Here is a 128,750-nt window from a genome sequence, read left to right as displayed (position 1 = left end):
CTCCTTGTCGTTGTGTGTTCACTTATTCACTTAATTCATAAAACTCAATCAATCGCAATGGGCCACCCAGCCACTGGAGTGAAGAAAAGAAAATCTATTGTATATGATATTTCTTTGATCAACTATGTCTGGAAGTGCATTTCCCCCTCCCACCCCCCAGCAAAAGAATGCATCAGAGACCAAGGCTGACACTGTGGTGCAGGGAGCTGATATTTCCCTCCAGCCTCATTTGTATTGCTTTATTGACACATTAATGACAAAATACATCCCCAGGTCCTATGAAGCACAGAACAAGTCAGAGAAATTAGAATAATACCTAGGCCTAATTAGAAGCCAGGTATCTGCCTGACATGCTCTCTTGTTGTATTTAGCTTCAGATAGTTGTACGTTGATTGATTGCCTGGTTGTTTGATTGATTGATAGAGAGGCTTCACTGAGCTCCTAGACACATACATGAAGGAAGCTTTTGATGTCAATGTGAACAAAGGTAATGATAGACTTACAAACAATGCCAAATGCTGAGTCTATGTATTAGGCTTAATGCAAACAGAAAATGTGCCTGCCACTGTTCTAAGAGCAGTGAGACTAGAAGGAAGACGTGTTGTGTATGATTGAACCTCATAGCTACAGGCAAAATTGTACTGTCAGGAAGATTCGCAGGTGATGTTGCTGATTGCCTGAAGATCTCTACATATAAACAGGGCAACAGAAATTAATCCAAATCCTTCCTCTGCAGCATCACAAACACTGTTTTAGAAGTGGGCTTCTAGAGCTGGTCTGCTCTGGCAGGCAAGGGTTTCTGGAAAGAATAAGATTGGTTTTCTGTATATGAAGATCACAAATGTACTGCTGTGTGAGTGCCAAGGCATTAATTGACAAGGCTCAATGTGCTACATGCAGAAATGATCAGCAGCACACAGAACTAGAGGGCTGCAGCGTTCCTTCTGCATCTCCCTCCTCATATGCCCCCAAATAAAAATATTTAACAACAAATAGAAAAACAGAAAAACTTTAAGGGGCACCTTGATCCTCGAATGCTGCTGAGCCCATCTTTCTCTGATGCCTTTGATCCGTACTCCCCTCCTCTGTTCTGCACAGTGACAAATGCACTGCACACAGGGCACAGAGTGCAGCACAGCAGGACAGATCCTTTTAGCTAGAGCTGTGCAAAACGTTCATAGCAGAGCCCCAAATCACAAGAAACTTGCCTGGCTTCAGGTTTCATTGCAAGCTTGGAACTCAGACCACGTTTGTCAAAAGGTTGCTGAGATTTGCTAGCCCTTTGAGAAAGTTCTCTCTGTCTTTTCCTTGTGCCCTCCTTTTCTCTCTTTCTCTCTCTAATCTGCCTGAATTTCTAAAACTATTTCCACACTGTTCAGAAGCTAGGAGGACTCACAGGTTTGGACTAAAAAACCTGCCAAAAATACTCTGTCATGGTGTCAATTTAAAACCAGGTGAAAGTAGATAATTGTTGCCAAGAAAAAGCCCAAATCCCAACAACCCAAACCAAAACACCCCCCGCCAAAAAAAAGCCCCCAAAACAAGCAAACAATAATAACAAAAAATCCCAACAGCCAACACACATTCCTGCAAATTTGTGACCTACAGACTTGGTTCACCAAAGAGTTTGAACTTCCTTGGAAGTGTCTCAGTAATCCTACCAATTGCCAGTATTAGGGCCAACAGGGGATTTTTTGAACCCCAAAAGTCAAACCAAAACATGATTGTATAATTCTTTTGCAGACCAAATTGAAATGAATCTTAGTGAAATGAAATAATGTTTTCACACAGGTCTTTTTTTCCCCAGTATTTTATTTAGACACACCAGAGATTAATGAAAGTGTGTATCACCTGGCTCATACACGATCCCTCACTCAAAGGTCTCACATCACTTTACAAAGATTATCTGAGCAATTAATTGACCTGTGGTCAAACAGAAAATCAGTGCTGAGGTTTGAACTCAGGTCTCCTTAGAGCCTTAAACTCCAGCTCATCTGCCTTGCTGGCAGAGTGCTGTCTAATTCAGTTTGTGCCAATGACATTTCATGATTCCGCTTGCATATTTAAAGAATAGGTGAGTGATCTCTCTCTGGACATACCTTATGTGCTCTGGTGCACATAATATCAAGTGGCATATGAATTCAGTACAGTGATATGCACTTTTTCAGAGCTTTTTTTGCACGGTATCTGAAGTATCTACCCTTTCAGTACCTAACAAACAGGCTGGAATTTATACACAGACTTAGTGACCATCTTCAGTTCAACACAGACTTTTAAGAAGTGCGTGAAGTTAGCACAGAGTGATAGGGGATGATTTGGGTTTTGATTGGCCAAACCCCATGAATTTCAGAAAACCTAACACTTCCATAGATGCTCCATGGACAAGATCACTATGAAGTTAACAACTCTTGTGTCCTGATACAGATGTCAAGCTGGCTTTATAATCTTGGAAGGACATTTAAAACAAAAGAAGAGAACATAGGCTAGTGCAGGTTCAGTTGAGTCATTATGTTTTAATGCCCAACCTTTGTTTGTTTTCTATTTCTCTTTGGAGATCTTTTGCCATGGAAGGTTAAAGATTACTGAGATAACTAACAATAAATGCGTCTGGCGTTGTGACTTTTGACCAATAATTATAACTTGGACTGACTGAAACAAATCTGTATCCAATTTTATTTTACATCCTATTGCAACAAAATTGACAAGGGTGTGAATTAAAACCTTGGCCCTGGTGGTTAACATAAAAATGGGGATGGACACTTCCCTGAGCTGTGATAACCTGAGTCCTTGTCTTTTATCAGCAGTGTGGACTGCAGTGTGCAGTAATTGCTTAACTGCTCCTTTGCCCGTTAGGACTCAAATTGGCTTTGGAGTGGACTTGAGAAATGACTCAGAGTTTCAGCAGACACACCCAGTTACTGGCTTTGTACTACACTAAACGCTTTCCAATAGAACATATTTTTTTAAAAGTAAGGCTGTATATTGCTCTCTGTAGACCTGAGGGCATATATTCAGTCACAACCTAGGTGCAGGTTGAACGATATCTGTGCAAACTGCTGTCTCACACTCTGCAGCCTGCTTCAGTCCTACTCTGAAAGGGTGCCTGGCATGGGGAGAAGCCCTGTGCAAGCCCCACATGGATGCTGCAGCTGGAGGCAGTGGCCTCGTGCCCTGTGCAGGGCAGAGGCTGGAGGTGCAGGTGGCCATCAGCACATTTCCCGGTGCAGAGACCAAGGCTGGGTGAGATTTGCATAGGTGGTCAGTCATTAACAGTCGTGGCTTTGATGGTCTGCTCTGGAAAGAAGCACCTCACAGCCATCCCAGTTTGGGAAGCTTTAGCTAAGCCAATCCCAGTGTTGGTCATGTCTGAGGTAGAAACTGGTTTGTGAAGAGCAGCTGTCACAGCTGAGTGGTTACAAATCTGGGCTATGTTGGAACCAGGCACTGAAGCGAAAAAAAATCAGAAATTCTCATCACTACAGCATCCTGTTGTGCACAAGCCAAACAATCTTCACTATCCAGCCCAGGAACAAACACTCTGGTCCTGGTCAGAGCAACACTGCAAAAATAAACATAAATTTTTCTATATATGCTTCTCCCATTCATAAATATTGAAACAATAGAGCTTGACAAAAATAAATGAATTTTTTTTCCAAAGTTCTTCTTGTCTTTTTTTTTTAAATACAAATTACGTGATTCTTCCACTAGAAAAGGTCTAAAACCTCTGTCTTCCACAATCAAACATGTTTATTAAACAGATTATTATCTTTCCTGCCTTAAGTAGTTTCTAGCGTTTTGGTGCCACAGAGGAAGAACAGCAGCAGGTTTAGTTATTAATAATATGTTGTCATGACAATTTTTCTTGCAATGTTGGAAAAATACTCTCAGTAACACTGTAGGTACAGCCAACTTTCAAAGTAGTTGCAAAGGCTGATTTCTTTGGGGAAGGGTAATAAGGGGTAGGACCTGCCCTCTGTAAAAGTTTGAAAGATTTTTTAAGGGACTGACTCTGATAATTTTGCTTAAATTTATAATTGTCCACTCATATCAGTAGTCATGTGAGAATTTAAAAGATTGTTGGGTAGGAAGGAGATCACAGAATTCATGATACAGTGAACTTGCTGTTTATTTTCAGGATCACAAATGCCAAGCAATTTTAGAATGATCTTTGAGTACTTTTCAATTTTTTTCAGTCTTTGATTCAAGAATTCAATGAGAGAAATTCTCAAATAAAACCCTTTAATTCCCCACAAAGAGGTTTGTGTCAGAAAAGAGGCATTATCTAAGCCGAAAGAAATAAGGAGGTGGTTTTGGCTTTGAGTTTTCATTGTCCTTAAGCTCCATGCCATTTTTATAGAAAAAGAAATTGATATTAGACAGTGACTTCAGTCCCACCAAGGGAGTAAACTTTATAGTAAAGGAAGTCCTTTCAGAGTTCCATTCTAAGCTGTAAGATGCCCACTGCATTTGGGCTAAGAAGGCTGCTGAGCCATAGAGGTATCTTGTTTTACCCCACGGCAACCACACCATTTAAAATGGAAAGCAGAGACCACCCTTCAAACTCTTTGCCTGCTTGCTGCACATCATTTCAGCACAGTGCACTGCCCCCAGGTAATCAGATACTCTGGTTTTCCAGTTAGTCTACTTTATATGAAAAATAAATATCCATTGAAGTGAGCGAGGAGAGCACCCGCGCATGGTGAGGGGGAGAGAGACTTACTCTGCTGCCAGCGATTAGCACACTAATGTGAAATAAGGAAGAGAGGTCCAAATCTCTGGGCAAATAAATATTTTATAATCTACAACAAGTGGAAGGGTTTCTGCAAGAGAAGTCGTGCTGGTGGAAACCGAGTACGGTAGATTGTGCCTCTTCTCAGGGGAAACCTGGCCTTGAGCTCAGGCAGGATACTAAAGAGGAAAGCAAGCCTCCACTTCTGAGTAGCATCTCTATCCAGGGGATATGGGAGGAGACTCTTTCTTCTTTCCACATGGTTTTTATGAGAGAATGATGACCTGCTTTAGGCTTCTAAAGCAGCCCCTAATTTCAAATGGAGATAGATCCCTATCTGCTTTTGTGAGGCAGGACTTAGATCTATTTTCTCTTCCTAGCAGAAGTACCTCTGATTTCAGCAAAAATAACTCGTCACATCATAAATCACTTCTGGCAATCAAGAGCTAGGTGTGGATGTGGCAACAAACAGTGGGGAAACCCTCCTGCAGCAAATTTGACCCCATCAGTCAGCTTGTGTCCCCACTAACCAGAGAGGGAGATGCAGAAATAGAGCAGGATCAAGAGGCACTTTTTGTGCTTGCCCAGTCACACTCCCTTGACAAAACATCTCAAGGCTTGCTTGTCCCAGCTATCAGCCCATCCAGCCTTCCTAGGGATCTAACAACAACAAAGTACCACAACAGGACACCCTGGGCACACTGAGCTGTTTTTGTTGTTGTTGTCCAGATTGGTACTGAATTTATTTCTAAGTCGAGCTGGCAGGTTTAATCTGATCTAAGTAAACAGCTGATATCAAATGTACATTTCATTATAAACTGTGTGCCACCTCCTTACTTCTGAGTTCTTTGGAAGGTCCTTTAGGTTCCTTAATTTCTCTGTTTGTATGGGTGGGTACCCTCAGGAAGGACAGCACTGGGCTGCAGCTTCCCTTGAGCTTGGAGGAGACACAGAATCTCTAAGTAGGGGAGAAATAGAGGGGCAAACAGCAGCAAAGAGGTACTGATAACCTGCCCAGGGAGGTTTGGTACAGGGTTTAACAGGGGCCTCCACTACATGGCACTGACACGAAACATTGGCAGAAAGGGGCCCTTAGCCCTCTGATAATATCAAAGATGATGCAGGGAAAGTCCTTAGCATGAGACTTTGAAAAAAATATTTCTTTTGGTGAGATAAAAATCTTTTTCTATATCTTCAGGATGTTTGTGAGGAGAAGAAAACGGGCTCTGTACGAGGGATGGTTGTTGTATTTTACATCAGGCCCCTGTGTGTTTGTCCTTTCTGGGTACATGGGAAGGGGAGACAGAGGTTTTGCTTCTGTCCTTCATACTAGGAGAACAATGATCTACTGTCTTGGCAGAAGGGAGGACTCCTGTTAAATCTGTGAGGGTAGGGTTTATGAGTACTGATAAAGTAGCCTAATTTAACCTGAGTAGCCCCAAGGTGCTTTATGCTAACAGTCTTTCAGTTTTAGCTCTGAGCTGTATATCTGCAGATGGCCATGAGCACTTCCTGACACATCAGGATACCAGACTCATTGTGGCAGAACTGCCCAGATATGCAGAGATGGATAGACCGGCTTACAAAGTCCTTGGGTTAGCCCTGAATCATCTGTTTTACAGGAATTTGAGGACCTCAGCACCCAGCTGTAGTCACTCAACCCATGGCAGCAACAGTATTCACACTGGGATTGCTGGGATTGCTTTGGGAGGAGAAGGTGGTGGCCTTTTCCTGCCAAAAAATTCTAAGCTGCGAAAAAAGATCATAATTGTAATCCTGGCACATATCAGAAGGAAGAGTGGATAGAAACTTCTCTGGCAAACATGGACTGAAGCAGCTTCACAAGGTCTCTCCATATAGGAAAACCTTGACAAAGACATGCATCCCAAGTTTTTATCTCTCAAGAGAGCCTACAGAGGGGATGATTTCACATGCAGGTAGCAGATGCCTGAGTAAGGGATGGCTGAGAGCACACACATTGGATGGGTGCTATAACACAACAAAATCAGATGTGAGAGGCAGGTGGGGTGTGCTGAGGAGTCCCAGTCCGTGTAGCACACTGTGGCTCAGTCATTACAACAAGGGGCACTGCAGCTGGGATGTGGTTGCAGGTCCCAGCAGTATCTGGAACCCCAAAATGCCCATGGTGAATGCAGCCCAGGGAGTCTCTCACCCAGTTTTCCTGCTGTGGTGGTTTCAGGATGGTGGAGGCCCTGGCTGCAGTACTGGCAGGCACTTCTTTGGGGAGGATCAGGTTGCAGGCACTGCAGCAGCTGACGCACACAGAAGATGGTTGAGGTCAGCCTGTGTTCCCATAACATATGGTTGGGCCATGACGGATTGCAAACACCATCTCTACTGCACAGAGCAACTGGAGGCATTTAAGCCACTGCTGAGCTTTATGGCAGTGTGTTTTTACTGTTTTCCTGAGCTATGTTGCACCAGGTATGTTTGGGAATTAAAGGATACTTTGGGTACTTGAACAGTATCCACCCTCTTGTGGCTATGGAGTGGAGAAATGTCCAGGACATATGGTTAATGTTACCCAAAAATAACACTCAAGGCTCTAACATCTACCTGTGTGGTGGCTAAGCATGCATCAGGTGACATGAGGTTTGTAAGTGTGAATCATGTTTTCACTAGAAACAGGATAAACTTGTATAGAAATGGTCAACCTCCCAGGCACACAACTGCTTCCTCCAGGCTGAAATGAGAGCAACAAACAATAAACAAATCCCTCAAATCCCACCATTTCCTCTAATGAAAGATTTTAGCTCTCCCTGCACAGCTTTCCATTCTTACATATTTATCAAGGATACAAATCTACAAAATGCAGTCTGGTGGTGCCATGGTGTAATGGGACTGCCTTGCAAACACAGCAGTAACCCCAAACAGGAGATGCTGCTATGTCCCCAGACACAGCCCTCCTGGTGTCCTCATGAGCAGAGCTTTCTCACAGAGGCTGTCCATTGCTGAAAGGGTTAAGAACATCTTGTCAAGGATATGCAGTTATCTGGAACTTTTGTTTATACAGAGAGGCAATAAAACATTCAGCGCCTTAGACCAGTGTAAGAAGGGTCAATACAAGCTCCAGCAGTTGTATATAAATTAACCTTTTAAGTATGGCCTAATCCATAATGATTCATTGACAGGAATTATTCCAGGAGGCTGAGCTGCAACAAATTGTAGCAGTTGTAGCTGACTACAGTATCTCACAGCTGCTGGGCTGCCTCTTAAGATGAGGTATCTAAGGGAACATTTTAAAAGGCTCTGACAATGTATTTCCACAATACTTGTTAGAACTAGGACGTCTCCAATGATCTTATGTTCCTAAAGTGGAACAAAAGTACGAGGAATCTGAATATATACATGAAGGATGTTTTGAAAGATTTTTGCTTTTGCTCTAGCGCTGACAGAATATGAAAAGGATGCTTCACTCCTACACACTGGAGTGGTCACCCAAGAGAGCTCATTTCTTCTCCTCGGTAGGATTTAGCCAGGATAGTGCACCGAGCGTATGAGCTGAGAAGCCTGCAGCGTATTTGCAATTGTCAGAATTAAAAGTGAAGGAAGACAAAACAACCTCTCCCCTCCCACCCTCTGTCAAACATGCCTAATGAACAGCTCTGCATGCACTGTATCAGAAACCCCGGACGTTGACGGCGAGGCACTAATTTGTGAGTTATCATAGCTGACAAATTGTCATCGTGGTTCCACTCCTTCGGAGGGTGTTGTGCGGGTGACCCGGGGAAGGGCTCTCAGGCTTGAGCTAATGGGTGTGTGACTTGGAACAGGAGATGATGTGCCAAGATGGGAACCACAGAGTGGGCTGCCAAAAAAGAACAGTATAATTATCTGTGCATAATTCACGGCCGGAGAATAAGCTTTCCTCCAAAGTTGTCTGCAGTGGAGCTGTACCAGATTCATGGCTTTTTCAGTGAGTATTCACAAAGTAGTGACAATCTGTGCAGAAATGTTCACTTCTCCAAACTTTTTTTTTTTTCTAATTGGACTAAAATAGACATTTCCATAGCACTCCTTGCTCTCAGGACTGGTCTGTTAAGATAAGTGATGACTCACAGATGTATATTCTTACTTTCTTGGATAGTTATCTCTACCCTCACCCCACCTAATCTCTTCACCAATAGGCTTTGAAGGAAAAAAACCTCTTCAAGTAAAGGCACTATAAATACCAACTATTACAGGAGTATTGGCTCATTGAATCTTCAGAGCTGCTGCAGTACTGTGAGAACAGTGGCCCTAGTTCTCAGATTCTCAGGACAAATAGTTGGACAACATGAGCCAAAGGAAAATTTCCTTTAATTTTTAGCACTTTTAGGCAAGATGGCTTGCCAGTTCAGGTTCTGTTCAGCAGATGGCAAGATATGAATGCATTGGTAAGAGTGTATGCATATAGCCCACTGCTCTTTCAGTTATTATTGGACTGGATGAAGGTTATTTGGTTTCTTTTACCCTAATCAGAGCAACCACCTCTTCATCCATATCACAGAAGATGGATATTTTTTCTCAGCATTAAGCAAAAGCTCATTTTACAAAACGTGTTAGTTTTCTAGAAGGAGATTCAGCTTCCCAAAGAGAAAGCTTGGGAAGTTCCTTCGCTAGTAAGTCTGCCTGGAGAAGATGAGGGTGAAGGACTGAAAGTCCTATAAAGTGAATTTTGAATAGGAGGGAGAAGGTTCTTAGAGAAAGGCAAAGGAGATGGAAAATGTTCCCGTAATTGCTGGCAAGAAAAATGTAGATTTTGCTTGGGCACATTTCTCTTTGAAAGCTGATCCTGTTTTGTAAGGGCAGACAAGGAAGAGTTGCCAGATTCGTAGGACAACGAAGTTTGGAAAGCGCTGGCAAAATATGTGGAATTGGATTAAATTTGACAAAATGTCATATTGCTTTAAGGCTCCTCAGGGTGTCCTGAAACAGTTTTGCTCCACGTAGTGCAGATTTCCTGTAAAAGCATTGGCACAACCACATCCATCCTGAGCTGCACAAAAATGTTGCTGTGGCCGTGCTGAAGCTGCAAGGATTCCATCTCACAGGAATTTCTCCAAAGAATAGGTACTGATCTCCCCCTGGTCTTTGTGTAGGAAACACTTCAAGGAAAGTTCTGGGGTTGCAGGGAGCTTGTGGGCTTGTGCATAGGAGCTGTGCCATCCAGGGGGGCTTGGGCAAAGCTGAAGGCCAAGGGGGACAGTCCTAAGTGGACACAAAGGTTTGACTCTGGAGATAAAGCACAAGTGTGCTTTCTGAGCCCCAGCTACCTGTGTCTCTGGGGCTGGTTGTGTGGGATGATACTTGTGCACTTGTGTTGCAGCCTACCCTTGTCTTCATTTACTTTGATAATTTATAATCACAAAATGAAAAATCAGGATAGGAGAAAGTTGTCCTGGTTCTGACAGACTGCTTCAGTCACAAGGATAATTAGTAATTTTAAGCACATGCTTAATTGCTTTACTGAATCAGAGTCCAATTTTCTTGGTAGATACTGCAAGACTTTCTGGGAACACTCTTGGAAGGAAGAAACAAAAACATTTCCTCTATAAATGTTTGTGGAAAACGAATAAAAATGTGTGAGTATGCCACGAAAATGAATTCCCACTTCTTTATAGAGAAACCCAATGCAGCAATGAGGATCTAAACTTACATGAACAGTGAGGAATGAGCTTTGCAGCCTATTAAGCAGAGTGAGAAAACCTTGGGGTACAGACACGTCCTGCAGTTTGCACTCATGTATCTTTGTCAGACTGACCAGAGGGCAGCAGACTGGTGCTACCTGGGGAAGTCTCTTGGAAACACCTCAGGAATTGGATGATGCCACACCAGAGTGTGCTCTTCTAATAACCAGATGACTTCAGTTTCCAGAGACCTCAACCTGAGAGCTTTCATCGGCATTGCATTCACTGAATTGAAATTTAAAAAAAAAAAGTACTGGAAAATCAGGTGTGTACATGTAACCAGCCTCAGCATTGATCTAACATAAATGATGGCACTTATGAGGCAGATAATCCAGCTTCTCATTGATCTTGGCAGTACTAGTAGGGGGCAACATTTACATTTGGTTGAATTGCTCTTGGACAAATTTTCTCCACAATACTAAATACAAAGAACCATTCCATTAACATCAGGAGAGCAGGGGTTTTCTTCATCTATTTTTTCTACCTATTTTTAAAAAATACATGTTCTGGTTCTCTATTCTGTTGCTGGTCTTATACTGGGATAGCTGCACTGAGTAAAGGAAAACAACCACATCAAAGAAGATTTGGATCCTGAACATTTGCTGCAAACACCAAAGTTTTCTCCTTTTCTAAGTACAAAAGAACAAGGAATTATTATCCTTCTCCCAGCACAACAAAGCAAAATCAATATTCTTCCGTGGGTCATTTCTCTGAGCTTCCTTCTTTCTTAAACACACTCACCTTATGTTTTCTCCAGTTTGGAGATAGTCTGTTGTTTTGACCAAAAAAAAAAAAAAAAAAAAAAAAAAAAAAAAAAAAAAAAAAAAGAGGGAAACAAGCAAAACAAGCATTTTAGACTAGGTTGAATTGTGCCACATCTGTTTTATTCCATGTGTGATAGAACTCAAGGCCTGCAATATGTGTGTGTGGCACTGCAGGACCCTCCCATTGCACACAGACAGTCCCACCGTGTCTGTCCACTTGTGTCCTGCTGGCTGCTAAAGGTCTGGACACCTTACTGTGCTCAGAAAGAGAGCAAAAGAGCAAATTGGTTGCTGTTCCTGCATGTCCCATCCCACCTGGCAGCAGCTCAGGGCACTGTGATGGAGGACAGCTGGACAATCCTAGCCCTTGGAACAGACAGGCAGACAAGAATTTGCAGGACAGAAGCATTTATCAGCCTCGGGAAGCCAGTGTCCATGGCATATCTACATAAACAAAGAAATTGTCTTAATAGAGAGCCACACCTAGAAGTACTACAGTCCTCTCGTGGGATCACACAGCAGGTGGCACATGAACCCGAGTAGTCGACCCAGAGCAAGCCAGGAAAGGCAGGTTTATAGAGCACAGACAGAAAGAGGGCAAACAAGTGATGGGAAGGTAGACAAAAAAACCCCAACCCTGTATGGTAGCAGGGAAGCCAGAACCAAGTCTGTATGCAGAGCTGACCATGAGAGATAAAGATGAGAAAATGAAGGTAAAGATTTTTACTGTCTCATTGGGAATTAAAGGACAAGAAGCAAGTGAGATGCTGTTGCCAGGAATAATGCCTGAAACACTGGAATAGCTGATAAAGGTGTTTGATTAGAATCATGACCCTGCAGACAGAATGAGACTCTGGAGAAATATTGTATCTTTTACCCCACCTCAAGAAGCAGGAGCTGAGATAGACACCTGCCTTACAGAGCTGCAAAATCTATAACTCTGGAGATGTTAAACACTCCCTAAAAGGAACCAAGATCATCTGTAGGACATGAGTCCCTCTTATAGAAATGTATAAAAAGAGGAGATCTAGCCCTAGAGAAACACCTCCAGGTGTCAAGGGAACAGCTAGCTATCCCAGGGAAAGGTCAAACCAACACAGCAAAGGAAGGCAGCAAGCAGGAGGGAACAGTCTACCAATAACAGACAGTGTGGGAGCTCTGCCGTGAAACAGCAAGAGAGGCTGGGAGGAAAACGCCTGGCAAGGGCAAACATGCAAGAGAGGTGAAGAAACAAAACATTTCCTTCAATTCTGCAGCTCCCTAAGGATCTAAAAAGCAGAATGCCTTTTAGATACCCGCAGCATGGCTTCAGCAGCAGGAGGGACTTGGGGGTCTGCACACCTGACAGAGCATGGCCAGCAGACTTCAGGCCCCACATCTGTCCTTACATCAACAGGCAGGCCAGAGACAGCTGGGTCAGGAAGCTGTGATGTCGTTGAGAGGAGTGATAAGCAGCAATTCATTGTAACCTGGAAATATGTGACCACAGCGTGGTGATGTACAATAAAACCACCTTGAGGTCAATGGGCAACACGGGCTGTTGATAATAAATCTGAGAAACAAGAGATGTTATTGCTCAGAGTTTATAACAGTTGACATTCGAGATCACCACCCAGGGCAGAGCACGGGGCAGTGCACAGCTTTCCTCCAGGCACAGTACAAACCCTCTGCACCCTCTGCTTGTTCAAGGAGACAGACAGTCTCTGTGGGCCACGTCCAGGACTCAAACAGGGCTAAAGGGCATAGCTCTGTTCCCTGTGCCATGTCAGAAGAGATAACATCGCCCAGAGAGTCTGGCCCAGACACAGTCTGCGCTGTGATCAGGGACCTCCTGACTGCATGTTCCTGCACATTGTGTGTAAAGGGTAAAAGGTGGATAAAATGTTTTACCCTCATCTGGTAGCTTTGGGCACTCGTTTTTGGACATGCCTGAATGCCTACCCAAGGTACCAGACAGACACAGATCAGGTCCAAAGCTTCTAAGTTCCTGTTTCAGAAAGTGCATTATATATTTTACAATAGATCTTACACTGCTAATTTATATAATCATCAAAAATTATTTCTTCAGCCTGTATTTTTAAGAGCTAGCTAAATTTGTGGTTTGCCTACCGTGCCAAGAATCTGGCATGTGGCCACATGCTTTCACACATCTCCTTGCAGACTATGGGCTTGAAATCTAAAACCACTGGTGCCATCCTACAGCTGAAGTACTTCCATCCACACGGGCTCGAGTGCAATCACAGTGGGACCGACTGCCTCTTTGTTTGGCATCAGGATATATAAATACCTGACACTTCCTATGCAAGTATCTGTATATTTCAAAGCAACTGGCATGCTAGAATTATCAATAAAAGAAAGATAACTTACACAATAATCATCACTTGCTGACAGCTGAAATTTCAGAGGAATCAGCTGTGTCCTTCTTTTAATGAAAATGAGTAACAAAACCTTACCTATGTGAAGCTTGTCTCTCACTATCAAAATAACTCAGGTGACCTGTGTTAAAGACTGTGTGAGAATTTTTGGGGAATAACAAGAGAGGAATAGGCAGAGATTTTAAGCTAGACATTGTATCCAGTAGATAGAAGACAGCACTGATGACCTAGCTTTAAAATGTGGTCTCATTGAACATCTGCATTTTTATTCCAATACATAGGAGGTAAAACATAAAACATATATTTAAACATGTATTTCTTTTGTAAATATAATTTTTGAAGTATAACTTGAAATAAGACATTGTACAACAACTGTAGATAAAAATACAGTTGCCATAATTTTCTTTGAAAAGTTATGCTTCACAATATTGTGCAATGGGGAACTACAGATTTTTTTGTACAAGCAAGATCCAAAAAGACAAACCTGTGCAGAAAGTGCTTAACACAAATAATTTTCTTGTGTACTAGGGACATTACTGCATTCTGTTCTAAGTAATATTTAAGCTAGAATATGAGTGGGGGGAAAAAAGATAAGTTTGTTAAAATGAATACTGACATTGATAGTGGTTGTTACTAAGTGCATCTGCCTCTCATGAGTCCCAGCCTCATGCTCTGGCCAGCAGGGTTTTGAAAGGTAAATGTGTCTCTTAAAAATGTAATTAATACCTCAGAGAAGACTTCAAAGAACACATGTTCCTGGTTGGTATCTGTTTCAATGAAAACAGAAAAATACTGGGCATCTCTGGTTTGAAACAGTGGAGATGATAACCAAAGGAGAGGAAGGACAAGGGCAGATATAGTGAAACCAACATGATGGGAGACAGCAGTGCTAAGGAGGTGAGGGCTCTGCAGAGATGTGGCAATTCCTTTAGCCTCTGGCAGGAATATCTCTCACTGATTAGAGCTAATTAGGGAGGACGAGGTTGAGCCTTTTTATCCTCCTCAGTAAACCTGCCTTTGATGAAGACTGGTTATAGCATAGCTCTGGTTCTGCAATGGAGTTTGAATGCCTTTCCTTCACTGGTCCATTTAAATAAATACAACAAGCTCTCTAGGCTTCTTATGCACAATAAATCTATTTTGGTTCCTGATGACTGATTTCTTTGGCTCTGCGAGTGAGTTGAGAACACCAGCTTTGTTTCTTTTTAGCACTGTAAAGGAAGCCTTGTGTAATTTTGTGAGAGCTGGGAAAGGCTTAGAAAAGAGGTAAAGAGGTGATTTGGATTCTGAATTCTGCACGTTTTATTGAGGCACCACAACCGATTTGTTGATGACAAAGTTCAGGAATTTTGTGACCAGAAATTGGGAATGACCAGTATTGGGAAAAGGATTCAGTTCTCAGATCAGTGGGTTGGAAGATGAAAATGGACAAATTCAGGTTGACAGTAGGGTGCATTGGTTTTTAATAGGGGTAGCAATGCCTCATTTAAACCATTCACTTCAGGTTGTTTTGGACTAGTCCTTAAGTCAAGATGGGGTGGCTTTCTACATTTCAAATGGGAGCTGTGGGCTTGGTGGCTGGAGGCCACTAGCCTTCTAGCCTTCACACCAACTAATTCTGGCTCTGAAGGGCAATGGGCAGAGTTGAAAGGTTTGAATTGCACATGTCCCAGAGACATGCAATTTGAATACTAAATGTTCCAAATGGCCACAAAATGGGCCTCTTGGGGAACTCAAACATTTCAACATATGCATCATAAAAATTAAGACCTCAAGCACAGAGGAATATGCCTGTGGTGATGTGTGGTTACATCCAAGAAGTAGTCAGCAGCACACAAACACGTGTATCAGGGAGCAGCAGGCATTTTACACAGCACCAGGCAGTGCAAATGGCCAGGGAAGCCAAAGCAAGGTCAATGCCAGGCTGGGCCAGGCCAGCCTTGGGCCTCCCACCTGTTTTCCTGCACTGAACCTCACCCACTGACCTCTCAAAGGTGAGAGATGTAGGGCTGAAGCTTCACCTCTCACACAACCCATAAGGCTTTTGCTGTGCTTGGAATTGCTGTGCCCCAGAAGATGAGGTTTTGGTCAGACAGAGACTCCCAGCTCTGCAGATTTATGCCTTGGTGGGTGCTGGCCAGCTGGGAATGATTTCAGGGCTCATGGTCTCAAAAGCAGATGAAGCCCAAGCTGATAGATGGTAACCAGAGGCACTCTGAATTCATGAGGTAAGACTGAGCACTCTGCATGTGACTGAAGAAGCATTTGCTGGTTTAGTTCCTTTCATTGTGATTAGGAAAGTGTCCTTTTATTTTTTTCCTCTGGAATGCTGAGCATTTTGGTTAGTGCAGTTTGGAGTTTTGACACACTTAAGTTGTTTTTTTTTCCTTCCCCACTGCAGTTAGGAAAAGCTTTTTTTTTTTTTTTTACTGTGGACTTTTTATCACAAAAAAAATTCCAAATCTTAATAAAATCTGAAGGTGGCAGCAATGAAACAGTAGCAGGGCTGTGACTACAATTCTAGGGCAAGTTCACATCTCACAATGAGGAGATCCCCAGCCCACTGCCTTACTGAGTTTCTGAGGTCTCACATCTCAGCAGTTTGGGTCAGGAAGGGTGTGTGGCTGAGCTGGCAAACCTGCACCTCTGGCAGGACTGTCCAGCCTCGAGAGGGGAAGAGCAGTGCTTGCCTGCCATGGCTGCCAGCAGGCAGAATCTGCCTCTGCAGAGCCCACAGACATGTCCAACCCTCCCCAGTGGGTTTGAAAGCCCTTCTGCAAACACCAGAAGGCCATGAATACAGGCATGAGAGGATCTGCAGGTTTTGACTGTAGAAAGCTGATGTACATAGAGGCTCTTAGGTCCAATGATTTCGCTGTGCTCATATCCTATAATTTTGTCAGAATATATTATGCTGAAACTGTAAATTTGATTTGCATGGGTTGGTCACCACAGAGGAATCTCCAGCCTGCAGCAACAGACATGCTGTACTTTGGTTCAGAGATAAGGCTTGGTTTGTCAGTGGTAAAAGTATTGTCACGGGTGCTGCTGACCTGTGCCTGTGGTCCAGAGTAGCCCATGTCCCCTCCTGCCAGTCCCACGGCTCCTCCTCCGACTTTCCCTGTAGGGAAAGGGAAGTGTGGAAAAGTTCAGCGACACCCACCACCATTAGGAACTGCCTGAACTACGTGGCTCTGATAAAGAATGATAAAGCAACGCTCATGGCCAGCTCAGTGCTAACCACAGGGAAACTAATCCTGAAAAGCCAGTCTGTGAGCTTCCATCCTGAAAAAGGCCCAGAACAGTTCAACATCCCAATGAGCTGCTGCAAGGGACAGGGGATAGTAGGTCTGAGTGCCTCATGGAGAGGCTGGATTGCCTGAAATATTGCAGGTGTGGCAGCAACAGCCACTTTGAGAGGGCTTTGAGTGGACAGAACATCTGCCAGGTGCCTGACCCCTGTGTCCTCAGGGGCAGTGGCTGCAGAAGGTGCCCCAGCGTCCTGGCTGGGTGCCAGTGCCTGAGAGCCCCCAGGTGGTTGTGTGACGCTGGGTGGGGCAGGAGGCTGAGGGGTGAGCAGATCCTCCTGGAGGGCACAGTGGGGGATGATTAGGCAGGGACTGGCAGCGTGCTCCTGCTGCTGCTCCTGCTACCGTGCGGTGCTTCACGGAGGGGATGCAGAGGCGTAGCAGGCAAGCAGCAGGAGAGTAGGATGCCACATGGCGAGGAGGAGGGAAAGAAAGAGGTGGAGGAGTAGGCAGAAGGGAGATTCAGTTTAACATGGCATGCCAGGCCTCCACTGCTGCTTCCCTCCCTCAGGCCTGCTCATCATGAATTTAATTTGCGCATGGGGTGAGGGGGATTTTGTTGGCATAGTTTTATTCTTATTCGATGTGCTCCTTTGCATGGCAAACGCCGGTGGTGTGCTCATCGCTGTGCACACAGGCAAACATGGCCTTGGGTGTACTTTAGTCCAAGGCCCTGCTTCTGCAAACACATGAATAATCTGAAAAGCAAGAGGACTTACTAATGTGCTTAAAATGACACCTGCTTTTATCTTCATCTCTTTTCGTTCCCCCATCAGTATACTTCTGTTTCTGGATAGCTAGTTTGAGCTCAACTAAAATTTCAATACAGAAAAAAGAGGGACTTTTTTTTTCTAATCTCAGTTTAGAGGCTGATCTCATCTACATATATTCAGTAAAATAAATAAAACCCACCTGTGCCCCGTCCCAGCTAAGATTCAATATAGGACACCTTGTCTTTCAGGAGGGGTCACACTTTTGAGTGGCAGTTGATATGCAAGGGAAATGCCATTTGGAAAGATTTGTCTTAACCTGACTCAGAGGAGTTTAGATATGTACTTCAGTACATGATTATTTGCTTTGCTTATAGGCACTAACATGTTCTCTTAAAAATATTCCTTGGGAAAATATCTATTGAATTCTTGAGCAATTTAGTGGAAGGCAGTGCAATTACCTGTAATTCTTTAGGGGGATCAAAAAATTCACAAAAGATAGAATGAGCAGATGTATATATATATATGTATGTATATATATATCTACATATATATGTTTAAAAAATAGATTTCAAAAAACATTCCTGGGCTTTGGTGTGGAGGCTCTGAGCAGCAGCAGAGCTCCCTCTTCTCAGTAGATGCAACATCATTACACAAAGATACAGAGACACAGGAGCCACTATTCAGCCCCTCAACTTTGTGACCACAAGTGGGTTCTATTTTGGTCCTTGCTTTTGAGGCTGCTTTTGATGAAGGGATCAGAGTTTTTTAGCTCCCTGCCACTACATGTTGCTGTTGACCTCTACCTGCTTCTAGCTTTTAGAGCTTTGTTTCCATTTCCATTTCTTTAGTGTGAAGGTTGGGGATGGGATCTGTATTTTTAAAACCTTGGTGCCAACTGCTGTGTGCTGTTGTACTGTGGCTGACTTTTACTTCCTTTACATTTCCTCTTGTGTTTCTAGATCTAAGTTGTCCAAAGTATCTGCTGGAGTATGGCCTCTGGACCCACATCTCCTGGTGACCTGGGACATAAAATGTTGTATGACAAATCCTGACTTGATCAAATTGACAATAGAGTCTCAAGAATTATTTAGGTACCTAATGACCACTGGTTTCAGTATCAGACAACTCCCAAATTGAGAATTTGTGCATTGGTTTTCTGTGGCTTGATGTGTCCTTCCAAAATCAGAATATTTTCTAGACTTTTCTAGCCTTTTTCCTTCCTCCCCTCTGAGCAGACCGTAGTTTTGGTCACCCAGCACTGCTGTTGTAAGATCTCCAGACAACATTTCCAGTGGGCTGTTGTAAACCTTCAGTCCTCTTGCATTCCATGTCATCTTCAGGCAGCCTTCAGGCAGGGTTACAGCACAGGCCACGGGTAAGGAGCACTCACCCAGCAAATTCAAGGGTGTGCAGGTACAAACCTTGAGCACCATCTCTGTATGACATTGGGGGAATTTGCTCAAGATGACCCTTGTCTTGTATAGCTCAAGAGTAACCACGTGACATTTTCATATTGCTGTTGTTTGAAAAGAGAGGTAGAGGTGCTGTTGGGAGGTGGGTTTTAGCAGTTAAGAGAACCTTTTTTCAGCCTGGTAATCTTGCATTTTTGCTTCAGCCCTGCAGCTTGGCTGAGTGACCTTTCAAGGTTATAGGAACACCTTTTATGCCTCCTTTTTCTTATTATTAGGACAAGCATTTCAACCATTACCCGCCTTTCTAAACTACCTGGACATGCAAAGGACACATAAATGCAAAAGTAACATTATTGGTATCATATTATTATTTTCCCCAAACAATTCATTGTTTTCTAGAAATCAGAGCACATGATTTTTTGTTTATTTTGTAATAATAGCCCTGTGTTGTGATGGTAAGTAGGACACAGATACAGCTTTTCAGTGATGTACAGTACTCCTTCTTATCTTTAATTAAATGCTATTCCCTTGTATTGGAACACATTCTGTGATTACACATGTTTACAGTCTCTAAGTAACTTACCATCAAATACACTAATGAAAATCAGTGCCCCAAAGCAACTTGTGCCTTTTGTCCTGTACCATACCACACCTCTCTCTTTTATTTTTTTTATTATTATTTCCAGTTTCCATTTTAAAAATTAAGGGGTTGAATTGAACAGTTTTTTTATGAATTTCCTCCAACCATCTCTGCTTTTGATCTAGGGACATGTATCTATCTAGCTCTCTGCCCTTCCCCAGAACAGTAACCCCTGGGGATACCATAGAGCATAGAGATGATACAATTTAATAAAGTCACAATAAAACATCCAAGGCCTTTCATACTTTTTCACTTTCTTTAACTCAATTTATTTTTCATTTCATGGACAGAGATTTAGTCCTGGTATTAGTTTATGATTTTGCTGAAAGAATTACCGAACACATACAAAAAGGGAATATTATTTTTATTATTTATTTTGTGCCATGTATACCATAGGAAAAAAAAAAGAGTTGAAATCACTTCAGTACCGCTGTGTTTTTCATTACAAAGTTATTACATATAGAAATTACTCCAAATTATCTGAAATGAATGGAAATTATGAGGTTTAAATTCCCCAGGTTACTGCAAGCACAGCACTGGAAATTTATTTTGTCATCTTGCTGAACATAATTGCTACAACAAAATTTCTTCCATTTTACAACCACAGCATAACTTATTTATACCAGTGTTGTTGTAATTTTACATCAATAAGTTGCATGGGAAGGAGTACACAGGTGGTAATTGAAAACAATAATTTGTAGTGGGGTCCAGGTGGAACAGTTGGCTCAGAGAAGACTTCATTTGCTGCTGTGTGCATGCTCTGCCTCTCGGTGGCCTCTGACTGGGTGGCTGTCAAACCTGTGGTCCACCCAGCACTGAGGTGGCCCCATCGTCCTGTGCTACTGCTCAAAGCAGCAGTGGAGGGGAGGGGAAGAGCTGACCTGTCCTTGTGGCACTGACCTGCAGCTCACGCTCAGAGGCCACAAGTGGGTGGGGAGAAGGTGAAATCACAACTGGGAGAGAGGGAAGCATGATTCTGGAGTCAGCAGCAGCCTGCTTGCAGGGACTGAGCTGGAAGGGAGCACAATGCAGGGCTGGAGCATGCGTGTGTGTGCACGTGTGTGTGCTCAGCGTGCTGGGGCCAACGCCAGCTGTTGCCCCTGACTTTCCTGCTCAACTGTCCTCAGCAAGCGTGGCAAGACACTGTCATTTGTTTGTCGAAGGGAATACTGTTATTTGATCATTTTCAATTAAGATGTGAGTAGTTGCCTGAGACACGAGCAGTGACGCTTGTGTCATACTTTGCTCCACTCTTTATAAACAGGAATGTGTGATTTGGGTGCAATAGACAAGCACTCCCTGGCCAGGCATCCGCACTTCTGCGATCTGCAATTGTCAACAGGAATAATGAAACTGCAGAGGCTGATACCAAACCTAGAAACTGATGAGTTTCCCTGTTTGAGTTCCGTTGCGCAAGTTAAAATAGTAAAAATAATAATAACGACGATGCTAATTTGTTACTATGGATATACCCTATTTAAGTAAAATAAGGTAGGACGAAGGTAGAGGGAAAAAGAACAAGAATGAATGGGTTGCTGCTGTCTTCTGATGTTCAGATTGAGATTTTCATGATCCACAAGAGACAGGCTGGAATGTTTCTGTCATTAGTTCAAGCTGAAGATTTCATTGCAACATTCAGAGCTTAGAGGCCTTTGTTATTTCAAACAATCTAAAGATTTCAAATTCTCTTAAAATCATCTGAGAAGGGAAAGAGAAGAAATGGGTTGAAACTTGCACTTGAAAACAGCAGAGAGCTGTACCAAATTTCAGCTTGTGTGAGTTCTAAGGAATGCCTGTGGAAGGAAGAGGGGTTCTTTGTCCCCACCACATGCCAGCCAACTTGTACAAGAATCTTTCATGCAAGACTATGTTATGTATCTCCATAATGGACCAAGTTTTAAAAGTACTTCTCGAGGCAAAAAATAGCCTTCAAGTTCAATTGTTTTCAGGAGGTTTTCAGGGATATTTTTTGGGGGATGAATTTAGTGCTGGTTCACAAAACTTAGCTTACTGCACCAAGCAACGATGGCATTTGTTTTCCAAAGGCACAAACAATCCTTGGACTGAAGTCGTTAGAAAAGATGTGCCAGGTTTTTTTTTTTTAAAAAAGCCTCCCCAGCAACAGCGGGTTTTGCCCATTTTCCTTCAAATTTTTTTTTGCCCTAAAGCGGGTGCTGTGTGGATGCACAAATGGCATTCTTAGTGGGATGGAGTACTTCTAGCAGATGGAACGCCTGACTCCTTTTGTGTTGGATGCTTCTAAGGCATGTTCCCCTCTATCTTTGCCTGTCAGCATGTGCACACAGGTGAAGAAGGGAGTCCTTTGCAGGATGAGAGAAGCTGCTGGACAGAATTATCTTTTAGAAAGACTCTCAAGTTACAAATTAGGGGCAGGTTTAGCTCTCCCTGAAGTCCCTGAGGTCCTGAAAGTAATTTCAGTGGGGATGCAAATGGACATCTACTGTCAGAAAATCTGAAGCTTAAAAGAAGAAAAACATGGACTGATCTTGCATTTTATGTGATTTGAGAAAAGGCTTCAGAATTAAAACAGTGTTTTTCTTCTGTTCTGGATTGCTGGTTCCATTTTTTGTTTGTTTGTTTGTTTTGTTTTGGATTTTTTTGTTTGTTTGTTTTTTGGGGGGTCTGGGTTTTTGTTTGTTTGCATTTTTTTTTCTTTTGAGAAAAATAGGTCTAGGGGAAAACTCAGCCCCAGCATTTGGACTGTTATCTAGTACATTTGACACTTGAAAATAGTTAGAAAAATGAGGGACTCTGTGTGAATTGAAAAAAAAACCAACTTGCCAAAAAAACCAAAAACCAGCAAAAGAGCTCACAGGCCACTGGTTAAGGAAGGGAATCCAAAGAAGATTTAGAATTTAAATGTTAAGAAAAATCTCATTATCTAAATTCACTCTGAGAAACATCAGCAAGTCACAGCCACCAAAAATAAGAGGACACCAAATTTCTTGAAAACACAGCAAAATCTTCATCCCTTTTGCCTCACTCCAAAAAGTCTTGGGAATGGGACAGGGGATAATACATTATCCTTTTAAGCCTTCATTTCACTGCACTCTCAAATACACCAGTGCCATGGAAAAGAAAATCAAGTGAATAAATGTTGCAATTTATATATATTTGAATAGATAACAAGAACAATTTTACTGTTTGCCATAAATGAAAACCCCACCAAATCATTCCTCTAATTGAGGTTCTGAAGCTCTGTTTATGGCTGCAAAGTGATTTGATACAAAAAAATTTACACATTTTGAGTTATTATATCACCCAGAAATTTGATGCCACTTAACTATGTAATTTTCAGAAATGATATAAAACCACTGCAGGAAAATATTCAGGGAAGCCCAAAAGACCTCTTTTTATCTGTTTTTATGGGTCTAAAATGAGAACTCGCAGAGATCCTTGCTCTGTATGTGAAGGCTGAACTGCCACCTCGGGAGCTTTATTAATATGTATGTAAATATGATCTGGTTAGATCCTGTGTTTCTGTGCCGTTTCACAAGGTGGAGCGGCTAACTAAGCCGAACAGATCAACGCCCTCTGTTTATTCCCTTTTTATTTTTTCTCCCTCTCAAGCAGCAAAATTTAAGATTCAAAGAGAATGAGGACAGCAGCCTCATTTAGGTCAAAATTGTCTCAAACCTTCCTTCCTTCCTTCCTTCCTTCCTTCCTTCCTTCCTTCCTTCCTTCCTTCCTTCCTTCCTTCCTTCCTTCCTTCCTTCCTTCCTTCCTTCCTTCCTTCCTTCCTTCCTTCCTTCCTTCCTTCCTTCCTTCCTTCCTTCCTTCCTTCCTTCCTTCCTTCCTTCCTTCCTTCCTTCCTTCCTTCCTTCCTTCCTTCCTTCCTTCCTTCCTTCCTTCCTTCTTCCTTCCTTCCTTCCTTCCTTCCTTCCTTCCTTCCTTCCTTCCTTCCTTCCTTCCTTCCTTCCTTCCTTCCTTCCTTCCTTCCTTCCTTCCTTCCTTCCTTCCTTCCTTCCTTCCTTCCTTCCTTCCTTCCTTCCTTCCTTCCTTCCTTCCTTCCTTCCTTCCTTCCTTCCTTCCTTCCTTCCTTCCTTCCTTCCTTCCTTCCTTCCTTCCTTCCTTCCTTCCTTCCTTCCTTCCTTCCTTCCTTCCTTCCTTCCTTCCTTCCTTCCTTCCTTCCTTCCTCCCCCCCCCTCTCTTCTCTTCCCCCACCCCAACTCCCAGACCTGCATAAAAACAATTTACTTCTAACTTAGCATAAGCTTTCACATTAAAGACTGAGCAGAAACTGAAATCACATCACACAGAATCTGCAGTTACAATTTTTCTTCTACTGAAAAGTTACTTGATCAAATGGGGAGAAAGTGGAAATATGTTCAAAATATGTCCAAGTCGCCCATCAAGATTATCCTCCATGAGGATATTGGGACTTCCTCTTTACACTGACACTGATGTTATTTATTCATCTATATTCATGCCAAATTTTAGCTAAAGAAATTGCACCTTGAAAAAAAAAAAAAAAAAAAGGAAAAGAAAAAAGAGAGATAAACCCAGAAGCTGAGCTTGTGTGCTGAAAGTTCTCGACTCAGCATGCCTTGCTGTATAGAGGATAAAATGGAATATTTGACATCAGACGAGCTTGTTTTTCCCTATAAGGATGGTGTTTCGGTATGAGAACTCCTTAAATCCCTTACATATTATGAAGACAGAAAAGATTATTATCTTAATACAGGATATTTATACTAAAGAGTGCTTTCTCCCCCCTAGCTTAAGACAAGGGACCACAGTACTTCTAAAGCTATCTAAAAGCATGTTTTCTTCTTGCAGATTACGCTCCTATTTTGCTTGGCCTTTTTTCTTTCTTTTGATGATATTTTTGTGGGGGTTTTGGGTGTTTTGTTGTGGTCGTGGCGAGCTGCCTCCCCAGGTCTGCAGGCCGGTGGCGGAGGCCGGGGCAGAGCCGCATCCCCAGGGCAGCGGAGCGCAGGCTGCGGGGCTCGGCGCCCTTCGCCGGCGGGAGCGCCCGGCACGGCTCGGGACAAAGCCGGGCGATGCCGGGGCCGCCGCCCGGGCAGCCCCGGGGAGCTGGGCCCTCTCAAGGGGCTGCTCCGGCGGGTGGGGAAGAGACAGAAGCGCGGGGCCAGCTGCAGATGGAGGCAGGTCGAGGGATAGGTCAAGGTTAGAAAGAGCCTGCTATTGATCTGGCTTTGAACGCGAGACAGGGAGAGCAGAGAGACTAAAGGGGGAGCTGTGAGACAAGACATTAACAGCTTTCAGTGCTAATGATCACAAGTGCCAGACAGGGGAGGAAAGAGAAGACTGAGAAATCACTTTGGAATTTTTTTTTTCCTCTATTGGGATGTATTTTCGGAGGAGGAGGAGGAGGAGGCAGGCTGGGGGCTCAACCCCCGAAGCCTTGCCCGCAGCCGGAGAGACGGGAGGGGACTTGCGGCGGCCCCGCTGCCCCGGGCAGCCGGGCAGTCCTCCCGGTCAATCATTGCCGGCCCTTATCTCCCGCTCTCGGTGCCCACTGGAAGACACTGGTTAATCAACAGATGATGCCCAGTAACTTCCCGATAAGCCGCGCTCCCAAGGGGTGCAGCTTCCTGCAGCTCGCCCAAGAACGGCGGCGGCCGGACTTTGCACCCCGCAGGGGCCCCGCGGCCGCAGCCCCACGGCGTGGCCTGGGGCCGGGCCGCGCTGAGCGTAGCAGCACAGCCGCACAAAGCCCCTCGGCCCCGCCAGCCCCGAGCACAGAGGCATCAAAGCGGGGAGAGCAGTGCGAGCAACTCCATCCCCGCCGATCGGGCCCCTTCCCGCGGGGGCGGAGGTCAGCGAGGTGAGGGAGCCTCTTCTCCCCTCCACAGCTCCCCCGCTATGGTGCCGCATCCTTTACTCCGGCTCAGACACGGCAGCCCCACAGGGCAGGATCGGGGGCTCCCCCTCGGGGCCCCGGGGCCGTGGGCCGGTCCCTCCCCGCCCAGCGGAGGGGCCGCTGCCATCACCGCGGTCACTTTCCTCCGCAGGACCCCGCAGAACGAACCGAACACACGGGCCGAGCAATCGCGGCAGTTTAAGCGCTGTGAATGGTCTCGGGCGTGTTTGCCGAGCGCTAGCAGAGGCGGAGGGCCGAGCGCGGGCACGGAGGGCAGTGCCAGGCTGGCCCGGAGCCCACCGGGGTGCCCGCCGCCCTCGGCACTCGGCGGGCCGGGCTGCGGGGTCTGGCAGCCCCGGAACGCGGGCTGGGAGCGGGCGGGCGTGGGGAGGGAGAGGCAGATTTGCTGGAGGAGGCGAGAGCGATGCTGTTTAGCCAAGTACTTCTGAAAGCTGATTAAGGGCACCGAGATGAGTTCTGGTCCCCTCAAGACTCTCGTACGGTTTAACACGAAAACCACTAATTTAACGTGGAAAGCTAATGACAGGAGCGCAGCGCGGGTCTCCAAGTGGGCTCCTGGTACAGGCTGGTTCCTCGGTTTTCTGCTCTATCTGCCTCCGAGACCCAGGCCTCCCCTGTCCCCGTTCCCCTCGCCCTGGCCAGACCTGGTGCTGAAAAGCTGTTTGCACCGAACTGTTTACTTATCGGGGGAGGAGGAAGAGAGAGAAACGATCTCAGGAGAGAGGTCGGAAGAGCGGAGGTAGAGGGGAAAAAGTTGATTTCCAAGAATCTTCCAAGTTAGAAACGCACGCAGTTGTGGGCATTTACCTGCGTGTGAAATAGGAGGACAAGTGCACCGGGATGCAGTTCCTGGCAACTCGGCGTCTCTCCGTTCGTGGCTGAGACTTAATTTCTCCAAGGAAAAATAGTCTCTGCCAGGATTTTAAGGGAAGGGGGGTTGGGGGGTGGGAGAAGGTCGGAGCGTGTGTGCGTGTGCGGATCGGATGTGCGCGCGTGTCCCGCTACCATCGCACTTCGGGTAGGGAGAGAGGAGGGGGAAAAAAATCCCTCTCCCCAGCCCACACAGATATTTGTGTTGTTGTAAAACTGTTTGAAAGAAATGCACGGGGAACGCGCTCGCCGCCGAGATGCTGCGGCGGCACCCGGAGGGAAGGAAGAGCGGCCCGCGACCCCTGGGGAGCCTCCGCTGCCGGGCACGGACGGCGGGAGCACGACCCAGCGCCGAGCCCGGGCGGCGGCGAGCGGCGGCCGCGATGAGCAGCGGCGAGGCGGCGGCGCGGGCGGGCGGCGCGGCACGGGCGGGCAGTGCCCCCGCCGCCCCCCGCGCCCCCCGCGGGCCCCGCCGGCCGCCCCCGCCCGGGCCGCCCCCGCCGCGGCCGGCGCCGCGCTCGGGGAAGTTTGGCCGTGCTTGAGGATGCGGATTTATTCCTTCGCCGCTGTGTTTCCCTGGCCGGCGGCGCTCGGCGTGCTGAAAGCGGCACTGCACAAAGCCCGGAGCGGCGGCGAGCCCTGCGTGTGCCGGAGCTGGTGTGTGTGCGGTGTGTGTGCGTGTGCGGTGTGTGCGGTGTGTGCGAGTGGCGTTTCTTGTTCTCTTGCAGGGTACAATGTTAAAAAGCCACCGCTAGTCGCCCCCAGTGCTCCTACTCTCTGGGTCTTTTTGTCTCTAGTGCAGATTAAACGTCACGTCCGCACTTGAACTTGAATTTTATCCCATTGTACAGAGGCAGCCCCAGCCATAGAGAGACAGAGCGCTCCCAGAGAACCAGGACTCCGCCATCTTCACATTGCAATATATAATAGTAATAGCCAGCACCAGCCCAGCTGCACTGGGGGCTTCCTTCCTTCCAGTCCCGGTGCCAGGCGAGGGGGGAAGAGTGCAAAGTGGTGCAGGAGCACTGGCAATCCAAAAGCACCAGGGCAAAGCAGTGCCACTTGAACTGGGAAAGAGGAGACACAGTTTCGGCTACCCCTTTTCAAAAAAATTCTCTCTATATATCTACCCAGCAAGGGTCAATCTCTGAGAAACATTTTTTGGCGATTTTTTTTTTTTTTTTGTGGGGGCTATCCCAATTCCAGTACTTTTCTTCTTTTTTTGTACATTTTTTTTTTAATTTTAATTTTTTTTCTTTTTCCTTTTTTTTTTTTTTTTTTTTAAATTTTTTTTTTTTAACCCTCCTGGTGGAAAAGCGCACTTGCCAATTTGCCAAGCACTCTGGAAAGAGGAAAAGAGAAAAGTGTCACTGGTGGTGCATATCCTCCTAAGTTCAAGAAGAGATCTGGAAGTCCAAGTGGCAGAAGCAGTGGAGAAAAGACAGTGTGTGAAAGAGAAAGAGAAAAAGAGCGAGAAAGAGCTTTTCCTGATGATGATGATGATTTTTAATTGAGAGGGAATCCCATCCAGTGCACCACAGCAGCAACAAAAAAGGAGGCTTTTTTTCGTTTTTGATTTTTTTCTGAAAGAAGAACTCGATAAAGAAGAGGAAGAATAAAGAGGAAAAAAAAAAGAGGAGGACGATCGGCCCCCCAACACATCCCCCCAAACCGGTGCAGCTCTCCAGGCGATGCCAGTGTAAATGCCAGGGCAATGTCCCGTCGCAAGCAGGGAAACCCGCAGCACTTGTCACAAAGAGAGATTATCACACGTAAGTTTGAACTTGGAACCAGACCGAGCCGAAATCGAGAGGCAAAATTAGGGAAGGGGAGGAAGCGGTTGGGGAGGGGGGGTAGGGGGGGGGAACTCCAGGAGCAACCAAAGCTGGTAAATGACTTCAGAGAGAGGGAGAGGAGAAGGGAATTAAAGAGGGGAGGGGGGTGTGTGGCTGGGGGGATGGGCTGGGGGTGGAGGGGGGGAGAAGCCCGAAGTTTGCTGTGCGTTTTTGCAGCGGTGCGGAGGTGAGGCGGGCAGGCAGGCGGGAGGGCAGGCGGCGTGCAGCGGGGAAGGAGCCGCCGGCGGGCAGAGCGCGGCGCGGGGCTCTCCCGGGGAGCGGCGGAGCGGGGAGCGCTGCTCCAGGCCCGGCCGGGCCACCCCGCCGGGGCTCCACCGCCCGCCCGCGGCCCCGCTCCTCGTTCCTTGCGGCGGGGGCAGCGCGGAGCGGTGGGAAAAGTTGGCCGAGAGCCTTGCCTCGGCGTGACAGTCGGACCTCGCAGGGGGGAGGGGGATCAAGGTGGACAGCAAGGGAGGGAGGCGCGGAACGGCCGGGGGGACTTAGCGGGAAGCACATGGAGACGGTGGGCCGGAGGCGGCGGGGCCGAGCCCCCCGGCACCGGAGCGCGGGGCAGGTAGAGGGCCAGCTGCGCCCTGCCCGCCCCAGGTGCATCGCCGGAGGGGGAAAAGAACTCTCCTCCGAAGCGCGGGGCAAGGCAGAACCAGCTCGGCTGGGGCTAGAGGCAGGACAGGGGCTGCCGAGGGGCCGGGTGCGGGCGGGAGTGTCTGTAGGTGGCGGGGGGCGAGAGGAAAGCCGAGGGGGGACCGGGGATGGAGTGCACGAAATGCGGGCCGGGCAGCGGCACCGGCTCGCCTGCGGGGCAGGAGTGGAGCCTGCACTTTGCTGAAGCTCCCATTGTAAGTGAAAATACACACATATCCTCCCCCCCCGCCCCCCCCCCCCAAAAAAAAAATAGGAAAGAGAAAAAAAAGGGGGGGGGAGGGAAGGAGGCATCCCCCCTCCCCCCAGCACCAGAATCCCCCTCCTCCCCGTTCCCACCCCTAAAACTGAGGGAGAGGGGCGAGTGCCTGCAGGCAGAGTAGGGGGCAGGTCCCTGAGCGGGCGCCCCGCTCCGCCGCTGCCGTCCCCGGGGGCTGGTGCCGGCAGGCGGGGGGGGGAATGTGGGGGCGCCTCCCGGGGCGTGGGGCCCTCAGCGCTGCTCCTACACCCCCGGGGCACGGGGAAGGGGCAGTTCAGCGGGGTCCTCATTTCCCTCCTATAGCACAGGACAAGTTTGGGGGGTGGTAAGAAAATGCCCGGCACGCACCCGGCAAGCCCGGCCGGACCCCTGCCCCCCCACGCCCCCGCCCCGCAGGACGAGTCCGCAAGTTGCCGTGCTGCGGGGGGCGGCGGCTCGCACGGAGCCAGCCCGGGGCTGAGCCTGAGCCGCGGAGGATCCGAATATTTATGTTGAGATTTTAAAAAATTTAAATAAATAAATAAAATATTTCCCCGGCTTCTCTCCCCTCCCCTGAAAGCCAAGAATAGGAGCCATCTGCCAGGAGCATTTGGTGCTTGCGAGCTCCTCTCTTTCTTTGTTACCGGTGATAAATTTCTGTTTGTAAGATTTCCTTGGGAATCGAGATATATCTGTGTATATAATTTTTCATCTCCATTGGGATTCTCTTTTCATAGCGGAGAGCTGTTGGGGGACGGTTTGAGTTCCGAAATATAATTTTCTTTCGCTGTTTCTGTATTCCTTTTCTTTCCATACATATAAATATATATATATGCATTTTTTAAAATGTGCATCTTTAATATTTAAAAAGTACCCCTCGCCCCACCTCCAGCCCATCAGCTGGTGGAACCTTGATGAAGATGCATCTGGTATTCAGCTTTTTCTGGGAGGGTTGTTTTTAATTCATTGTTATTTTTGAGTCAGGTTTTCATCACCATAGAAGGTGGACTCCCCCCTTCTTTAACTCCCTCCCGGTTGTTAATTGCATTTTTGATTTTAACCGGTTTGGAAAACGTCTTACCCTTTTTGATGGTGGCTTCTTATTCCCCCCCTTCTGTTTTTAAATTTTCTTTTTAAAAGAAAAAACATCAGCAGCCACCTAAATTGCCCAGTGTATTTTCTCCCACTTGTTTTCTATCTCACTGGCAAGGAGATGTGGGGTGTTGAAAGGGGGTGTGCAGAAAATCTGTTTTGTTGCGCACGTCAGAATTTGTTTCAATGGGTGAAACATTTCTTTTTTAGCTGCTGTTGCTGCTGGGGAGGGGGGGTTAGGGGGGTGGAGAAGAGAGCCAGGTAGGTTTGTTATTCCAATTTGATCTCCTTTTCTGATCGCTGTATTTGAAGGTAAATAATGAGGCAGGAGAGTATTCAAAGGTGCCGAGGAGCTGCGTGTACAATGGGGTTTAGCGGGAAGGCTGGGGGAGGAATGGAGAGCAGTGCAGTACGAGCTTCCCTCCCTCCCCTCTTGTATTTATCTGTCTCTCCATCCTGAGGAAGCTGGCGGAGAAATCAGGCTGCATACTGAACAGTGGCAGAAAAAAAATGAAGGTATCCAGGGGAGGAGGTGGTGGGAGGCGGGGGAGCGGGGGGAGCTGCGTCGGGCTGGGGTTGGGGCTGGGGAGCAGGAGCGCAGGCATTTCAGCACACAGGTCTGAGCCTCAGCTGCAGGCTCGCACGAGAGGGGGTCGCAGTCTCTGCACTCCTTGGGAAGTGTCATTCATGAGGGAAAAGCAGCCAGGCAGTGTCCTCTCTAAAGAGGAGTTTGGAAAGTAGTGGGCAAACAGAATAGGAAACCAAAGCACTTACAGCAAAATAGAGTCAATTCCAAGCCAAGCCCCCAAAGCCAGGATGAATTGATATTGTTTTCAGAAATCTTGCTTTTATGTCGTGTTTAGCTTGAGCTTTTTTCTCCCTGTCTCCCTTTTTGGCATCTGTCAGGGGAGCTGCATTTCAGGATGGATTGGAGGTCTCTGCCAGGCAAGGAAAGAGATGGGGAGAGAGATGGGGAGAGAGACAGAGAGAGAGAAGGGTCTTCTGACATTGCTCAGCTGGAGTTTATTTGGTTTCATGCACTTGATGTTTGGAGAAACGGTTAGATCCTGAGTGTAAGACAAACAAACTCAAAAAGGAGAGAAAGTGCAATGTAGTTGTGCTCCAGAGTTGCAGCATCTCATTAGCACAGTGGTCTTTAGGACTGCGAAACGGAGTGGCCTTGCCAGGCTCAGCCAGGCAGCCTTGTAACGGTGCATGTGCAGGACAAAACAAAAAGAGGTGAAACACCTGGGGAGAAAAGAGCAGCTCTGGACCTTTCTTCACTGACGGTGGACAGAGCAAACTTGGTAGCCAAGCTCATTTAAATGGGTGGACAATGCAAAAGAACTGATTATGTATAGAAGAGGAGGCTGAAGTGTTGAGCTGCTCTGTGCAAAGAAATGTTATTTTGGTTTGGTTCAAATTGCTGATTTTCCAGCTTAAGATCTTCCATTTTTAACTTAAGAAATCTGTTTTCAAACTAGCCCTGCATTTTGCATTTGAAGGAAATGTGAAAGGCAAGAGCATGTGAAAAGCTCGCTGGTAGCAGTTTTGCAGAAGGCGGCAAAGCAAGAACACTTCTGTAGAGCAGCAGCAAAGATTGAAAGGGAAAGGCACAGGAAAATCATACAGTTCCAGGCAGAGAACCAGGTTTCCCAAAGCAGGTCTTCAGTACCTGGTCAACAGGTTTCCTAGGAAGAGCAATAATTTCCTGTATCACTTTGTTTTATATGTAGTCATTAAAAATCTTAACAAAAACCCCTATGATTTTTTGCATGTCAAAGTTTTGTAAATTGCTCCAAGGAGCTTCTCTCAAAATGCATTTAGATTTAGTGCAATTAACGCACTTTCCCTGCAGAACAAAACCCACACCAATGTAATCAACTTTAATACAAAGAGAATGTAAGCTGTGACTGAAGAATTAGAGAGGAAATTACTATTATTTTAAGGATGGATGACTTTTTCATAATACCTGCATGGCTGTGCACAGAAAAGCTTAACGTGCTTTTAAAAGACATTACATGTGTTTACTTTAAATAGGACAGGGAAAAAAAAAAAAAAAAAAAAAAAAAGGTTGTATGCTGTCGACTTCCAGGTTGTCTTTCATTTGAATATATTTGTGTTGGACTTGCAAGATAAATAAAAAGATACTGGCACATTTTCATAGTTTCTGCTTTTTAAAAATATTTTTTAAAAATGGTGCAGAGCAACTAGGTTGTGGCTGTGGGTTGTTCTGCCCTTTTTGCTTGAGGTGTCTGGTGGCTTAAATAGATATACAGTGGGTGAGAAACCATTTTGCAGGTTTTTTCTGGTCGGCAGATGCAGAGCATATTTTGTCAGGCTTATTTAAATACTGAGAAATAAAACTCTTCAAGATTTTACAAACTGGTTGCCTTTAGTAGGAATGGTGGGAGCCCTTGTTTTACACAAAAAGTGTATTTCTCTGCAGAACAAAGGGTTGTCTCGTGGTATATTCGGCAATAATTATGACTTAGAGAAGTGTGCGCTCGAAGAAGTAGTACAAATTTTTGATATCATTTATAGATTCTGGTTGACTTCAGCCACACTTCCAAGGGCTGAGCTCGCTGCGGGCAAACCCCTCTGCTCCAAAACCGCCTCGCACACGATGCTAGCTTGTCTCCCGCATTTCCTACCTGGATCTCTTTGCCCTTCGCGCTGTTTGTTGACGGAAAACACTTCCCAAAATAAACTTCTGGGGCTGCCGGAGCCTCGGTGTGCCCGGCCGCCAGTGGCGGGGGTTGGCGACTAGGGGGAGCTCCCAGCCCGTGCGATGGCCGCGCCGCGGGACGCGCGGGATGCGCCGCCCGAGCCGCGCCGCCGCGCCCGGCGCTCCGCGCTGCCAAACGTGCTCCGAGGAAAGTTGTAGTATCGATTTTCATGCGAGGATCTATATAGAGCCAGCCGAGAGAGGCTGACAGCGAGACAAATCTATTTTTAACTAAATCGCGGCTGATTAATTGACTCGGGCGGACAGGAGTTTTTAATTAAAATTAGTTTTCGACGGTGCTTTTTATTGTCAACAGACAATGTTTAAATTCTCAATTTGTTGTTGTCAGATAGTGATCGGGGTAATGATACCTGCACATGAGTGAGCTCCTGCGTGGCAGGAAGCAGAGGGAACCCACGGAGATCCATATGTTTGCTCCAGTGGATGTGAAAACACAGAGTGAAGAAGCTGGAGTTGTAGGACAAGATGTGTGCAGCAACAGAGCAGACACACATGTACAGAAATTGGCTTCGATTACATATCAGAAAGCCACATGTACTCGTGCCGAGAGGATTTGATATGAGGTAGTTTACCGTACTTTGATCGTCAGGTCCTTAGTGCAAACTATGTGCAGTGCCTGCAAATGAAAATGAGCATTCTCTTTTTTCCTAGAGAAATAAACACAAAATCACATCTGTCATGTAGAAGTTGCTGCTCACAGGCTCCTCCAACGGGCTTGTGTCGTTCTCTGCTGCAGTCGGCTTGCGTGTCGTGGACGGACTTCAGCAGGACGCTTTCCTCCCCAAACGTATAATTTAGTGGCATTCACAGGGAGATTTGGATATCTGTTTCACCCATCCTGAGAAGTCCATCAAATTACAGCACTATTAACATAGCAGAAGAGTCTTCTTATTTTTAGGGTGCAATGTGTGCATGGAGGTTATCCTGTGACAGGAAAGAGCGCTTTATTCTAACCTTCAAGAGAAGTAAATTAGGTCAGACAAAGGATCAGGGCTGTCATCAGCTGTACAAAAACCCTTCACTCTTGGGTAGAGAGGACCAGTAATTTATCTGATGATTTCTCTACTTCATTTAATGTTTGAATTGAGCTAGGTGGAAGCATATAGACAGCAGCCAGCTCATTTGACAGACTGGTAAGCTGAAGAGCACAGTGCCTGGGCCGCTGCTGCTGCTAGTGTTGCACAGCCATGGGGAAAACCTTCCCTTCTCCCTTCCCAAAACCTCAGACTTCACTTACTGTGGCTTTCCTTCCATTGCATGACTGTTAACTTTTATCAAGAGAAACAGCTATCCCTCTCTCCTCCTCCTCTTCCTCTGCCCACCAAGTGCACACACACCCACACACTCCTTCCTCTCGCTCCCTCCTCTGCCTCCCACTCTTCCCACTCCCTCAGGTCAAAGCCTAATGGTGAAGCCTCCCTGCAGAGACCTGTTACCCCAAAATGGCTCTCAGCCTCCTTGCCAGAGCATTTCCTACTCTTTGGTGGCAGTTTGGTTTCTCTAGGGTTGCAATGCAGTTGTTGAATTTAGTCTCCCTTCGGTACAGTCCAGAGAAAACATGCAGAAAAATAAAGAGTGGCTGGGGTTTACCCACATGCTTTAAAGTTAGCAATGCCACTAAAGCACTTAGTGAAGCACCAGCATCGTCTGTAGACAGCTTTATATGTATGTATCTTTTTAATGAGGGAGGGAAAAGGCATCAATAACTGCATGCATTGATAGATGCATGATTCATTCAGCTGCTCGTACTACAGCACCTTCCTCCTTGGTGTTTATTTACTTTTTTAAAATGTATCTGGGCAGGCTGCACACCATTTCTCGGCACTCAGTTGCAGCCTCAGAGGCTCCTGAACATCAGTTAAATTTTCTCGCTGTCTGCCTTCCTTCTCAAAAAGCTGTTGCTTGCTCAGTACTGTAGAACCTTGCTGGAGCTTTAAGTAGCATCTTATTTCTTTGCTTTTCTTTTTTTTTTTTTTTTTTTTTTTTCTCTTTTTTTTTTTTTAAGGGTGTATAAAAAATGCCTAAAGCAGGCTATTCGAAAACAAATTAAAGTAGAGGGACACACTTCATGCATTGCAGGCACGCGCCAGGAGAAGGGGGTTAGAAGAATATAATCATTTTACTGGCAAAAGTGACACCAGATCGGGGATTTGATTAATGGTGCAGCATTCACAGGGACTTAGTTCTGTATTTTTGACATATGCAAGTCTTTTGTGTAGTTGCCTCAGTGCAAGAAATTCCGTTTTGTTTTTTTCCTGGAGCAGCTGATAATTTGTGTATGTGCTGGATATGCCCAAGGTACTTTCCAAAGACTAAGCACTAGACAGCACAGTACAAAAAAGGAATCCAGAGTTAAGGGAGAGGAAAAAAACATACTGGTTTACTTAACTTTTTTATGACCCCTTTTACTAAGCCACTGGAAGAAGCCATAAATTCGCTGAATGTTATAATGAGTATGCTTCTATGAAAGTAAAAAAAAAAGCTCAAGAAAATCGTATATGAGCAACAGTGTGTCATAAACAATTGAAAAATGCAGTCTCTTTTGAGTCTGATATTTATGAAAAAACCAAAGCTGTTGTGCGTTTAATACATGCTCAGAACTAATTACTTAATTTTGATCATGCTTTTTAAATCCTCGGGTAAGAATCTCTGCTTCTAGTATTCTTTCCACGCCAGTAGAAAGCCTGTACCCAAATACTGCTCCTTCTCCTTTTGTGGCACTGAACACTCCTTTCTCTCCTTGGTTGTCGTTTAGTTTTAAATAAAACAAATGTATTCACTGGGGAACAAAGAATGCTTTTATATCACATCATCACATCCCATTTTATCTGCAGAGATTTACAGCTTCTGCAGTCTATAGAAGAGGCTATACGTTTTCTGCTTTCAAAAGCAGTAAATATTTTTTATGAATGTATAGTTTACTTAAGAGACACACTATTCCCTTCTGTAACACTGTACATAGTTTCTGAAGAAATAACATCTGACGAGTATTGGAGATTTGTGCAGATTCTTGGATATTCTTGTCTTTTGTCCTGTTTGGGTCCGGCGTGGTAATTGAGTCCTTTTCCTTCTTTTTTTCCCTAAATCCTGATGTGATGACTGGCTCTTTGTGGCGGTGCTTGGGCTTGTTCTGTCTCAGGTGTGTGCAGAGGGTTAAACTGCTTCGCGAGAGACTCGGTCTCCCGCTAAAGGTGTCTGAGGCTGCAGTGCTGCAGCACAGTCCCTCACCTCGCAGCCCTCAGGGGATGCTGAGGCATTGGAGTGGCCGGGCCATTCCTCCGTGTCCCGGTGCCTTGGCGGTCCCGGCGGGGCCCGGCACCTGCAGCGCTGCCCCTCCGCTCGCCCGCACCTCCGCGGGGCCCCAGACGGCTCCGCGGCGGCTCCGCGGCTGCACCGGGGCTGCACCGCGGCTGCACCGGGGCCCGCTCGCACGGAGAGGCACAGCCTCGCCTGCCGCTGCTCCCGCTGCCTTTGTGCGCTCCGACATGCCCGAGAGAGGCCGGGAAAGTGAGGCAGAGTGCGGTCCCCTGTGCTTCGGGGGCTTCTCCGTCAAGTTGCCTCTTTTGGCCAACTCAGCCTCAGACTTCTATTTAGGAAAGAATTAAATACCACAAACAGTTGTTTTGCAGTCTTTGGAAAAAATAAAGATTGGTGGGAGATAAGCGGTGCCTGGTACCGCTGAGTGTGATGCTGATGCAATGTGTAGGCATAATCTCCACTCTGCACCTTGCGGCTACTGGGAGCTGCTGGGATGCTCTGGAAGCAGGTTATTGATAAACTTCGACGGCGAGGAGCGGCGTTGCCCGCTCTGAGCAGCGTTAGTCTTTGTGCAGCAAGGATCCTGACACCGATCTCGCTGATAACCCAGCCAGAGAGCCTGTGATTCGAGCTATTTCCGTTAAGCGTGTTGATGTTACAGTAAATGTGACATGTGGGTGTTGATTGAAGGGACATCATTTTCAGGCCTGCTTTGGGCCAACACCCTGAAGAGCAAGTCAGTCCTTTGTGTTCGCTCCCCAGCTAGGCTGAGCTCTCTCTGGCTGTGCCTTCAAGACAGCAGTGACAGTGTGAGGAGAACAGTGTACCTGACATGCTGCAGCACACTTCTTGGCAGTGTCCTGCACCTGGCCACCAGGAACTGTGTCCCCATGGTAGACTCTGGGCATCCCCAGCTTGTCCCAGAGAAGGGTGGCCCCTGGGGTAGCCTATGCCTTGTCCTCCAGGAGGGCACAAGGGTGGGCTGGGGCTGTGGCAGGGTGCTGGGGCAGGCAAGGCACCCAGCAGTGCCTTTGCAGTGAAGGCACCAGCAGCGTTCACCTTCACCAACCCGTTATTGATTTGTGCAGAAACCAGCCACGGGGGGAAAGTTTCACATGCAACACTTTGGCCCAACACCAGAACATTTCCTCTGCCCTCTTTGCTTTATTTTGATACTGTAGAGCAAGAAAAATAAGGAAGAGGATAGGTTGGAAACTTCTAGATCCCTTCTTACCCTGGCAATATAAAGCAACGAAAATAAGTGATTGCTGTCTGGACCCAGCCTCACCCAAACTCTGTGAACAAGCATCCATGGTTCTGTCCTTTAAAGCCTTGGAAATGATTTTTATCAAAACAGTCTTTTCTACTATAAGTGGGTAAGATTTTGAGACAACTGGCACGCAGAAAGTAGTTAGCATGTGTGTCCACTTTTATACTGGCCATGAGAGCATTATTTGCATGGGGCACATATGCTCTAATGATGTCACCAAGCTGGTGTAGGAGTGTTGGTGAATTTGTGACAGTGTCTTTATGGAATTAAGGGGTTTGTCCACTATTTTGGTGTGGTAGGCAGCCAGAGACCTTGGAGATACTGCTTAGAGTCCAGTCAGCAAGTGTAACACTTTTTAAAATAAAGCAAATGATTTAGATTGTCCGGTTGCATTAATTTCACAAAGCCATCATATAACAACAGTGTCACTCATGTCCCCAAAGATTGCCTGTTGCCAAGTCACTGTGCTCCCTAGGCAGACAATGCCAAGGCAATCCTCTCTGTAGGAATCTCTGGATGCAGGGAAAATACTGGGCACACCTTAACACGCCTGAAAGAACCAGGGCACGAGTCCTGGCTGGAAATAGCTCATTCACTTTTTTTTTTACTTTTCCCATGCAAGCGACATGAGATCTCCTATGCTGTGTGGCCTAATTTCTTCTTAATTAATATAAATTAATTTATTTAAGTTTTAAATAAATACTTGTGAAGAAATACCCTCCTACCTCTAAACTCATCTACCAACAACAGCAGTAAAACCACAGAGTTAAATTCAAATAATGTGAAGCGACTCATTTTAAACCCACAGACACAAGCAGACTCAGAACTTTAGATTGAGACTCGCCTAAATTGCCCCACTGGTATTAAAGGGCTCCTTAAACACCCTAAGATCTTGGCTGTTGTATTAACCAGGCATGACCTGATGCGTTATGGGCTGGACTTGCAGGCTTTTTTCTCTTTCCCTTTGTGGGTTTTAAATCTCTCCTGTAATGTTACTTGAATGTAGGTTTTTAATGGCTTAATTGAGTTGTCAATAGAAAGCCTTTTCTTTCTTCATTTTTTTTTTATTCTGAGTAAAAAAATAAATGCAAATTGACATGGATAAAATGTATTTGAAGATCTATTCAGTATTTTGTTTTTCATTCTTTTATGTCTGTTTTCCATGTTGTGAATAAGGGGATGTAATATAGCTTCTGCATTGTTGGGTGAATAGCTGGTCTCATGATTGATGATTTATTAAGCTCAAATCAGAAATAGAATTGAGTAAAAAAAATCTTTTGATAGTTTGAAACCCAATTACTACTGATCACGAGGGCTCGGCGTACCAAGAAAACGAAAAGCTGATTTTTGGTAATGTGACGACTGCCAAAATATGAAGGAATACCAGATGTTATTTTAAAAAAGTGCCATTGCAGAGTCCTTGGAAAGAGAGAGTGAGCGAGTGTAAGTGAATAGGCATATGTGGATTTAACTAATATTCAAATGAAGTGTAGAACTGAAAAGAAAGCATTCGTAACGGTTTAGCTGTTCAAACCTCCTTCATGTTTCCACAGACGCCTGGTCGGGACCTTTATCAATTGCAGCAATTTTGCTATGTTTTCTGAAGAGCACAATCTAAATCACAGGCAAAAAAAATATAAATCCTCACATCAAAACGATAATAAAGTTGAGATCCGTGCTTTTATTTTTATTTGTTACATATATATAAATGCCAAAATTCAGCCTTTGTAATTTAAGACACAGACTTTAATCAAAAGCCTTTACAGGAATGTTAGTCAGACTAGTAACAAGCATTTTTCGCCTGTGCCATCTTTTATTCTTACAACCCTTGGTTCAGTTCCTGTTTTTGTGTTGTCTTTTCCAGCTCTTTGTCCCATCTCTTGCTTGTGTATCTTCATGCCTGTGTGTGCCTCTCTGTACAGTTTTTTAAAATATTTTGACACGCTGTTCCCCCTTAATAGGAATTCTGGCTACAAATTGCGTGCACGTTTCTAAAAGCCCCCTTTCACAGTCCTTTTCTTTTGGCTCTAAAATGATGTATATATAATTGGTAATTAAAGGTGCAAGCTCTCTTCAATATAAACAATATTGCTCAATGTTAGATCATTAAAGGGAACTGCAGCACTAAATAATTACCTTTTGCATTGTGACACGCTGTTTGCAGGTATCTGCTCGCTTCCCAGCAGTGCCTTTTCAGCAATGGGTTATAGTCACATTTTCACTAAGGCAAGGAGACATCTTTTCATGATATAAATTGGTGAATTAATTGCTTAGTATTGTCTTCAAACTCCTTTTAAACTTAGATTAAGGGGAGAAAGGTAATTAATGATTTTCAGAATGAGTGAGTTGGGAAACATAAGCCTTCTTGTGCCCATCATTGGCTCCAGCAGGACGGTCCACGCTTGGGCACTTCTCTGGGGTCCCTGTCCTTTTCTGCTGTCGCTGCTGCTGCTGCTGCTGCTCTCTGTTTTGCTGTTAGAGAGCTCTGATGCAACTTGTAATACAGCTGGTAGATATGCTGATCAGTTATTTATTCTGGAAGGCAAAAATGGGAGCGATTCTTTTTCTAAACTACCTTTTTTCAAAGCTTTACCATTTTTGTTGCCAGGCAATGCATTCCACCTTCTACCTCTTGCCTCTTTTCTATTTTTTGTTTGTTTTTGTTTTGTTTTTCTTTGCAATTGCCGAAGAGTGGGACAAAAAATCCTTTTGTTTTCAGAATGGAGAAGAGTCCAGGTCTGAATTATAACATCTTTCACAATCTTACTTCTTTGAGGTATTTGTGTTACTTACTTTCCCCAGGAAATCCATGAGGAAATTGCTCGGGCTAATAGAGAACATTTTTCCTCCCAGTCCTTTAATCCTGATTCGATTAGAGGTCTCAGTCACTGATTTACATACTGTTAGTTCCTCTGTTTTGTTCAGCCCAAATCCTATAGTCCTTGCAGAGGCAAACCAGCCTTAGGCAAAAGTCAGTGGAAATTTTGCCTGAGTAAAGTCCAAGGTTTGTATGATTTGGCAGTTTCATGGCAGAACAAGAGAAAACAAACCAAAAAAACATGTTTTGCCCCAGAAATGGATTGTGATCCACAATTATTTTTTAGTGTAAAAAATATCTTCTAAATACTGATGTAAAAATTACTGGGTTTTATTAATTGTGAAATGAGAAGTTACATATTTCCTAGAAACTGATTCAGGTCACTCAGAAATTCTTTCCCAGTCTTTGGGGGTAAAGGTAGGAAATTCAACAGGTCTGTGGACAAGATTCAAACAAAAAACCCCTTTTATTAGCCTATATAGCAATGGCAGGGTTTTTTTTGCCTTGGAAAAATAGAGTGGAATATTCCAGGCTCAGCCAATGTTCCAGTATGTTAAATAAATGCCTCATTCCCTTTCCCACTGTACACACTTTTGAAACCCCTTAACTGCTGATGAGACCATACTCTACTTATGTTAGTCTTGCAAGTAGTTTTTTGTAATTTCTTCTAATGGGTGGTCATTTAATCTTGCCGGTAACTCTGTTATGGGACAAGGTGGTACTAATTTTGTGTGTCACAGGGAGCTCTGTCCTGCTAGTTTGGCACATAAAAGCCTTCCCCCTCTCTCTGAAATAGAAGGAAAGACTTGGGTGCATAAGCTTTGCTGGATGGGGCCTTGGCCAGATGGCTGGGAGACGCGGAGGGAATGAGAAGGTGGGATAAAAAGAGAGGAACTATTTCAGAATGTGACTCGGGGCTCGAACGCTTGCAAAATGGCTCTTTGCTGATATCCTTGCAGTGCTGGCAGCAGTGGGAAGGAGCTGTCAAGAAAGCTATGCCAGGTCAGCCTTTCCATTTTGTTTCAGGCAGGCTTGGTTGCAAAATATATTGAAATCATTCTGGGAGAGCGGAAAAGCTGAAAAATAAAAGAAAGATCTAATCAGGCTTGGCTCCTTTGAGAGGGGTGGGGGGAGGCTGGGCCTCTGGTGATGCATCCTTCAGAGTCTGCGAACACTCAAAGCAATCTCTCTCTCTTTTCCCCTCGTCCCTCTCCTCCCTGTTTCTCCTTGTCCATGCAAAGCAGAGGCTGACCATGTGGAACCGGCGCTGGCCGACGAGGACGAGAGCCTGGCAATAGCAGACCCAGGCGGCATCAGCATTGCCGCAGGCGGGACAGACCCCGACTTGTTGACCTGTGGACAGTGTCAGATGAACTTCCCGCTGGGAGACATCTTGGTTTTTATAGAGCACAAGAGAAAACAGTGCAATGGCACTGGTGGTGTCTGCTATGAAAAGAGCATGGATAAGAGCAGCCCTCCCCCCTCCTCACGCGCCGAGCTCAGGAAAGTGTCAGAGCCAGTGGAAATCGGGATCCAAGTCACACCCGATGAAGAAGACCGTCTTCTCACGCCTACAAAAGGAATTTGCCCCAAGCAGGAGAACATTGCAGGTACAGCACGTTTTACACTCAATCAACTTGCCTAGGTAATCTTTTAACTAGAGTCCTCTACAAAGTGCCATGAAATAGGCTTCAGCAACACGTCTTTATAGGAGCCGTCCATCTGGAGGATCCTCGTGGCTCTGCAGGGCTGTCCATCCCCTGTTTAATTCATTGTAGCTGTCTGTGCAGGGCCAGCTGCTGGAGAAAGGGGCCTCTCAGGCAGCCGGGAGAGCTAAGGGACAGCCTGTACATCTGGGAAAATGAAGAAAGTTGGGGTCAGAAAACATTTCAGGAGCATCCTTAAGCAAGTAGCAGTGGCAGAGGGATAGGTGAGGGGCTCAGTTCAGTCCTGTTCCAGATACCTTTGTCACATGAAGACTCACTGGGAAGGACAGCATCATGACGCTAGTTATGTCAGTGGAAAAATCTTCTTCCCACTGACTGGGAGTGGGAAGAAGATTTTTTTGTGAGGGATAAAGAAGGGTTTCATTAAGTCCTTCGTTTTTCCTTCCCTGGGGTAGACGTCAGCTTCCTGGCCTGCACTTCTGCCTGTGCTGCTTATCCTGAGTCTCCTTAGGTGGCTTGGGTTGGGTGGGCAACACCTCCACTCTCATGCACACCCCAAATAGATCTTCTGAATGAGGACACAAGAGCACAGGCTGGCCTGGGTGAGCAAATTGCAGGCATTTCTTTTTCTAAAACTCTCATATGTGGTGAAGTTCACGTTCATTCAGCAGACTTCCCCCGCTCAGACGTGGGCAGGCAGGTGATGATTACCCACTGAGGTGAGGTGGTATGCAGTGGTTCCTGCAGAGTGCCTGGCATGGGGTTACTTCCATCAAGCAAGGGCGTTTTTCCCCTCTGCAGTGGTGAAAGGATGACTCTCCTCCCTGCTAGTGAGTGGGGGTTTTATGTTACACAGCAGGATCTCCCCTCAAAAGGGCCTTTTTTGTTCAAACCAACTGCATCCCATACAGAAGACCAGTGACAATTTGTCTTTGCTGCCACTATCCCGATTTCTCTAGGAATTGTCTATGGGATTAGATCTGACAGTCCAGGATCCCGCCTGTGGTAGAGATGCTCCCATGAGGGGATCCCCAGAAGACTGGTGAGAGGCTCTTATCTTTACAATTGAAGCTTAAGAGATTTCCGCTTTTAGTGTTGGAGGTCTCTGAGCCAGTCCCCAGCACCTCTGACAGGCTTGGGCATCACCAGTGAGGGTGTGGGCTTTAAAATGGTGTGGGCTTTAAAATGCTGTGGTCTTCAGAATGCCTGTCTTTTAGGACAGGGCAAGCAGTGCCCATTGACTACACTGTTTTCTTCTAGGAATACTTTTTAGGGTGTGGGCACCACCTTGAAACGGGGCAGCTGATAGCTTTGGGAGCATTAGCTGTGGCAGGCCTGTGCTGTAGAACTGTAAGCAAATCTACTGTTAAGACCTGACCCTGTCTTTTTCTCAACCTTTTGCAGTTGTGAATACATTTCTTGGTAGAGATGACTGCATCATGGTGTAGCAGGTTTGAGGGCTAGATTCCCTTTCCATTTGGTAGGAGCAGAAGAGAAGCATTCAGGACTTTCTCTAGTCTGCTGAAGGCTGCCTGAGTGGTGCCAATAGCTGTTGATCTCTGTGCAAGCTGATGGTGCCCAGCCCCTTGAGGAGGGTGTGCAGTGCTAAGTAAGGTTGGTTTAGCAGAGCTCTGCTGCCGTCCAGAGCTCATCTCTTACTAATCTCTGCCCAAATTCAGTCCACAGTACCTCAATGGCTACAACCAGAGCAGAGGGTGCTGTCCCATCCCAGCTTCTGGAGGTCAGCAACAACATAGTCAAAGCCTTTGCCATGCAGAAAATCTGCTGGGGTAGGTAGGAGGTTGTGAAGGAGATGCTCACACGTGGAAAAGGCATAAAAAAAATTAAAAGCCAATCTGGAGCACCTAATCTCTTTCAAACTAAACTGAATATCAAATGAAAAATATGTAGGAAAGATTTTGAATTGAGAAAAATAAAAGGGTTTATCATTTGATTGGCATTTTCTCAGCAGTGCATGGAGATAGGGACATCCACTAAACAGTGCCATAATAATACTTTCTCAATTAGAGCCCAGCTCTGAGATAAAAAGGTGCAGTGTCCTTCCATATTTTTTTAATAGCAGCGGATAGTTTTCAATAGTAGGATAAAAGCCTCACATTACAGCCATGGAGGGTAGCCATGAAAAACCCACAGAAGTCATTCACTGGAAAGGCTTTAGTGGGATATACCAAACCCCTTATTTATATTTCAATAGAAAGGCTTTCTGCATTAGCCAAGAAAATCAGAATCTGCATTTAACATTAAAGGTATTTCCCAGTGAGCGGCTGTAGAGCATTGTTGTTAGATTTGTTAAAAAAAGAGACTAAATACGATTTCATAAAAGGGAAACTTAATCTCTAAGGCAGCTTTCTCCTACCCTGCCACCCCCTCCCTTTATTTTTTTATTTTTTTGTAATAATGCAACAGCCTACAGTATTTTTACTTTATATGTGACGAAAGATATTCTTAGCCTTTCTGTACTGCGACAGGAAGAATGAATTTCTTTATTCCACCAAGAAATATGTAAAATAATCCCTTAGAAGTATGGGGAGATATGTTTGTTCAAAGCATTTAAAATGTTATTTTAATCAAAGGCACAAAACACTCTACATGCTGTGTCAGCTAAAGGAGACCATTACATTTTAACAGCAAATCATGTTCTTTTTCCCCCTCCTAGCCAGCCCCCCCTTTGAAACTAACTTTTTTTTATTAAATAAAAAGGCGAAAAAGATTAAAGAATTAAAAAAAAAAAAACTTCAGTGGCTCAAATGTATAAAGTAATTTAATATGGTGGAAGCATTAATTATTTTAGCTTAATTGAATTCTGAGGACTGCAGTAGTTGCATTTTTGTAGACAAGCTCTGTTTATTATTTCTTTGTGTAGATTAACAGTAAAGGAAACATAGATAACTTTCAGTTATTTATTGTAAAATAAATGTGTCAATTCATGTGTAAAGCAAGCTGTTCATAGATAATTGAGTCTTTATATTTGAAGAGGGAAACCAGAAATCACCCACTCGCCACTCTGTCTCCCTGAATTATGCTGCCACCACTGCTGTCCTCGAAGGGGTTTCAGCTCCTCTCCTTGATCTTGTGTTATTTTTGTAGACCTTCTTGTCTGGTCAGAATGATTTGTACAGCCTTCTGTGGTGTGACTAAGGCACCAAACCTTACAGCTTTCCATGGCTGAACGCTCTGAGGGTATGTCAAGAGCTGAGCTTGGCTCTGCCATTGTACCTCTCGTAGCTCTGGGTGTGAGGATATCGGGATGCAGAAACCGTTTTGAGCATTCATCCTAGCACAGGGTGCTCCTGAGGTCTTTCCTTCTCTCTTTCTCTTTGTCTTTTTTTTTACTTTCTTGGTAGCTCTTTTGGCCCCAGTCACTGAATTCCTCTTGACCACATAACAGACCTCGTGCTGATTTGAGGGACACGTTGAGGCAGAACTCAGAAGTCCATGAGAATTTTTATGTATGTAACACAAATCTCCAACAGACATTTCTATATTCCAGTGGAGACAAAGGCAGCTTTGTCTCTGGAATCAGCTTTTAAAGATCTTCTGATAATGAAATTTGTCATCTTTCCCTGACTGGTAACTTGCAAATCCAAGTTTTGAAGGTGTTTTCATTTAGTTACTGCTGTCCATAAGATGTGTGGTAGCATGTTAGCTGGTTCCGGGAGGACGTGACATGCTTAGGAGTAGTCTGCCCTGTAAAGGTTTTTTTTTTTTCTTTTTTTTTTTTTTTCAAATTGGCTGACCTGTTTGAAAATCAGTTCTGCCTCTTGTACAGAAGGTGTGATAGTATCGAAGAGATATACCAGATTGTTGCACAGCAAAACATAACCAGGGCAATGAGTTGGTGAGCAGTTATTGGTCACTGTTTCTTTTATTTCACTGATGGCAGGTATTTTGGAAAAAACCCAGACCACTGTTGTATTTTATACCTCTTTTTATCTTTCATATTTATCAGATCTTGGGCATAACCAGGTGACCTGTCCTGGCTGAAGAATGACCTGGGAAGGTGCTCCCACTGTCATTTGACTGATGGTATCTCCTCTCCTCCCCATGGCCCTGTGGTCTGTCTGTTTGTTAGCAGGATTCTCTGAAACTAGCCAGGTTAAAAAAAAAAGCAGCAGTCAGCTTGATTTTAATGCTGGGTGTTTTCAAAGAAGCCCAGCAACTAGGAGGGAGCCTCTGTGGGTCAGGTCCCACTTGGACCAGACCTTCTCCAGATTCACTGGCAGGTCTGAACCTCCAGGCCAGCAGACCCTCACAAATGTATAAGCACAGCAGCAGCAGAGGTTCATTAAGATGGTGAGCTAATTTTTGCAAAGATAGTGGATAGGAAAGGAGGATGATTGGAGTTTGATTTGAATTCATCCTGTCCCGGCCACCAGTTCCGGGCTCCATACATTGTACTAGATGTACATCATGAAAAAAGGCTCCCTGTCAGAGGCAGGATTTAACTGCAACCCCTGCACCATGAATGTTCATTTCAGGCTTTTGAATGGTAAAACTGCCAGTGAGAGAAACTAAATAACTCGCATGTGCTGGAAGCCAGAGATAAACACCGCTGCAGGTTGCCATGAAATGGGCTATTTGATATATTTAGAATTGTTATTTTTCTCCAAATTAAGATTAGTTAAATCCATGTGTGTTGTGTGAGTGACTGTTAACTCAATGGCATGGATTATCCTTTTTTCAAATCATGACAGCTAATTATTATTGCTGTCTACCCTGAGACACTCACTTACAATGTACCATTATGGGCCCGTGCACCCGTATTAGCTGCAGGACTCAGACAGCCGTCGTGGTGCCGTCACACGTGAGGGGAGGGGGACACCAGCTCCAACAACCCAGGGACTGCGATGGCCACGCCAGGCAGCTTGGGAAGAGGTGTTCTGGAGCTGAGCTGGCACAGGGTTTGGTGGCTGTCCCCTTCCCAAGGCTGTCACGGCTGCTACCAGAACCTCCCTGGGGTAATGGTGCTGCAGGAGTGACTTGTAAAAGTGAGGCCAGGAGAAAACAGTATGTGAAGAAAAACAGGCTTCTAGAAGTATGTGGAGACAGTGCCTGAGAAACTCAGCTGCAATCCTTTTCATGAGGCTTTTCCAGGTTTGTTTCTTCCCTCAAATCTGCTAGGGTTTCTCTGAGTGCAGGGGAGTTACCTGGTCACCTCCTCCTACTCCTTTGCTGCTTCAGCAAGTATTTAGCAACACGTTTTGCTAATTGGTGTTGCTGAACAGTAAGGGGAGGACACATGACACAAGGAAGGTGTCAACTGACAGTGCCCTGAGAATGGGTTAACGAGCAAGCTTCCTGCCCCTGGGACCTTGTTGAGGCTCTTGCTGGGGTGTGGAGAGAAAAACAAGCAGGGTGATCTCACCCAGAGCCCTGCTTGCACCTAGGGATGGGGGTGGAGGGCATGCTTGGGGAGCTTGGCTCTCCTCTGGGGACAGGGCACCCTCCAGCCCACAGGAGCAGCCTGCAGTGGCAGCTGCCCTCCCCTGGTTTACTGAGGCTTCAAGCTTGAGCAAGGGCTGCTGAAATGTTGATGGCTTAAAGTTTTAAGGCTGCTGGTGGAGGCCAGCATGGGGTTCTCCAAGGAACATGACTGTGCCCCTGTGGGAGATCCTAAGAGAGGGCAGTGTGGAGGGTGCCTGTCAGCACGCCACCCCCAGGGCTGCAGCCCCAGGGCAACAGTTCCAGTGTCTTACCAAGGCAGCAGCATGGACCCTGCTAACCGCAGCAAGAGTTAAAGGTGAGAAACCTGCCAGTTACAAAACCCTTCCTTCCCCTTGCTTGAACTCCACCACACCCTGGGGCCCCACTCCAGCACCCTCTGCTCAGACCCAGCCTGAGGCCACCAACCCACCCTCTCCCTGCTGCCACCTCAGCTTGCGCCAGTTGTGTCCTGCCCAGGGTCTGGCCCTGCCAGGCACCAAGGCTTTCCCGGCATCTGTCAATAAAGAGTGAAATTAATCACCTCGAGTTTTAAAAGCAGATAAAAAAAATGCTGAGCATATTGTGCCTTTGATTCTCCTTGCTGGTCTTAGCTTTTTGTTTTGTTCTTCTCACCATCCTGTTTTTCAAAGTTATCTTCCGTGCCCTGTATGTGGTTAGCAGGATTCCCACGAGGCTGCAGCAGTGGTGGGGGTCCATTTTACTCCGCTGTGCTCCTGTTTCACCTCAGGTAACTCCCCTGAAACCAGCAGAAATCCAGCATGCTGGATTGACCTGTTGGCACAAGTGGGGACCTGCCCCTGAGTGCATGGTGTGCCGTACTGAGAAACAGGAGATTGCTGCTGTTATTTTCTCCCTCTCTAATCTCTCCTAGTTATAGTCATCTTCAGTTTTATGAGTGACAATGCTGGGTAAAACCTTTCCGACAGAAGTGCCATTTTGCGGGCTGATGAGAGGGGATTTAAGAAGGTCATTCAGTACTCACGGACAGAGTCTTCTTGCTCTGGGCTGAATGCATGTGAGGAGTCACTCTTTAAGAGCAAAACTTGCTTTTTCGTACCACATTGGTGCTGCTTTTAGCCTCTTTTAATTCAATGAAAGAACTCTGGACTTAGAGTTAGAACCCTCTAAAAATGTCACCCAATAAAGTTGCTTTTTGCCTTTATTTAATTCCTTTTGTGAAATTACTTGGGCCATGTGTCCAGAAACTGTATGCATATCTGGTTATTATTAACCATGGACAGATTGGTAGATTTTTATCAGCAACAGTAACAGTGAATGGTGAAAAGACACTGTTCATCCAGCCATTACTCATTTTTCTGGACAACTTTGTGAGTAACTTTAAGAGCAAAGTAGAAGTAGTGCCCAGCCAGCTTATGGACTGCTTTGTCGTTGATGTGGATGCGACAAATAGCAGTACACTTGTGCTTGGTGGAGGGTTGACTGCAAGAAAGAATTTATATGTGTTTGCAGGGGAATTTTGGGTTGGGATGTAACTAAAGGAAAGCCGGGTGTGTGGCAGTATTATAAAAGAGAAATGCTGTCTCCAACAATATTCTTCTCCAAAGGTGGATAAATACGTAAAGGCATAGAAATGATTCCTTTGCTTGAGCAGGACAGAAGTGTTGCTATAGCATGAGGTTGCCTCCCTTCATGTGTTTTCCATAGATTGTTTTTCTTTCTCAGCCGGTGTTTGAACTGTGCTGCCTATACACACAGTGACCAAATCAGCTGTGACATAAAGGTTGAACCTTTCTAGGTTTTTTCTGAGATTGGAACATTTTTCTATCATAACTGGAGAAAAAAAAACCCTGTGAAGTAATCATACTTTTTGTACAAGAAAGGCTTGGATTTCTATGTCATGTCACATAACTTCAAAGGGCATAGATTTGGGGCTGACTTTCAGCATTGGCTTCGGTGGCCGAGTGGGAAGATGGGAGCCTGGAGGGTAAGAAATAGAAGAGAGAGGCCAGGTATAGAAATAAAACCATGTTTCTCAGCAGAAAATCCTAGAAGCAGGAGAAACTGGGTAACTCTTGTCTTAGGAGATGCGTGTGCTCTCTCCAATGAGAACATCATTTTCTGCATGGTGTCTGTTCCCCATTCCCTCCCACCCTCCAAATGGTAATTGGTGGGCAGTGCAGTAAAAACGTTATTTAAAAAAAAACAAAACAAAACACACACACACACACAAAAAAAAAAAAAAAAAAAAAAAAAAAAAAAAAAAAAAAAAAAAAGAGAGAAGAAGAAGAAGAAAAACTGGGTGGGTGGGGTATCTAGGGATTTGGTGTCTAAGCTCAGGAGTTAAGCCGGAAATCCCAGAGATGTAATGAAAACAAAACGGACTTTTCACTCGCGCTGTGGCATTCTGGCAGTGAGAACGCTTTCGTGAGCCAATGTTTTCATTGTAGGTTTTCTCGAGAGAAGTAGTGGAAATGAATCGTTAACCCCTTAACAGGAATGAAAGTGGTTGCCGCAGTGAGGAGAGGAGAGCCGTCTTGGCTCCCAGTTGCTGTGCTGCAGAACTCGGGGGGGTGTGTGTGTTTGTGTGCAGTGGGGAAGGTGGGGTAGGTACTGCTTGTAAGGAGTTTAATAATGTTAATGGCAGATGTGAAGTGGTTACTTAGTGGTTGTTGTTTTTTTCTCTTTGCATGTGCGCCTTTGCAGAAAGATTCGAGCGTGATCGGCACAAACCGCTGTTAAGCCCAAACAGCTCTTAAACTCGCTGCTTCTTCTGGCATTTGGTAGCATGTTTTGTGAGCAAGAAAAGGGGGACACTGCTCACTGGTCCCTCGGCAGAGCCATAAAAGCTGCAGATGGAAAAGACCTACCAAGTAGCAGATCCCAGTTTTCTTGGAAAGTGGAAGTACAGGACGTACAGTAGCATGTCTGTAGCAGGCATGCTACGTATATAGCTTTAAATGTCCAGCAGTCTTGGATGGTGTGCAGCCTCACAGGAGTCAGCCTCTTCTTTAAAATTAAGGGGGTTTGGAGAGGAAGAGAGCTGGGAGTGATTAATCTAATTTACCTTAACAGCCACTTTTGGTGACAAGATTTTGTATACTTGTCCTCCATGCTGTGATTAGGCTGTATCTTATTTCATTGTTTTATTTCACCTTTTGATCACTGCTGGCACTTACTCTATTTCTCTCTCCATTCTCTCGTTAGGGTATTTTATCTGCATATATTCTTGCAAGTGGTACAGAGCATCAGCCCCTCTGCTCTAGCTAAAGAGCATCTCATCCACCCTTTAGCATCTTGGAAGAGCAATTAAAATCATTATAGACCTTCTTCCAGCTGCCCTAGATCCTCCAGTCCAGCCCCTGCATGCAGGCTGTGGGACTCTTGGTGCTGTGCAGACTTTGGATGTAATTGCATAGCTGCTGCAAAGGGCTGTGTCTCTGCAGCTGACCTTGCTCAGCGCATCTGGCCTCTGAATAGATGTTTGCCTTCTTTCTTCCCACTTTGACAGCTCCCCCTCTGCACTCCAGCCCCTCACTCTGCTCCAGCCCCGCTCCTTGCCTGCTCATGCTGGAAAGCACGGCGGCAGCAAGGTATTTGTGAGTGAAACTGCCTTGGCGGTGAGGAGAGCTTGAGGAAGACATCAGCTCCCCCTCACACCCCTGTTTGAAGAGGGGAAAAATAAGAAAGGAAAGAGATGCTGTTGACTAAACGCTGGTTTCTACATGTTTTTATACCATGCTGCTTTTGTAATGGTCATTTAAACAAGGTGGAGTGGCGGGGGAGGAGAGAACTAGATGAGGCTGCAGACAAGTATTAAACAGCCCTCTTCCTCTTTTAAGACATTTATTATTTTCAGAGTCAAACCTGTAGTCAGCTAATGTAACTGTAAAAGTCTCTGTTGAATTATTGCAGAGGTGTTCTGAAGTCTTCTATTAGAGCTGATGTACTTGTATGCCGGCAAACTCCAGATTTGAATTTAACACCTACTTGTTTTATTTTCCTTATTAAACCAAATTCTGGTTCATTTTTTCTTTTCAAGACTCACTTTTTGTTTCCCTTTTTCTAGACTGCCCTATTACTAGCTCATAAAAAGAGTTAGAAACTGAAGGGAAGTTTCCTGAGCAAGAAGGAATTTTTTTTCTTTTTTTTCTTTTTTTTTCTTCCCCCTATGTCTTGGCCTAGAGCCAACCTGTCTTTCAACAAGTAGAGAGCCATTCCAAGTTGAAATTTATAGAGCAGAGACCAGGTTCAAGGGCTGAAGCCCGCCAACAGCTCCAGTCTCTTTGTTACTGATTAATTCTGCAAGCGGTTCAGCTGGTTTGCTCACTTCTGCCCGCTCTCCACAGCACCGAGGTGCTTCCGAGCCGGCTGCTGCTGCTTTGCCCTCCCCTGCTTTTCAGCAGGGCTTTATCCCCTCATTGTATAGCATCCCCCTCAAATGCATTTTAACCCCATGCAGTTCAAGCCGCACTGAATTGAAGTTGACTTAATGGCAAAAATCACAAAACATCCTTTCCCTCTTTCGTCCACTCCTTTCCCTCCTTTTTAAAATTTTGTTCTGCCTTTTTTTTCTTTTTTTTTTTTTTTTTTTCCCTACAGCTGATTTTAAATGTTTGGAGCTTCCCATTTCACTTCAGCTCATATTAATGATTGCTTCTTGGCATCGGTTGGAACCCAGGTTCCCAGGTTTTAATTAGTTTACTCAAATGCACACAGTGGAGCAAAACAGTTTCTTTCAGCTTTACCTGCAAAGGACGTTTCCTGTCTCAGTGAGGGGGTTTTCCTCGTGGAGGGATTTGAAAGGTAGAAGTTTTCAAGTGGTCTCAATATGGGGCCCCACAAGGGTGAGTGTGGGAGGTGAGGGGGAGCACGAACAGAAAGAGAAAAAGAGAGAGAGAAAAAAAAAAAACCAACCAAACAAAAAAACTAAACCAAAATAGATTTTGGGAAAGTACCTTGAAATGAGGATGGTCCCAATCCTGCAAGAAATTGGATGTCAAAGCACAGCCTTACTGACGTCAATGGGGGTTTTGCCACTGGCCTCGGCGCGGGCCGGGTTCCATCCCCAGGCTGCCCCGAGCTGTAGGTACGCCAACGGCCCTCGCAGTCAGCGGGATCACTGATGTGCAGAAAGTCAGGCATGTCTGTAAGCGTTGGCAGGATTAAGATCTGTGCTGGTATTTTCAGACCAAGTGAAATGCATGTGGGAGTTTTTTAAAGAAGAAAGTGCATGGGAGTTTTAAAAAAGGGAGAATATAGCCGAGCCTGCCATTCTTAAGTGCCTTGGGGAAAAACCTGGGTTGCTATTAAAAATATCGGAGGACTAATGTGTTACTAATTGTGACACAATTAACTTCTTAAAAGTATTTGACTGTGAGTCCCAAGAAAATAAAAAGATGGAGATGAACAGCTAGAAATTCAAGCCTGTGTTTCAGTTAAAACATTTCTATTAACTAGAAATAAAAGCAAGCCTAGAGGTTCACTTTACCATGCATCTTGGTTACTTTGTTCCTAGAAGTCTACTTTTTAGTGGGTTATTTAAAGAATTAAAAAAACCCCAACAACAAGGAAAAGAAGCTCAAACCCAGTAGCTGTCTGAGACCCCTGTATGTGGCTTTACCACACAGCTCTTAAATTCTTGTTTAAACATTTCTCAAGAGCTGTTTCTCGGGAAGTAAAAATGTGTGCTGTTTGTCTCCACCAGATTAAAAGTCTACCTTTAATGTGACAGCTTCTCAAATCTAGTGTCGGAAGCATGCCTCTATTTTATGGTATTATGAAACAGGTCTGGAGCAGAAACAACATATTTAAGTAAGAGAGAATGAGATAGAATTTGTGGGTTTCTTCCTTTAATGGTGTATAACCAGAACCTTTTCTCTGTCTGTCTCTGAAACTTTAGTTCATACAAGTGGCCAGCACATGTAAACCGCACTTTGAAATTTAACAGTTAACCTTAAAAAATATTAAGTTCAGCAAAATGCCTTTCTTTTTTTTTTTTTCTTTTTTTTTTTTTTTGTAATCTACAGATAGCTCTTTGTAATGATCTGGCAGAGGCATGTCAAATTGGTTGGTTTTTTTTTTTCCAAAACATTCGTATTTTCAGCAGTAGAAAACTGGAGCACACCCGAGCTCTGAGAAGGCTCTTTCACATCTGCCTCCGCCTGTGTGCCGATTCCCTGGGGTCCCATTTATAACAATCTAACAAGATAGAATCTGCCTTTGAGTATCAGTAAATATGGCTAAAGATCACAAAACTGTACTCATAATTGTTCAAGACTAAAAGGCAGAATATAGTGTTTGATTAATGTCTATGGTACAGGGCCTTTTCGCAAGAAGGAAGTTGAAACAGTAAGCCCCAAACTCCCTAAAAAACCCTATGAGCCCCCACTCCAGCTCCCAGACTCTGCTGAAGGATGTTATCCTCATTGTGCCAAGTTCATCATTTAAGATTATGCATGTTATTTCTGATTTTGAAGCTGATTGAGGATTTCTGATTGGAGCTGATTCTCCAAAAGTCTGCACAAGATGGTTTTCTGTTAGCAGTGCTAGTACACAGGAGCAAAAGACATCTTTTCTGGCCACCAGAAGCACCCATACCTTCAGGGGGCTTTTGACAATGCACTGTCTTAGACTGGCTACAACCTTACTGCTTCTGCTCTGCGGGTAAGGTAAAGCACTCTCCATCCTCAGTGCTCCCTATCTGACAATTAACATTCATTAGAAATAATTTGGCAAGGGGAGGCCATGGATGTAGTGGTGGTTGGAGACCCCTAGCAAAGGCACCTGCTTGTTTTGGAAGGACTCACAAGCTGGATTGATGAGGTCTGTGGGCCTTGAGGCTGCTTGGGCAAGGGTTTTTTTTTCCCAGCACACGGCATCTTGCAACAGGCTTACACGGGTGGGGCAATTCACTGGTTGTCCTCTCTCCCTCTGCGGGAAGCTTGGGAACTGCTATTGTTTTCACTTTTGGGAGACTTCCCAGCTATCTGGAAAGGTTTACTTCTTTGAGAGATAGTGAGTGGAGAATACAATACAGATGGATCTGTTTCTCTTTCATTAGCTCTTTTAGGATGCTTGTTTAAATGTGGGGTTTTTTTGCTTTTCAAATGGTAAATGTCAGTGTTTCAAATATCACTGCTAACAAAAAAATAATTAAAAAAATAGATCTTTGAAAATTCCCAGGCCAGGACTTTGTTAAAATTCTGGTCTAGAAATGGTAAAGGTGACTCTGGAAATGCACAAAGACATGATGTGGGGAAGAGTCAGTGCTAGCCTGCATTCAGGGCTGGTCACTCTCAGAGGCTCCTGCCAGAACAGCTCCTGGAAGGAGCCAGTGGTGGGGCTGGGTGCTGGCCAGGGTGCCTGGGGAATGTGCTGAGAGTGGTTGTGACTTCTGCAGTGAAAACTCTATGAACTGGGGAATGGGGTAAGGGTACAAAGACAAAACCTGGCAGGGCAGATGTGTGTATGCTCCAGTGGAGTTAGTTTCTCACTGAGAGAGCTGTGGCCTTGAGGGCGAGACAGTAACTGGGGTGTGCAGAGAGCTGTGCTAGCAGAAATACCACCCCACTGTGCCACGATGGGAGAACCTGGCACTTCTAGAATCACGCTTAAATACTTCTGTTTCCCAGCCTCCTGTCCCTACGCTTCTCCCAGGCTGTGTGATGCCAGTGCAGAGCAGAGCCTAAACCCTGTCTCCTGTAATCCTTCTGTAGGACAGGTTGGCGTGGTTTGATGGGTGATCAGCCCTTTCTCCCACCCTGTAGCCCCAGCTTTGCTCCTGAGAGGGGAGCAAGTCCAGGAATTTTTAGTGCTAGTTGCTGTTGGTTTTAACTCCTATCTCTTTGCCAGCACCAGCTTTAAGACGCCCACAGGAGATATGCACTCTCATTTCCCAGATGAAGCAGAAAAGATGTGAATGGGTTTATTTTCCAAAGTGCCCAGCTGCCTCCGGCAGGGACTTGGGGCAGCCTGCAGCGCTCAGCACCCTTGTGGATGAGGCCACAGGTGCTACTGTCCAAAATTCCAGTGGGGAGCAGGGAAGGGCAGCTGGGCTGTGGCTAGGAGATCTGCCCTCTGGTTCACTGCTCACAGCCCTACCCATTTGTGTGTGCATGGGTATTTTTGAACAAGCCCTAATCCCTCCAGGCCTCTGTGCTGTTAGCATGCACCCCCCATCCCCAAACTCCTTGGCAAAGAGTTTGGATTAAACAAAAATGAAATGACGAGCCAGGCACTGGGGAAGGCAGTGGTGTCTCCCATCCCCTCTCACAGCCTGCACTGTTTGGTGAGGATGGGTGCAGGATGGGAGGCTTCATGCCACTTCCTGGAGCCTCGGTAGCATTGCCACTGTGGGCACAGCGCCAGGAGATGGCCTCTCCCTCATTAACGAAGGATCTAAGAAAATTTCACTGGTGAAGGTGTGATAGGGCCCTTCCCCGTGTGGGTAGGCATGAACCCCAGAGCTGGGTGGCTCGGGCGAGACCTTATCTGAGTTTGTCTGGGTCGGGACATGGCTTGTGCCCTCACCTCCACTCTGGGTCTTGGTTCCTGTATCCCTGCAACTGGGTGCTGAGGAAGAGGAAGAGGCAGGGGGGAAAGTGGAGGTGAGGGGCGGAAGGGGAAAAAAGAAAAGATCTGTTACAAAATCATGCGACGCTCACGTAAATATCATTTGTATGAATTGGGTCCTTCATCTTTTGTTAGCAGCAGCTTGTTAATTAACAGAAGATTAGTGCTGCTTTCTTCTGACACATGAATATATTTTGGGCTAGAATATACTTGTACTCCATAAAACTGTGTGACTGAACAATTCAGAAAGTACCACTGGAGCGCCGTAATGGATTCCCTTTTCATCCCCTCCCCCCTTCTTCCTCCTCCTCCTGCTCTAAATGCAAGCAGATTTCTGCAGTCTAGTGCAGAAGAGACACGTTAAACACAGCTAAATAAATCATGTTTACTCTTGGCGTTCTTGGTAGTGAAAAATCTGTTGGCTGTTTTTACTTCCTTATTTCTCAGCATTTGCTTCCTACCTGTTTTTGAGCCTGTGCCCAGAAATAGTAGTTTTGTCAAACGAGTGGATTATGCCAACCAGCAGTTCCCTCTGCCAAGGAAGCTGCTGGATCGCAAAACCCGGTGACTTCTTTCTTAGAGTGACACTGAGATTCCCACTCTTCCTCCCCCCACTCCCCATTAAAATATATAAAAAACATATTAAAATTTGGAGAAGGAGAAAATGCAACCAGATCCTGGCAGTTAAAAGCCCAGATGAAGGAAAGTTGAACTTCTGTTCCAGAAGCCCTTTTCTAAGCTGTTTGTGGAGGTGAAAGTGCTGGAGATAGTAATAATAGGAACCAGATATTTTGCCTTTCGCATTATCATTCCATGTCCCGTTTTCCCCCACAAATGGGAGTGGGTTTTCTTTCAAAGTTTTTCTGGTGTGTGTGTGGGTTTTTTTTGTTTGTTTGTTGGTTGTTTTTTTTTCCTTCCATCTACAGAGAGCTTTACAGCTGGGAAGGAGAGGTAACTAACCCTTTATTTATCCAAATTAGCTCTGCTGCTGCAGGCAGAGTGGGAACTCTGGCTGCTGGTTTGAATTCTGCTCCTGACCCAGCACTGTTAGATGGCCCTATGAACCTCCTGCTTGAGTGAGGGGTTGAGCTTCCTTTGCAAGATGGAGTAAATGCAAATGTGACAAAGCAATGCACAGTGCATGTATATATCTATATATATCTACCTATATAAAACAAATATATGTAGTGTGTCACATTTGCTGTCATCAGCAGAGTTGTGTCAAGTGGAGGGGAGTGTAGCTCAAAAGGTAAATAACTCCATGGTCACAGAATCCTGGGCATTAAGTGCTCCTCTTTGACCCCAGGTGGTAACTTTTTAGCCTGGACCCATCTTCCTCACTGCTGTTATCCCAGATGTCAGTGATCCCAGATGTGACTGTAACATGGATTATGAGCCTGGTGGACTCTCCCTGTTTAGTTTTAAAATTAGAAAAAAGATCCTTTTTCCCATCAGAGCTTTGCATGTATTTACTCTTTGATCACATTGGAAGGGCCTTATCCTGTCTCCAGAGAAGCTTTAGTTCTGCTTTCAGTGGTAACAGGGATCTGGCCCATGCTGAATATTAGCATTTTAATGGCTTACTTAAAACCCCATTGCTGGTACACTCACAGGGCTCCCGGCAGGAGCAGAGTCCAGCTCTGGGGTTTTGCAAAGCGATGTTGCAGGCTGCAATGTCTGCTGAAAGAGAGGAGCGGGGATGGCCCATTTGTCATAGATTATTAGAATTGTCAATAATAACATGTCCACAGAAGCCAAATTAATTCCTTCTTCCACTTAGTACTAAGTCCAAGAAATGCCAGATCAGTTTCAGAACAGGGGAAAAAATAAACAGAATCAAAGTTTCTATGTTATGATCCCTCTGAATTTCTGTTGGGAATACTCTGTGATAGAAATGATATTTCCATAGAGGCACTGGCTGCCAGTTTGCTTAATTACATTAAATAGTGGTATAAACCTCTGCAGAACATAAACCTCTGTTACAGCCAGTCATTAGAATATTGAATCATAAGGAATAATGATACCAGTGCTAACGGGTTACAACAATCTTTATTATATTAGAGACTGAAGTGTTATTTAAAAAATAAGGTTTGTTGTAGCAGTTTAGGTGTGCATGCATATTTTCTCTGATCACCTATTAAGACACTGAAGACTAGATTTGAATTTATTACAGGCAGATAAAGGGCTTGCTTCGAGGAAGAACTACTAGATCGCTGCTTATGATTTTACAATTTGATTCCACTTGTCCTTAAGGAAGGTTCATAATGCTTACTACGGAAATACCATCTACATCTAAAAAATTAGGGTTAAAAGGATGACTTTGTTGAAACTAATTACAGGCTGGTTTGGTTTTTTAGTTGGTGACATTTTAGAGATTTTTGCTCATAATGCAGGAGGTTATAGAAAGATTTGGTTAGACTGTGACATAAAGCAATAAGATGTCATTTGAGTATATTGACATTTTCATCAGAAACAAAACAAAAGTCTACTCAGCTTTATTTTACTGAGATGAAAGTTATGAATTTAATATTGCTTCTTCATCCTAACCATGGATTTTTGAAGGAATTTTCCTGCCTCACCTAGTTTGTACAGTATCTTTTTTATCTTTTTTTTTCCTTTTTTTTTTTTTAAATACACTTTCCTAGGTAAGTGTATTCAGTTTCTGTCTCAAGCAGACTTGATAATAAAATGCCTTTTTGTGTCTTATGCTTTTATGTTATGGAGAAAGATGCTATTCCATACAAACAGTGGGTAAATTGAGAGCTATGGGGAAATCCGGTCCAGAAAATATATAACTCAGAAAAAAATTCTTAATGTAGAATGGTCCTTGGTTTCTTCTACTTAGCTCTTACTTTTGTGTCACAGTGAAAGGATTACAGGGTTTGTATTATACTGCACTTATGTTTTACCTCTCCCGGTGCAGGGTTTGGTTATCCTGTCTAATTAGTGCTTATGACTGGCCAAATTCTGTTTGGATCCAAGTCTTTGGGTAAAACTTCATTGTTCTATTTAGCAGAGGGATTGGGCACAAGTTTCCAGCATGCTTCCTTGTGCAAACGAAACGCTGGTTCACTATTTCCTTTTTTTGGCTTACGTTGTAGTCTGAACTAAGCTCCTGGTTGCTGGTTTATTTATCTGCTTTCTTTCATTATTTAAAAGCTAGTTAATTTTCTAGCCTCTTTTCCATTCAGAGAGCATTGTTTGCTTAGGTGTGCTGGTGTCCAGCGAATTGAAGACTGAATCTTTAGATCCTCAGTGTTCTTCTCATTTGGTGGATTGTTTTATCATCTCTGCTCATTTAATTTGAGGGATTCAGTTATCAGACTTGGGTCTACTTGTGCACACATTGCTGAAGTAGTTTTCCCCTGAGAGATCCAAAACTCAACAGGAACCCTAATTTTAAAAATCCCTGCTGCTCCTTCCCTCCCCAGCCACTCTCTCTGTTTTGCTTTTTCAAGTTTGCTTAGTGTTAGTGAATTGCTCTTCTAAGTGTGAAAGTTATCCTTGCACAAGGAAAAATTTGGAAATCGTAAATGTGCCTGTTAATGTCCCTCCCTTCCTCCACTTATTTAAAGTTACATTACTCTAAGTCTGGGGTATACATTCACGCTAGGCAGGTAGACTATTTTTCACATTGAAATTCAGCACTTACAAAGTGTCTGCACTTACATTGCTTTTGGCAAGGTGTGAGCCAAAAAACCAGAAGCTGTGATTCTCCCCCAAAGCTAATTGTTTCTGTATATTAAGTTTGTCCATCTGTGCTGCGCAGGGCCATGGCATCACCTGATGGTTCTCCTTTGCATTTCCAGCAGTGAAGCAGTTAACAGTGCTGCTGCTTAATATATTGCTGTTACAGAGTCTTCTTAGTTTCCAGGACATTTAACTAAATCAGGTGGATGTCATTAGCCGATTTTCACAGATGGGGAGACTGAGGCACAGAGGGGCAGAGTGACTTCATCTGCTTCTTTTTCCCCAAGTTCCCTCCCATTCCAGGAATTGATTTTACTTCCAAACAGCTGAAGAGCTGCTAAAGCCTCATTTTGCCTAATTCCACCAAGTTTTTTTAAAATTATTATTATTTTTTATTGTAAGAGATAGGGAAAAAATTTAGGGGGAAGAAATTAAAACTACTAGGAGAAGGCAAACTTCAGAGTGAGGCAGAGATAGATCCTGCTGTTCTCTTTTCCAGAGGCCATATTCACCCTGAGGATACATGCTTGCTATGCAGCATCTGCCAGTGTGTGAGTGGGACTCAGCTCTTAATGGCCAAGGCAGAGAAGTCCGCTGGTGTTAATGACTCCTGCTTATCTGTGGCTCTTCCCTGGCCACTCCAATTCCTTCATTTTAACCTCTTGACCATCCTCTTGTGGTCAAGCCCTCTGATTATTTGCAGTGGCATCTCTTGCTCTAGGTGCATACATATATTATTTTGCCCTTTAGAAGCTCTTTCCATCCCGTGAGTTCCTTTATTAATTTCAGGGCCTGTTACATTTCTACAGTTGTCTGTTGGGGTAGTTATATATTTCAATTACATCAGAAATATTTGCTGGTAGATAAAAATATTCATCATATAATCAGGTCTAAAATTTTTAGTACCCACAAGGATTTTTACGGTCTCTGAAAACTCCCCAGGACTTAATTACAAGAGTTGGGGAAAGAAATCAGGAAAACTGATGAGCTGTTTATTATCTAGCCTTCATGCCTTTTGGAAAAAAAAATCAAAAACCAAAAAACAAACAACAAACAAACAAACCCCCCCCCCCCAAAAAAAAAAAAAAAAAAAATAAGCCCTCCACAAATCAGGATGATTGTTATTATTTGTTAGTTTATTGTGGTAGCTTCTGGACATTGCAGCTCAGATCAGGCCACCCTTGTGTTAGCCACTCAACATTCCCAGAGTGAGAGCTGGACTCTGCTTGGGAGCGTGCTGGGGCTGAACAGAGCAGACAGGCAGTCAGGGGGAAGGGGAAAGCTGAGCTCCAGGAGAGAATGTGCCATGGCCTGTGTGCCTCATGCCCTGAGGTGTGTACCCAGCCTTCTTCCCAGCCCAGTGGTCAGCAAGACCACCCTCCTGAGGTGAGGAAACTCCCTGGTTTCCTGTGTTATATTTTTAGCACATCTATTGATGTGCCACATTTGTTCATGATTTAGTCATGCCTTATGATATTTTTAGGCCAAATCCTGCCCTGTTTTCCCTGGCTCTTGCACCCAGTTGCTCTCATCACAAAGGGATATGGTCCTCCTGGGGGCAAAGGCTTGTGTTGGTGGGGTGAGCATAGGGCACAGCAGGGGGAGGTGATGGATGCAGCCTTGTGGTAGGCAAGAGTCCTTTTTCTTTTTTGTTTAATTGGGGTGAGCTAAGATGTTTCAGTCTTTCTCTTTTCATGTTCATAACACAGACAAGGGGTGAGGAACAAGTTTAGATGAGCATCAGGTGGGAGGAGGGTACAGGTGGTCCTGCAGGAGCCCCTGTGGAGACCTGGCTCAGAGGGATGCTGCCATGTGGCACCTGGGTACCCCTGGGGACCACTGAGTGGGACCAGTGACAATCCCCACCCCTATTTTCTAAAATAGGGGGTTTGGCACTGCAAAAACAGTCCTGCAGGCATAGTGTGAGCTACTTCTGTGAATTCACATGGTCTCAAGGTAAGTAAAACTCTCCTCAGCCTGCTTTTGGTGTCCAAGCCTCCAAAATTTCATAGGCAAATATGTGGATGACTTAACATGGATTTTTACACAGTGAGAGGAGTTGCATGCTCTTTAGATATACTGAGATATTTATTAACCACACGGGGTGTTCCAAACTCAGTTTATTTATCTTTGTAAAGTACTTCCAGATCTTTGCGTGGAAGGCACTAGAGAAATGAAAAGACTATTATTATTATTATTGTTATTATTGTTGCTGTTGTTATTATTACAGTATCTAACTACTGACGGGCAACCACAGCTGCATGCTCAATTCAAACCATTTAAATTTAGGGGCTGATTTTTACAATATGGACTCTTAATGCTTTTCCCCATTGACTCCATATGCAGAAATGTGTGTTCACCTGCCCTGCAGAAGTATCATTATTCTCCAGAAATATGTAAATGCGGTACTTTTAAAGAAAGAATGAAAATATGGAATAAATACTAAGTATTCACATTTGTACGGTAGAATTTAATGGCCATTTAAAAAGGCCTTCAAAGCAACCAATTTGTAGGAACTGCTAGTTGCTCCTCTGTCATTAAAAAAGAAGATGCACTGATTAAAACAAAGCCAAGGAACCTTGCAGACAAAGGATAACATTTTTGGTGTTCAGAGGTCTGACACAAGCTACAAACAGCCCAGGAAATGGAGATGTGAGTTTCACAGTCAAGCGTTTTAATCAGTACGGTTGTGCACAGCCACTGCCGCGTGTGGGTTATGTAATATCACACTTCACCCGCCCACACGCACCCAGAGACAACAGACATCTTCGAAAGGTCTTGGCATTATTCAGAGCAAAGACTCCCAGCAATACCCCGGCATGGTGTTTAACCTTACCTTTACTTACATTTAGGCATTTCTTTTTTTTTTTTATTCTCCTTCCTTTCCTTTTTTTTCTCCTGTTCTTTTCAGTGGTACATCAGTAGTGAATATTTTTGTATTTCCAAAAATGGAGCAGATATAGGGGGAGAAATCCCATTAGCTACATAATGTGTTTTCATGACAACTTTGAAGGTTCTGGTCATGGCCATTTTTTTGCATTTTGTAGCATTGTCCTCATGCTGTTACTGTTATTATTTTTTGTTTAAGTATAGTTGAAATTTTACATTCTGAAGACACCAGTTAATTATTAAATGGTACCTAGCCTATGCTTTCTTTAGATTTTTAAATAAAAAATAATTAACCAGAGTTTTTAAAGGTCTGCAGAAAAGGCAAAGAGGCCTGTGAAACCCCAGGATCTAGTAACAAAAAGGTGAGTTGGTTTTCCAGTGCCCTAAGAGTTTGAAGATATCCTTACTCCGGCTTTTGAGTAGTAGAAAGAGCTCAACTACATTTCATTCTGGTATAATGTAGCCCTGAAGTTAACTGTTTTTCAAAGAAAGACAAAAAGAAAATTAGCTGGCCGCTAATTAGATGTATTTTAACTGCAAAGTCATTTTAGCAGCTAATATTGTTACTATGTGCTTCAGTGTGAATCCTTAGTGAAGCTATTAAACTGTGAGAGCCTGAACTTATCAGACATTTTATAATGTGACTGAATTTCTGTATCCTTGTTCAGAAATCTGTGGGGAGTGAAGGACCTTTCTGGCTCAGACATGGAAAACACATTTTTTACCAACTGATTACCAGGGTGGGCAGCTGAGACCTCCTTGCATCCTCCTTTTCAGTTTTTTTTTCTTGCTTTCTTTTCCCTGGCAATAATATTTCTTCCTTCTGTTGCACTCCCTCCTCTCCCAGACAGCAGTCAAGCCCTGCAGTGTGCCCTTTATCCAAGGAAAGGGATTTAACAGCAGGAACTGGTCTTGGTGATTTCAGGATACTTTTGACTCCTGCCTGTTGTATACAACAAGTTGGCGATTCTCAGTAGCCAGGAGGCTCTCAGCATCAGGCAGGGTCCTGCTTTTGAAAAGCAATAGCCCTCAGCACACGGTGGGCTTAGCCATCATTTTCCTATCGGATTCTCACCCGGGATTCTTACTTTGTAATTGCTGGGTTGTGTTTCTCAGGGTTTGGATATTTCCCCCCGTCTTATTGCATCGGTTGATTTTATTCTCCTTTGCACTCTAAAACAAAGTGACTGATACAATATCCAAACTGATGAAAAAGGTGATTTCCCCCCCTTTATTTGCTCGGATTTGAATTAGGTTATCTGCCTATCTTGTTTATGAAATTTTGTGCTGTCTTTTCTGCACAGACTGTGACTCCCAAATCTTCCACAGCTCCATTTCCATATTCCTGCGTGCTTGTTCTTTGTTAATCACTTGGCAAGCGCTTATTTGAATATTAAAAATTTCTTTAATCATCAAAGGCAGGAGCACAGCTTCATGAATATTCATATTTTTTCCCTCCTCAGACTGGATTCTAGTTCATTACCCTGCAGTAAAGCCAAACAGTCATCAATCGCGCTCATTACAGCCGCTGGCGTTTTGATTGGCTGCCTGCTGCTGGTAGCCCGCGTCCCCCATCCTCCCGCTCTCCTCCATGAGCTGTCGTGTACCTGCCAACAACAACAACAACAAAAAAATATATCAACAATGCAAGAATAACATTTCTCCGGTTGAAAAACAACTTTGCAAACTTGTCAAGCAGTTCTCATCGCTTTTTTTTTTTTTTTTTTTTGGTTTTACACCAAAAATTAAAAAAAAAAAATTAGAAGGGAGAAACTTGAGCTTTAGAAATGAATATTTGTCAAGAGAGTTGACGTAAGTTTCATTTGCATAATGACTTTGTACTTCTGCATTAATAAAATTTGCATATGAAGCCATGTTAATTACTCCTGATCATGCTTTTTGCATTCATGCATAGTAATTTTCTCCGACTTGTGAGAATTAATGTCTTGGCATGGGGGGAGGAAGGGGGGGAGTTGGGGTGCTGTCAAATTTCTGTGCCAGTGCCCCTCACTCACACTCTTTCTCCTCCTTGCTCACCACGTCGCCGTTCTTGATCTATGACTCATTTATGCATTATCATACAAAATTCTTAGGAGAAAGAAATGTATCAATTCAAAGGGAATCCTTGTCTGCCAAAATGAAAAAATCCCTGAGCAAAATACAACAAGAAATCTCTTCCCTGCTCTCCTTCTTCTCTACCTGGTGCAACTTTTGCATTTACAGCTTGAGCAAAGTTTTGGTTTAAGCATCACAATCGGTGTGGGGAAACTGCTCCCAAACCATGTGTGTGCTGGGGAGAGGTGAAGGCTGGTGTGCAGGTGTGTCTGGCTGAGTGCTGGACTCTGGGTGTGAGTGGGTGCAGTTGTGTGTCTGCCCACATCTGGGAGTCGTTCTGCCTTTCCTGGGGGGTGCTGTGTTCATCTGCCCCTCGCAGGGTGTGTGGGCTTTGCTCTGCTGTTTGTGCTTGTGTGTGTTTGGAAGTGTGTCTCTGTGTGTGCATGCGTGTGTGCTTGTGTGTGTTTGCTTCCCAACCCTGCTGGTGTCTGCAAAAAGAGACATGGCAGGGAGACAATGCTACCAGGTGGGAACAGTCCACAGGAGAGGGTGTGATACTCATAAGGTGACTTGTTTTAGGAAAAGCTTGGGAAAAATCTATTGGAGAGATGAGTGGATAGATTTGTCTATCATTTTTGGAAACCTGCTGCAGTGGTTCATGTAAAACACCACTCAAAACATCTGCAGTATTTTCCCTGAACATGATGGGCACAGGGCAGGGATGATGCTTCAGCCCGCACTCCAAATTTGTAGCCGTACACTGTTGGAACAGATGTTTTTCTTTTTATTGAAAGAGAGTTTTTTAATAATGGAGCTGAGCTTTATTCTCTAACCAGCTATTGATAGGATTTTCTATCCCCAGACAGGCACAGAGAAACATGTAGAAAAACTTGGTTTGTGCCCTGTTAAGCAGCTCACACGTCTGCCTGTGCACAGATACACACCCAGGCACCCACCCAGCCAAGCACAGAACCCCTGGGACACGCCAGCTACGTGTGACACGAGATGTAAAGCCAGGTCTTGTACTTTAAGATTGCTTCCCCTGGTCTAAGCCATGATGAAGTGGGACATTTTGAGTGCTGCTTTGGCTCTTTCTTTGTATTTTGCTCAGGGACCTTTCTGCAGATGTGCCAGAGGAGTGTGGTGTTTTACATTCACCATATCATATGGCCAGTCATGCCTAGGCTCTGGGAGAGGGGCAACAAAAGGATGCAATTTATGCCTTGATTGTGGCTTTTGTCAGGTTCATCTAGGCTTTTCCATTTTCCATCTGGGGTCATGTCCAATTTACCTTATTTTCTTCTTTGCAAGTTTAAAAATAGCAGAGAGAGAGAGAGAAAAATTACTCTTAGTGGTGCATTGGAGTCAACATTGCCTGTAAACTACTGCCATGTACAGGTTCTGAGGATATGCTGAGCTTGTTTAAAGCATGAGAACAAAATCTTCCTTTTCCATCAGTGATGCAGATGTTTTATTTATATGGTGACAGTCCCTGTGTGTGTTTCACACTCATGCTGCGTGCAAAACTCTCCTTTGAATCCGTGCAGAATGAATGCAGAATATATAATTGAGATCTGCAGTGCAGGTGAGTGATTTCCCAGTGCTGACCCAAGAAGAAAATCGAGCCTCACGCGTTGTGTCAGGGATGTCCGAGTGACACAGTGCTGCATATGCCTGCTCTCCCCATCCAGATGGGATATTTGCCTCTAAGATTGCACTGCAGCTCTTGTGGTTTGCTTTCCCTTTAGTGCTGATTGTGGCTGTGCCCTGTGTGGCACTCAGGGGCTCACAGGTGTGTTTTCTCTTTGAAACTTCTATTCAATGTCGTGTGGTCGACTGGATGTAGAATTCCAGAGATCAGCTCCACTCCCTTGGCTGTTGCTGTGTGAGCTGAGCAAAAAGCTCTCAGTACCACGTTAAGATTCTATCTATCTATCTATCTATCTATCTATCTATCTATCTATCTATCTATCTATCTATCTATCTATCTATCTATCATCTTTTTCTCTTTGTTCATTTTGTGTTTGTCTGTCACCTGTAACAGTCAAGTTGAAGAGCCTCCATCTTCATTTTCAACTTTAAATAGACCCTTTATGGAATAAAAATCACACATAGGATCCCACAGAGAGGAGCTGAAGAAATGAAATGGGAATATGTTCCTAGCAAATATAGGCTGAGTATTTCTGAACACAAGTGTTATTTTTTCTATAGCTGTGGAGAGGTATCATGTACCTAATGGTGGATCCCTCCTTTTTTTCCTGCCTTTTCTTGAGGCCACTGGATATGATTTCCATCTTCATGATTTTCTACTTGATCTGATTCTGTAGGACTGTCCTGATTAGTAACAAAGAAGGAAACCTTAAAGTAGTAGCAAAGAGGAGGAGCAATCACTTGATTTGACTTTGCTTGTAGGGACAGACTTAAGCCTCCTTGGCACGATATTTGTCTTCTAGTGCTAGTCTTGGGAATGCTGGTGGTAATCCCTGATCATCTGCCAGAGTCTCTCTTGGTCCACTCTTCTTCTCCCTCACCAACCTTTTCTTTTGTGATATTAGGTTAGCAATTTTTAGATTTCCTCAAATTTACATCAAATCACAGAATCATGAATCATGACTCTCAATCATGGTTTGGCTTGGAACAGATGCCCCTGCCATGGTCAGGGACACCTCAAAGACCATCCAACTTCATCTTGAGCACAGTTCTCTGGGCAACTTTTTCCAGTCTCTTACCACCCTCACAGTAAAGAATTTATTTTTAAACCTATCTCTGTCAGTTTAATTCCATTGTCTCTTGTCCTACCATCACATATCCTGTAACAAGTCCCTTACTGGCTCCCTCCTCAGCCCCCTTCAGGTACTGGAAGGCTGCTATAAGGTTTCCCCAGAGCCTCTCTTCTCCAGGATGAGGACAAAAAAATAGAACTTCTGAGTGACAGTTTTGGTTCCATCCATTCACTGGCATCTGGTTCATACAGTTCTGGTAAAATTGTTAGGTACCTTTTTAAAACAGATTGCTGTTTTGCCCCCTGTGGCACTGTTGGGAGGCTCTTACAGGATCCCTCTGACCAGATGGTGAGAAACTCTCTATTTGAGACCTTTATTCCCTTTCCACATTAGAGAGGTGCTGAGTAAGATCTGGGAGGGCCTTCCTTTATGAGAGCTATTTACATCTTGCACACCTCAGGGCATTAAATTCATTGTCAATGGATATGTGAGACACACCAGGGCAAGAGAGGAGGCCATTACTCTCAGGGTAGTGTTGTGTGCCAGGGCCCACAGACCTCCACAGTAAAGCCCCATGAAATGGACTCAGATGATGCATTTGGTGGGCTTCATATAGTTTCTCTGTGTGATTATCCCCTTCAAAATCCATAGTAAGGTATCATGATATAGAGAGCCAAGTGACTGCAAGACCCGTGCCCTTAGTCATGGTGACACCATAGACACATCTCAGTGTAACTTGAGATGTAGCTGCCCTGTGGTTCTACTCTAAATCCCCATTTCAAGCTTATGAATTTCCCAGCAAGGACAAGTGCCCAGGCAGCTCAACACAGCCTAGTAATTTTTATTAAATTAGGAGTATAAGATATAATTGTTAAGTCATTGGGAGAAAATCTGTATTATTCTTTCATTATTCCATGAAAAAAGCAAACATTATTCATATCTGTTACAGTGGCAGTAGAGTGGTGCCTACACACATAGAATCCATGTCCAACATCAGTTTCCACATGCACAGCACACTGTCTTGCCAGAAATGCAATGTAGGTATAATCTAGATAGCAGTTATCATACCTGCTTCTATAGTACTTCCAGAGAGATCAAAGACTTACAAAAGCCAAACAACAGAGTTCCCAAAAAAAAAAAAAATAGTCCTTCCTTGTCCCACAAGCCACAGAGATGGCTTCTATTTAAAACCAGTCCTCACAAAACAGCACAAATTTTATCCTCGATGCTTGAAGCTCAAGTATTTACACAGGGAATTTAGACTCTTCACTTGTGGTTTTGGCAAAAGCTTCACACAAATGTTTTGCACTGGTGGTCTCTTAGCCATTTAAGATAAACGCCAAAATCAAATGCAGTCCTTGCAGACTGGAGCTCTGGATGCTGTGCCAAGGATGAAGTATCCCCATTTGCCTCACATGTGTAGCTGTCAGATCAACATGCAGGCCTGGTTTCCAAACAGAGACTCTCAAGGTGGAGAGAGTCCCTTGGAAAATGTTGCATGTTTAGGGTCAGAAGGAGCATGGATAAATATTATTCCTTGCTTCCACAGTGTAGATTCCTTTAGGAAATGTTTTTTCTAGGGTTGGAGGGAACACAGATAAATATTTCTGCGTGCTGCCATGGTGTTTGCATCTATCTACAAGGTGCACACTCATGCACAGCCAGAGATGTCACCATTTAGAAGGAAAGCATTTGCCAGAAGGTACCCCACAATTAGCACACATATTTCCTGATCTAAATACAGAGGGAAACTGTGGTTTCTGATCTACCACTGTGTGGTAACTGTTGGCAAATGCCAACTTTTTAATGGCGACTACTCCACCACATATCTTCATTTAGAAATTGGCCTTAATTAGTAGCTACCCTTTAGTTAATAACTAAGTGGCAGGAATAGTTTGAAATGGAGGGATTTGGATTCCCAATGGATGGAAAGTGGTGCCGTTCACTCAGCTTCCCTTTAAACTCTGCTAATTTGTGCCAGCCAAAAATGTGGCTCCTACATGATTCTGTGTGTATGTCTGTTTGTATTTGTGCAGATGTATGTCGATATTTAAGACTTGTATCTTAGTTTTTCAAAGCCACAGAGTTCAGTTTGGACTAGTGTCAGGAGGTGCAAGCATTTCCAGTGGAGCAGGAGAAAGCTCTTAAATACAGCTTTTTAAATGGCAGGTGATTCCTAGAGGGGTTAAAAATAAATAATAAGGTTGGAGGTTACAATATAATCTTTTAGCTACCAGGAAAAAGGTTGCTCCCTTCCTCGCAGGCTCAGTAGGGAATCATCCTGCATAATCGGGGCATGCAAAATGCACAACTGGCTGCAGCTCAAGCGGGAAGGCGGCACATGGCCGCCAAGGCTTCCTTCTGGGAGCTCGGCTCCTGGCACCTCACTGCAGCCATTTGAGCTCTAAGTCACCGCACTTTGTCCAGGCTGGTGTGCCGAGCCCGCTTCAGCAGCGGCTCGGCAGAAAGCCTGCCCAGTTTTGTGTCGGCTCAGTGCATTAACACAGCCTTAAAACAATTATCCCCCTTTTGATTTGGTCCCCGAACAAGTTCTGGTGGCGACGCCCGCCGCCTCTGGCTCTGCTCCGTGCCAGGGCTGGCCATCCCCCACCTTCACCCCGCTCCGTGCCCACACAGGCCCTCAGCCTGGGTTTGCAGGTCCTCCAGGTCTCTTCTTATTCTTCCCCCACCCAGCGTGAGCCCGCCAGCCTCAGCCGGGCCCAGAGAGGGGTTCAGACCAAGCGTGTTGTGCGTTAGGCAGCCAGCCCCCACTTCGCTTGTTTGATGCCTCCTCTGTCCCTTCAAACTTAGATCCGACTGACAGTTTTTTCTATTGTTTTTTCTCCAGGGCCGTCCAGGCCTGCAAACCTGCCGGGGGCTCCCATAGCTGCCTCCTCCCACCCTCACACATCTGTGATCACGTCACCTCTCCGCGCACTGGCCTCCCTCCCGCCCTGCCTTAGCCTGCCCTGCTGTGGTGCACGTGCAGTCTCAGTTGGCGGGACTCAGACTGAGATTCAGACTGAGACGTCAGGCACATTTGGATGTCATTGTCAGTTGTCAGGTAATAGAAATACTTTTTTTTTGTCGCTATCTGAAGGTCAGTAGTGCTGCCAAGTGATGTCGTCTTTGCTGTGGGAGAGCTGCCTTTGCTGGGTCGCATGGGGAAGGCAGAGAAAATGCCCTAAACCCCTCCTCCCCCACTTGCCATCCTCCTTCCCTCTCCACCCTGGAAGAGGATGGGGAGTGGGAAAGGGCATGCGACTCCCTCCATTTCCTCATCCCTCCCCGCCTGCCTGCCCACCCTCAGTTGTCACCTGTGGCCACTGCCGGGCCGTTTGTGCCATGTTGTGAACAAATGTCTGAGACTCCTTGCAGAATGTGATACCCCAGTATCAAGATTTCATCTCTCTAGGCTGTTTATTTTAAGCTTAATTGGATAACATTTAACATCTGAGGTATTTTTATTTCCTTCTTTTTTGCCCTTCCTCCTCAATCATCCATATTAAAGGCTCTCCTCCGCATCCATGTGCACGCAGGATGTATGTGCTCCATGCTGTTTTCTCCCATGCTTTGAGAAAATGCTCCTTGGTAACTCACCATGCATCCCTGGCCTCTTACCCCATCAGTTTTTCTTTTCCTTTATTCCTGATGCCTGACTTTTATCACCACAAGGAGAGGAAAGTGGTGTGAAAATGAAGGCACACCAAGCTAGCCAAAGAGAACACAGACACATTGTCACCAGACCCCATCATTTGAGACCAGTGATCTCTTTGAAATCAGTGGGTGTTTCTGAGCACGGCTCCGTTGCAAATCTTGGTCTATGCTGAACTGTGGGCTGGTGAGGTGAAAATGGGGATGGTTTAAAAGAAAATACAGATGTGGCAAAATCCACAAATGTTTATGGACTCTCACTGTGGTGGGCCAAACCCCACGGCTCTCATTCATGATAATGTGCATGTAGTTTTAATAAGGAGTTCCCTAAATGATGCTGGATAAGCAAAGCGTGAGGACCAAAGGATTCAGAGAGACAGCAATGACTGTCCAGAGCAAAGCCTTTGGGAAATGGCTCCTCATTTCTCCCCTTAAGCTGGCAAAACTTTGTTGTGCCAGCTTTTTCCTTCCACAAGCACAGGTACCCCTTGGCTACAGTGTGCTGTTTCTCATGAGAATGTTCCTGTATATCTCTCATTGATGCAGTAAAGTGAAGTATAAAGTTTTGCAAGAAATTTAAATTTCTGTCTTGGAAACATTGGGTCTTGAAAGATAAAGTATTTTCAGGAGGAAGCTGAGAGTGCTCGGCAGGGTGCTGTGTAGATCCTGGGTGAAGCTCAGGGCACACAGAGAAGGCTCCCATGCCATCTGGAAGATGCTCAACCTGCACCCATCCACTTGCACTGGTGCACAGGCTTGTAGCAATGTGCTGTGTGATGAGACACCATCAGTAAATCCAGAGTCTGGTTAAATTTTCTATCCAAGCTGCTGCATGCAGTGTGGCAGGGGATGCTGTTTTAATCAAACTCTGCTTCATCAGCCTCGGCAGACTGACCAACTGGCCCGAGAGGGATGTTGAGATAGGCTCTTGCAAATGGTGAGCCAGATCAGGATCAGAAAGTCAGAAAGCTTCCCTGTTTTCTCTGCTTGCAGGAACCAGTAAACCAAACTGGAACTGGTCTCAAGTTTTTCTGTCCTCTGTTTTCACTGGTGTAATATGCACGTGCATGCCTTCGGGAGGCACATAGTTGTAACACTGAACTGGATACTCAGGTTCCCTCTTGCTTCTGATGCCAGCAGCTACTAGGAATGGAAGCAAATACACCTAAAAATAGAAAAGGAAGGAAGGAATAACTTATTAAAGAATGTGGGGAAGGTGAGGCCTTTGTACTTTGCGTACTTGGAGTTCTCACTTTGGAGTTCTGTGCTCTGAGTTTTCAGAATTGTTGTTTGCTGGGAGAGCGATGCCAGCTCTGTGGAGAGGGAGAACTGTGATCATGGCTTCCTGTAATTACTGCTGCAGTCGGCGACACTTGGAGAATAGGTTTTATCAAAGTGCATGCTACATGTTTATGACAGTAGTTGGTCAAGGTCTGCTTGGAAGAAACATTTTTCTTCCCTTGAAAAAGGAGACTATGTCCACTTAACCCTTTCTTAGCTCCCGTAGTATTCACTGTATGCGAGCCTAGGTGTGGCTTAAACCCCACAGCAAGGGTTATGGGATCTTTCTGTCACCCAAAATGTTTGGTGGAAATGATAGAAAAGTGAGTTCTTTGTGTTGATTAATAATCTAGTGACAATCCCTGCATTGTGCCCTCTTTTTTAATATAGACATTTACAACAGTCACTTGCTCCAGCTTTAGAGATCAGCTTGTCTCTCTGACTTGATTAGCCTTTTATTCTGTCAGCCCTTTCTTGCTTCTGAGGAATTGGTTACTTCTTTGAACAAAAGCCATCAGCAGTTCCTGCCTCCCCTCATCCTTCATCATTTCTTACCTTTCCTGTTTTTCAGCATTTATTTAATTCAGGGACCTGGAGATTTTCCATGCAGTTCTCAAGCAGACTGCAACTCTGATGGCTTGAAGTTGCAGGTACTCCAAAATCTTTGCTGGGCACTCACAAACTGGGCCCTCAAGAGTGTCTCACAGCAGTTTGTGCTAGAGAATCCAAATATCTGGCTGCCAGTGGGATTTGGGGTACACATGTGTGAAAACTGCATTTGGAAATCTCCCACCCAGATAAGAGTGATTGTCTGGGATGCTGAGTAATGTTCAGTCATGCACAGAGGAAGTCGTGCTGCCTCATCCAGAGCTGTTAGTGATCTTTAGAAAACGTGCTGCTGATAGTTTCAATCACAGCAAATGCTGCTGGGAGGTCTGCTTGGATGTCCACCGTGCTGCTCAGCCAGTGCTGATCGTGGTCCTCTCTGTCTTTGTTCAATTCTTCATGTTCAAGGCACCCCAGGATGAGGAATTTGCAAGTAAAGGTCCATGTTTTTTCATGTGATTTAAAAAAAATCTCTACCACTGGTTCAATCTCTCTTGGTCTATTTATTTATTTATATATTTTGCCCCAGAAGCTTTTGTCAGTTGAATTGGGTTCTGCTGTTCAAATGTTTTTAGTGCCTATTTAATTAGAAGTTGGAAAAGAGTAATGAAATTCACGGGGTTATGTCGCTCGGATCTAAAATATAAATGGGCAAAGCATTCATTTTGCTTCACCCCTTGCCAGATTAGGGTGCTTTTTTTGAGCCTGCTTTTTATTTCATTTCAATGAATTGCGACTGCTCAGAGTAACTGTAAAACACACACTTTTTTTTTTTTTTGCATAACAGAGACATGCAAATGATTGTTGAGAGACATAATTATGTAAAGAAAAGTATATGTCTGTGTGCATGCACACATACACTGCAATGTTTTTTGTGGGGCTATTTTTTCACAATACATCTTCATAAGGCTCTTTTTATGATGCTGATTTATTAATATTGTACATTAAGGCTTAAATTGTCAAAGCTGCCTAAGAGATTTGGATGCCCATTTCCCATTAAAGTTAACGAGAAATGAGCATTGAAAATCTCAGCACAGAAGTGCACGGCACTTTACAGTGTGTTCTCCAAAGAAAAAACTCCCTGCCTTGAAGATACTACGGGGCAAAAGCCCCAGGAAGAGGATCATAATCAGCATAAGACAAAGGAGACTGTAATTCCACAGAGAATAATTTATCCCCTGTGCCTGCATTCAGATATATACCTGGTCCAAATTCTTTGGACCTGGGCCTAAGAGTGAGGGTTTTATAGACCCCTGTAAAGATAATTAAATCTGTCCAATACACATATATTCATCTAACCTGTGAAACTGCTTCCTTCCCACATGTAGGCTGATGGAAGGAGGTGGAAAGCAATTACGATACTTAGTTGCATGTATAAAAACAGCAAGTGGGCATGGACAGCAGTGATTAATGGACAGGGCTGTTAAATTTAAGGTCTAAAACAGAGGGAGGCATGGGGCCATATCTCAGAAGAGAGGAACAAGCTCCTGCTAACTCAAGGAATCAGCTGTGTTAGTCATTAGGACATTCTGAAAATCGCAGTCATCTTGTAAAGTTAATATCAATTTACTTGGCTACTGAAATTCTACTTACTGCTTCATTTAACTAGTCTGGTGTTTTCTTGGCAGAGGTTAAGGTGACAGAAAAGATAAAAGCAGTCCCTGTAACTAAATCATAGATTTTAAAAGAATACTTTATCCTCCATCTATTGTATCACCATATTCATTTTATGTTGATTTTATAACTGAAATCAGCCAATGAGAAGAGCTAGATTAGACCACCCTGCTGTAAAAAGCTTGATACAATTAATACAGTCTGTCTAGAAAGAAGTATTATTTCAAAAACTTTTCTGTTAATAATATGGTATGCACTCAGCACATTTATTACTTGAACAAGAAGCAAGCTTTTGTTCACTCCAGACTGGGTTTTATTAACACAGGAGGACCAATGGAAAACAAAACAGTAATCAGAGCAGAGAATACAAACTCATCCAGCAAAAACCTCATAACTCATCATGTCCCAGGACAATGGCTGATACTCTACTCTTCATTTTTTTCTGAGTGGGGTCTCAAAAAAAAAAAAACAAACCACAACAAAACCAAAAAAACCAAAAAAAACCCCCCAAAACAGCACAAAAATTGATTTCTCTTCAGCACTGGGTACTTTTTTGAAAGGAGAAAGAACAATGTGGTATAAGTGTTAAAGGACAGACAAAGGTCTATAGTTTCCCTGAGAGCCTTTATAAATGTATCTTATCATTTTGCTGCATAAAGAAGAGGTTTGCATAAAATACTGGCTAACGTTCAGGAAAGATGTCTCTATGAGTCATGGTTACGTGTATTTATTTATTTTAGTGAAATATTTAATGCATTCTATAGTAGAATTGACTTTGTGGACAGTACTTACAGAGTGCAGGGATGTGTGAAAGATGTATACACTAAAAAGAGTAATGCATCAGTCTGAGTGCACGCATCCATCTTTACACCTATCTATCAATCTCTGTGTTCATTCGTCTATCCAAGTATTAAAATCATATGTGACCTGCTGTCTATGCAGCTCCCTGTCTCACTAGATATTAAAATCAGATCCAAACTCAAAATAGTTGGATCTAACACAGGCTGTTTTTTTTCCTGAGTGGTGTGTTTGTCAAGAGGCAGTGAAGAGACCTTAAAATTGCAAAGAGGTGACTGAAATGAGGGTGCTGCATGGGGCAGGGTAGCTGGCAATGTGAGCATGGCTGTGGCTTTGTTCTAGACAGATGGCTGATCACTATAACTTTGTAAATCCTAATTATGTCAAGTTAAGAACCAGCAGGAGCAATAGTGATATTTAAAGGTGCTTTAAAGCGGATGCTTGCCATTTCCAGACATCCTAGGAAAAAAGACAAAACCCTTAATTGCGATATTAATGGGTGGAACTGAATCTGGTAATCTTGGGGCCAAAAGGTTCAAGGCAACGTTGCCTGCAGTAAGGACAATGGTTCCAACATTGAGAGAGTTAACTCAATCACATACCACTACACTGAGCCCGAGAGTCTGAACTCTTCAAACGCTCCAAATGGAGAGCTAAATCAAAGAATCCTGTTTCAAATCCATCCAAGATGTTGCTGTTTTTCTCCTCTGACAGGAGAAGCATTTGGAAGTGCAGTTTCTTTCTTTTTTTATAGCTGTCTTAAAAAGGAGTTTGGATGTTTAGCACAGCTGGTGCTCATTACATTATGCACTATCAATAAAATAGCATGTGTAATTAATTTTTAATGCAGTGCTGTATGCAGCGCTTTAAAGCAGTTACTGTATGGGGAGAGCCGACACCGGTCACTGACATCAGAAATATTGAAATAGAGGGCTAGATTTTGCATTTTTAAAGGATGTATGTGAGAGTGGGGGAAGGGTAATTCTCAGCCAGCAATTCTCTGGCCACAATCAAATTTAAAAATATAGGAACAAGATGGATGAAGGCGATTTTATAATTTGCTTATTGAAATGAATTATTTTTTTGTCGTTTTGGAGTTTGCTGAGTGATGGCTGGATTAGGAGAGGTGACTTCAGAGTACAGGTAAGGACCAGGAGAGCACACAGGAGCAGATCCATATTTGTTAAAGCACAAACAGGCTTTGGTGGTATCAGGTGGGAAATGAGACAAAAAGGGGGCTTATGGAAAAGCAAGGGAAAGAACTCATTAAACAGGTTTGTTTTGTTTTTTAGTTTTACATTGCAAGGCTTCTTTCTTGTGCCTTTTTGTGTCTTATTTCTCCCGTTAGTAATAACCCAAATTTTCCCCCTTGATTCATGAACCATTTGGGAGTACTGGTAGCTTGGAAGGGAGAGAGTAGCTTGGTTACAAAGAGGCACCACTAATGACATGGTTTGTGCTGCTCTGACAGAAGACCCAAATTAGGGTCTTCTTTCTGCATGGCAGTACTTTCCATAAGACACCAGCATAACTGAAGACTGCTTGAATTAAGCACAGTAGGAAAGATTTGGGCACCATCGTGACTCTCAGGAGCCATTATGTCCAGAAACACCTTGGCTGACTGAAGGAGGAGCAGACTTCTTTTTGGAGTTGTAGCACGGTGTGTGTCCATGCTCAGCAAAGGGACGGGAAGGGCGTTCATGCTCCTGCAGCAGAGTAACCCCCAGGGATGGTTTTCAGGATGGGACCAGCCTCTTCCCTGCTGTTTTCCTATCCATTTTCAGACAGTTGAATGCCTCTTGGTGAACACTTCCGAAAAAGAGAAGAAATCAACTGCAGGAAGAGAAGGAAGGAAGCAATCACCTACAAAGCGACAAAATTAGGGGTAGAGCTTGTCAGGTGCCTTGCCTTTTGGTTGGGCAATGCACCAGCTTCCTAAAAGCTGATTTATTTTTTTTTATTCACGTGCACGAGGCATAAATGTTTGTAATTATTCTTTCTTTCTCTCAGCAAATTGCCATTCACTTGTACATAACATATGCTAAACAGTTCACTTGTACAGCCTCACCTGGCATATTCAGGATGGAGTTTCTTCCTGCCCCTTCAGCAGTAGCTTTTTGTCATCACTTTTCTTCTCGCTTTCTGTCAGATTCATGCGGATGTGTTTGTGTGTCTGAGCCAGGAAGTGAATTGGCCTGTTCAGTTTGTGAGAACAGAGATAAATCTCTCATGCACAAATATAATGCCCAGTGTCAGAGGGAGGAGGACAAGCTATGGTGTATGGCGTAGGTGGTTGTGATGAGAACTGCTCTTTAGTTCAGAATCCAGAGTGGGAAAGGTGGAGGGAACAATGAGGTGTTGTAAATTTCGTAGTGAAATCACTTAGTTATTTTATTTGTTTTAGAGTAATTGGATCATTTATTCCTGGAGTGGCTCAGGTTTAGGCCAGAGAACTGCAAAAAAAATTACCATGTGTCCTCCAGAGTAAATTCAGAGGACCTCTAGTCTTTTGTTTTCTGAGTGCTTCATCAAAATAGATGAAAGGAAGGATTCTATGCTCAGATGGGATGCTTTATGTTCAGAATGGGGTTTGAGTCAAAGAAGCCATGCTGATGCAGCTCGTGTGTGCCCAACTGGGTTCCTGTGTTCTGCATGTTGGTCCTTCTTTCTGCTGAGCAGTAGACAGATGAGCAACTGTTAGCAACATACCTTTTTATGCTGTTTGCCTTCTTTTGGACAGGGTTTTTCCAAGAATTTTTGCAGTACATACAGAAATCTGCTAGGCTAGTGTATGGTACATGCCTTTGGTATCTTTATTTTCTTCTTGTTTTTGTCTTTAATCAAACCATTTCTCTTGGCCCTTGTTCTAGCTAATGTAACTTGCCATAGCACAGGCTGGGTAAGCCAGCTTCAATGAGACACTAAAACATGCACTTGGTAGGAAGCAGGCAAAAATCCCACATAGCAAAGGCTTGCATTTTTTATGAATTCAGCTGGATGAGTCAGAGGTCCTGGGACTTCAGGAATGAGGTTAATGCAGGCACTAAGCAAGGAGATGGGGAGACAGTCACTCGAACTGTGCTATGAAATGGTGCTGTCTGAATTACTGTCTTTGCTATTAATATAACGGGCCTCTGGTTAACGAAGAGCTGGTTTGCACAACAGACCTGCAGCTTTAATTCTTGTTTAAAAGTCACCTGGCTATTTGAAGCCAACTGTAAATGTATTATTTTCAGTACATCCCCTTGGCAATGTGAGAGGAGCATCCCATCCTTCCAGTGTGTCAGGCTGTCTCCTTCCATGTCCTGTAGTGACCTAGATTACTTCATGTGAGATTCACAGATCTAAACCTGATCCTTACCTCTCTTCCACGGCTGCGTGACAAACGTGGAGCTCCCAGGGTGTGCTGTACCATGCCAACAGTCCACTGAGAGAAGGGTTAGGGGCTGCCTGGGGATGCTTGGCTGAGCATCTTCCTGTGAAGTGTTTTCTGACTTCAGTGGTGTTATACTGTTCTGCCAGCTCTGAACATGGTCTGTGGAATTCCAGGATGTGCAGAGATTTAAGTAAGAGTCAGAGTGTTGTTGGGAAATAAATGTAATTTAAAAGTATCCATGGTGATGAGAGTAAACCCCAAAAATTCATGGAATCTTGTAAGACCTCAGTATAGCATCAGTGCCTTCTGCCTGCAGGGGAATTATTTTTTTCAGTTTGCATCTTCTAACAGAGTTTTGGGTTATTTTTTCATCCCTTCTGGTTGAATAGAGAGAGAGTAAGTTAATTTAATATGGCACAGACAGGGTAAAATCTGTCCAAAAATTAGATCCGAGTGTTTATGGATTGATTAATCCAAATCCTTTATGAAAATGTGTGAACTGTTGATTAAACTGGGAACTGGACCATTGTGGATATACAGTGAGTACAAGACTAGCGAGTAACTTTACCTTCCTATAAAACCTAATTCAAAAACCATCAATCTTTCTCTGTTTTTATTGTTTTCTCTTCAAACTGAACTAATTTCTCCACTGTAAATTTAAGGTAGAATCTTAAAAGCTCCACAGTCTGTTGAAGCCAAACACTTCACTATCATCATCAATAGATACATAGAATAGTTGTAAAACAATCCTGTGAGATTGCTGCAAACTCCTTCCCGATTTTCTTCACACTTTCCCTGCCCATTTTCCATGAAGAGTGCTGTGGAAGCTGCATCCATACTGCCCCTGCCTCTATCACCACTGTCACTGTTCATTAGTGCAGTTGAGCACACTCATAAATGTCTGAGCTCTTCCCATATTTAGAGCTTTCTAGCCAGCAAATCTTCCCTTCTGCTCTTCCTTTTTGAGAAAAAACCCAGCGGTCAGGGCTTGAGGTGGGCACTTGAGATATAATTTTAATTCAGCGACCTGGTATCATCCAGAGCTGTAAGGGAAAGCAAGAGTGTAGGAGACAGTACCATCACTGCTTAAATAATTTGCTCCTTGCCCTTTCTGTCTAAGTTTGTCAGGCTGTGTCTTGTGATTATAAACCGAGATTTCTTATATTTGTATTCTCCTTAATAGGTAAAGATGAGCGAAAGCTGTTTTTCACTTTCTCCTCACTCTCTCTTCACAGATGTCTTTGCTCTCTGGGACTGGCTGGCACTGCTGGGGAGGTTTTTCCCAGGGGATTTCATTGCCCCAGGGTTAGATTTCTCCATCTATGCAGCAGCATGGAGCTGTGTTGCATATAGCTCCCTCCCAGCAAGTCTCAGTGAGTCACCATCCTGCTTGCTGGCTGTCTGATGAGAACAGGATGCTCTGTCCCAGGCCACCCTGTCCATGGAGCTTCTGCCCATCCGCACCTTTCCCTTTTCCTACTCTGCCCTATACATTAATATTTCTTTCTTATTTTATATATAACATTTTAATTTTTCCATCAGGTGGGTCCTCCATTCATTGCTGTCACTGTCAGTGGTCCTTGAACTCATTACAGCACTTTTTTTCTAAAACACAAGTCCAAAGTGAAATTCTTCTTCTTAGTGTGTGTTTTTTTTTTAACTTCACATTTTTTAAAATGGAAATGACTGCTGAAAATAAACACAGTTTTCAATGTACAGACTTACTGAGCCAGCATGAATTTCCTTAATAAGCTGGGGTATGTGTGTGTGCGTGCACGTGTGTGTTTTCCCCCCTTAAACCTTGGAATAAGAGTGCTGTCTCTTTAAATCCTAACTCAAACTTTACTGGCGATTTTACAGAGCCTGGTTTCATTTATAGTGGAGCCAGACTTGCTGTGTGAGAGCCGTCCGCATGCTGGAATTAGTCTTAAGCTCGCTTCTGTGGCGTTGCCAAATTCCATGTTTGTGTTTTATTTAGAATTCTTTTCACGGCCAGTCGAATCTGTTCAGGCACACATAGGCAGTGTTGCGCCCCATGGAGAAAATAAGCAAGTTTGCGTTTTCTTTGGCATAGGCCATGGCCACAAAAGACTGCGGTCTAAAGAAACATTTTTTAAAAGCTATTTTAACCCATAACAGATGTATAAAGTAGGCACACACATGCCAGCTTCCTTAGTTTTAATTAAAAAATAATTATGGCTTTAATGGGATGCTAGTGACAAATTTGGATGAATGGTGGGTGACATTATCTCAAGGCTTGCTTCAACTTATAAATTAGTGCGTTTCTCTTGGCCAGTGATACAGATGAAATTAAATGAAGGAGCAGATTAATATTTCTTAAAGCTACATTGAACCAAATGAAAAATCCAATCAAATAAAAAAACATGGTCCCTTCCTCCCTTTCTTCCTCAGATTTCCTTTTGCAGGAGATCACAGAACACAGAGAAAAGGTGATTTTCTCTGGCTGGTAATTGATCTGGCCAACGACAAACTGGACTTAAGTTTTCAAGGTGCCTGTCCCTTTCGTAATTTTGGTAGCCACATTGCCAAATTACTGTGATTAAGCAGGTGCTTCCATTTATAACCACATCTAACCAGCTAACAGGTACCTTGGAGCCAGGAAATCTTAAATATAAACCCAACCCTACATGCTGCATGTTGCAATGGTTCTCTCTCCATACCTTGGCTAACTGGTGGTGATGCTGGCTGTGATTTCTCACATCTTTAGGCTATTTTCAATTTGGGGCTTTTAAGGCTCACCAGAACTGGGCTAGATGCACAGGCTTGCACAGGTAGCAACAGTTTATATTTATGAAGAAATAAACAAAGGAGTAATAAACATGTAATGAGCTAACCCCAGATGGTATCTCTGCTGTTATTAGTCAGGTGCATGTAGAGTTGAGGAAGGGAGATTGAAAGATCAGCATGAGTGGCTCTGGATATTGAAGGAGAGGTTGGATGGGCTCACTGGAAAAAGTGTCTTCCTCCTTCCCATGCATCCCACCCATGGACACCCTGAACAGATGCTGAGAACAAAGGCGACAAAGCAGCACAGCTTTTCAAGGCGTGCAGCAGAATCACATTTCCTGCAGACCTGCCTGTCCCACCCTAGTGCTCTCCAGCAGCAAAGGCAGCCCAGCGTGGGATGGGGCTTTCTGGGTGAGAGCAGATGATCTGCTTTACGATCTATGGCACCAGCAGATGAGGATCGTTTTGGTTTTGGATGGCAAAAGCCTGTTTCCTGTTCTCCAACATATTCTTTCATGAAACTTCTCATCTGCTTAACATTTAGCACCCATTGTAAAAGACAAGCCTGGAATGCTGCTGATATATGTAATCTAGATGGTGGGAACTCTTCTTCACTTGGGCAGTGCTAGTTTTTCTCTAACAAATATGTTGAAATGTTTCCTTAGTAAAAAATAAAAGCCTTTTTTTTTTAAAAAAAAAAAAAAAGCAGATTAGGGAAAGAGGGAGAGAGTATCAGGTGTTTGGTGGATGGCTGTGCACCTTCCCCATGATCAGTCCATTCATCTTGTGGCTTACAAATGTTTTGCTACTAATTTCCATGCAAATGTGGCAGGGTCTCCCACCTTGCTTGCTTAAAGCTATCTCCCATGTTAAGCTGGGGAAATCCAGCAAGAGGAAGCTGTTCTGCTTAGTTTGAGCCAAATCTGTAGAATTTCAGCTCTACAGGGCAATCCATTTGATCCCTCAGGGACGGCAGTGTCTCTTGGTGTGCAGGATGTCCACTGCCTGAAGCTGAACCATTCCAGTCTCTCTAAAGATACAATTCTCCTAGGCTTTGTTTAACTGTAGCAAAAGAAAGATTTTCCTTTGTCAGTTGAATGAGAATTTCTGTGGTAACATTTCCTTGAGCTTGAATTCCTCGTGAGTGAAAATGAAGCTCCGGCATTAAAAACATGAGTCATGCATATGAGACTAATTTTTGCATTCCTGGAATTTTTGGAAGGGAAACATTACATTCATGATAATCCTTTCAATTATACCTTATTGCTAAGATAATCCATAAGGCATTCTGCAGTAGAGCCCTCTGCTATTTGGTTACATTTGAGGCTTTGAAAATAGCACCTGAAAGCTTTTAGACTCCTGTGTGTCAGTATCTTAATTTTCTTTTTATGTTGATGTGCACAGGATAATCTGCCATCCTTTTTATTTACTCCTTAGGATTTTTTTGTTTAATAAATAAGGCTAATTTGATTTGTTCTGATCTGTCTCAAGTATCCAATTGCTGCTGTAGAGAATGATTAATGTCCAGTTGAAAGGATTCCATATCTATAAATGAGAACTGAAAGCAGATGTTAGTTTGATGAACGTGTGCTGCCCATTCCTTGCCTGCACTGGCTCAGAGAGCAGGCTGCTGAGAGACTGCTATCTATCAAAAGAGAGATGTTAGATGCCAAATACAGTTCAGAGTCACATACCTATCATGAGCAGAGTGAACAGTTAGCAAATAAAATATCCCAGGTAGGTTTTTCTTTGCTTGTGAAATATCTATACACAAGACAGTGTTATCCTCAAATTGTCAGAAGTACTTGACAAACTCCAGTTCAGGAGAAGGCACTGTGAATTAATGACAAGAAGGACTTTGCCTCTGAGTTTTCACTCAGGGAGTAGTGTTGGTATATTGTCCAAGAGGTGGTAAGTTCAGTTTCTAGTGCATTGCATGCACAGTGCTGATTCTGAAGTTAACTCAAGCCCTGAAAAACCACCCGACAAAACCAAACCAAAGCTGATACTGGTATCTTTGCTATTGGTGGTCTGGCTAGATGCTCAAGCATTTCTGGCAAGCCAGGCCAAATGCTTTTCAGAGTTTGCTAGCTTGAGCTCCTGCAGATCTGTGGTGAGTAGACAGCAAAAGACTAAAATACCTGGGCACAAGATCATGCTTTGTATCATCCAGGCAACTTTGACATGCACTGCACACAATAATTGCAAAAGCTTTTTAAAGAAAGCAGGTACAGCCGTGTTCTTTTTGCATGGGCTCTAGTTTAGTAAAGATGCTTCACAGCCCTTTCACAAGCAGTGCTCTCTTGTGTTCTCTGGGCTGCTGGAGTTCACCTTCCCAGCCACGGTGTAACAGCAGGTTAGGGCCAGTGCACAGAGGAGGAGACATTTTGGCCAAGGGCAGGAAATTCTGGTAATGCCAGAAGGATTGTCAGTGTCTCCAAAATACAGAGAAAGCTTTTTTCTTAAAGCCTCTTTTAAAAATATTCCCAGTAGTTTTAAAATGCTCACTAGTATTACTGTGAGCTAGAGAGAAAACATAATAGATTTAGTCACTTTGATTTTTGTGTGTGTATGAAATAGCTTTGGCATTTTTACTGTTTGTTAAATTGCTATTCAGGTAATGTCTGTGACAAGAAAACTATTTCACAGATGGACAGAGGGAGATGTAAAGACCAACATAACTCTTCCTTGATGTCGATAAATCAGGCTGACCTGGGATGTGTGTATGGCAGGAGAGGGAAAGAGAGAGAGGAGGGGAGATGGAGGATAAAAGGGACAGAGAAAGGATTTGGAGTCATGGAGAAGGACAGGTACTGGCATCCCAGAGCTCTGTCTATGCCAGGTTTTGTGCTATAGTCATGTCAAAATTACAGCAGAGTACTTCCAGTATGATGTCCTGTTCCCCTGGAACCTCAGTGGGGCTCTACATACAGCAGCCGGGTAATAACAGAGAAGAGACTTCTTTTTCAAGCTATTTTTTTCATTTGGGGTGTAACTATAAAAAGCAATAATTCCAAATATAACTATTTGTGTTTTGTTTGTTTGTTTTAAGACAGTACTGATCTGAGCAGTGAGACTTTTTCAGTTAAAGTAACTATGCTTTACTGGTGTAAAACCTGGCCATTCAGATTGTTCTTGGTGATTTTCCCTGGCCTATATCTACCTGACTGTGCTATGATGTCAACAATTCCCAGCTGATATATTTTAGAAAATGACTGGAAATCAGAAAGTGAACCAAAATAAAGTAAATGGTAACTCTCTCCCTATTAGAACATTCAAGTTACTAAAAAACAAAATCTGCTTTTTGTCTTCCTCTACTTCTCTTACTTTCTCCACCTTCTTCCTCACTTTTATTTTCTTATAGAGAGGAAATGGAATTGGTACAAATATAACTATCCTAAATTAGGCTGGAGAGTTACTCATGTTGCTGATATCATTATTGCTCACCCTGTAGTGCATGGCAAACTTCATTTCTTTGAAGAAGAGTCAAGACTGAAGTCAAGAGATAGAGCACAGCTGACCATGCGGTCAGCAATATATGTTGCAATTTCTTTTTATCTGGTCTCCTGTCTGGTTGCTCCTACATCTTTATGTGGAGAACAAGAAAATATCTTTAAGAAGAAGGAGATATCTTTTATAACACAGTGAGTTTCCTCACTGCAATGAACTCAGCCTGCAGAATGAGCTGTGAGTGTGTAATTTTTGCAGGACAGGGCTTGTCTGCAGTATTTTATTGCTTCTGGAAGTGGTCACTTGAGCAAGTACACATGTGCTATGAGTAAGTATTGGTTTTCTCTGGCTGCTTCTTAGCAGGTTTTCCTCTGAATAAAGGTGTGCCTGGCCCTGGGCAAATTGTGGAACTCCCTCATGTTGACAGTGGGAAGGTGTAATAGGGTTGGGAACTTCACGTGGTGCTCATAGCTCAGTGCACACCTCAGGCTTAGCATCAAGAATCTCATGTTTGCTCTGCATGGACAAATACTCTGTTGGCCTTACACAACTGCAGGCATGGCTGCAAGGTTTAATCATGCATCTAAAATCAAAGGAAAACACCGCACAGGGAGTGTTCCTTGGAAAAAACAGCTTTAGGAGACCAACAGCAGGCTCTCTTTACATATGGGAGAAAATAAACTGTTCTTGTCTAGACATCCCCAGTGATCCCAATGTAACGACCCTGTATCTGGTTAAAATAGGAAAATCCAAGTAGAAATATATTGGGAGAGAATTTGAGCATTTACTGTATGCTTTCATTGTTATCCAGTGAAAAGCATTGATAAAAAGAAGATTCTTGCATTTCCTGTCCTATTCCCTGTGGTCTGAGAAATCTAAATCCAAGCCTTTGTTGAATTTTCCCTGTGACCTTGGAAAAGTTCTTCAATTTCTCCGTGAGAAGCCTCCCATTTCAGTAAGGAATTCCAGTTCTTCACTCTCGGATGGGAATATTATGGGGATAAAAATGTGGAAGTTTCTGAGGTGCTCAAATACTAAAACAGTAAAAAGCTACTGAAGTATATGAAATGAATGCAAATAATTTAGGCCAATTTTTGATGAATTGCTCGTCCAGGGTTTTATTGGATGGGATGTAAATGAGTCTGAGGGCCATTGATAGTGATTAATGTTTATCCGACTGTTAGTGTGTTTAAAATACTCACAAATATACAAGAGGTACTGCTGTTACTCCTCTCTGTGGAAACAGTGGATGAAATTGTGCTCTCAGGTACAGCAGCTCAAGACCATTGCAAATTAAGCCACTGGAAATCAATGGGGTTGCACATTTGTAACTGAGATCAGAATTTGCCTTGGCCGTGCGAGGTGCTCTGTGTGTTAATTCTTGCATCTGAAACTGGAAGGAATGGCTTTTTTATTACAGCAGTGCTTGAAGAGACCCCAGGAAAGTGAGATGTATATATTAGAGGCTGCCAACAGCTAGTGGCAGTTTCAGCCTAATAAACTGGAAGTAAATAACTTGGTGATTAGCTGGAATTGGCAGGCCACTTGAACACAGAACTGACTGGTTACATGGTTTTCCCTTTTCACACCTTTATACTATATAACAGCATGAATGGATGCCTGGAAGATAGATGGCCCTCAGAAGAACTTGTTCTAAATTTACCTTGACACTTCTATTTGTGAATAATCTTAATGATAACAACAAGTATTTAGCTAGAACTTTTCATTCCAAGGAGCCCAGAGCACTTCTGATTTGAAGAGTGAGAAAACAATAAACAATGAAATCCAAGTCACTACAGCAGGGGTAGTTCTGTAGTTCACAGGGTGAACTAGGAAGACAGTGGAAACTGGATTTTCTTGCTGCTGCCCCCACCACAACATCTCTCTGTGAACTGTGGCAGCAGTGGGGATGTGTGAAGCTTAATCTCAGGCAAACAGTTTTGTGGATAAAGCAAGCAGAGCAAGAACCTTAACAGGATTATTGTGAATAGACTTGTATGTTCAGAGAAATTGAACCTATGGAGATCCACTCTAAGAAGAAATATGATCAAATAGTGAGGGAATAAATGAACTCTTTCAGGGCAGGACATAGATGAAGTTCGTGGAAGTTATCTGGAGAATCAGTTGCTATTGATTCAGGAAGCATTAGGTCAGGTTGCTTGCTCCCTGACTGCTGTTAAATTGTATTCCAGGAGACAACAGGGCATTTTGGCAAGGGCAGTAAGAGAAAGTCTGGCACAGTCCATTCACTTTAGTAATTGCTATGCTCTTGTCTCACTTCTCTCACTTACATCTTTTGTACCCTAACTAGCAAGAGAAGATTCTGATGCAGTTGTCATTTGACACCTTTCTAAATCCTACTTTAAGTTCCAATGCACAGGCTTGCTTTAACATTTTGTTCCTCTACTGGATTACTTTACTTCTTCTTTTATGGCCCCAAAGTTCCTGCTGGAAGGAGGAATTTCCCTCCCTTGTGCAATAAAATGACCAGGCTGGGTTAGTATTTTGTTCCCAAAGAGAAAGGATAAAAAATACTCAAACAATGCCAGGTTCCCTTACAGAATTAATACTTCACAATATTGTGTCATTCCTTCAGCCTCTTCTTTTCAGTTACCCACCCCTCTTAGTCATTTCATTAGTCATTATTTTTTGGAAATAATTTTTGGAAAGGGGTGTAGCAATCTAGTTTGATTGGAAAGCACAAGGGTAAAGTGTCCAGCTTTGTTACTTACAGTGGTCATCACACTGACATGTAGATTTCTAAGGAATTAGGGTATGTACGGGTCAGAAAGTGCAGTGCTTCTTGATTTCTCTGCTCTCTGAAGTATAGAATTTTGGTTCTTTAGAAGTGGAGAGATAATCCTTAAAAATGCTGCAACTTGCCCAAGATTGTGTAGCATAGTTCATCATTGTGGTTTCTCCTAATCAGCCCTCACAGGTGTGTATGACCATTTTACAGGCCGGAAAAAAACAAAGGGCTTGGGCACAAACTTGGTTAATAAGTTCCCAGCCTCTAGAAAGCTGGTCTGGTCACGTTGCTACATGAACAAAAGGCATCAAATGAATTTACTGTTGAAAGTGGTTTGCTCTGGGTTTGGATTAGGCCCATAATCCAGGTCAGCAGTCATCAAATTATCTTGAGGAAGGTAAGAGTATTTTGGCCCAAGGTAGTCAGAATTGAAATGCATGACAGATGTACATCTACAATTCTTGCTTAGGCATGGAGATAACTGGAGCATTTTGGATCAAATCATGGGTTTTTACTTTTACTGTAATTGAGAACATGTAAAATAATTAAAGAAAAAAAGAGGGGACTTGATTTAAATGCAATTAATTTTTTTTTGTTGAGATTAAGTATTTAATACCTGGAGCCTGCTAAAGAAGGCAAACCAGGGTTGGTTGGCTCTAGAGTGTGAGTCTCCAGGTTCTGAAGATGCCAAGAACCCGTACTGGCTGCTTTATGTGAGCGTTCCTCATTTCTTCAGCCTCCTGGGCCAGAGTCAGGTCTGTGAGAAGGTAGGTGTGCACAGGATTTTGCAAGCAGACATGAGCTTGCTCTGCCCATGCTTCAAGCCAACTGGACCCCAGCCAGCCTCCAGCGGAAGCTGTACAGCTGCCTGAGCGAGGATGTGGAGCCCCAGCCCCGTTTCTCTGCAGGGCTGTAGCTGGGGTTTGGGTTGTGCTAACCACAGCCACTCTGCATTGGTGCTGGCTTGTGCCTGGCCAGGCTGGAGTGCGGGCAGGGTGAGCTTTTGTCAGCCTGCCAGGTACTGTGCAGGCATACCCTTCCTCACCCTAGGTAGCAGTTTCTCAGGCACTTAATTTTTGTTGAAGTCAGCATGAGCAAACGTTAGTCATCTTGAGCAGTGGTTGCCAAAGGAGGTCCTTTGTGTAACACATGGATTTAGCAATGTAGGCACTGCCTTTGCATTAGTAATGTTTGGTCTGCTTTCTCCCAGGCCTTTCCACTTTCTTGGTCACTGTCAGCCCCCTTTCCTGCTGGCTGCTCCTGCTCTGTAATTGCATGTGACTGCAGTGATACAGTTGTCAGCCCTGAAGAAGCCTCTAGATTTTATTGCTACCCTCCCTCAGGCGATGCAGTTTACCACCAGCCCTGAGAGGCTGGTTTGGAGTCTCTTGAAGTTGTTGAGATCTCGATAGAGCTTTATGGTGATATTGCCCTCTCTCCTCACCTTGAAGAAGGGAGTGGTGATTTAGCCAGAAGCGAACAAGTGACTTCAGCAAGCTGGTGCTTCTTCCCTAGGGAGTACAATAAAAGTTTCACCCTACAGGGTACAAACTATGCTTTGCCAAGTGAAAACAAAGAGTAAAAAAGAAATTGGTGTTGGCTCTTGTTTCCAAGTTGTCTGAGCTTTGATTGGTCTCTATAATTCAAGGAATTGTAGATGAATATTTTATGTTTCCTGTCACTAATTTACTAATATTCCTTCCTTGGCTTCTCACTGTGCAAACCTGAACTTCCTAGTGATATAAAAGCTTGAAATTGCCCAGGAAAAAATTATTCTTCTTTCACTTTTTCAGGTGCTAGCACTAATGTTCTGAATAAACCCCACATGATCTACGTATGAAACTGCGGTCTGTTAAACCCACCAGAAACCTCATGGTGACTTCTGTAGGTTTTTCATAAGGATTTGCATCTTAAGAATTGAAAATAGCAAATGCTCACTTTGAAAAATTATTAAGGTCTGAAATTGAGGGGGTTTTCCTACTGGAATGAAATCCAGTTGTAGACATTTCTGAGAAAATAAGCTTTGTTCTCAGTTTGTTAGGCAAACACACAGTATTTTATATCTGATGACTTCTGGGTAAGTACCAATAGTATTTCAGCACTTTTCTCTCACATGATTTGTAGTCTGACAAGAGGAGTTGAACATGGGACTCAGTTACTCTCTCTCTTTCTCAGTGTTTCTGATGAATCTTCACTGAAACTCAGCTCTTAACACAGGTCATATTAGCTGTCAAGAATCCTTGGTAAAAATGCTCTCAGCAGCTCTAGTTAATTGTCTTCTAACTTGTTTTAACTTAAACCACATCAGATCTGTAAGATAGGATCTGTGTTGTTCTGTGAGAAGAAGTGGGCTTTACATGTTGACTAAATTGCTTGGCTGGTATAGTTATCATCAAAGAGCTTTTTTAATGTGATAGACATAAGAAAAGCCTTCCAATTGTCTCTTTCAAGCAAAGAGTTTTTTTAATGTGATAGACATAAAAGAAGCCTTCCAGTTGTCTCTTCCATGTCCTGAGTATCCCATCTAGACTACAAATATGATGTGAAAGTCCATACATGGGTCACTCAGCCCTGGGGTGTTCTGGATGCCCTCTTAGATCTGGGTGGAAAGCAGTGGAAACATACCTTGTAGGGTGGATGCACTTCACAGTTGGAGAGAGGTAACCTGGTTTGTCAGCTATCACAAAACACTCATTTCATTTCCATTGCTACAGTTTTGTCTAGAACTGTTCAAGCCCTGCAGGGTCCAGTTCACAAGGCTGTGTGTGAACTGAACCTTACTCTCAGGTTGAGGAACTGTGGGTGGAGAAACAAACCTTTCAAGATTGCTTAGAGGGATGAATTTGAGAAATTCACACCTTCAGAACTCCTCATCATCTTCCTTTGCTCATATGAGCACTGAGGCCTTTTGTACTCTTTACTCAGGACTTTGAAGTGATCCTGGTAATACTTTCCCTCTACTCGTGTCTCTGTCTTTCTTTGCTGAGTCACTCACACACTGTACAGTGCTTTCCTTCGGGGCCCTGGGTGCTTCCCCTAATTGGCTCTTGCATTGCCCAAACGTGCATTCAGGATCATGCTGTAGGTTACCTCACTGGTGATTTGATCTTATCTTGGTAATTCACATGTGGAATCTGTCTCTCTACCCAAATCCATGAGAAGTGTGGTTTATATTCTGTAGAAAATACAGTAGGATACAGTTCTGCTCAAGCTACTGAGAATACTCACCATTGTAATATTGTGGTTCATTAGGGTTAATTGCAGCAGGATCTACATGTGAAAAAACCCCAGCCTAAAATCCAGTAGGCAAAATCATATTAATGTTGCATACCCTTGATGTGGCACATGCAAGGACTCAGTAGCATTTTTAATTCACAGCTGTGCCCCTATCAGTGTCCCCTTCTTTAACATTCACAGTAATGTCCAAATTCATTTCAGTGTTCTGGCTGTTTTCTCTTCTTGCTTACATCCTGTTGATTACTGGGAATTAAATTCTTGTAATGGCAAAACATCTCAAAGATGAGATAATAAAATAACAGGATTTTGTGTATGCTTACAATTACCTTAATGAGTTTATATATTTTTACTTTGGCTGTAGAGATGTTTTAATGTGGCTCTTCAACTTGGCACAGAGTAACTCCTTTTCTTGCTACTTCCTGTAGGTATCCTAAGAAGAAATAATCCAAACCTGTAGTATGTTTTACCTGCACGGTCCAGCTTATTTTTCTCACAGTGACAGTATAATTTCTCTGTTTAAGTGCAGTACAGAACATGTGGCTTTGAAAATGTGGATTTTGGTGAAAGACAAAGAGATCCCCTCTCCCTTGATGCTAAAAATAGCAATAGCACTGAGCAGTCAAAATATTTCAGTCTCTCGTTCTAACTGTATTTGAAAGTGCCTGTGTTTCATGTCCTGTTATCATTGCAGCAAAGAATCCCCCATGCTTGATAGCTTTTTTGGTGCTTTTTGCAAAGATGAGAGTGAAGAAGTAAGGGGGAGCTCTTCCACAACAAATATCACTGCATGCGCTGGGATCTTTTGGAAGAAAACCTTTTTTATTTTTAAAATTTATATTCCAACAGTCCTTATTATTAAGATATTCATTCTTATAAAGGGATGTTAAATAATTAAGCCTGTGGAAGGGGCAACATCAACAAATACTGGAATATATTTAAATAATGAAGAACATCTTTAATTTGTACATGTAAAATAATTGTGGGCCGATGGCAGGTTAAGCATTCATATTTATTAAAATGTACTTGCCTCTGCTTCAGAGGAAGGAGGCTGTCGTTTCATATACTCTCCTTCAGCCTGAGCCACTTCAAGACTTCCTTCTCTTCAGTCAAAAAGAATCAATTATGCATTGTGGTTACTTTCCCCCAAAATACTTTGATTGCCTCATTTTGTTTTAGCTGAGAGCACTCAAGTCGCTCCTCTTCATACAGGAGGGAAAAGGGGTGTGGAAATTACCCAGTCTGAAACCAAATAACCTGGCCTTCAGTGAGGATTCCTAGTGATTCAGAATATTGACAGCAATCAGGAGACTCAGGCTGTTGAAACTTCCCCTCTAATTGAACTGGGAAAGGTAAACCAGTTTCAGTGCTCCACACGCTGTAATTGCAATAATTTAATTTAGCTATTTAACCTGTAATTCAGTGGTATTTATTAAAGAGCATAGGAGAAAATGAGGCCATTAGGAGCCAGAGATGAATACATTGAAATGAAAATGAACACTTCTAACTGCTAGTTGACCTTCGTTTTGTAGCAGTTTTTATTAGGCTGGTCACGGTAATTACTGGGACGTGAATCACGAAGAAAAGTGAATAATTCTGTAATGAACATTTTTATTCATTATCTCACATTTTCAGGAATCAGAAAAGTATCATGTAAAAGTCTCTTCAGTGTTCTCCTTTTGTTTGTTTTTCGACAAATAATGGTTTGTGGACAATAGCCCGGTGCAAAGCGTCACTCCAGAGTGAGAATTTGAGTCAGGCTGAATTGATGGGCCTTCAGCGCTCCGAATGCAGCGTGCACGACTGCAGAACATGCTCAGGGAGACTGAGAGGTTTGTAAATCAAGCAGGAATCATATTAGTAAACACAGGACATGCTGGTCACCCCTGTTAACACTTAGGAGGGCACATGTTGGGTCAAAAATGGAGGTACTGAAACTTCCCAGTGATTTGTGCTGGGGTCTCTGGGCTTGAGTTCTTTTACCCTGGCTTCTGGCATCGGGCAGTTCTTTTAGGAAGGGGTCTTTCTGGCCATCAGTGACCTGTTTTGGGGTGCACAGTCAGCCTCCGTGGAGGCTTCCAGCTGGTTTCTGTAAGACAGGAGAGAGGCACCTCCCAACACCACTGTGTGAGCAACAGAGCATCCTCCATTCCTGTTTAGCTTTAGCCCACTCCAGTGAGTCCCATGCCAGACTAGCTCTGGGGCACCAAGCTGCCTTCCCAGGGTTTGCCTCGGAAGAGAAAGGGTAGAGGAGAGCAGGAGTGGGTGGCTCTGCTGCTTGCATGGCTGCTCTAGGACTGGCACCTCGTTGGGGCCATGTCACACGGCCTGCCAGGCCTCCTGCCACCACCCTGCCGGCCCTGTTGGTTCATTAAATCTGCTTCTCTGCCACAGCAAATTGTTAGTGCCTCATCAAGGAAGAGAGTGGGCAGTGCCGTGCCAGTTGTGCTGTGGTTGGTTCTCTGTTCTCTGCCCTTGAACACTCTCCTGTAGTGTTCCTTTTACCCCTCTTGTTTTCTCACTAGTTTTATTAAAGTCAGCCTCTATAGGGACCTGGCCTCCTTCACTCCCATAGATCACAATATCTGGAGGGAGTTTTAATTTGGTTTTGTATTTTCATTTATTTTTTAAACAATTAAAAAAAAAATATCTCTAATTTCGTAAATTACTGCCTAATACAATGAGATGTAATTTCAGAGAGACCAGTATGGTGAGCAGGGTTACTACCCAAAACCCTGCTCCTTATTTACACTATTCACAGCCACAGCAATTCTAACATGGATGAAGAGGGTGAATTTATTGATTGTAATTATTCACTCTGAAGAGGCTGTTAATAGTTCCAGGTTTGAAGCTCTTCATGCTGGAGATGATTTCTGCTAAGCATTCTTTTCTCTCCTTAAAAGTGGCCAATAAACCTATACTAAGAAGCAGTGATTAAAAACTCTGTCTGCACTAACCTCTTAATTTCTCAAAGTGTATGTTTTCTTACTTGGAAGTCTGTTTTTCAGCCTGACTTGGAAAAGGAAGATAGGTCTCATTTAGCTTTAAAGTGCCCCTGTGATGCATGTTTCCAAGATAGTTTTCCTAATTTCTTTTGCTGTCTTCACTTTAAGGCAGATCTCAGTCCCTCTGGCAAATCTCTCACTGGGACTGACATTGACTTGAGGTTTGGTATTCAAATGGCTGAGGCTATATTTTGTGGGTTTAAGGTGGTAAAAAACAATGGAGTTGTAAGTGGTAAGATGTGAATACTTTCAACATTCACCTGGGGTCAGAAATTGAACGTAACTTAAAACCCGTGGTTGGAATCCAAATGTGCTTGCTTATGGAGAGGCACCAAGGAACTGGGCTGAAGAGAAGGAATGTGATGTTTTCCAGGTGACTGATTTTCCTGCCACATCCCCTTATCTGTAAGCTACCTTTTACTGCTCAGCCTAGAATCCCAAACTGGTAAAGATGCCACTGTTTGCACCAATTTTCTCTACTTGATAGTGATTGAAACTCTATGTCACCAAAGAGTCTAGCCTCTGTACTTGCTGAGGATTGGAAAGCACTCACTCCCTTGGAATTTGGCAGTGTGATCTTAGGGTGGCTTGCCAAGCCTTTTGTGGGGGGTTTAGTTACCTATGACTAGTTTTCTTTAGAATACTGCCACATTCTTTTGGGCCTCTGTGGCTAAATGGAGATGTACAGATGCATGTCTGACCACCCCCATTCAGTGATCTGCCAGGAAACTTAATCTTGGTTCAATGTAATGGAGTTAAGTTTTATTACTAATGGTTTTCAATTGTGGTGGCTAGTTGGCAATTACAGGTGATACGTGAATGCTAGCTCAGTATTATTAGGATAGTTCAGGATCTGAGAAGGCTTAATAAAGCTCAGAGTTTAAAAACAATTAGCAGAATCTGGGCTGCATTTCTTTGAAGATATTTGCTTTGTTTACTCAATGACTAGAGCTGAATTTCCTTACTAGAAGCACTTTCTTTACAAGGCAAGTGTTAAAAATCCTTATTGTATTTTTCTAAATCTACATCAAAGATGCTATAGTGGTGAGAGTTACAGACATATGTGTACAAATAGATATACATTCAACATATTCCTTTTATATTCAAAATATATTTTATACACATACATCTATCTGCATGTATATGTGGGCCAGCAATAAACAATTTTACCAATACATTTTTCTTTGGAAACAAATGCCAGCCAGTGATAATGGTATACTTTTTCTAGCATAGGATCTTTTTAAGCCATACACTTTGCCACTGGGGATTGTACTATGAGATAATTGACCCACGTGAGTTATGTGTCCTGAGTCTAAAGCAAGGGCACACGTGGTGGCATCAAAATCAATTATCTCACAATACATTCCCCAGCGGAAAGGACTACTGCAGTTAGAATAGACCCATGAAAAAGATTTAGTTATTTTAAAATGTTTTCAGTGACTTAATTCTTATAAATAATGTTGTGTTATGCAAAATAAAATAAAATAAAATAAAATAAAATACAATAACAGTTGTGGATTAAACCGTGCTAAGTGTAACTACTGATGTACTCTGTATAAGCACTTGCTCACTGGGGATGGAATCTCATTGGGATATCACTGGGATGGAGTATCACAATGGCTGTATTAACTGGGCTGCCTCCATTGCTGCTGTGCAGGTGACTGTCAAGTAGATGCATCTTCATTTCCTCTGTGGTCGTCATCCTCTTGCGTGTGTCAGGGAGCAGCAGAAGTAATGAACAGAGCTGCCAAGCTCTGAGGACAAAATTCTATCTCCGCCAATCCTTGCAGAGCCTTTTCAGGGTAAAACTATTTGGAGAGAGCAGAGGTATTTAACTCAGGGATGGTGTCTCCAGTCAGAGCCCGATCACCCAAATGATCATAGCTAAATTATCATGTACTGGAACTTTGAAACTCTTCAATTGCCCCGTTGCTTGGTTACAGGATCATTAGTCATCTATTCTGGTAGCAGGGTGAGAGGTGGGGGAACTGGAGGGAAGGGGGGAGAATATTACATGTGCTGTTGAAAATGCAATGAGCACATTCGATCATATCTAATTCCCATTTATATTACTGTGGACATCCCTACTGCCCAGCTGCCCTCTCGAAGACTCAGAGCTATGGGATTTTTGATGCATGAATGAAGACTGGGAAGAGGGCCAGCATGCTGGTCATAAGCTTCTTCATCATTTATTACCTTCTAGTTTTAATTGTTTTCCTGCTTCTCCCAAGATATTTATCTAGGAGGGATTGTTCTATGCAATGCAGACACGCGAGGTGGCAACTGAAGATTGTCTGTTAGTTTGCTGTTAGTGCACTGTACAGTAGATGGATCTTAATAAAATGGGAAAGACTATTTACATGAATAGAAGTCCATTTGTAAACCCTTTATTACTGAAGTACACAAGTTTGACTCCTGTGTGCCCATTACAGAAGTGTGGATTATATAATAATCACCACATATCTGCACTGTCTATCCTTCTAGTAATGAAAATCAGATCTTCCCATATACCATGCTGTTGCATCCTATTGTGTCTGCAGGGCTACATTTTTCTCTGGTAAAAGGCTCTGGTAGATTTACAATTGGGAAAAATTTGGTCTGCTTAGTTTGTGACTGGTAGTCAGTGGTGAAAAAATTAAACAGAAGCTCCCATAAGAGAGCTTGATAATAGGAGATAAAACAAGGGGGAAGTTAGCAAAGGAGGGATGGATAATTAATAGAAAAGATATGAATGGACTGTGTGTTTCACAGAGTGAAATTTGAAGGGAAGAATGAAGATCTCTCATTCCCTGTATCTTCAGTGGAACTCCACAGTGTTTTTCTTTGGGCAGCTTTCCAATGTCACCCTTGCCACCATTTACCTTCCCTCATCAGAGCCTGGTGGCCTTGTCACAAGCATTACCTCTGTAGCAGTTACCTTTTGCTGTCCTCAGGCTGCTCCTCAGCCCTGCTCTGTCCTGCTGGAACTGTGCATGCCACGGCCACAGCCTTTCATCAGCACACAGCCACGCAAGAGCAGCTTGGTCTGCCTCCAGCTCCAAAACCTAGCACAACACACCGGTGTCCCCAAGAGAGGAAGAGCTGGCCGTGCAGAGCTGTGTGGAATATGGCTCCAGCCTCCACCAGAGGTTGCTTTGTGTTTTCAGAGAACCCCACTCTGTGCAGGGGGTGTGACAAAGCGCTCCCTGGCTCTGAGGAAGGTCAGACCCATAGGCTGAAGCAGGAGTGACAACTTTGATTTAGGTCCTCTTTGATTTGAGGAGTAAAAAGGTGCAAGTCCCTTTCCATGCTTTGAGGGCTAGAGAATTAGGGGTGCTTTCAAGCCTCTGTTCCATTTTAGTCTTCAGTAAGGCAAGGGTTATTCATTACTCCAATTTCTTTTTTTTTTTTTTTTAACATGAGAGTACAATTGAGAACAACTGTGTGTGCACTGGGGCTCAGCAGAACTGAAGGCTACTGGTTGTCAGAGATCTTAGATGAAGAAAGTGGTTTTAGAAACAGATATCTTTGGATTGACACCCCCCAAATTATTTTATTATTTCTCCCAACACTTCAATTACCTTGAGTGTTTATCTCACCTCTTGGGGGAGTCGATTTTGTCTTCATGAAAGTTCATTTTATTTGCTGCAGCAGTCAGGAGTTCTTTGTTTGCCTCATATCTAGAATTCCCTGTTAGTTAATTGGGAGAGTATTTGTTGACTTAGATAGGTCTGCTGAGCAGAGTCCATGTTGCCAGGTTCAGTAGACAAAGCATATACACCAGATTTATCCATTCCTCATCCATCTTGACAAAGGGATAAATATTGACTCAAATGTTCAATCTTGTTTCCCTCCCATCCCCCTTCCCAGCAAAACCCAAAGTACATGTTTTATGGATAGAGCCAGTTGACCAAGCTTAGATAAAAATACCTCATGCTTGTAGTTATGAAATGGCATCAATTAGTCTGAGTAACAGGTCATCTTGCCTGAGACAGCACACATCATTAGGTCTAAAAAGATGATAATATGTAATTTATAAATATATATCATATGTTTTTCCTAATGAGATGGGAAAAAACCTTTTACCATCATATATTTTTAATTATGTAATAAATGCTACAATATGTGAATTAGCTTGATTTAAAAATAAAAAAGAGTCGAAGTACCCTAATAATAAATCTGTAGGTGTGTGTTGGAAATGAGATGCATTTCGCGTGACTGATGAGATATTAACAGTTTTGACCTGATCTCTCAGTGACTGATATTGATAACACTCATTTCTAGAGCACGCTGAGGCTCCCATACGGCACAGCCTCTGTTGAGGTTGGAGGGGGTGTGTGCAGCTCATGCTGAGTCCGGTGTTTCTAAATGAGGTGCCTGGATCAACCCGATTAATTTTTGTGAATCACAACTGTAAATTTAGAAATCAGAAAATGCCTGTTTCATAATGCTGCCTGACTTTGGCAATGGGACATTATCGCGTACTCTGAAGTGCTCCTCCTCGTCTGAGATGTCACTGTTTTGGGGCCCCTTGCAAGGATTTGCCAGCCTCAGAGTTAGGAAATATTTTCCTGAAAATAGGCCTATACTGTCAGTAGCCCAATTAAATCATTACTTCTTCTTATACCCCAGTGGGATCTGCAAACAATTCGATGCCAGTCTCACTATCTGTCCCCTGTCAGACACTCCTGGATGATTATCTGGAGTCCCCAACCAAATTCTGGCTACAAGTCAGCCTGACTGCTGTCTGCTTTGTGTGTGTCCAGGGCCCTTCTTCCTGCTTTGCATCCCATATCCCTCAACTGCACTTTTCCGTAGATCTGGTGTGCCATTATGTTTTGGTTAGAAAATAACTTCTGTGTAGAGTTAAACATCTGCCTGAGTGATAAAGGCAAAACAGTCCAGACGGAACGCTGCCAATCAATCCCTCTGTCACCCAGCTCTGTCTTCTGGTCTCAGGGATAGAGGAGGGAAGGCTTTTCATCCAGGGACCTTGACACAGAGCTGTGGAAAATAATCTTACTTCTCAGTTAAGTACCTGGGCCAAATTCGGTCCTCAGTTTCACCATCCCAAGGTGTTCTTGGAGTCAGAATGTGATCCACAGCAATACTAAATGGGAAACTATTTTTCCTGCAGAACAAAGACCCAAGGCGCCCTATGATTTTGTGCACCTTGCTAATTGGAGGGTGTTGTCAAATCGGAGGTAATTCAGAGAAGAACAACAAAAGTGATTAAAATGTTGACAGGATTTTTTCAAAAGGAAAGATGAAAAGAACTAAAAATATATGAGCAAGTTAAATAAAGAGCAGGTAGAGGAATTATGATTAAAGTGTCAAGGAACATTGGGGATGATTCTGTAATGTGACAGCCCTTCCAGGCCCCATTTTCAGAAGGTTTGAAGTGAGGTTTCAAAGTCTGTGAAGCCAAAGAGACCTCAGTATCTGCCTGATGCTACACACAGGTGTATTTTCAGAATGAGCTATAGCCATGAATAATAGGTAACAAAACTATGTGTGAAATGAGTATTAGAAAAAAAAAATCCAGATCGTGACTCATTTTCAGATCATAGAGTGCTCTTAAGAGGTGGAAAACTGCCAAGTTTCAGCAAAGTACTTACAAACCCATCTCCTAGCATTTGGTGAATATGTCTCCTTTGTTTAAGCTTCGACAAAGCTAGGAGCAGGACAAGAAACTATTTAGTCAATCAGAAATCAAGAGCTAGCAAACTAAGGGAAGGATGATCTGGAATGAGCTACCATATCTGACTTGTGCCCAGTCCTGAAGTTTTCCATGTTCTGTTAGTTACAATTCAGTCTCCTGTGGGATCAGTAAGGATTTGGTTAAGTAAGAATTGTGTATAACTGCTGTAAAACCAGCAGTGTGATTTTTCTGCCCGTATCTTTGAGATGGTCTGCTGCTGTGACCCGCTCAGGTTGCACTTGACAGTGCAAGAGTCCCTGTTTAATACCCCACGAATCAGGCAGCAGAACTAAAACTGATGTAGTTTTTGTTCACAACAGATAGGGGTGTGGAACTCATTGCTGCAGGTTGCCCTGGGGGCTAAAAATAATGAACAGGCTCGGAAAAGGGACAGGCAAAATTAGGAAGATTTGGTGGCTTATAGAAATGCTGATCTGGATCAAGTCCTGGCACTCAAAGACTCTAAATCATTGATTGCTAGGAACTGGAAAGTCTGAAAAGGGTCTGGCTGTGAACTTTTTTTCTACCTTGATTCACAAGTTTTCTCCCTAAGCTTCTGCTGGTGGCCATGACTGAAAATGGGTTCCTGCCCGTGTGCATGACCCAGAGGGTTTAGGTTCTTACATGGACAAGAGCAGCAGTGTCTGGCTGACAGTATCTCACTGATTTCACTCTGTCCAGAAAGAGACCTTGAGATTCAGCCCAGGAGGCCATCATCTCTCTCTTCTGTGTGAAACATCATTTGGTTCTGGCCTGAACACCTCCTTCCACTAGTTTAGCTAAAGGGCTCTTCCAGACAGATAATCCAGAATACTCCAGGGTATAGATTGTTTGAAGTGATTGCCACTCCAGGGTAGCTGACCTGTTTTAGCATACCTATATAAATGTACAGTGAGAAATTTCCTGATACAGCCAGTTTTAATCTGACAGAAATAGCGGCTACACTGGGGTTTGCACTAGTTAAACTGAGTCCTTTTGATTAAACTGGTGCCAAATTCTGTGTGGACAAATCCTCATATTGTAACAAACCCACACATCCTCCCTTTCCTCTGACAATCATATCAGGCTGGTGAGTCCTATGGACCCAATCTAATAGAAATGGAATTTTTACCATGCAAATCTTATTACCTAAAGTGCCAATGAAACTAATGGGATTTTGGATAGTAAAAAATACTCTGTATGCCATACATAGTTTGGAATATAAATTCATGGGGTGGGGGGGAGGAATATAAGGAAAAGGAGCTGTTATAGCGTGTAGTCCTTTGCGACTTTGGAGGACCTATTCCTTCCAGCACCTCTCAGCTCCCACTTGATTTCAGTGGGACCAAAGCAGTGTTTAATACCTTGCTGAAAATACTGAACTCCTTGCAGAATTTGGTTTTGAAATTACACAACTAAGTGTCTTATTTGCTTTAGAACTCACATAAGGGAAGGGAACAGAGATAAAAAATATCCCAAACACTCCACTCCAAGGACAGACTATATAGAGGAATACGTATTTTTCCAAAGGGAACCGTTTTTACTGTGGAGGTTGACTGAATGCATAAAGAACACAGGGAACATTTGGACATATTTTGACAATCTCTGGATTAAAAAAAAGATGAATCTATTTAGATAACACTTTCGTTTAATGTTGCCCCTCCCCAATATACACACACAAATATATAGTGTGTGTCCTCAGGCTTCCAACCTGTGTGGCAGCTCTCAGCCTGAGGACAGTGTCAACAGACAGATCTAAAGTTAATAACTGAAGTGTTGCAAACACTACATCCTTTAAAACTGTTTCCTGTAGTTCCTATGTGTTGTAATAACACAGCACATCTTGAGAAGGGTTCAACACCCCTTGTCATTACTTGGGCATAATTCCTACTGATTTTTCTGGGTGCTTAGTTTATGTGTACATTCAGGCCTAAAATATTTTGAAGTAAAATCTTTTTAATAAACTAAAGCGTTGTGCTATTTTGATAGTGATAGTGATTACTTGGTGTCACTGAGTTTAATCCCAGCTGGCAGCTAAGCACCACACAGCCACTTACTCACTCCTTTCCAGTGGGATAGGAGAGGGAATCAGGAGGGTAAAAAGAAAACTTAGGGGTTGAGATAAGAGCAGTTTAATAATTGAAATTAAATAAAAGAATAATGAAAAATTACAGTCAAAAGGAAAACAACAAAAACAGAGAAAAGTAAAACTGAAGAAAAAAAAAAGATCTGAATATAAATCCACTGCTTACTGTGAAGAGAACGATGCCCAGACTATAGACAAGCAGCAGCCCCCAGCCAGCTTTCCCCATAATTTATGTGTACACGGCATGGAATATCCCTCTGGTCAGCTGGGGTCAGCTGTCCTGACTGCTCCCTCTTCCAGCTTTTTGTGCATACCCATCCCACTTGCTGGTGGGGCAGCACGGGAAAAAGGAAAGTCCTGACTTCGAGTAAGCAACAACTAAAACATCAGTCTGTTATCCACATTATTCTCGTTCTAAATCCAAAACACAACTCTGTACTGGATACTAGGAACAAAAATAACTCTATCCCAATTGAAACGAAGACACTTGGTTTCCTGACACTTTGGAAGTGAAAATGCAATAAATGATACCTTTATTTTTGTATTTATTTTAATGAAATAAGCAGAAAAGGCACTTCAGAAAAGTGTAGGAAAGAGGAGGGCGTCAGATATAAACAACTGCTATGTGATGTACGTTTTTGTGGCATTGATAGTTATTCCCAAAGAAAATAATGCCCTTTTTTATTTGCTTTTAACATTTCGCCCTTGGCATCTGTTCCATCCATTGTGGACTAACCTACACTCTGTTCTCTGACGATGGGTTAAAGCAAGCACTTACTGAAAAGCATTCTCTACTTAATTACTTTTCCTTCTTCTGGAAGCTATTTTTTATAGTCTCATGTTAATTGTGTATTAGTAGGCCTTCCTGATTAGTTGAAAACATAATGAAACCTTTGTAAACAACAGGGAGAAAGAGGGAAAGAGGAAGGGAGGGAGCGGGAACAAGGGAGAAAGGGACCCGGAGAAAGAGGTGTGAAGTGGGGGCTGGATCAGTGGGGAGGAGGTCGGCCAATTTTGAAAAGCAGAAATTATGCAAGTGGAAATTTCTGTTTTTTTTGAATGACAACTTCCCTCGCCCAAATTAATCAACTTACTTAACGAGAAATGAGATGCATGGAGATGCAAATTGCCGTTGATCTCCAAAAGCAGGGTGGCAAAGGCAGCAAGTTGGAATGGTGTGGAGGGGGGCTGAGCCGCAGCTGTCCACTAACAAGTCAGTCCTATTTGTAAAGGGCACGGAGCTGAATAACGGTTTTGTTATTGGCTTTCTCTCTTTCTCAGCCGTAGGTAGAAACGCTGCATTTGTTTCCTGGTACTATTTCAGCGAGATAGATGTCCTCCTTTTTCATGTCTCCTGCCAGTTTGGTTTTCACAGTGCAGCCCTGTGTTCTCCATGCACCCCAGCCTCTTCACCATGAGGCAAAAAATTGGGACACACAAGGAACACAGGCTCAGGTGCAGGGTAACATGCAAGGTAATCCCACAAATTATTAAGCTATCTGCACACCACCCAGAAGGTCAGGAAAAATTAAAAAAACCCAAACAAACATGTAAACAGTACTTAGGACGCATTCAGTGATGCTCAGAGCCCGGGCTGTGTAGATCAGATTCGGTGAATCAGCTGAATCTTCTCGGAGATGTTTTTTCTTTCCCTGGAAAGCTGCTCCTTAAACACAATTCACATTAGTTGTTTTTGAAAGGACTATTCTCTGTTTGCAGCGCTGGATTTTGAACGGGCAGAGCCTCCCCCTCTCCGGTCCTCCGCCCCCACCCCCTTCTGTTGCTGCTTTAAAGAGCTGTGCTTATAGGGATTTTGCAGCTCTCCGTGTGTTATTAGAAAACGTGTGGCTGGGACGGTTAAAATGGGAGTGCTACTGTATGCAAGAGCAATGTTCACTGTAAGCAATCCAAGGAAATCCTGCCAAGGCAGTATATGAACAGCAGCCAAACAAAACACAGGCGCCTTTCCAGTGAAAACCAGCACACTTCTGCAAATAGAGGAAAAATTGACTTTCTGATTTGGAGTGTTTCTACAACTAAGAAGAATTACTACAGTGATTGTTCTAAAAATATTTTCCAGCAGCACATTCTCCAAGGGGTTGGGATGCTTAGCATTGTTTAATTATGCTTCTCTTAGGTGATCAATCTGGATTGTATGGAAATAAAATAGGAAGTTTTCAGGATCTTCTTTTTAGCCAAGATCAGCATTATTTTTCTACAGTGTTACAGTGATATAAAACATCACCTATTTAAGGAGCAAAAGTGGTATTTTTATCTTTGCACTTCAAGAAGTATGATTGGAGAGTCATCTTTTGCAACTTCATAGTTGTAGATTGTGATTTAACTGCTTTATCTAGAGCAACCCTCAAGATTCTTACCTCTGTAACTAATGGGTTTTATTTTTCATCTCAGTATTTTATACCTTCTTCCTTCCTTTGTCCCCCTTGTGCCCCCTCCCCATTTAGGCTTTTAAAGCTTCTGTTCATTTTGCTTCTTTGTTCACTCACACTGGATTTTCCTTTCCAGGACTTCTGAGTCCTGTAGGAACCCCTTAGTGTAGATGTGTCTGCAAATATTCTGGCATTCAAAAGTTTCCATAATGATGGAAATGGAATGAGATTCCACAAATTTCTGTATTGTCAAGAATAAATATGTTATTAAAATTTTTTTTGCTAGTCTCAACAAAAGAAATCTTAAAAACAGAGTTGAAGGATGCAGTCAGTTTATCTAGCATGGGCTAAAGAAATAAGACAGACCTAGGGACAACTGCTTTTGTCTTTCCTTTATTTCCAAAACCCAACATAATATCAGCAGAAGAAAAAGCAATAGAATTGCCAAGAATATGGCAATGCCATAAATTGTCAATTTATTTATTTATTATATTTCAACCGTTTTTCCTTTTAACTAAAGATACAAAAAATACTTTACTATGTCTCCATTTATTCCTCTAAAATATTTACAGATGAGTTCTTTAGGTTTGCAGCTGCTGTGAAATCAGTTATCTTCTTTTAACTACACCGCCACAACCAGATTTATCCCTACACTGAAGTAAGTGTCTTGAGACTAACAAATCCCAATGTGGAAGAAGACTTGCTTCCAGACTTCCAGAGCCCATTGAAGCCAGTGGAAAGATTCATATTGACTTTGGTGGGCTTTCCATTGGGATATTAAACATTAATTTTTTTATTATTATTGTTTTTTCATTTTTTAAAATTTAACTAGTCATTCTCAGAGTGACAGATTTCACTTTAAACAAATCTTAGAGTTACCCTAATTTAATAAATTAACTTGGGCTATGTTTAATATTCAGACAAAACTTCCAAAGAGGTGAAACTTGCATATACTTCTCCCATGGTAAGACCATGTGATTGAAGGCATAGTTTAATTAGCTAAGGAAGGATGGATCTGTGCCCTGTCCAGAGCTCCCCTTCCCCTTTGTGCATAATGCTGTACTCATAGCCAGTCTAACAGAGACCAAATGATATATTTATACATATATAAACACACATATATGCATACACGCACACATATATTTACATATATCTATGCATATAAAAATAAAAGAAAACTTGAAAATGTAACCATTTCTGCCTTGACTGTGAAAGATATCGTCCTCTGTGTTCAAATTAGGACAGGGAAGTCGTGGCATATGTCGTGTCAAAGCACAGAGTGCAGCTCTGTATCTTTAAATGTTGATGCATAGCAGTGAAACCAGGTGAGATCTGGCCCCAGGTGCTGGCTGCTGCATGCATTGTTGAACAATTTTTAAAGGATGCAGATTGGGTGGTTGGAGGAGGAAAAAGGATGTCTTTTTCTAAATGTATATTTTTTTTTTTTAGTGAAATAAGTTTTAGGTTTAATGAAATGATTAAAAAAATTATCGACTTAGGCTTCATACGTTCCTCTAATAACAGCTCTGTATAATCTAGACCTGACCTGGCTCTTCCTGATGAGCAGTAGTGGTTGTCATGCAGCCCCAGTTATGCCAAACAGAGAGAAGATTTTGTTGAGACCATGCAACTCATTTCACTGATGGTTGTACATACATGCTGAATTAAGGATCCTTCCCAGAATTATTCAGAAAGGAAAGCTTGGATTCTGACGAGGTGCTCTGAGGACTGCTTCTGCTTTCCCTGTCCGCACATCAAGAGCCTACATGGCTTGAAAAACTGCTCCACAGCAAAGTCTTTCCCTTCATTCTTTTCAATGTAACTCCAGCTTTAAATCATTTTACATTCAAGGTTCAAATTCTGTGATCACCAGAGAAGGGGCATCAAGGTAAATTTGCAGATAATTTGGGTAGTGGCCCATATTGAAGGTATGTGGCTTCTAAAACCTAATTAGAGGTGTAGTTTGCGGCAGGCAAAAATTATTGATACACAAGGAAGGTTTTATTCAGAGACATCTGTAGGTTGGCAGCTGTGCCAGCCATGTCTGTTCTTCTAAGTAACGGAAGCCACAGAGCCGGGAATAGCAACGTTTTAGTGACAAGTGTTGAGAATATTGGTTGAATTGCACTATGAAAATATTTTCATTATTTTTATTATTACGGTTCTGCAAACGGATTTGAGATACGTGCCTGCCTGTGTCTGCATGCGCGAGCAGATGAGCTGGAGAGGGAGGGCTGTTATTTTTATTTTTTTTTCAATCACACCTCCTTAGCATTTTGTACATATCAGCATTCTAGCCGAGCGATTTGCTAATTGCACTGGAAGACCCACTTTATATTCAGGAATACTGAAACTTTGAAACTGTAACATTTTGACTGGCGAGAATGACCAGTCTTCTTTTCTCTTTCACAGTGAGCTAGTTGAAGGAAGCTGGCATTGTCGCAGAGTGAAAGCTCTGCAGAAGTGCCGCAGGTTTTTCATATGGAAATGTGAAATAATGGGGTGATTAAATAGAGCTGTATATTAAAGTACATCTGACATTAGAATTAGCATAATGTGCTCTAGCCCTAGGCTGAGTACTTTATTTGCCATCTGCGTCGGACCAAAATCCCCTGGGGAAGCGCTAAAATATTCTGAATAAACTCAGCCCGAGTTCTTATTGAGAGTAAAATACCATTTGTGGCACGTCGTATTGATTCGTCTTAATTGCGGTGCAGAAAAGAACATTCAGTTGCTGATGACTTTTGTACTCTGTGACAAGTCGGCTGGAGTTATTCTAACACTGCAGTTGGTTAACCTGAACAGACTGTCGTGCTCAGAGAAGGAGAAAACCTTATCTTCAGTAGCATAAACTATAGTATCATTTCCCGGCTTCACTCATTTCTATCTTGACTGAACATCCTTTTTTTTTTTTTTTTTTTTTTTTAATTTATTTTAAATTATTATTATTATTTTTCCCTGAATACAGCAGCCAATGAACTGGAGGGAAAACAGGGCTTCATTGAATCAGCCCAAGAAAATTCACTTTCTTACCCAGTTATTCTCTGTAGTCTCCCTCCCTACACTTCCACCCCCATATAGTTTAAAAAAAATCCAGGAACATCTGACCAGCTTTCATCTAAGGGAGTGAAAATCAGTGGAACTTGTCCTTGAGGATCCATCTCCGGAACCATTAGTTCAAGAGATTTATTATGTATATTCTGTAAAAAGCTGTGGCTTCTCCTGTGCATAAGCCCACAGTCTTAGTTGGCTGTAATGGTTTGATTTTTGTCAACTCTCCACTCAAATAGGTTGCTGAATACCTTTGAAAAAGTGCTTATAACATGCATAAAAGATAAATATTTCATCTGAAGGAAAATACTTTGATGCTCCATGCAATTCTGTAACATTCATAAGGTCCAGTTTTTACCCTATAATTGCCTATCATTATACACAATTTACATATTCAAACATTCTCTACAAACCTTAGTCTAGCATGTTTTTATTACAAATTCAGATCAAGGGAATAACCTTTAACTTCAGAGACAAATGAGACAAATTTACAAGTGCATGTCTGCTGTTTTCTTGTGTTTTATAAATCCCTGCAGACCTGAACACTTTTGCTATAACGCCACTCAGAACAATATACATATATTACTACTTGTTTGTAGTGCTTCGGTAATGAGTCCCCTTTGTATTAGATAACCTATATAATTCAGCATCTAGGCCCTCCATAACGTCAATTATCTCCTCATAGCTAAATGTACATTCCATTAAAACAAGATTTACAGCCTTTACAATACTTCTTAGGCTTGAATGTGGAGATTTTGTGGATTTAAAGAAGCAGAGATGGGAGTTAGCATTTGTTAAAGAAGCAATGAATTAAAACAAAAATGCTATTTCATTTACTAACTATGAATAGGTACCTAATGCCCTTAAGAAATAGTTGTAGTAAAACAGACAGAAATACTCCTGGGGACAAAAAAAAAAAAAACAAGAAAATTTGTTTTCACCCTTTGGCTTTTTTTATTGTTCTGTAATTTACTCTTTGTTTTTCCATTATATGACATGGACAATTTCCTTCATGTGCCCTCCGTTTAGTTCCTATTCAGATTACTGAGAATTCTTGATGTAAGATGAGAAAATGGCACCTTAGAAAAGTCTGTGGGAAAAAAAAAAATCCAGCACTTGCCAGTTTTCAAACAAAACTGCTTACAGGAAACCGATTTAAAGGGAAGCTGCTGGCATATTTCATATGTTGTAGAAAAGACTGACATTATTTCAAATGCATTTGAATACCTTATGCAAAGAAAAGGCCTAAAAGTGTCCTTGAGCAGTACAAGGGATTTTCATGAATGCTGTAAATGGGATCCTATATATTAAACCACCAGCCATGGGTAGTCCTATGGTCCTTTAATCTCACGAGTGGGTAAAGTGCCCCTCTGTATTGCCTTCCACATTTTAGCTGATGATTTTCACTATTTTATGCAGCAGGTTTGTAAAACCTCCATTCAGTCTGCTAGTTGATGTCTTAGGTTCAAAGAAACTATCTAAAAGACACAAAGCTGTTTAGATGCTAAAGGTGGAGTTAGTTGAAACTGTTGTATCACAAAGGGCTAATTTAAAAGTTAACTCATTCACTATTGATCTTTTAATATTGATTTTCCTGTTTGCTCCTTACTTTTCACACTTCTCCCTTCCTCTGCTTTATAAATTGCCTTTGCATTTTAGATTTAACACCAATTAGGAGAAGGTGTTCAGAGACGACAAACATGTTTTTTATCTTCCATTTAAATAGTGCTTCTGGGTAAAAATCCCTGTGTCACAAGTTCCAACTTCTGTAAGGCATTTTTCTTTCCTTTTCTGCTCTTTGTAAAAGCATTTCTTACACTTCTGCAGGCTGAACATTAACTTCCAGTAAGCCAGAAGCTCTTTTAAGGAATGAGAAATTAGACATCCAGAAGGAAGTTGCCCAAAATGCCTATTGACATTTTATACCTAAAAATATAATATTACCATTTTGTAATGCACTGGAAATTAAACTGAGCTGTGCATTTGGTTCATTTATGTGAATCTGGCAGTACAGATCTGAGGTATGATTAAGTCTCACAGAAAATGGGACCATTGAACACAAGCTGCTTCAGCCAAAGGTCGCCCCTGTCCATTAAGAAGCAGGAAGCATCTGTTTGTGTTATGCATGGCTGTAGTCTGCCTGCAGCCTCCTCCTTTTTTGTAAGTATAAATGCCAGAGAGGACATATAATATGCTTCTGGGGAAAGTTCAATGAAAAAAAACAAATTAATTGCAACTTGGTATATTCGTGTAAGTCTAGTTAAGTTCCTCGTTAGTGACAACCTGGTATAGTTTATCTGGAAAAATTTGAAAAAGTCTGCATTGGTGATCATCACAGATACTTTGAATTCACAGCAGGGTAATTCAAATCAGAGTTTGGTGAGATGTATCAGCTTGATATCACTAAGACTTTCAAGGATTCACGTTATTTGCTCTTGGAATTCTGAAAAGTTGGCTGTAGATAGTATTACAGTCTGACTTCTCAGCTTTGTGATTGGTAATTAATCCACTTGATTTCCCCCTCATTTAATAAAATAGTTAATTTGACAAAATAGATATTTATTATTACAAGACTGATAAACAGATTATTTGCAGTTCTGCCTAACAGGAATAAACCACTGCTGACATGGATTCAGAAAATAAAATAGTTTCCCGAAAGTGGGGCAGCACTTAATCCACCAAAACTGGAGCTTGACAGTTGGCTTTAGCACAGGAAGAATGAATACTACATTGCTAACAGTAGTGTAATATTAATATTTTTCAATATTTGTGTCAACCAATACTACTGTAGAACTTTTCCAACAGGTAGAAAATGCTCTCAAGAATATTCACATCATTAATCAAAATCAGTGCAGGGATTGATAGGGTCTTGTGGGGTGTGTAGGTTCTCTTGGCATAAAGCTTCTTGCATAATCTCTGTTGAGAACTTGCAGTCTCACTAGTCAAGGTAGAAAGAGGATGGGGATAGCTGTAAAACCTACAGGCAGTGTGTGGGAGAAGAATATTGCATGAAGTCGTGATTTTTCTTCTGTTCAAGATGGCACTGGAGGAGATAAGCTATCAAGAGGCAAGGTAAGAAAAGAGAACAGGGCCTTGTATGGGAGGAAATAAGATTCTGTAACTGAGAAGTAACACCTCACGATTACTTCTTTCTTCAGACACCCCTGATTTTCCATCCACCTCTTAAAAACATTTCATTTTTGTTTCTCTGTCACATTCTTTCCTTTCACTGACCTCATCCTGAGATTTCCCATTTCCAGATGATGACAGGCTCTGTGGCCCCTCATGCTTGGGCTTTTACACCTAAACCTTCATCTGCTCTTCTTGACTAAGATGCACTTCAGGTTGGCTGAGCTTTACCGGAGACAAGGGCTGTTTATCTGAGTGTAGAATTGGAGGTGCGTGGGTTGTGAGACTGCAGGCGACTTGTTAAGTCATAAAATACCAACTTTAGCTTCCAATTGACACTAACTTTATGAACTGTTGGTGATAGTCCCCGTAACCCTGAGCAGGATGTACTGCAAGACTCTCTGGAGCCCTTTCTTTAGATGAGGCAGTGTAGGGATGGATGAACTGTGTTAGCTCTGGGGATAGATAGAGGAGTTGTGCTTGTTTTTCATCTTTAGTTCTTGCTGCCATCAAAACAGAATTAATATGAAGGGAGGTGTAAAGAGATATGAGACCTTTGTGTTTGTTGTTTAAAGCTGGTGACTGGCATTGGACTGGCAGTGGTGATTCACACCCTGACTTGGACCCTACTTTGCATTTCTGTTTCTTTTATTGAGACTGTCAGTCCTTCTGAAATGGAGGTAGCAACACTTCCAAACAGCTCAACGAATGCAGGGAGGGCATGTAAAACTCTCAATATTGTGTGTGTTCAGATAGTGTTTATTCTATTATAAACAGAGGTGAGTAAAAGTTCTTGCTAACTTGGAAAATTTGAAGTTATAATATGCTTATAAAACCCTTCAGCATAAAAGCCTATGTTAGAAATATTTTTGTAGACTCAATCAAGCACCAAGCATGAACTGGTATAGGTCACATAGCAGATCCACACTGCAGACACCTGAAATGCATTTGGCCCTTGTCTGGGTGATCTGTCAAACTACTTATGACAATATATTCTTTTGCCGTAGAACACTAAATCTTTCTAGTATTTAATGCCCTTCTCTTTAATGTCAGCTGGACTTACAAGGAGACTTGTTAAAATTGTGTTCTCAATTATGGCATTTTAATTTAATAATAATTCAATTAAAGGTGTACTTTTTATGGAGCATCCATGCTACCTTTATTGGTATTATTAGAGTAACCATCATAATAACAAGTAGTAATTATTTAAATGTTCATTAAAAATCAAGTGGTGGAGAAGAGAGTAATATTGGAGGAAAGATTGTAGGAACCTGATACATGTCTGTTCCTGAGTGCTACAATAAAAGGTATCCTTTCTGTAAAGCTTGCAAGTTTCTACTTTTCCTGAACTTCTAAAGGTGCAGTAAACCAGCATTAAAATTCCTTAACACTTTTATTGCTGCTGTTGTAACTTTGTAAAATGGAACCAGAAACATTATCTGGAAAGCACTGCTAGAGGTAAAGAATGGCAGTGGTTATATGGACCTGACTGCAGGTCCTCACCACAGAGCTGGCAGGGGTTATGGGTGGCTGATTAAAATTAGGGGGAGTTCATTCCCTGTTACAGCTAATGGAATTATTCAGGCATGCTGAGGGGAGGATTCATAAGGCACTGGATGTCACTGTAGCTCAGCAGAAAATAAGGTTCTTATCTCACACTGTTCAACAGTTCTTATCTCACATTGATTATTGTTTGATGGTATCCAGAATAACTGAGGATATTTTGAGGGAAATTTTTATCTCCTGGGTAAAGGCGCTCAGCATTCAGGGTATATAGAAAGTTATGTACCAACTGGGCAAGGAAGATCTGCATATCACTAAATGATACAAGTCAGACTGCAGGGAACAGATAAGTCAGGGATTCAGGCTGACTGGTGCAGTGGGGTGGATGCCTGCAGACCCAGTCTAGACTTGTTATGACCTGTATTTTCTCACTGTCCATGTAAGGGAAGAATTTGAGAGGCAGGGTCTGAATTCAGGTTTGTATAGAGCTGTTCATGAAAAAGAAAAAGGCTCATTATTGCTTTGACATTTTGAATGGAACATAATCTGTCATGCACTAATTGAGGGAACACATTTTAATATTTCTGGAAAAGACCATCTTTTGTCATAATATGCAGAAAAGGCAAGAGTGCTCAATAAGTTCATAGTTTATAATTACCTGCTTTGGGAGAAGATACTAGTGAGATTTTTATCTCCCAGGTAAAAATACAGCGAGATCTAATGGTTGGGAGTTGAACTCAGCAATTCGAATCAGAAAGAAGACAGCTTTTTTTTATACTGTAAATAGTCAGCATGGCCACACACTACTCCAATACAAAGTGAATTCTCCCTCAACCTTTCCAAATCAAATTGGGAGAAGGGGGTGCTAAAAGACACAAAGTGGTTCACCTGGTTCAAATCCTTGGGTTGGATGATAACTGTAAGGTGCAGAGTAACTTGTTCCCTGTGTTTTGCACGTACATCTGGGTAGGACAATATATTAAGATCTTAAGTTGCAGGAAGAAAGATTTAGAGTAGGCACTTGGGGAATCTTAATGATGGTAAAGGAGAGAATGAATGAGGTAGACTTTAAAAAGATTGTAGACTCTCCATTTGGTGGCCTTTGAGGTGGGATATTGGAGCAGCTGGCATAGATATGAATAGATTCATAGATATAGACATGTAGGACAGGACAAAGAGAGAACTAAAATAGAGTAGGTTTAGAGCAGATATTAGGAAAAAAATCTTTATTATGAGGTTGATGAGGCACAGGAACAGGTTACCCAGAGAAGTTACAAATGTCCCAGCCCTGGAAACGTTCAAGGCTAGGCTGGATGGAAGTCTGAGCAACCTGGTCTAGTGAAAGTTGTCCCTGCCCGGGACAGGAGGGCTGGGACTGGATGAACTTCGAGGTTCCTTCCAATCCAAACAGTTTTATGACTGTATTATCCTTTGGGTCAGGAACTGGATAAGGTCAAACCTTAGGGTTTATCCCAGTCCTCTCATTATTTTAATTTGACAATCCCTCTTAGTCCTCTGGATACCTGAAATACCATTTCAGTAGATCTTAGTAGTATACAGCCCTACAAACCTCTATCATGTCTGAACTGGCAGTATTCGTTTGACTTTAGTGCAGCCTGGAAGCTACAATTGATTGCTCAGGAGTTGTGACCTGGATGTCTCATCTCTGTACATACATCATATCTACCAACTACTGTAAAAATAAAGAATTATACTTCAGCTCTCAGCCCCAAAATTCATGCCTAGTTACAGACTGTAGGATTGAAACCATGTGCAGTTCATCGAACAATATTAATGAAGTCTTGGCTTGTGTTTGACTCTAAGCACATGAATAATTTCATCACTATCCAACAGAGCACTTCAGCCTATGCTTAAGTTTCACTGATGTTGATTACTCACATGCTCAAAGTCAAGCACATGCTAAAGTGATAAAGACTGCATATGGCAAAGACTATATAGCTAGTTGTCATAAAGTGGGTATTTAGACAGACTTCAGTGCAGGTGGCAAGGGATTAAGATAGCCTTATATCAAAAGTAGCCTTATAAAAAAGGCTTTTATAGTGTAGGTGCATTATTAAATATAAGGCTCATTCTTGAGCAATACGTGGCTGTTTCTGGGCATGTTTAAAATATTTAGCAAATTTTTGAACATAAAAATGTTCGGAGTGGATCTTCAAAGACTTTTTGACATTGTTCTGTTCTTAAAAGTGAGCATCTACACTGCTCAGGGCAACTTTTAGGCAAGATAACCATGAAGTGATAATATGGTAATTAAATTCTTTTTTATTTTTTTAATTTTTTTTTAAACAGGGAGTCTGGGGAGAGTCTTTGAGGGTTGTAAAAAATATGTATATAGGTATGCACGTATGAACATTCATGAATCGGTCAAAGATTGGTAGCCTGGTAGCCTACAGTCAATTTTGCTGCTGTGTTGAGGTGTCCTGAAAAGGAGTGTTAAGGAATATAAAAGCTAAACAAAACAAACAAGGGAGAGAAGACCTATAACTGCTAGCTTATAAATTTTAGATCACTAGTAGCACTAATTTTGGCTTTCTGAAAGAAAACTAAAAAGGTAGGGACTTACTTTCCTCTCTTGAATTTCATGGAGGTGAAGTTTTGGAGAACAAAACAAACCAAAACCTTAGTTCTATGTAACATGTAATAGCAAGCATCCAGCCAGCTGCCATTTTGAGGGTAATTTTTTTAATCAGCCATTTCAGTTTTAGGTTGGCCTTGATCCTCAGCCTGCTCAGGAATTTTTTTTCTTACATATGTGCCTTTTCTGAAGTAAACATGTTGCTGTTGTTGTCGCCTAATACACAGCTGCTTTCTTGCTCCTGTCAGTTCTTGAGCTAAGCAAAGAGAATGCATGCACATACACAGACACTCAGTCACTTTATTTTTTCAAAGAAAAAAAAACACAACAAAAAAGAGTGCATGCTGTGACTTTAAAAATGAAGGAATTGAACAGCTGTGGGTAATAAATCGATTAATTAGAGTGGATAAAGTGAAGGTGAAGGGTGCGGAGCACTCTTTAATTTGAAGATATATGACCTTGTAAGATGCTGCACTTCATTTGCTATTAGATCACACTTCGTAAGGGGCTTTATTAAAATCTATTCTAGGGTGATCTGAGGTAAAACATATTGTTTAAAAAAGCTTTTGACAGAGTATGTTATATACTTTAGTCTGCTTCAATGATTTCTGTCACTTTTTATACTACACATGTTGCCGTGCAAGAAAAGTTAAAGGTCTAGACATTTTCATCATATTTCTGTAAGAAACAGAAATTTAAATATTTGAAGTAATAATGGGAGTATTTACTGTTGCTTTGGCTGCAAAGCTGACATAAAACTTCCTAACTGCCTCAGTGCTGAGTAGATTTTTAAGGGATAATGTATCAGTTCCTTTCCGTGTTTGTATGCGGCTTTCATTAATGTCAATAGCAGTCACGGGCACTTTTTTCCAAGCCAAAGGCAGTTCCCAAACTTATTTGTTTTTTCCAATAGTGATTGTTAGACATTAATCAAAGCAATTGTGTCTGGCCCATACAGACACAGAGCACGGAGCCAGGGGATGGGGAGCACATCAGCCAGGCAGAAATGCCCACTGTATTGTGTACATTTTTTATTGGCTGTGAAGAGATAGCTTCACTGAAATTGGGGTTCAAAGCTGCTATCCACAGCAATAGCCCTACTAAATCAATAAGTGGCTGAAGAGTTGCACCACATTTATCACCTACATTTATGAATAAGTCTCAATCTGATCCATACTTTTTTCCTTTATGCTGTTATGGATGTATATTGGTTGATAAGATTAAATAAACTGACAGGCTGATAGGTAGGCAGATAAACTCCTAGCCTCCTTGTCTAAGATTTTGTAGGTTTTGTTAGCAGCAGTCATTCCTGCAACAGCCAGAAGAGGGGAATTCAATCAGCTTCTCTTGATGTGCCCAGGTTTAAATTTTTTTTTGTCTGCTATGAGTCATTCCTCTTTACAAGGTACTTTCGATAATAAGGTTCTGTTCACTTTATAAACTCTTTCATTTTCAAGCTCATGCAACAGGCTTTTGGGAATGGCAGCCCCCGTCTAGAAAGGGTCTGTTAGCTCAGCTTTGGATTTCAGCTCCTGTGGAGGGGCTGAATCAGGCATTGCTTGGGTCCTTGATCCATCATGGGTCAGGCAGGAAGCTTGGTTCAAGTATTGAACTTTCAGGAAGTTTAGTGCCTTTAGATTCAGTGGGGCCATTGCTAGACAAAACACGTGCTCTCATAAACAAACAAGCAAGCAAGGATTTAATTTTAGATTTTCCAAAATGGGCAGGTTTTTTTCAGGAAATGTCCCACTCATTTAAAAACAAACAACAACACACATACTGGATCATGATTTTCAAGTTGACACATATTTATGAATTTATCAGAGTCTTCCAGAGGCATTGAAAAAAGGAGGGGGGGGCAAGGAGGGAAGTGCTATTTGCAGATACCACCACATAGCTTATATTGTGCCCAGGACTGGAATTTTCTAGCTAGCAAAATTATGACTGTGATGCAGACTTGTCCACACCTGTCCTTTATGTAAAGCTGAATCAAGGTTAAAGGAATGCTTTCCACCTTTATGCAGTTGTTCCAAGAGGCTAGAAAAGCAAACAGAACAGTGTTTTTGGCTCTGGTGAGCATTTCTGCATTGGAGGGCAGGCTCAGGCTCAGAAATTCTTGGGACCCAGTTCAAGCACAGCCCGACATTTGTTACTGTTAATTGCAACTGTGCTGTCGGCTTTGATTACCGGATGTTTCATTTGAGTGGCTTCTTGGTGTTTTGGCAAAAAGAACGTCAAAGTGGTTTATGCAAGGGTATGTTTTCCAAGCTCCTGTTGACTTGAATAGGACTTTTGTGGCTAAATATCTACATGGTATTTTAAAAATGGAATTGCTGGCATGACTTAAGCATGTATAAATTAAATTCAGTAAGAACTCAGGGGACTGCTGCATGAAGTATATAAAACGAGAGAGTAAAAATGACACTGAAGGTCTGAACAGGTGCCTTGTAAAACCTACCACACTGCATTTTTCTTGGTTTTTGTCCGTAGTCATAAATCCCTTGAAACAAATTCCTTTTTGTAGAATAAACACATGAAAGGATTTGGATCCTTACACGTCATAAAAGAAGGTTTTATTTGCAAATTAGAGGATGTAAACGTATATAGCACAAATGCATATGTGTGATATTTGTCATACATGTTAAGTGAATAAGTGCAGTGAGTAAATGTGCTGTTCAACAATTTATATCAGTCAATACATTGCAATTAAATCCTTCTTTCAGAAATGCCAAGGAGGAAATGTGTTAGCAAAATAAAGTGAATGCCAACAGTATTTAAATGTTCTCCGCTGTATTATTTTTTAAGTGTTCTTTCTGTTTTTTCTTTTACAGGTAAAGATGAGCCTTCAAGCTATATTTGCACAACATGCAAGCAGCCTTTTAATAGCGCTTGGTTCTTGCTTCAGCATGCCCAGAACACACATGGATTCCGCATCTACCTGGAAACAAGCCCTTCAAACAGTTCCCTTACTCCACGCATCACCATCCCTCCTCCTCTGGGACCGGAGACTGTTGCACAGTCCCCGCTGATGAATTTTCTTGGAGACAACAACCCCTTCAACCTTTTGCGCATGACAGGACCCATCTTGCGTGAACACCCCGGCTTTGGTGAGGGTCGGCTCCCAAACACGCCTCCGCTGTTCAGCCCACCGCCTCGTCATCATCTGGATCCACATCGCCTTAGTGCCGAAGAAATGGGGTTAGTTGCCCAGCATCCCAGTGCCTTTGACAGAGTTATGCGTTTAAACCCCATGGCAATTGAGTCCCCAGCGATGGATTTCTCCAGAAGGCTCCGAGAGCTGGCAGGAAACAGTTCCACCCCTCCGCCAGTCTCACCCAGTCGCACCAACCCTATGCATCGTCTGTTGAATCCCTTCCAGCCGAGTCCTAAATCACCTTTTTTGAGCACCCCGCCACTGCCCCCCATGCCCCCCAGCAGCACTACGCCTCCCCAGCCTCAGGCCAAGAGCAAGTCCTGTGAATTTTGTGGGAAAACATTCAAGTTCCAGAGTAACCTTATCGTGCACCGGCGCAGTCACACAGGAGAAAAGCCCTACAAGTGTCAGCTCTGTGACCATGCTTGCTCCCAGGCCAGCAAGCTAAAACGTCACATGAAAACGCATATGCATAAAGCTGGCTCCATGACGGGCAGGTCAGATGATGGACTGTCCACCACTAGTTCCCCTGAGCCAGGCACAAGTGAGCTCACTGGAGAGGGACTGAAATCCAGTGAGGCAGATTTCAGGAATGAGAGCGATCCTTCCCTGGGCCATGACAACGAAGAAGAGGAAGAGGAGGAGGAGGAGGAAGAGGAGCTTGAAAATGAGAGCCGGCCAGAGTCGAGTTTTAGTATGGACTCAGAGCTGAGTCGTAACCGAGAAAATGGCTCCAAGTCCCTGCCAGATGAGAAATCCCTCGTCCTGGGAAAAGTCATCGAGAATGTAAGTCTAGGTGCCATTCAGCAATATAATGACATGTTAGCTGAGAAACAGAAGAGGAGTAGCTTCATGAAGAGGTCCTCTGACCAGCGAGACTTGTGTCCTCGAGACCTCTGTCAGAGAGATCCGGGCGACGAAGACTCAGTGGTAGGAGAGCTGGACCGCACTGAGGAAGGTACGGTCAATGGAAGAAACTTTGGCCCGGGTGAACCCTTCCCAAACTTGTTCCCCCGCAAGCCAACGCCTATCACGAGCCCCAGTTTAAACAATTCCTCTAAAAGAATAAAGGTAGAGAAAGATTTGGACTTGCCACCAGCAACGATCATACCTTCTGAAAACGTTTACTCCCAGTGGCTGGTAGGGTATGCAGCATCGCGGCACTTCATGAAGGATCCGTTCCTCGGATTCACAGACTCCCGACAATCCCCCTTCGCGACCTCCTCCGAGCACTCGTCGGAGAACGGGAGCCTGCGTTTCTCCACCCCGCCGGGGGACATGCTGGACGGGGGGCTCTCAGGGCGCAGCGGCACGGCGAGCGGAGGCAGCACCCCCCACATCAGCGGACCCGGCCCCGGGCGACCCAGCTCGAAGGAAGGACGCAGGAGCGATACATGTGAGTACTGTGGCAAGGTCTTTAAGAACTGCAGCAATTTGACGGTACACCGTCGGAGCCACACTGGAGAGCGGCCTTACAAATGCGAGCTCTGCAACTATGCATGTGCCCAGAGCAGTAAGCTGACGCGCCATATGAAAACGCATGGCCAGATAGGGAAGGAGGTCTACCGCTGCGACATTTGCCAGATGCCCTTCAGTGTTTACAGCACCCTGGAGAAACACATGAAAAAGTGGCATGGAGAACATTTGCTGACAAATGACGTCAAAATTGAGCAGGCAGAAAGAAGCTAAGGCCCCCCACCCCCCTGCCCCCCATCCCCCCCATCCCCACCCCCCCACCTCCACTAGGTTAAATTTCAGGGGTCTAGGTAACATTTTATTTGTACAGTTTAACTATTGCCAACTGAGAAAAGATGACCTAACTTGCCTCCGTAAACATAACTTAGCATAACTATGGTAAGGTGCCTGACTTTGGCACTTAAATATAACCTGTGTCTACAAAGTTCTATTAAACCCGAGGGTTGATTAAGGCAGTAAAAATTGTGGAGCCTTTTAACTGTGCAATAATTTCTGTATTTATTGGGTTTTTGTAATTTTTTGGCATGTGCAGGTACTTTTTTTTATTCTTTCTGTTTAAATTTCTTTTAAAATTTTGTTGGGTATCCCTTTTTAATTTTACCCAGTTGTAGCCTGAGATTACTTGCATTGTAGGAGAGAAACATATCTTTTAAAATTATAATTTTTGGGCCGCTGCTTTGTTGAAATTTAAGCTAAGTGAATGTAATTTCTTGTGAAGAAGCCAGCATTTGAACTGAAATATCTTTTTCTTCTTTTTTCCTTTTTCTTTTTTTTTTCTTTTTTCTTTTTTCTTTTTTCTCTTTTCTATCCTTTCCCTTCCTTCCTTCCTTCCTGCCTTCCTTCCTTCCTTCCTTCCTTCCTTCCTTCCTTCCTTCCTTCCTTCCTTCCTTCCTTCCTTCCTTCCTGCCTTCCTGCCTTCCTTCCTTCCTGCCTTCCTTCCTTCCTGCCTTCCTTCCTTCCTTTCCTCTTCTTAAATAACCTTGAAGATTAGGGAAAAACAAAATTGTACAGCGGATAACAATCTTTAAAATTAGCACTTTCTTTTGAAATTTGGATCAAATACGTAGCACTGACAATGTGGCTGAAGATAGAGGCCTTTTTTAGATGGATTTCAGCACTAAAATTATGGCAACAAAAAAGACATAGATGCAGAAGGCTGCTACACTCAAAATCCAGAAACATTCTTAATTGTGCATTACTATCAGATAATTTGTTCTTGTTAAAAGCTATGGCAACATAATGATGCCAGTTTGTCACTTTCTGGAGTGTTTTTCCCTCCCTCTTCCCCTCCTGTGACTCTTCCCAGAGACAATAAAAGTACATCTTGAGCATTTTAATATTATTTTCAAACCTCAGAGGAGATAAATGAAATATTTTTTTGTTTGTTTTAAAACCACAAAATCATAAATTTGAATTTGGGACATCTACTTTAGTCCACACTTGCTGTAGTTGATTACTAGAAGGTAGGAAAGTGTGAATTTCTCAACGAAGAGCCTCAACTCATAGGTGTTTGGTTTATGAACAGAAATATTAGAACTACCTTAGATGCTGTACAGTGATGTTATTATAAAGAGGGGAAAAATAAATTCTGGTTGATTTACCTGTCTTGGCAAGATTCTGCTCCAGCTGAAGTCGGTAAGATTTTTTCCAACTTAATTAGGAACAGAATAGAATTGTATTCAGAGAAAAGCATACGAGAGAGAAAAATTATAGCAAAGAAAAATGCACCTGCTCTACTTTCAAATTCCAAATTTTTAAAAGCCTATGTAAACTAATATTAGCAAACAGTAGACAATTATGGTTAGAGATTTTAATTATGTTGACCCGCACTTTAAATCTTTTGTTTGTGGTTAAGAGAAAAATGGCTTCTCAACAAGAAATTACATCATGTTCTATTTGGCCCAAAGGTGGGTTAAACTGTAAGGGAACAGCTGAGATTAAGTGTCAGTGTTGCTAAGCATGGCATTCACAATACTGGCACTATAAAGAAAAATAAATAAAAATAATTTATTGGACAGTTTTTCTACTGCCATTCAATTTGACGTGAGTGCCTTGAAAACTGATCTTCCTATTTGAGTCTCTTGAGACAAATGCAAAATGTTTTTGTGAAATGGAAAGACTTTTAAAAAAAAAAGTAAAACAAGAAAAGTACATTCTTTAGAAAAAAAAAAGAGCCACATTTACTTAAAAAAAAAAAAATTACTGGTTGAAGATAGTGGACACGAAAATGCCATAAGACCCAATCAAATGAAGATGTATACCCAGCACAACTTCGGACATACATTAGCTGAATTATTCTCAGCCTTTTTTTTTTTTCAGGACAACGCTGCTTAGAAAATGGAATGGAAATGATTTACTGCTGAATTAAAACTCAAATGACACAAATTACAAGTTGCTATCATTGAATGAGAAAAAACAATTCAGGAACAACGGCTAATTTTTTTTAAAAGTTAAATTTAGTGCACTCTGTCTTAAAATACGTTTACAGTATTGAATACATACAAGGGTAAAAAAGAAATTGTGTGTATGTGTGTTTGAGCAATCTTTTTTTTTTTCAAAGTTTGCTTAATAGGTTATTAAAAAAATGCCATAATGGCCATGTGTATATTGTTTTCTTTTGGTGACGGGGTTTTAGTATATATTATATATATTAAAATTTCTTGATTACTGTAAAAGTGGACCAGTATTTGTAATAATGGAGAATGCCTGGGCATTTTACAAAACCAGAAAGAAAAAAAAAAATTCTTTTTTCCTTGAAAATGTTGCAGTAAAATTTAAATGGTGGGTCTATAAATTTGTTCTTGTCACTGTAACTGTAAAGTCTTGAGTTTTAGTAAATTTTTTTCTGCCTTGGGTGTTGAATTTTTATTTCAAAAATGTATAGAATCTTGTATTCGGGGATTAAAAGGTGATTGCTACACCATGTAGAAAAAGTATGTAGAAAAAAGTGCTCAATATTGTTATTGCTTTGCAGAAAAAAAAATCACGTTTCTGACCTGTACCTATTTTTCTCTTTTTTTCTCCCCTTCCCCCCTTCTCTTCCCCTTCTGGAATGGATATTGATATTGGTTGATTCATATGATGTAGGCACTTGCTGTATTTTTACTGAAGCTTGTAATTTTTTAACTGTACGCTTGTCCTTTTAAAGGGATTTAATGTACCTTTTTGTTAGTGAATTTGGAAATAAAAATAAAAACAAACAAACAGGCTGCCATAATATATTTTTTTAATTTGGCAGGATAAAATATTGCAAAAATAAAAAAAAATTTGTATGTGAAGTCCTTATTGTACAGGAAAAAAGGGGGTTGTTAGACGACCTTTGAGTAAAAGAAACAAAACAAAATAATTAAGTGCTTTTTTATTTTACTTTTTTTCTTGTTGTTGTTCACAAATAATTTTAGTTGTATATATATTTTTTTTGTCAGAAATGGCCTACAAAAAAGTGCTGTTCCCACAGGGCTCTAAATAACTTCAAAGTTGCCTGGACCCCTTGCATCAAGGTTTTACCAGGTATGGTTGAACCAGGCTGGATGGATATTGCCTGTTTGTGTGAAAAGAAATTCCGTTCCTGGAAAGGTGTCTGGGGTGACATTCCACAGCTTCCCTGCAGATTTGAGAGAGAGAGAGGAGATTTCTTCCCCTCCTTCCAAACAAGAAGATGTGCAATACATCTTCCCTCTCCTGGCCAACCCCCACTCATTGCTCCTCACACCCTGCCACCACCCTCTGGAAGAAAGTCTTTTTATAGCAAAAAGTGAGAGCTGCTGCATCCGCTTTGACATAAAATGGTGAAATGGCCTGCTGTTGGTACAGCTGTAATCGGATTGAAGTAAAATTAGTCCAGGCACAGCCCTCCTCTTCCCTGTCAGAACAGGACCGACTCCATGTACAGGTCTTGCCAGTCCATGTTATTAGCTGCTTTGCTGCTGTTCACTTCTAATTGTACATTCCATAAATTTCTGAATGTTTGAGGACTGGGATGAAATCCTGTACCTTTTGATGTCTCTCTTCTTTGCAGTTCTTTTTCTCTCTCTCTCTCTCACACTTACTCCCTTTTGGGTCAAGGGGAAGACGTGGCAGAAGAGGCACTAATGCTTTAGTGAAGGGGAAGAGAAAATGATCATGGCTCTTGCAGAAAATGACAGTAAAATTTAAAACAAAAACAAGAAAAAAAATATATTGCCATGCCAAATTATTCTGTCATCTGTGCAGAACTACTGGAGCAATTGGAGAGGCATGGGTGTGACAGTAGGGAGAATTTGATCCACCTAATTATCAGATAGATATATGCCTTCCTGGCTTGAACATCACATCCTTAAGTCTTCTGGACAAATTCTGTATCTCAATTAAACTGATATAAATCAGGAATTATTCATCGCTCTTAGTCCTAAATTATTGCAGCATAATTGAGGTTGGAATGTGGTCCCTTAAAGGCACATTTTCCCTTTTTGGTGAAAATTCAGATCTCTGGCTTTTGTATAAATCCAGTCATGCCACGGAACTCAGAAGAATCTCTTGGACTTGCATCAGTGCAATGAAGATCAGAAGTTAACTGCACACTTTCAGTCCACAATTCATTGATTTCCGAAAGAATTTCACTTTTCATTTTATTGTAAGTTGTTTAGGAGTTTCAGTCTCCCTGTAGTTTTTAATTATTCAGGATAGCTAACACCAGCAGTTGTCTAATTTTGTGACTTAGATCACTGAAGCTAACAATAAGTCACCCAAAAGCACAAGGGTTGTGTTTCTGCAGACTGTAGTGATACTGAAATGGCCCTCCTTTTCTTCTTGCTTGGAAGAGCCGTAGTTTACTAGGCCATAAGCACAATATAACATGGGCATAGCTAGAATGCTGTTGTAGTTCTTTTCACACTTTAAGTAGTTTTACATTTTTTTCAAGGTTGAATTTATTACTTTCACCTGCTGCCATTGAAGTCCAGAGCAATACTCCAGTCGACTCCCTGGCAACAGGACAGGTACAGGAACCTGGTTTTGGAAAGAAAAATAGGAATTTTTAAGGAAAGGGTCAAAAAAAATCAGCATTTCATCCCAGTCCTATGTAAAAGACAGTCCAAGGTTTTGTTTATCACAGGCAAACTCATTTTTATGGTGCTCTTTGTATTTTAGAACTGCAAAGCAAAGTAACGTTGATTTAAGTTGTTTGCATTTGTACCGGCAAGGCAAAATATTTTTATTACCTTTTTCTATTACTTATTGTATGAGCTTTTGTTGTTTACTTGGAGGTTTTGTCTTTTACTACAAGTTTGGAACTATTTATTATTGCTTGGTATTTGTGCTCTGTTTAAAAAACGAGAGCACTTTTTTTTTTTATTATGGATAAAATGTTGAGATGGCTGGAGGTCATTTCAATATGGCTTAGTGAAATATTTATTGTTCCTTTTATTCTCTGTACAAGATTTTTGGCCTCTTTTTTTTCCCCTTATTGTCACAATGTTGAGTTCAGCATGTGTCTACCATTTCATTTGTACGCTCGTTCAAAACAACGTTTGTTCCAGTTTCAAGTTATAAAAATAAATTGGACATTTGACTTGATCTCCAAATCTTGTCTTTCCTGTTTTTTTGCCACGGAGGGATGGGAAGGGGAAAAAGAAGGGAGCAAGGGGTTGAAGCCTTAGTACGAAGATAGAGCTCCTGCTATTTCTTCTGTCAGTTCTCACAGGAGTCCATCAGGAGAGAAATCTTGTTTGAGAAGGATACCTGAGAATGTGAATGGTGCTAAGCAGATGCTCAAGTCCTGCTCACATCCCTTGGACTTACATAAAATGCAAGGATTTCCTGAACAGGGGCCTTGAGAGAAAGTGGTAGCATAATGCTTGAAACAGTCACACTTCTCATATGAAATTATGTAATGTTTGGGGCCATTATCTCAGTTTTCTGAAGGTGCTGAGAAGTGCTTTGCTCGCATTTTTTTCCATCCCTCCCTCCCCATATATGTAACCCTATGGTGTATGCACTCAGGTTTGTCACCATGTTCTGCTTTTCGGATGCCAATGCAAATAGGGAGAACACTTACCAATTCAACCAGGACCTGAATTTGGGCCACAGACTGTATTATGTGAGAAGCACCAAAATGTTAGTGCAGCTAAACATCTGCTCCTTCTCCTCAGCTGGGGATGAAGACATGCACATTTAAAGGCAGAATTTTGCACAATTTGCAGTTTGAGAATAAGAGCTGACAGCTACAGGCAGTTCTCTGTCCTGGTGCTCTTTATCAAGCCAACCTGTTAGCTAATGCATGGAAATCTTAAATAAGAGAATTGTTAGTCAAACCATTGTTGGAAAGCATAGGAAAGATTTGGAGTGTTAGAGACCAGATTCTGGTTTCCTGGAGGCCCTGGTCCAACAAACCATGTAACAGGCTTTTGATTCAAAGCAGGCGGGTAATTGAAATTCATTTCAAAGGAACTAGTCCTGGACTTTAAAGTATTTGGCTCAACTCAGAAGTCAGGAGGGGAAGCTAAGTGGTGTGTGCTATAGAAGAGCTCCTACAGATGGTCTCTTGCTGATCTCAGGCTCCCTGAATCTACAATCTAAATTTAGGCATGTGTGTAAGTGCTTTGCTGGATCAAGGTTTCAGAGTGATATAAAAGTTACAGGCTTTGAAAACTTGCACTCATGAAAAAAACAGTGAAAATGAAATCGGAACCCAACGCTGACAATTATATTGGGCAATAGTTCACGCTATAATTTCCAAAATGCCATGTTCATTTTGGATGCCTTCTGAAGTGAGCTGTAAGGGCTGTTACATTTTACTTCTAAGTTTTGTACAGTTTGCATTTGAATGGGGTGTTTTTGACACCCCATAAACATGACTTCACTCCAGCCGAGCTTTACACTGCCATGTCATTTTGTCAGCTGTAAAGACGCTGCAGGCCTTGCAGATGTTGATGTGGTGTTAGAAGATTTAGTGGCAGTAGCCACTGCTGTGCATGGCAGCTTGTGGCTGGGGTGGTTTGGAGGTACAAAGGGTCTCTGTCTACTGCCTCTGCTAGGGAAAGTAATATCTGCCTGGAAAGGAGAATTCTGGACCTCCTGGAAGTTGTGATGCCTTAACTCATCACCATTGGATCCGGCAGAGCTTGTCTGTCAGAGCCCTGATTACCCACACACATTGGCATGAGGGAAAAAGTAGAATTAGGCCCTTTTGACAGAGAAAACGTGAGAAATCACACAAATAAAGCTGCAAACATCTAAATCCAAACGAGTCTCTTTGTGATATCCTTGGGTTGGATACTCCCGTTTCACAGATGCTTGTGTAATCCAAGAACTACATTATAATTGGTAAAGGAAGAGGGCTTAGAAAAATCCTTGTGAAATCCAAGTGAAACCAATGGAATTCAAACTTTGGTACGAAAGGAGAGGTAATTAAACTCAGCATTGTAATTACAATGAAAAACTATTATAAAGGAAATTTGATTTCTCAAGGTCCTTATTATTCACACTGGTTGCATACTATATTATTTCTTTGGATTCAATACATTCACTCCTGACTTGGATAAGTATTCCATGGACTTGAATCTGGTTTAGTGGTTTTATGTACATAAAACTTACATAAGTGATAGGAACATAGAACGGCAGTGGTCATTGAACTCCAAGACAATAACTGAGATTTTTCCATCAGAAAGTAGAGTCCAAGAGTTACATTTAGCCTACCAAAGGACAGAAAGATGCCATGTGATCTGTACACCCAATTAAAACAGCTTGAAAAGCAAGCACCCAAAATGAAAGGCTTGTGAACAGACCAATAATTACACACAAAAATCATTCAGGAAATAATTTTGAATAATGAATATATTTGAGAAAATTGTGATCTATTTGCAGACAACTTGTAAGCAAAAAAGAAGCGACATTTGCCTAATAGTTGATTTGCTCTGAATTATTCTCCTAGCTCAGCTAAACACTGACCTTTAGCTACTCAATGACAACATGCATTTCATTGTCTGGCAGATGACAGACCATTCTCTGGGATCACACATGTTAGAGATGGAAAAGAACAGCTAACTCCATTTGCCAATGCTTTATCCATGCAAGACTCTTTCTTTCAGTACATTTCCTAAACAAGCTGTTATGTAGAACAGAATCAAATGTAATTGTACAGTGAAAAAAAAAAAAGGCTGGTAAGAAAAGATTCTTCATTCAGTTTTGTCACTGTCCACTTCCCCATGGCTTTAACCACAAGTACTAAATTTACTGAGAGTGGACACACTTCAGGGCTTTGTTGGACTGCAGTTTGAGGGTGAGACTAGTCTAAAAATTTGTTCTGATTCTTCTACTTCCCAAACTAGTGAGGAGACCGTTGCATTATGCAGACAAGGTATTGATTCATAAATTACTTCCTCTGAAAAAGAAGTTAAACACAGGTTTCCTTCTGTGTATATCTTTTAAATTATTTCTTAGTCTGCCAGGATATTTGTGACAAACTTCCAGTGCAAGTGAAGACTCCTTGTATATTTTCAGAAAGGGTTGGCAAGTGGCTGTGCTGGTTGTGGTAGAAATTGTAGGTAACATCAGAGAACATAAAAGCTAATGAGAATATGAAAGAAAACAATGTTGATTTAATTGTTCCTGAAAAGTTACTAGCAATTGCAATAATGCAAAAAAACCCCATTGGTCTTCAAAAATGTTTTAAACATAAAGAACAGATGTCCAATGAGCAGCACATTAGATGTAAGTGTGCAAAAACAATGTATACATCTCTCTGTAGCTTAGATATTTGTGTACCTGTAGAAAGCTAGAGTGTAATAGTAGTTTCATTTGGATTTCTCTAAATTAATAGACAAGTGTAACAGATCATTTTAGTCCACCACACTATGTTCTAAAGATTGTCAGTTACTTTAGCAAAGCTGATTTAAAATGGATATTACAATGATAAATGAAGACCCCTTGCTTCCCCTCTAGAAATCACAATTGGAGCACCCATTGCATGTGAACAATGTCTATGTAACATTCTACTAGACAATATTAAAATATCTAAAATGCTATTTTTCACTAGAAACCAATAGATTATAAAGGAAAGTTCAATGATTAGCCAAGATAATCTGGTACATTCTAAATTTCCACAGTAGCAAAGTACCACCAGGAGGTAACTTGACAATTCTTACCCCCACTGTATTTATTAATTCATAGGTGAAGATGGATAAAACTACATAAAACTACTTCACTCATCATGTTAAATAGGTCTTCCCAACAGAGTGAGATAAAGAGAGACAAAGTGAAACTAAGGTAAATTAGGAAAGCCAAGTAGACATGAAGCACAGAACAATGAATTCAGGACAAACTCTCCAAATGAACTCTCTGTGATGTGATAGTGAGACTTATTGGAGAGAGGAAGGAGGCTAAAGGAGCAGAGTCTTCATAAAATGTATTTCCAGTGTGAACCAGAAGTAAAACCAAAGAAAATTGATATTGATAGCAGTAGTAGTTTCCATTCAGGATGTGGCTGAAGCAATCTAATCAGAATCCAGACACTTATTACAGAATACTTTGAATTCTTAGCAATGATGTAACATAATGCAGCTTCATAGAGAAAAACACCATTCCAGCAAAATACTCCCAAATGACTGACAGAACAAAATGACACAATTACAGAATTAGAAGAGGAGAGGTAAGGAGATGTTAAGAGATATAAACAAGGGAGAAAAATCATGTTTCACATGGTAATCATATTCAGATGAAAGGAACGTATTGGAGGATCACTGATGAATCAGAATTGTTAGACATTTTAAAATACCTAAGTGAAATGGGATTTTAAATCGCATTTTAGAAGTAACTTGAGTTCCAAGGCCCACAGATTTTTAACAAGCTTTGCATTTCCAAATGAATACTGAAAATAAGGCAGTGGTCCAAAGCTATTTTAGA

The 128,750-nt window shown here is 42.7% G+C and overlaps 1 protein-coding gene across 1 annotated transcript; it reads left to right on the top strand.

The window, feature by feature from the left end:
• The first annotated feature begins 26,937 nt into the window (after positions 1–26,937).
• On the top strand, positions 26,938–119,093 carry BCL11B (BCL11 transcription factor B). The gene is made up of 3 exons (XM_063399333.1): positions 26,938–28,142; positions 41,535–41,900; positions 117,073–119,093. Exons 1-3 carry the CDS (start codon positions 28,085–28,087, stop codon positions 119,082–119,084), a joined length of 2,436 nt encoding a protein of 811 aa, XP_063255403.1. The 5' UTR covers positions 26,938–28,084; the 3' UTR covers positions 119,085–119,093.
• Positions 119,094–128,750: the final 9,657 nt, after the last annotated feature.

This window comes from Prinia subflava, chromosome 5 (assembly GCF_021018805.1).
Source record: "Prinia subflava isolate CZ2003 ecotype Zambia chromosome 5, Cam_Psub_1.2, whole genome shotgun sequence".
Taxonomy (NCBI): Eukaryota; Metazoa; Chordata; class Aves; order Passeriformes; family Cisticolidae; genus Prinia; species Prinia subflava.
The sequence above is the reverse complement of the archived record's forward strand: the minus strand, read 5'-3'. Positions and strand labels throughout refer to the sequence as shown.

Coding starts and splice junctions, on each gene's coding strand:
- BCL11B (XM_063399333.1), top strand. CDS start 28,085: ATGTCCCGTCGCAAGCAGGGAAACCCGCAGCACTTGTCACAAAGAGAG. Junction 28,143..41,534: donor ACAAAGAGAGATTATCACAC/GTAAGTTTGAAC, acceptor CATGCAAAGCAG/AGGCTGACCATGTGGAACCG. Junction 41,901..117,072: donor CAAGCAGGAGAACATTGCAG/GTACAGCACGTT, acceptor TTTCTTTTACAG/GTAAAGATGAGCCTTCAAGC.